The sequence below is a fragment of the Oppia nitens genome, unplaced genomic scaffold (assembly GCF_028296485.1).
Source record: "Oppia nitens isolate AA-2021 unplaced genomic scaffold, nextdenovo-longstitch-racon4-pilon3 scaffold1_pilon_pilon_pilon, whole genome shotgun sequence".
In the NCBI taxonomy this organism is placed as follows: Eukaryota; Metazoa; Arthropoda; class Arachnida; order Sarcoptiformes; family Oppiidae; genus Oppia; species Oppia nitens.
In genome coordinates this window covers 11,672,673-11,790,461 of record NW_026533199.1, presented here as the reverse complement: position 1 = coordinate 11,790,461, position 117,789 = coordinate 11,672,673, and the positions used below count along the sequence as shown (strand labels likewise).

Genomic DNA, 117,789 nt, shown 5'->3' with positions numbered 1-117,789 from the left:
AAATTAATAATAATCATAAATTATTATAAAAATAATATTTAATTTTTATAGAAACAAACTAGTATTAATTAAAATTAATAAATATAAATTTGTTTATAAAAATATATTATAAATTAAACTTAATTTTTTTTTTAAATATATTATATTTATCTTTATAGTTGAGTTAATAAAACTTTTCAAGTTTTTTTGTTGTTAAAAATAATACAATTTAATAAGTCATTTATTATTTAAATAAAGTCATATTTAATTTTAATAATTTTAACAAACTAAAATAATAAAATTAATTTACTATTTTATTTTATTGCACAAAATTACATTACATAATAATAATTAATTTTATTAAATTTATAGATTATTTCAAAATATAAAAATATGTTTAATAATATAAAACATAATTATATTTTATAATTAATTATTTAAATTATCTGTGTAATTTTTTTAGTAAAGATTAAGTTTTTAAATACACCAAATTTTAATTAATTAATTTTTCTAAACCACATGTTATATTTATATAAATATTGACATATCATTGATAAAGCTATTTGATTCAATAAATAGCTATTACTGAATACCATTGAAATAAAAATTATAAACTTTCAAACAAAAATAAAAAATAATAAAAATTGTATTTTATTTTTTAAATAAAATTTTCAAGTATTTTTTGTAATTACGAATTTCTTTAATTTTTTTTTATTTATTTCGATTTAATATTATATTTATATTTAATTAATAAATTATATTTCAAATTTGTATATCTTATTATTATATTGTACTCCAAATAAAATATAATTTGGCCACTCTAATTTTCAGTGTATGATAAAAAAAAATTAATAATACATATGTATAGTATGAACAATGTATGCTATAATACAAAAACACATATCATATAATTAATTATTGGTAGTAATATAATAAAATTAATTAAATAAAAATATACACACTATTATACATCTATATGTTACATAATATACTAAGAATCAATTTGTTCAACAAATAATAAATGTGTTTACAATAATATATTTTAATGTCTTTAAATTTTTTTTATAAAATGTTTTTTTATATATATACAAAGAGACATGACATTAGTTTAAAAATCATAAAAATTTATATCAAAATATAATTATATAGCAAAGTATTATAACTACTAGTACTACAAATATCAAGAAAAAATAAAATTTTTGATAATACCGATACTAATTACTGTTATGTTGTCTTTATAAAAATTATGACAACTTTAATTCATATTGTTATTGATAATTGTTACCAAAGAAAAGTTAATAATTAGTAATTTATATTTAATATTAATAAATTATTATTATAAATTATAAACTATTATTTTTTAATAAAAATCAAAATTTTCGTTCTAATAATTTTTAAAATTTTATTACAGTATTATAATTATTAATGCTAAATTTTTAAAAAAATTAATTAATTAATTATATTAATATGTATTCTTAAATTTAAGTTTTTTTTTAGATTTTTTTATTTAAATTTTTTATAAATATAAGTATCGCTATTATCAAAATGTCATTGGTAATAATCGGTAATCGGACCTCTTGCAAAGTATGCAGAAATTTTTTTGATCATGATAATTTTTCACTTATCTAATGGTTATACATATGATATTATTTGTTTTCCTAGTATTTGCGGGTAGGTCTACAAATTGAAAATGTTTGTATTTATTATTATTCGTAGTTATTATTATTATTATTTATTAATATTTAAAATCATGTTATCCAATCGTAATAAAGCAATATCATTCTATGCTGTTTTATCATTAAAATAGATATATATATATATATATATATATATATATATATATATATATATATATATATATATATATAGATCAGATATGTTCAGATGTTCATATTAAATTTAAATAGATATATATATATAATATAATTATATATATATACCGTATATATATTACTTTAGCTATATTTCTTAATATTTATCTTGTTTGATTCGCTTATTTTGTGATCACAAAATACTAACTCAATATTTTATTTTATCAATAATAGTACCATTATCAAAATTATAAAAATCACTAATCAAATGTCTTCAAAAAAAATTTTTTAAATCAAATGATTTTAATTTATATAAAGACGTGAGATTTATTTAAAAATCATAAAAATTTCTACCAAAATATAATTATATAACAAAGTACTTAAACAAATACTACTACTACTACTATCAAACAATAAATAAAAAATTTTTGTTCTAATAATGTTTATTATTATAATTATTGATGCTATATTTATTCAAAAAAAAAACATTAACTAACTATATATATTACTATGTAATCTTTGGTATACATAAACTTCTATTTGTTTTTTCATATGATTTCCGGGAACAGGTTGAAAATGTTAAAAATTATTTATTAAAATCAATCGGACTGTCGTAATCGTAATAAAGCAATATCATTATCTGCTGTTCAAATCATTAAAATCACTTTTAATGTATGTATCTGATATGTGGAGTTTAATAGACAATTGTTTTCAAAAATTAAAAAAATTCTTTTTATGTATATTAAGAGACATGATATTATTTTTTTTAAATCATTAAAAACATCTGTCAAAATTGTTAGACGTGGTGTTGGGAGGTTTTAGGACCTGACATAAATGGCATGACTTAACACTAACTGCCAATATTTTCGATGCCTCTTATGGTTAATGTCACATGAATTAAGAACCTGAGTCAATGTTTGACCACGAAATCTGACATTTATCTATATAAATAAAATCGAGATTTTTTTTTATAAATATAATTATCGCTACTATAATAAAAAAATCATCGGGATTAATTGGTAAAAAATCATTCAAATCATCTCATAAAAATTTCTACCAAAATTGTTGGACGTGGTGTTGGGAGGTTTGCATGAACGGCATGAATAGTAACTCTTTTGACAAAAATAACTGCCAATTATTTTAGACTATATATATAACAAGAATAAATACAAAAATATTAAATATAATATTTAAACTTTATTCAAAAATTAAAAAAAAACATTTATGTACATATAGAGACAAGACATTATTAAGAATCATCAAGAAATCATAAAAACTTTTCATTAGATATTTCTATAAAAATAATATAACTAATAGTTTCTCCCTCATCCGATAGCTATACATAAGCTCCTATTTTTTATTTTCCTAGTATTTCCGAGAAGACCAAGGCCAATTGTAAATGTTCGTAGTTTTTAATCAATGTGGCTATCCAATAATAATAAAGCAATATCATTCTCTACTGTTTTATCATTAAAACGACTATATGATATATCTGATATGTGAAAATGATCAAAATATTTACTTTAAATCAATAGTTAAATAGATAATATATATATATACCTCAGCTATATTTCTAAATATTTTTTTTTCGTTTGAATCGCTTCTTTTTAAATTATATAATTAAGTATTATATCTATTACTTCTACTATCAAACCAAAAATAAAATTTAGTTAATTGCAATAATTATTAATGTTGGCTTAACAATATTTATAACCACCTTAATTGATCTTGGTTACCAAGGAAAGTTAATAATTATTATTTATTACTAACTAATCAGAAATATAACAAACTATTGTTAATATAATCAAAAATAAAATATTTTTGTTCTAATAATATTTATAATTTTATTATTATTATTACAATATTTTTTTAAAAAAATATTAATTAATTATTTATATTATTATGTAATCAAAAATTTAATGATTAACTATTTTTAGTAAGTTTAATTATCGCTTTTATCATAAAGTCATCGGATATAATCGGTAGTTGGACCTCTATCAAAGTATCCGAGAATTTATCGACTGTTTTCCCAGTTTTCCCCGATTCGGGTCCTATACATGAGCTACTATTTGTTTTCATTTCATTTGTTTCCGAGAAGGCCTACAGATAGAAAATGTTAGTATTTAAAAAAAACCAATTGGTCATTCCTATCGTAATAAAGCAATATCAATCTTTGCTGTTTTATCATTAAAATCAATATGTATAACGATGTTCTACATATTGAATTTAAATCATTAGATAATAGACAATATATATATATATATATACATTACCTCAGCTATATTTTTAAAGACATCTTGTTTGATTCGCTAATTTTATTTTCACCAAATTTTAACACAATTTTTTTTATCAATAATAGTACCGTTACAAAATTTAAAAAATGTACATCATATTTTACTGGAATTTTTAAGGAAAAATTTAAAGAATCAAATCGAATTCTCATGATTATCAAAAAGACATTGGGGATAATCGGTAGTTGACCAACGTGCAAAAATTTTTAATAATTTGTCACAGTACCCCCTATTCGGTTCCTATACATAAACTACCATTTGTTTTTCTATCATTTCCGAGAGAGCCAACAGGGTGAAAATATTTTAAAAATCAATCGTGCTGTACAATATCATTCTATGTTGGTTTTTCATTAAAATCAATATATGTATAATATGTATCTGGTATTTGGAGATGGTCAACATATTTAATTTAAATCATTAGATAATAAACAATCTATATATTAATTCAAAATAAAAATAAATAACAAATCTATTACTGCTACTATCAAATCAAAAAAAAGACTGTTAGACAGATTTAGAGATCAAATATCTCAGCACAGATGATACATGCAAAATATACAAAAGGTATTTCAGAACTATTATCTCTGCAGAACTCTGCAGAGTTGTAAATGGTATGCCATTGTTTCCATGTCAATGATTCCAAAACTTTTGATAAAAATTCATGACGATCTAAACCACACAGGCATAGAAAAGATGATCAAATATAACGCCACTTTTGCCAAATCAGCGAATCTCCCAACATCACGTCCAACAATTTTGGTAAAATATTTTTATGAGATGTTTTATGATTTTCATGTCTCATAAATATACATAAAAAATACATTGGATTTTTGAAAAAATTATTTAGAATAAGACAAATAACTTGTATTTTTTGTAGAATCACATTATTATTTCTAACAAATTTCTTTTACAACAATAGATATACAGTATATTTTTATAATAGTTATAATAACTTTGTTTTAATATTACTAAAATAACTAATTATATAAAGTTATCCCAACATAACATCGTAAACTTTTAAAACAAGTTTTATAAAACGCAAGTTTATTTGTTTATGTGAGCACATGTTTGAAAATAAGTTATTGTTGTTAATGTTAATAAAAACTATTTATTATTAAAATTATATATTATATTTAGTCAAATATAAGTCAAATATTTATACTTAGTAATTATTAGTTAAATATTTATTAAAATGTATAATTAAGAAAATTTAAAGCAATGCAGAGCATTAAGTATTGCTAAACAAGAAGTGATATTAAATAAATATTAAAAATTAAAAAATATATATAAATTGTCAAACAATTAAGAAGTGATTACGCAATTGGATCAACAAGATTGTATCAATTAAAGTAAATTATATAAAAAATAATTAACGGTTAGGCAAGTAAAATATTGAGAAAATTTATAAAATTTTATAATTTTTTTTATATTTATTATTTTTATTAAATTTAGGAATTGTGTTCAAACTTTCAAAATATAAAGATACAGATGAAGACATCAATAAAATTGAAGATATTATTGTAAATCATTACAAAAATAAAAATAGTTGCACATATCGTGCAGTATTTTATGAAATTAATAATAATATTACTGTTTTATTTAAAAATAGAAAAAAATACTTATTATAAAATAATTTTAAAAATGACTGTAAATTAAAGAATTGTAATAAAGTAGTAAGAAATTCAAAATTTAAGAATAAAAAAATAAATGTTAAATATTTATTTCATAAAATAAATTTATCTGATATAAATATTATATTTTTGTATGAAACATACATTTATAGAAATTATCATAAAAATAAAATATGTCTTTTAGTAATTCAAAATGTTAAGATAAAAATTTCTATTGCTAAGTAATATAATATATTTATTTTTTAAAACTATTTCTATTTTATCAGATATTAATTAGTTCACATTATAATATCAATGAGTTTTTTTTTATTATTAATAACTATTTTATGATCTAATTTTATGGATAACTTTATAACATGATTATTATGTCTATAATTAATTACATGATAATTATAACTATAATTTGATTAATGATTTTATTTAAATTTTTTTCCAATTATATTAGCTAAAGGTTAACGCTATTGCATAATATATGGTAAAAATGGACTAAAAATATCAGTTAATGACGAACTGAATTGTATAAAAAATTTGAAGAATGGATGGAAAATAAATTTAATCGCTAAGTCTGTTATTATTTATAATCCAAAAAACGCATTCAATGTATAATTAATAAGTATATTATATAAATTTTAAAAATCTTAATTATTGATAGTTATAGACACGCCAGTGCTTTAATCCGTATTTATTTATTAATTTTTGAGTTTGGCTTAAATTAAACAAAAAATAAATTATCTCCAAAATTAACAAAATCGAAATTACTTCAAATAATTAAAAATAAAAAAATATAAAAAACAATATATAATAGACGAAATGATTAAATAAGCAGATCATAAACCACTTACTGTCTTACTTTATATTGTTGTCGAGATATTTATTAATTATTTATAAATTTTAAATTATTTATTTAATAATTGTATTTTTTTTTATAATATTTAAATTCCATCAAATTATTCAGGGCACAATAGAAGGATATTATATCTAAAAAATAATATGGGATTTATTAATAATTATTTTTTTTAAACTTATATTACTAAACTTACTAGTCTAAAATTTTTATTTATTTATGAATTATTAGTATCTATTTATTTATTTATATTTAAAAAAAACAAAATTTAATTTAAGACAATATTTATATTTATTATTATTATTTTTATTTGTAATAATACGCGCACTTTATTTGTATATAGCTTTTAAATTGTTTACAATGTTATGTTGGAATAACTTTATATAATACATATATTTATATTATATACTAAATATAATACAGTATATACTTTAGCATAAGTTATAGTACATATCAATATTTATAAATATAACAGGTGGTTTTTTTTTTAAAAATAAATAATTAATTATTAAAATTTGTTGGAATTTGTTATTAAATTTTGTTTATACTTTTGTATATACTCTAATAACTTATATTAAATAACTAATAAATTAATTAAAACAATAATAATAATAATAATAATTTTCAGCTAGTTTTTATTTGAAATTTATTTTTTATTAATACAGTAAACTATAAAATATATCAACTAAAATATTATCTAATACACAATATCTAATAATAAACTTATGCACAAAAAACTTATTATATATTTTTAAACATTTATTTAAGTAAAATAATATAATAATAAATTACAATCATTTAAAGCATTTTATATACATTAGATAAATACAGTATATATGTACTAATTATAATTAAATAATTTAAACTAAATTTGTTTTATTAATTTTATTTGGTCTCAGATTATAGCTATAACTAGATTGTTGTGGACGGTTAGGTTGATGATTAGGATAACCATAATTATTATAATGATTATTATTATGACTATTAATACTAGACGATGATGATGGTGGTGATGATGGTATTGATAATAATGGTTGTCCAGATCCACCACCACCACCACCTAAACCCACCCCTGGACCCCCTGAACCACCTAATCCTCCAAAAATTGTTGGTTTTGTAGATGAGTTGGCTATCGTAGTGGAAAATCCATTGAACAGATCGTAAATATTGAATAATGTTTTAAACAAATCATTTGATGATTGCTGTGAACTAATATTTGAACCGTTTTGCCACATATTTTGCTGTATATATTGATTAAAATTGACGGAAATCAATGAATTGTGTGTCAAATTTTGTTTCGGATTATACGGTAGACTATTAACTGGTGATCGGGTTGACTGATATATAGGTTGATCATATCGTTTACATTGTAACGGCTTTATTATTATTGTTAGAATAATTGTCATAATTATTAATAAAATATTTAGATTATTATAAACTTTATTATAATTATTATTAATAGTAGTATTAGTAATATTACATATAAAAACATTAAATAACATAATTATAATTTACTTATATATATACAGTATATGTTGTTATTAAAACAAATTTTTCTCAAAAAATGTTTTAATTCAAAATTGTTACATTTTGTCAATTAATATTTAATTCAACTTTTAAAAATTTATTTTTTATTTTATTTAGGAAATATGTTTGTTCTAGTTTACATACAAAAATAAATGTTTTTTTATAATTAATTTGTTATAATTTTAAAATTAAAAAACAATTTATGTTATACTTTTTATTACAATTATAAATATTCTTTATATAAAATTATTTAATTAACTTGATAATTTTTTAATAAAATTTTCTTTATTTTTTATATATTTTTAAAAAAATAAACTATATTCTGTTGTACTCTATATAAATTATCATTAAATTATTATTATTATATTATTTTTAATAAATTGCAAGTTACAGTTTTATTTTTTTCAAATAATAATAATTGTTTACATATATTAATAAATATTTGAAAATTGTTATATTATTTTAATTTATTGTTATATTACTAAATAACAATTATAAAAAAACAAGTTATAATATATTTTATACCTAAACTTTAAAAGTTTTATAACTTTAAACTTGTAAAACATTTGGTTTAATTCAATGTTTAGTTAATTATATACTGAATATTATGATAATTAATAAACAAAATTTAATTTATTACTTAAAAATTGTTTTACTTTATATATATATATTTATATTATTAGCACACTTTAATTCAATAAATAATAGATTATTTTGAAAAAATATGCTTAAAATACTTTAAATACATTTTTCTGTGGAAAAATTTTGACAAAAATTATTTTAAATAATAAATTGTTATTGAATTACAAAATTAATTTCTAAAAAAAATCTCAATTAATATTTAATAAACAGCACGTATTATCAAATCAAACAAAAAAAACAAACAAACTATTATTCAATAATAAAAATTAATTTACACTATATATTATATAATAAAATAGGATATATAAAAATAATTTATAATTTAATTTTAGCAAAAAATTAAAGTATATGTTAATATTTAGATATTTAAAAAAAATTAATTTCATTCAATTATTAACTGTGTGTGTGTATCAAAAAATTAAAAATATGTTAAAATTATCATCATCAATTAAAATTTGCTGCCTTATATTAATTGGTACAGGTACATTATTTGTCCAAAATGTCCAGGCTGATTCAAGTTGTTCAATATTTGATATACCCAAAATAATATTACAAATGACCGGCTTTAGCAAACAACAATTGACTGCTGATAAAAAACCTACCTGTCCTCAACCGGAAGTTATTGCTGGACTATATGACAAATTGAAAACAACATTGGGTCCATTTTCGCTGAGCGAAATAGACAGCAATATAGTTAGCGGCTATAATAAGGAACCGGTAGATACTGTATTGTGTTCACCAGATCTGACCGATCAGGAAATGTGTGGGCAATTGGAAAAAATACATCAAAATTACTGTTTGAATGATGCGACCAAAGCCTATGTACTCAGTCAGGAAACCTATGATTATTTATGTCTAACCCGTTATGACAATAAAAACTACTGGCACTTATGTGACAGTCTACAGTCGGAATGTGTGAAAGGGATATAAATTATTTTATTTTTTTTTAATTATTATCTTAATTTTATTTTTGAAAAATATGCCGATTATTATATTTTTGCAAAATATTTTTCAAAATATTTTTTTTTATATATTAATTAAAAAATAATATTATATACTAAAATTTAATTTGTGTTTTTAAATAAATATTTTAATTAACAATTTATTAACAATTAACAATTTATTATAAATATATATAATTTTTATGATATTAACATGTTTATTAATAAAATTATTTACAATAAATTATAATGTGTATCGATATTATAAATTTTTGCTATTGAATTGTAAATTTATAAATATTATAATTATTTTTAATAAAAAACATATTTATAAATTTCTAACAAATATTTATAAAAAAACAATAAATGTATGTACCTTTAATATACCGGTATTATAGTTAATTAAAAAACACTAAAAAGTATATATAAAATATTTTATTAAAAAACTAACTGTAAAATAAACAATTTGTTATAAACTTAATTAATAACTAATAATAATTTAATAATTATAGTGATCAAGATCATTAAAGTTTATTTTATTAAATATTAATAATAATTTGTGTATAAATTTTCAATAAAATTAAAATACTATTAGTCTATTATTAAAATATAAAAATAATATAATATATTTAAATATAATATTTACATTAATGTTTTTTGCTATCATCTTTGATATCATTTTGATTTGTAATATTATAGTTGCCTTCAAATACAGAGTCAGTCAATGAAAATCTCGGTGCTATACGCTCTTCCCGGCGCTGATCGCTGGCCAGCCGTTTGCCAATAGCTAGCATACACTCGACCCGATCGACCGACCGATCGATACCCAGCACATCGTAGGTACGGTCGTAATCAAAACCGGCCATTGCATGCAACACCTGATCCCGGGCCGTAGCTTCCAATGCCATTGACATACAAGCGGCTCCCGTATCAAAACTATGTGTCGGATTGTCCTGAACGACAAGGGGGTCCGACCGGTATCGGTAGTTGCGATGCGATATTACTACTACCAGTGCACCGGCCCGTTGAACCCATAGCTGATTGCGTGGCCAGAGTAGATTGAAAAATTTTGACCAATGTTCGGTACCGTTGAGGGCATAGACAAAACGCCAGGGTTGTAGATTGTGAAAGGAGGGCGCCCACCGGCCCGACTCAAACAGTGCCAACAGCTCGTACCGTTCGACCGGTTCGCCCGACATTTCCCGTAGGGATGTGCGCGACAATATCAGTGGATGTAACCGGTAGTTAGCATTACGACCCTATTTATGTTTAAAATGTCGATAATATAGGCACACAAAAATTGGATAAAATATAAAATTAATTATTTAACAATAACATAAAAAATAAATACTTAAATAAAGTTATAATTTTAAAAAATATATATTTATAGTAATAAAATATTAATTATTACTATCTATTAGTAAAGTTATAATTATTTTGTTATTTTAATTATCGATTTATTACATAATGTAAAACTTAACTTAATAAATAATATATAACAATTAAAAAGTAAAAATATAAATTACCTCGATAATTTTATCATCATAATGATAGTTGATGTTTTCATTGGACATTTTATTGACAAACAAATTTGACTAGATGAAATAAATATTTTTTAAACAAAAATATATTATTATTAAAAATTCATAATTTAAAATAATATATTACTAATAATATATTACTAATATTACAAAAAAACTGTAAATATTTTTATTATTTTTGAAACATGTGTACATGACAGCCATGTAAACGTTTCCATGGCAACCAAATAAGCATATAGACAATTCATATATTAAATATTATTTCAAATTTACAGTTAACAAAAATATTGAGTTTTTTAATAATAATTTTAGCTTTTAGCATGTATAATTTATTTTATTTTTTAAAAATAATATAATCAATAATATACTATTTAAAAAAAATTAAATTACTCACCAATTTTATATAGGTACAATAAAATTAATAATAATTATAAATATATATATATATTAAATGTGTAAAACAATAAATACAAATTACTATAACAACAATACTGCAATTTAAATACTATACTAATATTTAAAAATATATATATATTTATTTATATACTGTATTGAATTTATATAACGATATAAATTCGTTAAGTAAATAATAATATTATTATTATTAGTAATATCTAATGTTATGTAATGTTAGACTAACAATAATTGAAACATTACTAAAACATTTTTAGCAATTTATACTTTATATAAAATTTATACTAAACCAGTTGAGAATGCTTTAAAAGCATTTCCACACGAATTCCTTAACTTAAAAAGGAAAAAATTTAAAAAAAAATAAAAAAAAACAGTTGAGAATGCTTCAAAAGCATTCCCATACGATCTCCTTAACTTAAAAAAGAAAAAAAACCAAAAAAAAAAATCAAAAAAAAATCAACAACAAAAAATCAAAAAAAAATTTTGTAGCGGAGCCTGGATTCGAACCTATGTCCTCGTGGGACAGACAGACAGACAGACAGACTTTTAGAATGCATATACGTATTCCTTTCAGGAATTCGTGAAAAATAAAATATAATTATCATTGTTTAGTACCATATACTGTATACAGTGTTTAATTAATTTGATTGTCTGTGAATCATTATTATTATTATTTATTTATTTATTGTTTAGACTGTATTAAAGTACATTTATTTCAAAATGTTAGTGCAATCATATTTTAATAATAAATTATATTTACAGTTGTATGGCTTCATATTATTTATATATATTTTATTTGTATTATCATAATAACACATAAAATGGTCTATTGATAATAAACTATTAAAAAAAATAATTTTAAAAAATGTTATAACTTATCAGTTATATATATAGCAAAATAATAAAATAACACTTTAATCTAAATGATTATATTTAATATATATATATATATATATATATATATATATATATATATATATGAGTTAATTAATTAAATAAAACAACTTAAATAAAACTTTATATTGTAATAATTTTTAACTCTTAATTAAAAATGTTATGTTTATTATAAATAATAAAATTTATTTAATTAAAAATATTAATAAACATACTTATTAGTACATATTTGGATAAATGTATTAAAATATTATTATAGAGCAATAATTTATATAATATAAATATTTTTAAAGATATTATTTATATATATTTTTTTGTATTATCATAATAACACATAAAATGGTTTATTGATAATAAACTATAAAAAAATAATTTTAAAAATTGTTAAAATTATCAGTTATATATAGCAAAATAATAAAATAACACTTTAATTTAAATGATCATATTTAATAATATATATATATATATGAGTTAATTAATTAAATAAAAAAAATTAAATAAAACTTTATATTGTAATAATTTTTAACTTTTAATTAAAAATATTATGTTTATTATAAATAATATAATTTATTTAATTGAATATTAAAATACATACTTATAAGTATTGATACATATGATAAATGTATTAAAATATTATTATAGAGCAATAATTTATAAAATATAAATTTATTTTTTGTTTTAAACTTAAATTTTAAATTTTAATTGGGGGCCAATTAAATTTTATTATTAGTAAATAAGTTGAATAAATGAAAAAAATAATTAATCTTTAAATAAAATAAAACTATTTATGTAATTATTATGTAATGTTTTATATAAAAAAAATAATTAAAATAAATTAAATTAATGTTTAGTCGGCATACGGATGACAACATTTGCCGTATTATTAGTTTTGCTAATATCGTAGGTGTGCTCAAAGGCTATCGATTCCAATGGTTGTCGCGGAGCTATACGTGGTTCCTCCCGGAGCTCCGGGGGCGGCCGTTTGGCAATGGCCAGCATACAGTCAATCTGATCGTTTTCACGATCAATACCCAGCAGTTCGTAGGCCCGGTCGTAGTCAAAACCGGCCATAGCGTGTACAACCAGATCACGGGCCGCACCTTCCAGTGCCAGTGCCATACAAGCGGCTCCCGTATCGAAACTGTGTGTCGGATTTGCCATACGATACGATCGGTCGCCTTTCATATGAAACCATTTATGGGATACAACTACGACCAGTGCACTGGTATTGTAGGCCCACTGGCGATTCAGTTGCCACAGTAGGTCATAGAATTTCGGATACGGTTCCTCTTTGTCAGGGGTAGTAGTAGTGGTGGTGTTTTTTAGGGCATAGATAAATCGCCATGGTTGCTGATTGTAGAACGAGGGTGCCCAACGGGCCGCCTCAAACAGGGCCAGCAGTTCCTCACGGCTAACGGGTTGGTCGGATAGTTGACGCGGTGATGTACGCGATAGTATTAACGGATGTATCGGATAGGTTGGTTGGCGACCCTATTTGAATGTACCAAAAAAATTATTAATATAATTAAATAATTAAAAAAACAATATATATATAAATTAAGCTAAAATTTACTTTCAAAAAGTATAAAACAATGAAATTTTTAAAAAAATTATATATTTATAGTTTAGACTTTATACTGGTTATCTAACTAATCGATACTATTTTTATTTATAAAAAAAATTAATTATTTTTTGTAAAAAAAATATTTAAAATATATACTCACTTTCATTACAAACTCGTCGTAATGATATTTGCTGTTTTCGGTTACATTTTTTATTGAATTTTTAAAATCATTATTAGTATTATTATGATTACTATTGATATCTAAATTATCTGATTTTATTGAATCCATATTATTATTAGTAGTAGTGTTTAAGTTTCGTTGACCAGTGCGAGACATATTTGACATTGCTAAAATATAAATTTAAAAATATATATATATATTAATTTTAATATCATATTAACAAAAAAAAAATTATTAATAAAATATTTTAAAAATTGTAATGAAATATTTAAAAAAAAAAATCATTTAACTTACAATGTTGTTCAACAATATTGTTTTTGAAGTCAATTGTATTGAAACTTTTATTATTTCTAATAATAATATTAAATAATTTGATATTATTTTTCAAATATATAGACATTTATCAATTCTAGATCAATGAATATACAGATATTTTACTAAATGTTAACTTATTTTTATACCATTAAATATAAGTTAAGTACAAAAAAAATTAATTTTTTATCAAGCTAGATTATCATTCAGTATTATCATTAATTTATTATTTAAAACTTTAAGTTCAATTGAGTTTTTTTTTATATTACTTATCATCTATAATATAATCTTATTATTAATATAATTGCAGATAAATTTTGATTAAAAACAAATTTGTCAATTTAAGTACATTTAGATGATAATGTTTTATTATTGTTAAATTTACTAAATTACATATAAACTAAATACTTAAAGTTAAATGTCATTATAATTTTTTTTTATTAACTTATACATAGTTACATAAATATAATGTATATATTATATATATAAGATTAATATCCATAGTTTTATCTGATTTACTGTAGTACTCAAGCTTTTAGTACAATATTTTTTTAATTACATAATATAGTTGAAATAATTTTGATATACATTAACAAACAATTGTTAGATTTATTGTTAACTTTAGTACATTATAGTAACTTATGTAATAATAGTGCAATATTTTGTGACTAATAATTTGCTTTTTAATTTATTATTATTAAATATCTAGTTTTTTTTTAAATGTATTCAATCAAATTTTAATAATTATTTTTTTTAAATGTTGCTTGGTAGATTTAATATAAATTATTTTATTTTTTTAAATATTTTTTTTTAAATAACATTGTTTATTTGATGATAACAATCAGATGAATCTGGTTATTTTAATATATTAAATTTGAATCATTTTAAGTTATTTATTCAATAATTATATTATTGATATTTAATTTATTAAAAAATATTAGCATTTTTAATTAAGAAACAGTTAATTAATTCTAAATAATTATATTAAATATAGTAAATATTTTAGTGTTTACTTTAATAGATTATATCAATAAAATACCAGTTATTATATTTAACTAAATTTTTATATTAATAAATTTATGGTAAATTAATAAAAATTATTAATATTATTTTGAGTTTTTTTGAGTTATTTATTTTAATTTATTAACTATGAATAACAAAAAAATTATTTATTATTAATTTATTTTTTTTGATAATTAATTAACATTTTATAGAAAATTTTGAAAATATAAATGTGACTATTATTAAATATAATTAAAATTATGCAAATTTTTAAGCATTAAATAAATATTAATTTGATTTTTACAAACATTTTCATTTATTATTATTCAAGTCTAGTATTTTTACTATTTTTATATCAATATAATTATAAAATTGTTAATATTTTTGATTTCAAACAAAAAAAATTATTGATTTGAAGGTTAATTCGTTTATATATTTTATAAAATATATGATAAAAAAATATTGTTTGTCTAATTTAATATTATTCACATAATTATATTTATATAATATAAATACAGTATATTTAAGATATAAGCTATAATTTTTTTAGACACTATTTGAAAACATCAAAAAACGCTAATATGTTTTTAATTATTTATAAAAATTTTATATACAAGTATTTTATACAATATATTATATATATACAGTATATAATAAAATGTAATAACAATTTGTTATGAAACAAGTCATATGTTTTCTATTGTATTAAATTATGAGTTATTTGCTAAAAATAATTAATAGTTATAATAAATATATTTTTTTCTATGAAAAATATTAATAATAATAATAATAATAATAATAATAATAATAATGATAAATTGTTTTTATAAACTAATTTAAACATATATATATATATATATATGTTTAGTACAAAGTTTTAGTATTAGTATTAAATTTAGTACTAAATTTAATAGTTTATTATTAACAAACAATATTTATTTTAATTATTATTATTATTAACAAACATGTATTGATTTTTTAGTTTAAAAAAATATGAATTTTTAGTTTTTTAAAAATTTAATTACATTTGTTAACTGATAATTTTATTATATAACTGTTTTTTAAAATAAATAATAAACTGTAAACTAATAAAGTATACAATTTAATGGTAATTGAAAATTGTTTGTTTCTAACTTAATGAAAAACTTTCACTGCCAATATATATTTTAATATAAAATTTATAATTTTTTAATAAAAATTTATTGACTAAATAATGTGAAAATTTGTTTTAATTCATGGAAATATTTTATTTTTATTTTTAAAAAAATCCTTAATTAGGAAATTACATAAAAATATTTATTACTTATGCAAACAATATTGCAAACACTACTGTATATAAAATATGTTTATTACACTCAATTTATTAGCACTTTATTTATTTATTTATTTATTAAGTGTAAATATCAATGTTTTGATTATTACGACATTTAATTAAGTATAAAATTATCACTAATGTGATGATAATATTGTAAATTTAGCATAAACTTAACTTTTTAAAAAAAAAACATATATATATTGTTTAGATATTAAAACTAGTACATCTATAAAAAAATAAAATTATTAAAACAAAAATTTACATAAAGTTTGTTTTACGATAGATAATCTTTAATCTACATTTAGTTTAAATACTAATATATATAACATATTTAAAAAAAAATATTTGCTATTTTTAAAATTAGTATTCAAAGATAACATTTAAAAAAGTAATAAATAAATTTCAAATAAAAAATGATAATTTATTCTTAAAAAAATTGGTGTCTATTAGTTAAGGTTACTTAACCCCAAAAATTTAAAACGGAAATTAAATGACAAATTATACGCTATGTTGAGCATAAAATTGCTGTAAATTTTATTCAGTTAATTCAATTTATTTAAAAAAACAACTTTTACAAATAAAAAAAACATATTATATAAATTATACAATTTTATTATATCATAGACATTGAAAATATTTATTATGAATATATATATATATAAACTTTAAAAATTAAAATATTGAAATTAAAATTGAAAAAACAAACAAATTTCCCTTAAAGTGTTTTTTTAGATCAATATTAATAACAGTTTAATTAGTTTAAAAATATTTTTTGTAAAAAACAGTAAAATAATTAATTTTGTTTATATAACCAAATAAAAAAATTTAAATAAATTTTGCTACATTTTTATAAAAATATGCATAAGATAATATTATATAAAGTTTTATAAGATAACTTTTAATAATTTTTCATCAATTTTTCTATAATTATAAATATAGTATTACTTTCTATAAATTATTAGTATTTTTTAGAAAAAAATAATAAAACCAGAAATACAAACAAAAAAAAACAAATAAAATAATGAAAAATAATTATAATTTTGTTTTATTTATTTTTTTAAAAAAAACTAATCACCTAAGTTTAATGCTCAGTAATAAAATATAATATATAATAATTATATTTAACATTTTAATTGCTTAGTGATATCTTTATACAACAAATTTTTAGAAAAAACAAAAATAAATATTATTTAATACTTTATTTTTTAATCATTAATACACACTTTCAATATATGATTAACAATATATATATAATTAACTATTTTTGAATATCTGTAAATAGTACCTGATATTGAAGTTAAAAAAAATTAAAAAAAATTTTATTAGTAAATTTAGTAAAATATTTCAAGTATCACATTAGTGTACAGTTAAAATACAACATTTTGATTAATTATTATTATTATTATTACTTAGCATTAACTAATCAAACAAGTCATCTAACAATTTAAAAATATATATAAATAAAAATTTTATATTTATTTAATAATGATATTTTAATTATAATCTCTAGAAAAATACAAAATTATTCAATAGCCTCAATGCATACAATATTTATTGCTAAAAATACTAAAAATTATTATTATTATTATTATTTGCTAAATTTTGTATAAGCAATTATTAATGTTATTATTATTAATATGTTTGTAAATTTATATTGTTAAAAAAAATTTATTTACTGTATATTTATTAGTAAAACTTGCTAATGAACATATTAAAATCTATTACAATGTTATAGCTATAATAATAAATCATTAAATAATAATAATTATTATTCATATATATATATATAAACAAATAAAATATATACAAAATATTATATATATATATATATGTATATTAAGATATATACAATTATTACAGTAAACATTTTTAAAAATATATATACAAAAATTATCATTAAATTATAATTACAAATTTTTTATTGTATACATATATATATATATATATATAAGTATATTTGTATAAACATGTAACAATAATTATTATTATCTAGTTAAAATCATTTAAACATTGTACATTGTTTTTTTTTAAAAAGTTTATGGGTGTGGTAGATTTAAATGTTTTTGCTTTAAATAAGTAACAAAATAAAAAGATAATTAATTATAAATTAAAATTTGTTTTTTCAAAATTTCGTTTTTTATATTAAAATCGTTTTTTTAACATTAAATTTATTTACAGTGCATTTGAAATGGTTTTTTCACATATATTGCTGTGAATATACAGTAATTGATAAGTAGTTATATAGAAAATAAAGTTGCATTTATTATAAGATAACACGAAAATATTTATATATATATATATATATATATAAAAATTTATATCTACTATACTCTATATATACTGTAAATTATATATTTATATATATAGCTATAATTTTGGGTATTTCATGGAGTGGGTCTACCAACTACTACTATCCCCCTATTTATCTTGACTGACCTATTGCTTAAAATAGCACCGATAGGTAGATTGATTGACTTTTATATTTACTTGTATGTGTGTTAAATGCCAGTGCCAATGTTTGTGCTGTATATTATTATTATTATATGCCATGGATTGTCATACATATATATATATATATACAGTATAAATGATGATAATCATCACCACTATCTCATATGTACTACAAAAGTACATACAATGTATAACCTTGGGAACAATTTTTGTTTCATATATATATATACTGGTATATTGAAGGTTTCGGTGAGAGGACTGGTATCTTTTATACTTACAGTTCAAGTATGGAAAGTTATGTTATGCTATACACACTGTGTGTGTGTGTGTACTCAATGTATGCTTGGATTTTAAAGGTTTAATTACTTTTGGATACTCTCTCTCTCTCTCTCTCTCTCTTTCATATCAAACAAGTATTGCCTGAATAAGAGAGAGAGAGAGAGAGAGAGAGAGAGAGAGAGAGAGAGAGAGAGAGAGAGAGAGAGAGAGAGAGAGAGAGAGAGAGAGAGAGAGAGAGAGAGAGAGAGAGAGAGAGAGATTGCCTGTGGATATCCCAGAGATCCCAACCCATTGCCACTAATCGGCCAAAACTAAAGTAAAATTTTTCTCTCCCTATTTCTCTCTCTCTCTCTCACTGTCATTCACTCTCCCAGTGACTAAACTAAGCTAACCGTCCCCATAGACACTGTTCAATAGCCCTTTTACCGGAGTATTTACAAACAACACATACAGTCAGATATATATACAGTATATATATATATATATATATATATATATATATATATATATACAGAGAGACTCACACTTGTGTTTCACTGACATTAACAACAACTACTGAAAAACACATGTCTAGTACTTTACTGTACTTTACACTCTCCTACAGATAAGAGACATACCATACCATACCATACCAGTGCTATTTTCTTGCCAACACTTGACCATTGGCTGTATACAACAGGGGAACGGTATGTATGTGAGTTTGTGTCTGATAAAAGTGCAAACAATACAAATATGTGATCAAAAAAAATTTGTTGATTCAAACAAAGAGTTTGTTTTTCTGTGTGTTTTTGTTGATAAGATATATGAGTTGAAGAAAAATAAATAAATTGTTGTTAAAAACTTTTAAATGCATAAAAAGTTTAAAATTTAAAACCTTTTATTTTTTGAATAAACATTAATTATGTAATAATAATAATAAATAAATTACTAATATTTCATTGAAATATGTGAAGTACTTTAAAATAAAATTATTGTTATTTCAAAACTTTATTATTTTGAATTATTTTAAATAATATAATATTTAAAATAATATTTATTATTTATATGTAATACTAAAGTGCCAATAATATTATTTATAATAATAATAATAACAACAACAATAACAGTAATAATAATAATAATAATAATAGCATCGTAAACATATATCACATTAAAATTTATTAAATAATATTATTTGAAAACAAATTTATCAAATTTCGAAAAATCGTTTTTTTCAAATAATAATAATATTTATATTATTATTAATAATAATTTTACGCCAATTTTAAATTAATCAATAATTACTGAATAAATTTTACAAATAATTTATAATAATAATTATTATTATTTGTAATCTCAGCAAAAATCCAAGGCTTGATTAGTTTAGTGTAGTTGACTGACTGACTGACGACTATTCAACAAATGAAATAATAAATAATCACAAAATATATAAAAAACTACATGTGCTTAGCATTCAATTATAATTGCAATTATTACTGTATTAATAATAATAATAATAATAAAGTATTTAATAAATATGATTGCATTTCCCATTGACTACCATTGAAAAGTCAAATATATATATATATATACAGTACTGGTACAGTACATTGCAAACTTTGTATATTTACCCACTCACTCACTCAATAGTTTACAACATAGATAACTGTGCAAATTATATACAATTTATATATACTATATATATATATATATATATATGAACACTTAAAGCTCAATTCATCATTTATTAAATAAAAATTATTAAATACCATAACTATATGTGTGTGTATAAAGTCCAACATAACATAAAATAGTTAAGCGGTTCTCTATAATAATAATAATACTTAAATAATACATTGTGTTTATTATCAGCATTTTTGTTGTAATGTATTTATTAAACTTAATACTTATTTTATAATAATTGTTGAGTGTGTTTGTTGTTGTTATCATAATATCATATCTCAAATTTCAATGTACACAAAATGAGATATAAGATATAATAAGGGGTATTAAAAATATTTTTTTTTAATATAGTATACAATTTTGTTACGAATATCTCATACGATATAATATTTTATGATTTATATACATATATATATACAGTATATAATGTCTTCAAATAATAATAAATCAACTCATGTGATAACAAACAACAAATATGTATGTATAATATTTATCTAAAATATATATATATATATAATATAAAGTTTATTATTACTATTACTTGTGAACAAACAACAAAAAAGTTATATGACTTTAATTTAGTCGAAAGTTTAGTGATATTCAAGTAATCGTTTTATATTTAAAAAAAAAAATTATTTCATACATATCTAAAAGTATTTATCTCTCAAAGTCTCTCTAAATATCAACTGAAATAAGAAAATAAATATGAAAAATGATTTTACAAACAAAAAGCAAAAGAAAGAGAGAGTGTGTCTAATAAAATGAGTTTAAAGAGAGACACATAAAGAGAGAGAGAGAGAGAGAGAGAGAGAGAGAGAGAGAGAGCATAGATCTCTCTCCAATCAAACAACTAATTCATATCACTGTCTACTTTATATTGTTGCTCAAGAGGTACTCATATTTTTTGTGGTGATGTTATAGCCTATCTCTCTCTATATAGAAAAGTATACTAATATATATACATAGAAACTAAATGTTAAAAAAAATTGTAACATTTTTTTCATTAAATAAATATATATTAATATATTGTGAACAATCAAGAAAAATGATTGAATGAATCGAAAAATTGTTTAAAAAAATAAAAACTTTTATTCATAGTATATGTGTATTGAATAAAATATGTGATCTAAATGTTATGTATGTTATGAAAATCAAGTGCCTTATAATTGCCAATAATTTTTTATTTTTTTAATTCAAATAATTTAAAGTGTTATACGAAATAATTTTTTCAATAATAATAATTTGTTAGTTAAAAACTATTATATAATCAAAAAATTTTATAAAAAAAATGTTATTATTATTTATTTAATAACCTAATGAAAGTACAACAATAGACAACAATAATAACAACAAAATTTATATAATTATTATTACTACTAGAAATAAATTGATTTTTATTTTGATTTATAAAATAATTCAATTTTTTTTATCAATTATAATAATCTTTAAAAAAAAACTTTAGTTTTGTTATAATAATAGTTTTATACAAAAAAAAATTAATCATCACCAAAAAAAATTTAAATCAACAAATCAATATTTTTTATATAATATTTATTATTATTATTAATAAAAATAACATATTTATAATAAAAATAACTCTTCCTATATTGACTTTAAAGTGCCATAAAAAATTGCTCATCAAATAATTGCAGCAAAAATAATATTAATAATAATAATTTTTAATATATAGTTTATTATTTATGTGTATATTTATTTAATTTTAAAAAATAATAAATTTTATCAATAATAAAATACTATATTTATAATAATAATAATAATTATAAATTGATATACAAGTGCTATATATATATATTAAAAAAATAAAATAATAAAATTTATATAAACATGGAAGTGTTGTCACGTTTTAATAGATATCTATCAAATAATTATATTATTTTGGTGATACTGGTGCTAATTAGTACACTTTATATAGACATTTGCAATGCCGTACCCCAAAAACCACCCGGGTATTTTGCCAGAAAACTTGATGAATATTTCGGTACAATCAAATGTATGGCCAATATTATGGAGGATCTCATGCCAGGTATATATTTAGTGATTTTATTTATTATTATTTTTGTTTGTAATTTATTTTTCTATAGTTAAAAAAATTACTTTTAAATACTAGACTGTATTTATATTTTAAAAAAAAAATTATTATAGAAATACTAATAGTGCAATAATATATTTTATAGTTTTGTTTATTTAAGATATTTTTTTTAAAAATAAAATAGTCTAATAACTAGAATAATAATTATTTAAATATTATTTAATTTAAAAACTAACAAAATATTTGTAATAATTTAAATAATCAAACTGAACTTTAACCATTTCTATTTTTTATATAAAAAAATAAAATTTTCAAATAAATATTAATTACAGTTTATTTGAAAATAAAAAATAAAGTTATGATATATAAAAATTTATATTAAATGTATTTAATTAAATGAATCTTTGTTAAAAAATTAACGATAATTTGTTGATAACTACAAATAAGATTGCAATTCAAGTACAAATTAATTTTAGATAATAACAAATGTGTGTGAATTGGATGTATTTAAAATGTCAGTAATGATAATATTTATTTAGATGATAAAAAAAAATTTATTAAAAAAGATTTATTAAATACGTATATCTTTAAAAACTGTTAAAATAATATATTAATAAAAACATTTACCTTGTCAAATTAAATTAAATATTATTATTATTATTATTGTTAACAATTTATGTTACTATCTTGTTTATATACTATAAATTTTTAAAATATATAATTTTGATATTTTTTCGTAAATATATATTTTATATATATTTATAAACTTTATTTATTATGTTTATTGAGAATATTATAATATTTAGAGAAATACGATACAATAATTTTGATAATAATTAAAATTGATAACAAATTTAATTTATTAGTTTATTTTAATATTAGAAATTAAAATAAAATACATTATTCAATGAGTAAAAGTACATTACAAGTCCATTAAAAATAGCTAAAATAAATCATTAAAATATTAAGTTAATAACAAAACAATACAAAAATTCTTTTGTTATCTAAAAAAATTAAAAACAAAAAATTTATAATTTGCATAATTTATGTGTAAGAAAACAAAAAACAAATATATATATATATATATATATATTATGGACATTAAATTATTAATATTATTAAATGTATTTTAAAAATAAAAGTTATTACATATTTTCAATGCCAACAACTTTTCCTTTTATTTAAATACATAATAAATACTAATGAAAAATGTTTTTATAAATCTTATGATAAAGTTTTTTGTTTTCTCTCTCTCTCTCTCTCTCTCTCTCTCTCTCTCTATTTATTAACATTTTTGCCGTTAATTTTATTTAACACAAATTGTTTTGTCGAGCATTTGTTAGAAAAAACTAGTGTTTTTCCTCTTTGTTTTATATATATGTATATACAGTATAATTGAAAAAAATAAACACAAATAATATATTGTATATAAAGTTCGGTATAAATAAAAAAAGAAAATTTCTTATTAAGTAATACACAATAATAATAATAATAATAATAATCAAAAATATATTTAATTTCAATTTAAATAATAAAAGGTGAAAAATATTTTTAATAATAATAATAAGTGTAAAATTTATATATCATTAGTTGACTTAGTAGTACACAATTGAAAATATAATAAACAATAATAATAATAATAACACTTAACTAATAAAATAGTGAATAATAAACAAAAATAAACAAAACAAAACATTTTACTACAAATTAAGACAATAAGTTTTTTTTCAAATTTCATAATTAGTATTATTTACTTTAAAAAATATAGTAATTGTTTTTTAATAATAACTTAAAATTTACCTTAATAATTTTAGTACATTTAACTTAAACATTTAATTTAAATAACTTATAAAATATTAATCCTAGTATCAAATATTTAAAAATAATTTATTATATAAAAAATTTAAAAAATATTAATACAATGATACCTTTGTTTGTATTTATTAATTAATTAGAAATATTTATTTATATAATCTTAATAAAAAATTATTTATCAACTTTTATTAAGATTATAATTTACTAAACCTATATTGTTTTTTAAATATAAATTATAAAAATAAATTTATAATGATAATAATATTAACAATATACATGTATTTTTTCAATAAAAAACCTAATAATTAAAATTTTTAACCAAAACATTTATTTACTAGTAATGTAAAAAATAACTCAAATTACATAACTTAAATAAATATCAATAATAGTTATTGACTTAAATAATCTATTATTAAATATATTTACAAAAACTAATATAAATAATATAAAAAATCAATGTCATTGCGTAATATTTTTAAAAAAATTAAAGTTATGTGTGTCCGGTTAAATAATAGTGTACAATACAAATACAATTAATTAAATAATTATTAATAAAAAAAATTTTGTTGTTGAGGAAATTTACTTGTTTGCTTATTAATTATTTAAATAAATATAAATTAAACAATGTATGTATGAGTCATTTTATAAATTATGATTATTTGCAAATTGCAATAACATACAAACATATTGCAAATAATTTTTTTTTTAAATAATTGTTTAACAATAAATCTAAAAATAATTATTATTAAGCTTAGCTAAATTAAATATTTATTAATTAAAAATAAATAAATACAAAATTGTTATAAATGTTATATGCACAAATTAATTAAAACTATCTAGTTAATTAATATAATAGAAATTAAAAAAAATATTATTAATATAATTTATTAAATTAATAATTAAAAAAATATTCATGCAAACTATTGTAAATAAAACTGTAAAAAAATATTTTTCATTAATCATATATGACTAACAAAATTGCTTATTATATAAAAAGTTTGACTTTAAGGCTCAGTTTTTTAATTATTCAAAAATAAATTTGAGTAATTATCATATAATAAACTATACTAGTACATTTTATTTAAATAAATTTTAGTCTATAAAATTGAAATTTTTTTTTAGATTAAATTAATTTAAAAGTAATTCTTTTATATATAAAATAATATAAAATTAATTATTAATTTTTGTTTATAATTATTTTATTTTTTTTTTGTTGACTCCCAGAGCCCAATACACTGGTATTTTGTTGTGGCGTATGGCTAATGCACGATATGATGTCGTCGATGGTATTGGACTCGTGCTATGAACATAACTACCATCAGGTGCGCAATCTTACCCAACCGTTTATCGAGCACATGGAGGCCCAATGTTGGGACTATCCGCGCGATGCGTTTGCCTGCAAGTTCCTGATCATTACGCCCATCACAATACTAGTACTATTGATACTATTGATGCTTACCCTAAGTATCTGTGCAATTGTTACGTGTGTCCGACTCCGACGGTATCAAAGTTTATATGATTTTAATAAAAGTCAAGCTTTCGATAGCGATATCACTGACGAAACGACAGACGAAACGGCCGTACAGTCGATGGACGTCAAGAAAAAGCCAATCGATGTCTAATTTGTTATATATTTTTTTAAATAAATATAAAAAATACATTAATTTAATAATAATAATTAGTCTGCATTTTATTATCTACTGTTCCCACTAAAAATATATGACATAAATCTATTAGTTATTTGTTTGACTGTATTGACTCTATAGAAAAAATATATATAATTTTTTGTAATTATATTATTATTATTATTAAATGCAATCAAATGCCTATTTAATAGTGCCTTTAAAACTGTTGCCAAAAATTATATTTATAGAAAAAATTTAATTAATTAAATAATAATAATTATTATTATTGTACTTGCTCAACTATATATTTTTTTATAAAATAATTTTATATTTTATATAATTTATAATAACATTTTGTTAATATAATAATTGTTAGACAATATAATACTATTGTATAACATTAGACCAAGTACATATCAAACTAAATGTAAATAAATAATTTGATAATTAAAATAAAATAAATTAATAAATAATTTTATTTAAAGAAAAAAACAATGTTTTATAGTAAAGAGATTTTATTTCTAAAAATAAATTAATTGTATTTAACAAATAAAATAAATTATAAATTTTATTTTTATTTATTGATAATTAAATATCTTAAATAATAAAATTTATAATATAAATGTTATTTTTATTATAAACAAATATATTTTTTAAAAATAATGTGATGATATTAATTTTAATCAATTATATTTTTAATTATTAGTAAAGTTTTTTTCATTAAATGCTAGCATTTAATACTTATTATTGATTTGCTTTTTTGTCTATTTTTTAATTATAAATAATTTTTAATTGATTAATCGTATCACTTCTATAAGTGTAAAAATTATTTAATTTAAACTATTCCTAAAATAAATTTAATTTTTACAGTTTTTTTTAACTAAAATGATGTGTATTAGTTTATTTATAAAATTTTTGTTGTTGTTGTTTAAAATAACGTTAATAAAAATTTTTATATGTTAGTAGAGAAAAATAATTTTAAAACTATTAAATAAAAAACTTTTAAAAACTCACCGACAAATTATTGCAATATTTTAAACTTTGTTAAAACTATTATGAAATAAGTTATTAAATTTTATAATTAATGTAATACAATATTATAATTTTATTTAATAAAATTACTTTTTTCATAAGTATAATATAATATAAAAAAGTACTATAAATACAAAAAACTGTAATAAAATAATTTTTTATAAGTTATACTAATTTGGAAAAAAATTAAACTTTAATTAATTGATTGTTTCTATGATTTTATGTTTTCTTCAAAGAATTTAACAGAAAAACTGTAAATCTATAAAACTTTTATATAAAAACTTTTATATATATTACTTGTAAATATAGCATAAATAATAAACTGTAAAATTTTAAAATTTTACATAATGGACTAAAATTAAAATTTTAGAATATTTAACTAGATTACGTGTAAACAGAAAATTTTTATAAATACACATTTTTAATTTATTAAATATTTAAATAAATCATTGTTAACATAATAAATTGTATTTTGAAATTAAGTTAAAATTATATTATTTTAAATAAAAATTCTATGATCTAAGTTTTAATTTCTAAAATAACATAAAAATTTTAAAAAAATATAATAAAAAATTTGATAAATAAATAATTATTTTACAAAAGATAATTACTGAAAATTATTTTTTTATAATATTTTTTTAAATTACTTTTATTTGAGGCGATGACTTAATTGCCCACCACGCCCCCCCACGCCCCCCACGCCCCCCTCGCCCCCCACAAAATATTTTAGTAAAACTTTTTTTTCTATGCCCACTTCGCCCCCCACAAAGCATTCAAATTGTTTTAAAAGCCCCCACGCCCCCTCGCCCCCCACAAAATATTTTATTACAAGTTAGTTTACTATGGCTCCCACAACTTATAATAAAACTTATATGCCCCCCACGCCCCCACAAAATATTTTATTAAAACTTTGTTTTTAATGCCCACCACCCCCCCCCCAAAAAAAAATATTTTGGAACTTATATGCCCCCACGCCCCCCACAAAATATAATACTAAAACTATTTTCAATGACTCGCCCCCCACGAAATATATGAAAACATATGACCACCACGCCCCCACAAAATATTTTAATAAAACTTAGTTTTTTATGGCCCTTTAGCCCCCCACGCCCACCACAAAAAATTAAAACTGTTTTAAAAGCCTCCTCGCCCCCCACAAAATATTTTTTTTAAAAACATTGTTATCTATACCCCACGCGGGAGAATATGGAAACAAATTTTATAATAAAAAAATATGTATATAAAACACTAATTTTGTTTGTTATTACAGTTTATAAGTTAATTAAATTTAATTATTAAATAAATTATACATTTAAAAAATCTGTTAATTACTAATTATATTAAAAACTATATACTTTAAACAATTATAAATAAAATTTTAACATAGTGACCAATGGTCATTTTTACTATTAATTATTAAAACTGACCATGTAATAATTTTAAAAAAAAATAAATCGTATTTATAATTTTATTAATAATATAATTTTAAGATTATAAAAAGTAATAATAGTAAACTATAATACATGTATTATAAAATAATTAAATTTAATTAACTTGTAAACTGTAATAACTAACAAAATTAGTGTTTTATATATATAGTGTTTTTTGTTATAAAAATTATTTCCAAATTATCCCGCGTGGGGTATAGAAAACAATATTTTTATCATATATTTTGTGGTGGGCGAGGGGGGCGTAGGGCTCATAAAAAACAATGTTTTAATAAAATATTTTGTGGGGGGCGTGGGGGGCATATAAGTTTTATTATAAGTTTTAACTAGTAAACTAATTTTATTAGGCATAGTAAACTAATTTTTAATAAAATATTTTGTGGGGGCGAGGGGGCGTGGGGGCTTTTAAAACAGTTTTAATGTTTTGTAGTGGGCGTGGTGGGCATGGAAAAAAATTTCTAGTAAAATATTTTGTGGGGGGCGAGGGGGGCGTGGGGGGCGTGGTGGGCAATTAAGTCATCGCCTTTATTTGATGGATACTAAATATTTTTGGGGAAAATCTTTTTATAACAACTTTAATAACAAGTATAAAAAAATTTACAGTTTTTTTCAATTATTAATTTATAACTTTTATTTTTAAAATTACTATTATATGTAAAATATTTTATTAATCATTTTCTGCAGTTTATTATTTATTAATTATTTAAAAAAACATATTCTTTAATAAAACATTAATAATTATTAATGTTTTAATTACTCATTTGCTAATTTTTTCAATTTATTTTATTAATTGTCATATAAAATAAAGCAATTGTACAAACAAATTGACTCACAGATGTTTAAGTTAACATTAATTAAGTTTAGATAAGTTTACTGGATGAAATTTATTAAATAAAAATTATAAACCTCATATAACTACATCTATGAGTCAATTTTCTACAATTACTTTATTTGTATGACTTATAAAAATAAATTAAAAATTAGCAAATGATTAATCAAAAAAATAATTATTATTAATGTTTTATTTGAGAAAATTTAATAAATAATAAACTGCATAAAATGAATTTTTGTCTATACTTGTATGGTATATACTATAAACTTATTAATTAAAAAAACTATACTAGTAAATTTTTTTATGTAAAATTTCTAGTCTAAATATCAAGTTTCTTAAAATAAATATTTTTAATTTACTAATTAATAGAAATAATTTTTGTAAGTGTTAAATACTATGATGATGATTATGAAATATGTGATAATTGAATAAACTTTTTAAGATAAACTGTAAATCAAATTAATTTTTAGAAAACTTTTTTTTAATAAATCTTTATTATACAATAATAGAAAACTTAAAATCGAGTCTTTTTTATGATATAATTTTTTTTTCTTATTTTGATAATTAAATATCTTAAATAATTAAATTGATACTTTCTAAATGTTATTTTTATTATAAACAAATATATAAAAATGCATTTATATAAAATAAAATGTGATCGTATTAATTTAAATCAATTATATTTTTAATTATTAGTAAAGTTTATTTTATTAAATGTTAGCATTTAATACTTACTATTGATTTGCTTTTGTAGTCTATTTTTAATTATAAATAATTTTTAATTGATTAATCCGATTACTTGTATAATTGTAAAAATTATTTAATTTAAACTATTCTTAAAAAAAATTAATTTTTACAGTTTTTTTAAACTAAAATGATATGTATTAGTTTATTTATAAAATTTTTGTTGTTGTTGTTTAAAATAACAATAATAAAAATTATTATCATTATTAGAGAAAAAAAATTCAATATTATTTAAGTACAGAAAATATATATTATTAAAATCAATTTAAAAATTTTAATATTGAAAATTGATTTTTATATTAACTATAATATCATAACTAACATCATTATTATAAATAATTATACTTTCATTAAATAAATATTATGTTTAATTATTAATTATATGAATCAACAATTATAAGTAAAAGTTTGTTATTTTTGGTTTTACAAAAATTAATTAGTAAAATATATTTAAAATATTGAATTTTATTATAATATGTTAGTACAGAAAAAACGTTAAAACTATTAAATAAAAAATTTTAAAAACTCACCTACAAATTATTGCAATATTTTAAACTTTGTTAAAACTATTATGAAATAAGTTATTAAATTTTATAATTAATGTAATATAATATTATAATTTTATTTAATAAAATTACTTTTTTCATAAGTATAATATAAAAAAGTACTATAAATACAAAAAACTGTAATAAAATAATTTTTTATAAGTTATACTAATTTGGAAAAAAATTAAACATTAATTAATTGATTGTTTCTATGATTTTATGTTTTCTTCAAAGAATTTAACAGAAAAACTGTAAATCTATAAAACTTTTATATAAAAAAAACTTATTGTAAAAACTTTTATATATATTACTTGTAAATATAGCATAAATAATAAACTGTAAAATTTTTAAATTTTACATAATAGACTAAAATTAAAATTTTAGAATATTTAACTAGATTACGTGTAAGCAGGAAATTTTTATAAATACACATTTTTAATTTATTAAATATTTAAATAAATCATTGTTAACATAATAAATTGCAATAATTGTAAATTGTATTTTGAAATTAAGTTAAAATTATATTATTTTAAACAAAAATTCTATGATCTAAGTTTTAATTTCTTAAATAACATATATTATTAAGATTGTCCGACATTGACAGTATTTTTAAAAAAAATTATAATAAAAAATTTGATAAATCAATTATTTTTTTAAAAATTACTTTTATATGATGGATACTAAATATTTATGAAAAAAATCTTTTTATAACACTTTAATAACAAGTATAAAAAAATTTACAGTTTTTTTCAATTATTAATTTTTAAATTTTAAAATTGCTGATTTGTAAAATATTTTATTAATCATTTTCTACAGTTTATTATTCAATAATTTTCTTTTTAAAAAAATATTCTCAAATAAAACATTAATAAATTATTAATGTTTTAATTACTCATTTGCTAATTTTTTAATTTATTTTATTAATTGTCATATAAAATAAAGCAATTGTACAAACAAATTGACTAACAGATGTTTAAGTAAACATTAATTAAGTTTAGATAAGTTTACTGGATGAAATTTATTAAATAAAAATTATAAACCTCATATAACTACATCTATGAGTCAATTTTTCTACAATTACTTTATTTGTATGACTTATAAAAATAAATTAAAAATTAGCAAATGATTAATCGAAAATGTTTTATTTGAGAAAATTTAATCAATAATAAACTGCATAAAATGATTTTTGTTTAAAAAATGGTAATTTTTGTCTATACTTGTATGGTATATACTATAAACTTATTAAATAAAAAAAAAACTATACTAGTACATTTTTTTAATGTAAAATTTCTAGTCTAAATATCAAGTTTTTAAAAATCAATATTTTTAATTTACTAATTAATAGAAATTATTTTTGTAAGTGTTAAATACGTTTATGAAATATGTGAAAATTGAATAAATATTTTTTGTAATTTTATAAAAAATAAAAACTTTTATTTATATTTTTCAAAATACTATATTAATTTATAATACAAAAAAAACAATATATTTTAGTCTCCTAATTATTCTAAATCTATAACTAATTATTTTATTTAAGTTATGTATAAAAAATTCATATTTTATTTTTGTTTGTTAGCAATAAAACGATTATAAATAATATTTTTAAATAAAACTATTTAAACATTATTTTTTTAAAAAATAAACTGTAAACTTATAATTTACTAAATATATATATACTATTGTAGCAGATTTTATGTAATGTTTTTTAGCATCTTATGTTGATCCATAATAATTTAAAGTACATAGAAATTAATTTTATTTTTATTTAAAAAAAATTAATGAATATATTCAAAAGAAATAATTTATGTCTATAATTAAAATTAAGTTAATTATTGAAAATACATTTAAAATACTGAATTATTATTTTTAATTTTATTATTAAGTTAACTTATTATTATATGTTAGGTGAAAATTTGTTTTAAAAAACTTAAAACTATTAGAAATTATGTAATATAATATTATATTTTTTTATAAAATTAAAATAAAGTTTTTTTTCGTTAAACATAATATAAAGTACAATAAATATAATGCATAAAATAAATAAAACTGTAAACAATTATTTTTATATTATAATAAGTTTAAAAAATAATTAAACTTTGATTAAATGAGTTCCTCAATGATATCAACTTTTAAAAAGATCAGATAAACTGTAAATTAAATTAAATTTTTATTTAAAAAATTTTAGTAATATCTATATTATACAACAATAGAAAACTTAAAAATCGAGTATTTTTAACAATAATTTTTTTCTTATAATTTAATTTATTGCTAAATTAATTAATATTATAATGTATTTATATTATGTATGACTTTGGTCTACGATATAATATTATTTATTTTTCTTAAAATAATGGACTTATAATATTATTAATAGCATAACTAACAATATGATTAAATAATTTATTTAATAGAGTATATTTAATTAAAATAAAAATATCTTTAATAAATTATGTAATAATATATTTTTTGATATTTATCAAAAAAAATAAAACTGTAATAAAGTATTTTATCTAATATATCTAAATATATAAAAACAAAAATTTTTTATTTTGGTGATTAAAAAATTATTTCAAAATAAACTGTAATTTTATTAATTATTATTTTCTAAACTATAACACACACAAAATAATTAAATTTTTATTATCTAGACTTTTTACTAATGAATATAATAATTTTTAATTTATTAAGTAAGTAATTTAATTTTAATCTTAATTTTAAAGTAATTTTATTTAAATATTTTTGTTTTTAATAATTTATGTATTTTCTTATATTATTATTACCTTTTTTCTACTGTTTATCCAACTATTCATTGATGAATATTACTATTTGTGTTGATATTATTATTATTATTAATCTTTAATCAAACTGTAACATTATTAATTAATATTCAATAAATTAATCTAAAATATTTTTTTTAATTAAGTTAATTAGGAATTATGTTAAAAAAATTTTAATAATTAATTACTGTAACTTTAAATAATTAACTATATTAGCTAAATTGTAAATATTTTAATAAAGTTATAAGAAACTTAAAATATTTTTCATTTTTTAAATTAATAGGAAACAAATAATAAAAAAATAATAAGATTTTTTATTTATAATAAAACATTATTTTTAAATATTTTGTTAATTTTGTTTTTAAATTAGTTTTTTAAATTAAACAAAATTATTATAATAATAAAAAAATTATGTGATAATAGCAGTTTAAATCAATTAATTAATTTTTAAATTTAAATAATACATCATTTTTATTAAAACTAAACTTTATACTATATGAATTTTATAATTTAAATTTTAATTATTAATTTCTTTACTCACTTTTTTTAATTGATTAATCGGAGCTCTTATTAAAATAAATAATAAAAGTAAATAAAAATTATTTTAAATTATTTTTTATATCAAATAATAAATATATAAAGTTTATAGTTTCTATTAATTGTCTTTAACATAATTTTTTTTATTATAATTCATTATAATTAATTTTGTTATATACTTTATATTTACTGTACCGGTATATATAAATATATATTGCATATAAAACTGTCAATAATTATTTATCTATTAATTAAAATAAATAATATTATTTAAATATTTCTTTAATAGATACTAAAGTATAGACTTTTTTTATTTAAATATTATTATATAAAATAAATACTAATATTTTTATACAGTTCAGATTTATTTTTTTTAATAACAATTATTAATTTTAGTTCAACTAATAATTAAAAAATACTAATAACTTGAATAATTTTTTTAAAAAATGTTTCATTAAAAAATAATATTTTATAATATCATTATATTGGTAACTAAAATCTAATTTGCTATAAACAAAAAGATTTAAATCTATCTTTACTTTTTAATATATTTTTAATTGCTTATTTTGTTTTTTTTGATTTTTTTTTTGTATTGTAGTATTTGTAAATAATTTAATATTACATAACTATACAAATATATTAAATTATTCAAAAACTGTAATTATTAAAAATAAAAATAATTGTTATAATTTTATAAGTGATCCGATAATTCAATAGATAATACATTGACAACAAAAACAACAATAACAACAAAAAGTTTAAGTTATTGCGCAATAACTTTACTTGTAAATAAAATTATAATTTATTGATTTGAACATGATCATTTATATTTTTTTAATGATTCTTTATTGAAATTTTATTTTTTAAATAAACTGATTATAATCTAATAAATTAATACAATATAAGAATAATCTTTAAGTATTATAATAATAACTAAATATATTTAATAGTTTATAAATAAAATAATAATTTAATTAAAATAATTGAATTTTTATTAATATTATTTTTTAATTTATCTAACATATAACCTAAAATTTCAAATTAATTAATTAATTATTATATGATGTTTTAGTTTTAAAGCTTATTAAACCTATTTAACATTATTAAAATTATTTATGATATAATATATTTTTATACATTTAAAAAAAAAATTAAATATTGTCTAAAAATTTGCATTCATTTTGGTAATTATTTTTTATTAATTACATCAATAATCCAATCGATTAGATACGACACGCGTACAAAACCGACATATTGTCGCCAATCTGTGGGATCGACACAATCGGCACCCATTGTTGTAGTTACAAATCGGGATGTTATGCCAATGAGCACTGCCCTACCATTTACATACTGTACTAGTGGTCCACCCGAGTCTCCCTAATAGTTAGTAATAATAATAAAACAGTATATCAATTAGCAAAAAATTATTTTATGTTTATTAATAACAATACAAACTTACAATACAAATAGCTGTACCCAATGCTAGCGGATAGGGAAACGCCTTAATATACTGATGAGACCTGTAATAGGTCTGAGCCGTAATCTTAAGCCAACCCAAACGCAATCGGTCGTCATTGTCCCGATCGGGACCAAGTTTACCGAAACCGGCCGCTATGGCCAGTTCATCGCCCGTATTGCGTGTATAGTTTTCTGGTAAACAAATTGAATTTCTACCATAATAACTACCGTTAGCAATTTTGTCCATGCTCATATCACTATCCAATTTAATTAGTGCCAAATCCCAACTATATCGTTTAGGATCAGTTAGTTTGACAAACATTTCGTGCACCCGATAACTGTCCACATTGTAACGTCTACCCAAATTGCTCAAATACATGGCACCGGGATATACGCTTATTGAATATCTATCAGTCCATTTGCCCGAATCTATATTACTAATAGTTATTTATTTTTTTTATATATTAATTAATTAATTTTTTTTAAAAACTTATTATTTGATAGATATAATCATATATTACTATAATAGATGTGCAGCCGTTAAAATCCAACGTTTGTTTATTATAACACCTGTGCCAACCCTATTATGTATATAAATGTTTATTTTTTAATATAATAATAAAATTAATATATTTATTTTAATATAGATTTATTTTAAAGTAAATAATTAAAAATAAAATAGTAGTTTATTTCAACAACAAAAAACTGTAAGTTTATAATTTTTTTATTTAATTATATGTGCAGTATATGTAAAATTAAAACTAATCAGTGTATAATTATATTGATATTAAAATTTTTAATTGATATTTTTTTATTGAAAAATTTTAATAAATTTATTGTAAATATTTGTTTGTGATTAATCATTACATTAATTAAATTATATATATATATATATATTTAAATACAAATATCTTACTTAATATCTTTGATGATCCAACCGGTTTCAATATAAATATAGACAATCCATGGCATCTCCCCGTGAGCGGCTGGCCGTCCATTAAGTATATTATTTTCGGTCATATTATACCATTGAAAACATTGTTTGTTTAGCAGGTGCGCAACGCGTCCAATACCGCACGTGTCAAGTGTCACATTAGTATAGTGTACAATAGGCGCGTGATTAATGGCTGCATAATTGTTGATTAAAACTACTACTACTACTAGTAGTAGTAGTACTGATATTAAATTAAAAATTATTTATTTAATTATATCTCAAACAAAATTTGTCTGCTAATTAATTAATTACTAAAAAATAATTATTTACCAATTAAATTCATGTTGTTTAGTTAATAGATATATAATTAATAATAACAAATATCTAAATATTATTATTATTATACAATTAAACTATATAATTTTAGTTATTTAAACATATAAATTACAAAAAATAGGATAACTGTAATAAATAAGTAAATATTTAAAATAAAACAGTTATAGTAAAAAAAGTTATTAAATTATAAGTAAAATTAATTGAAACACTAGATAATTATAGACATTTAAATAATAAATAAAAATTTATTTTTAAGTATTTTTATTTCAAATATTAAGTTTATAATTTATAAAAATAATAATTTTAATATTTCAATTTAGTTTAATCTCATATTTCAAACTCAATACACTATTGTAAAATAATTCATTTAATAAAATTTTTATAAATAATTTTTAAAAAAATAAACAATTAATTTTAGATATAATTTATAAGAAAAAATATAAAATAATTTTATAAAAAATTACAAATTTATTAATTTATTGATTTATGCCGTGTGTTGGCATTTATTGATGATATCGATGGCCTCTTTGTATTGTTTGTGTTGTGTCTCCAAATCGCGTCTCAGCTCTTCATTGGCGTCGCGGCCCAGTATGTCATCGATGGTCTGGTATTTATCACGTATTTGATCGGACAGTCGGGTAGATATGAAATCAGTAGTCTGGTCGATGAGCTCTAGTATGCAAATTTTCGGTAGACGATCCCTATTTTATAATTTTTAAAAAATAAAAATAAAACATAAATTTATTTGTGAAATAATTTTCATAAAAAAATCCTAAATTGAATAAATAATAAAATATAGAAAATTATATTTAATCTAATTATATATTAAAATGTTGTAATATTTTTTTATGAATATATTTATATATTTTTAAAAAATAATTATCCAGTTACAAAAAAAACTAACATAATTTTCAATTAAAAAAATTAAATCAATAATTTTTTAATATATAATAAAATTAAAAAAACTAACTTGAACGTTTTCTTCAATATCAATATATAGGAATCAACTTTGCTTTTGACTTCATCGATCTGACTGTCCATATAGTTTGAGCACTGGTCCAGTCCCAGATCGCTGATGGTGTCGGCACCATCACCAACATATGCACTGTTGTTACCGTTAACCATGGTAGTTTGTTGTTGATTATTATTATTTTGACCCGGTTTAGTTTTCTGGACCGATATCAATGTTAAAACATCGGATCTTTTTTTTAAAAAAAAAGTTTTTATTTAATGTGTGAAAAAACAAGCAACAAAACAAATATATATATATATATATATAAATTATTTATTATGATTATTTATTTTATATAAAATTAATTAATTAATTTTTTATATATACCTGGTCATTTGAACAAAATCATCATTGTTGACATTCATAATTTTTTCCTCATCAATAAAATGCCGGACATAGTTTTTACACTCGCGATTAGCTTTGCAAATAAAATCCAGGGTTTCCTCTAAAAATATTGACCTAATTTTTTTTTGTATTTTCAAAAATAAAAATAAATATCAATAATTTTATTAAAGTATTAATTAAAAATTAATTAAAAAATTATAATAATTTACGCCATTTGTGGATATCTATCGATTTTGTTCAGACAGTCTCTGACAATCAGTTTAAGCTCTTCGGTAACCCATTCGACGCAATCGATTGACGGACGGGTATATCGGTCTATAAATTTCAAAAAAATTAAGATTAAAAATAATTATTTAATTATAAACAAACAAAAAATAAATAAATATAATTCAAAAAACATACCGATCTGTGTTCGCACACACTGTATAAACGGCGGATCCGATACAAACAGTCCGGTTCGGGCACCGAAAGTATTTTCAATGGCAACAACAATATCCCGACGCATCTCCTGTTCGTTATACACGTGCGACTCGATATCGCGCGCGTACTTATCGTTCATTAGGCGATTGATTTTCACACCACGACTCAGCTTATTGTTGACAGTTTCCCATCGTTTACCGCCGACTACTATCTCAAACTCGCGTTCAAATTGTTTAATAGATTTCGACAATATCTCCGATTTGTCCTTATCTTCGATCGGTGTTTGCATCCGATCTAATTGTTCGTTGATTTCGTGTACACGTGAATCAAACTGATCCATCAGCGGCGGCAGGCGTTGGGCAATGTGTCGTTTGAGTACACGCTGTAGTTCCTGATGCAAATAGGGTATACCCATACGGTCGGCCATATCGCGAAACTGTTCCTCGCGCCGGAAAAACTGCCGTTCCTTTTCCAGTGCACTATCGATGTCGGTGTCGTCGTCTATTTCGGCCTGCGATCGATTGATGACACCAATGAAACCGCGTTTCAAGTTTATCTGGTGTTTGCCGGTCAGTATCTGGCGGGCCATTGCCTTGTCGTCGGTTAGATCCAGTTTGGTTAGTACACCGATTGTACGGTTACCTTCCGGGTCCACTTGTCGGGCCAGTGTTAGGGCGTCCGATACGGCCAAATCTGATGATAACGGGGTTAGCAACAAAAAAAATGGTTTATAAATATTTGTATAATAATTATTTATTTTAAAAAAAAATATTAACAATATATTTACAGTATAATTATTAGTAATTTAACTGTAAATTTTTGTTTATATTAATAATTATTATACATTTAATATATTTTTGTTAAATAATAATTTTTGATTTGTATCTAACTATTTGTAATACTTTTTTTCCTAATAATTACTTATTAGCTATAGTTATGTTTTTGTTTAATGTATTAAGTTATGAGAAAATTTTATTTATAAAAAATATTAACTTTTGTAACCTAATATATAATATCAGATTTTTTAATTAAACAAATCTATATATATATATACAGTATATAATATACTGTATATATAAATTCAATACAATTATTGAATACAGTATTTAATATACAGTATAATTCAATAACTTATGATATTATCTAATGTTAAGTATGGATATACTGTATATAATTAATTTATGAACACTACATACCCTGATTAGCTGCCGTTACCGCCAAAATCAAACTGTTTTCATTTGAAATATATTTGAGTGACAGGTCTTTGGTTAACTTTTCAATATCCTGGGGCTGATCACCTACTGGTACCCGTGCTATACCTGGTAAGTCTACCAGCGATAGGTCCAACAGTTTTGGTGAATAGATTTTCAATTTTATGGGTTTATCGGATATACCGACACTACTGGACACCACTTTATCGGTGTCTCTGACAATCTCATCCCTGATCTTATGAAATTCATTGTACCGTTTGTTTGGCTGATGACTGAAAATACCGTAAACTATGATAAAAAACAAAAAATTATTATTATTATTATAAGAAAAATTTTTACAATAATTATAAAACAAAAAAAAATAACTAAACATTTTTTCCCCATTTATTAATACATACCTTCATCTGAACTATTATTTTTAATTAACTGTAAAACCAATGGCCGTCGGGTGACAATACCGGAACCACGGGGCAGAAAATCTTGGCCAACAATATTTTCCAATACACTTGACTTACCCGACGACTGGCCACCGATGACCACAATTTGCGGTAAATCTAGTGATAGACTTTTGACGCCCAACGGATTGAGTTTGTCCTGTAGGTCATTGACAATATGTATCAAATTTCCCACCAAATTGTTATTATTATTATTTGTTTTATTATTAACTGGTTTACTATAAGACATTATTATTATTATTATTATTTCACACTTTTATTGACACTAATTAATATTTGTTTTAAAATATACTCAAATTATTATATTATAAATATAATTAAATAATGTCTAATACTATAACTTATTAATTAGTTAACTGATAAACACATTAATAGTTTATAACTGATTTAATAAAATATATTTTTTTAAGTCACTCTATTTATATATCAGACTAAATGATTGCAATTTTAATTATATAGTATATATCAGTTAAATAAAATATCTCTAAGCAATTAACACAATTGTATATAAAATTGTGAAATATTAGTATTTTAATTACTATATATATATATGATATATTATATATCAGTATATCAGGGTTAAGCAAGGTTTTGGATTTTAGGGGGGGGGGGGTAGACCGGGGTAAAATTTACAAAATTCTCGAAAAATCTTGGGGGGGTATTGGGTGGGGTAAGATTTTTATTGCATTTTTAAACGGCAATTTTTTCAAAAATCCAAAATCAAGGGGGGGGGTCCAGAGAAAATTCCCTAATATTCCCTTAAATTCCCGAATATTCCCATGTAAATTCGATAAAATTCCCATAAGTTCCCGTATAAATTCCCAGGAAAATAGGTAAAATTTACAAAAATACTAAAAAAACTTAAAATTTAACAAAAATACAAAAAAAACTTAAATTTTAGCAAAAATAAATATAAAAAATTAATAAAAACTTAATTTTAGCAAAAAATAAAATAATAATGTATTAAATACTTAAAAATAGGTGATAAAGGCATTAATGATACACTGAGTTTTTTAGTATTTTAGCAATTTTTAACTTTTAAAATAATTTTTTAAATAATACTTAATGCTTATAGTTTATAGATATATATTTTTATTTTTTAATGTTATTTTTATGTAAATACTGATTGAATACTAATTATAAAATTAAAAATATTTTAAATTTTTTAGTTAAAATTTTAAAAATTATTAATAAAAACCTTGTAATATAAGTATTTATTGTTTTATTAACTTCTTAAACTATCTCAAACTTCTATTTATATTGTAATATGATTATTCTTTTCAACAAATTGGTATTTTTTAACTTTTTAGTTTAATATTTTAAGTAAAATTATGTTATTTTTTGATGAGTTTTAACGTTATTTTAACTTTTTTACTTATTTTTAATCAATAATTAGATTCATATAAATTTTAAAAACATAAAAACACTTACTAAAATAGTATTAACTAAAATTAAAATTTTTATAAATCTCAAAAAAATTTTCGGCGCCTTCGGCGCCGAAATTTTAGGGGGGTCATTTCTCCTCGTTTTTAAGCGACAATTTTTCCCATTTGGTCAAAAAGTCTGGGGGGGGTAAAATCCCAATTTCTCGATCTTAGGGGGGGTATTTTGGCCTTACCCCCCCTACCCCCCCCTTACTTAACCCTGCAGTATATATAACTACCGGAGATATCATAGAAATGTATTAATATATATATATTACATATTTTATATATAATTTATTATCAATGATTAAAATTTTATTTTATTAAATTAGTAATAGTGTAATAGTTTTTCATTATATATAGTTGATTATTATGTCTAAAATAGATAATCGCTTATAGCGACTTTACAATATTACAATAGTATTATTATTATTATTAATAGTAATAATATACCGGTATATTATGTGTCTAATTATTATTATTATTATAATTATAGTTCCTGTACAAAGTTTACTAAATGATATTATATTACATGGATTACTTTTAAATAGTTGCAATCAATATTATATATATATATATTATAAATTTTATAATATATATATATACTGGTATATAAAGTTATGTATAGTTGCCAACATTGGTACATTACAATACGGGAATATTAAAATCTCCATGGTCAAATTGTGATAAAAATATTGAACCAATATTGACAGGTCAATAAAATATATATTTAAGTTTATATTATATTTATAAAAAAAATGTTATTTATCTGTTTATTATTAACTAATTAATTATTATATTTATTTTGATAAAATTATTATCTATCATCTATATAAATACTATAAATACTTTATTAATTTACTACTAAAACTTAATTTATTAGTACTTATACATATGTTTTAATTATAATACTAATTGTAATTTAGTATATATATATATATCAAGTGTACCGTATAGTTAATGAATTACATATATAATTAAATAAATATTTATTTAGACAGAGAAAAAATTAAATCATTAACCCTTATATATACATCAATAAAGATTAAATGTTAGACAATAATCAATATAAATAATATTATACTGTATTTTGTATGACTGACTTACTTGAGAGTCAATGTTTTTTGATGTGACGGTTACTGATAACTACAATCAAACAAAACATATATATATATAATAAAGTAATTATTATATTAAATAAAAACTTGAAAATATTTTATTATTTAAAAATTATTTTTAATTTCATTTACTAACAATGTATGGTCTAATGGCTGAACATTATTGCCGGACACTCATACAAAAATTTGCTTAAATTCATGACTGTCCGGCACATTATGTCTGATATGGCAACCGTACATATATTTATATACTGTATATATAATTTAACATATGTTAACTATGACCAGTGAATATAAAAATATGTATTAAAAAACAATAATGCAATGCTATCTTTGATAGATAATAACAATAATAATAATTATTATTATATATTAAGAAAATAATGTAATAATTTCAAAATATACTGCAATAAGTTTATAATTAATTAATTACCGATAATATTAATAATATCTATATTGCATTATTATTATTTTCAATAAAATGATTTTTTGATAATCATTTATTAAATATGTAGAATCTATTATATATTATAAGTTAATTTTTTAAAACTGTAATTCAAGTGTATTTTATATTTCAAATTATTATTTTAATATATACTGTATAATTGATTTTAAGTGAATATTCAAAACCATATAATACCCGCATTTATATATATTATAATAATTGAAAATTACCTGTAGTTAAGTATTTAAAAAAATATTTAAATTAGTTAAAATAATAATTTTATTTATCTTTAATTAATTATATTATATAGATAAAATAATTAAATTGATAATAAAATTAGAATATAAAAAAAATAATTTAAAAAAAATTAAAATATGTTAACATAAAGTTTCAATTATATAAAAATTTGTTTTTTAAAAAAAATAATATTCATTAAAATATCATTATACAATATATTTAATATATTGTTTTTCACAATTAGTTATATATATATATATATATATATATATTTGAATATAATAAAAAAGTCTATATAATATAAAAATATATCATATATAACGGGTTAGTTAATTAGTTATAATAATTATATATATAATTTTATAATATGTATTGATATTTTTGATATTATATTAGTTGTTGTTTTATTTTGAATCAGTTTTTTTATTAATGAAATTTTTCTGAATATTTCAAATAATATTTTTATTTGACCTCAAGTATAACCATTGAAACTACTGTTTCTTTAACCGGTATGTATTGAATGTATTGATTGAGAGTACACACACACACACCTATTTTTTCTGGGTGGGGGTGATTTATCCTATTGTATATATATATATATATATATGCAGGGGGTAGCATATATGTCGCATCATCATCTTATTATTATTTAGTAAATCACTGGGCGACCCCCCCCTCTAGTACATGTGCCATATGTTTGAATTTAGTTTTTCTAATCAAAAAATAATAACAACAATAATAATAATTAATTAATTAATTTTTGTTTTTTTTTTGATAATTTTTGTTTCTATAGATTATCTTCCATATCGTCACGATATTCGTGGTCAACAAACTCGAAAAATATATGATCACCAAAATTATCGGCAATTGTATTATTATTATTATTATTAATGATGGCATCATTATTGGTATTATCATCCCCATCATCATCATCATCTATAAGCCATATATTATCAATTACTTTAACAGTATTGTTGCTATCATTACTACTATCACCATCATTAGCAGCAGCAGCTGCACCTGCATCTGCATCATCAATGTCCATATGATTATTATATAACTGACCCAGTGCATAGACTATATGTAACAATTTTAATTGTCTAATTTCATCCGATTGCTCCTGTATCAATTGTTGTTTGTGGTCAATCTGGTTTTTAAGTCTATCGATTTCCAATTGTTGTTTTTGTTTTTCAAGTATCAATTCGGCCAACTGTCCACCAGCACCAGCACCGGCACCATCACAATCGGCACTCATACTAAACAATCGGCCAACAATATGATGATTATTAGCCGAAAGATTAGGACACACATGTCGGCTCATGGCTATCAGCGAACCCATTAGACCACACTGGTTGGTACACTCGACTACATATACGGGATTGAGTGCTCGGGTCCATTTTAGATTAATGGGTACCAGATTGTTGATGTAGAATTTTTTCTCCCGACACCAACAATCCAGGTCCAGTGGCAGATAACGATCCCGGACCAGGTGCTCATAAAATTGATTGACTACACACTGATAGCAGGCAGCGTGATAGGTGTCTGAGCCATAGGACCCGTAAAAATCTTCAATCGGCTCAGCGTGACTATCGACCGAATTGGTACAGCGAACCGGATCGACCAGATAGTCGGTACATATGTAACAGCGTATATCGCCGACATCCTGTTGGCCTACCGTTTCCATGTAATCCGAGTGCTGTCCATCATATAAATTGTCAACATCACTACCGTTATCAGCGGTCGTATTGTTTGTTATGATGCTTGACGATGATGTTGTTGTCGATGTCGATGATGCCAATGATATTGATCTGGAAGTATGCCGCAGCCGTCCTGTTAGTCGACCACCTGTTCCCGTACAGCAGCTACTAGAGCTACTATCAGTAGTATCACCGTTATCAGTATTATTATGGTCAACGGTGCCGCCACCGCTGCCACCGCATAGTGACCGATATAGACTGTCGGGTAGTGTACTCCAAAAGTTCGGATTTGATCGATACTTGTTGGTCATACTGGCTAACCAAACATTGGGGTCAGTTAGGTTAGTTGGACGATCCATTTTTTTAGTGACACAAACAGCTATATTATAATATGTATGCACAAGGTTAATTTTATTTTTTATTTTTTATTAATTAATAATTAATTAGAGAGAGAGAGAGAGAGAGAGAGAGAGAGAGAGAGAGAGAGAGAGATAGTAAAATTAACTAAAAACATGCATGCTAAATTAACTATTAAATTAATTTGTATTTAATTTACATTAATATTGTTAAATTAAACAAATAGATAAATACAGTTATTAAATGTCTATTATTATTATTAGTTAATTTGATTGTTAATAAAATAAATAACTATAGTTAACCACTATAGTTAATAAGTGGAAAAATTAATTATAATGATAATTGTAATGATAATTAATGTCATATATATATATAAAGTGCAAATATAGATTAATATCTATAAATTATTATCAATAATACCAGTACTTACATAATAAAGTCGATGTTAAAAAAAATAATTAATCAAACAAATAATAATTATTATTAATAATAATAAACAGTAATCATTTAATCAAACTGTAATATTAAATAATAGTTACGATAATATATTAATAAAAAATAATAATCATTTAGTATAATGTAAATAAATAAAAATGTCAATTATACAGTTTGTTATTTATTTTTGTTTTTTATATTTTTTATTAATGTTTTTTAAATCAGTGTTATATCAAATATTTAATCGCATTTTAATATGGCTACTTAATACAATATATTTACTGTACAGTAGTATACAAAAATAATGTACATTATATACGGTACAGTACAGTATGTACTGTATAGAATATACACTTTATATGATACTGTATATTAAATTAACTAGCTAAATTTTGGCAAATTGAAATAAGTTTATTTATTTATTTTTTCTAAATACAAACAAACAAAATAGCATTGTTATTATTGTTTGTTTGTGTGTGTAATACACTGTATATATTTGTGTGTATGTGTGTATATATATGTGTGTATGTGTATATATATATGTGTGTATATATGTGTGCTTATGTATGTGTGTGTATGTATATATGTGTGTGTGTTTAAAGTATATATGTTTAACAAACAAGTCTATAATATTTAATACAAGGCATTTCGTAATGCTATTTTTCTATTAGTCAATTATATAGTTGTGTATGTATTAAAAAACACATGTATGTATGTATTTTGAATTTAAACTACAAATACTGTATTATATCATAAATAAGTAATATTTACGTTTTTTTAAATAAAAATAATACATATATTTTTTTAAATTTTATTAATGATATTAATAATTCGATACAATTATTTAATTTAATTCAATCAATATTAAACTTAATCAACAATATTCAAACTAAAAGTAAAACAATAGTTAGTTTATTTTTTTATTTATATCGATTTATTTTGTAAATGTTTTTTAACATTTAAAAATTTTTAGATTAATTAGTCAATAATCTATGACAATAAGTTTTATGATACAACAAAACTTAATTTAAATAATATTAAATATAATAATAAATATAATATAAGATTAAATAATAATAGAAAAATTAAAACAAAATTACAGTGAAAATACAAATTAATTTATAAACTTATTGTTTAATCAAAATTAATGTTTACTAATAACATTTTCTTATATTAATAACATTATTATTAAACATTAATTTTTATAATTTTTAAAAAAAATTAATACAAAATTTAATAATCATTATTAATGTTAAATTAATAAGCATATAATGTATAAAACAATTAGATATTTTTATATAGTTTGTAACCATTTTTAAAAATAAAAATTTCATATTTAATATATATATACTGTATATTACTTTTCTTATAATATATATATATGTAACAATTTTTTTGTTAAACTAAATAGTTTGTCTAAATTAATATTTAATCATATTACAAAAATATCTTATTAATTTTAAATTAGATTTATTTTTTTATTTAATAAATAAAAAAAATTATTAATTTATAATAAAAATTTTAAAATTACTTAATAGAATATTTAAGGTTTTTAAATATAACAATAAGTATAAACAAATAAAATAATGTATACATTAAATTAAAAATACAAATACAAAAATAAATACAAATATATAAATTTTTGGATATATTTATCGATAACAAAATCTCATATATTAATAAGATATTAATAATTATTTAATTATATTAAATTATTTTTAAATTTTCATTTAAATTAATTATGACCTATTTTTAACTAATAAAGTATATATCATTTTTATGTACTTTTTAAGCTATTATGTTTTTAATAATTTTTATTTTTCTTATATTATTTCCATTTTTTTTGTTAGTTTTTTCTGAATTGCATTTAAACACTTGACATACATAATACATAATAAATTAGTATAAAAATTAAATATATTAAATAATATTTGTCATTTAGTCTATTATTAGTATAATATAAATTATAAAATTGTCAAATTATCATAAAATAAGAAAATTGTCAAATAAAAGTCAAAATAGTCACAAAAAGTCAAAATAGTCATAACTAATATTTTTTTTTAAAATAAAGTTTCATAAATTATCAAATTTGTCTTTTTTGTGACTAATTAGATTAAATTATTAATAATATATTTTATGATTTTAGTCACACATAGTGTTGGCAAAAAAGAGAAATTTCTAGAAAGTTTCTAAAAGAAATTTCTATCTATGGGATTCCCATTTTAATTTTGTTATCTCGATATTGCTATTATATAACAATACATTACCGTAAATATTATTATTTTAATATTTTAACTATTAATTAAAGTAAAAAATTAATTAATTAAACTACAGTATGATATATAATATATATCATACTGTAGTTTAATTAATATAAATTATATATAATATAATGATAAATACAATTTTACTAAATTAATTATTATTAAATAATTATAATTATTTTATATATAGGTATCACATTTGTATAGTAATGCACTATACTGTATAGTATAATATTATATCTATAATATATATATAATATATTTGCTCTTCTCTAGTCACACATATATTATATCAATTTTTTTTAATTAATTAATTAATTTTATTTTGCTGTATTGCATAATATTTAATAATTAATAATCATATATATATACTTAACCGGATAAGTTCCAAACATATTATACCAAATTCATACGATCCAACTGTTCTTGTAATGACAGCACCTGTAGTTCCAGTTGACTAATCTGTCGGTTAAAGTGAGTGTTTTGTTGTATAACTGTCCAATTATATTGAATAAGCCATCGATTCTGTTGTTGGAGATCATGATATGCCTGGCGTTTGACATTATAACTGTGGAGTACGTGCCTGAGCTCGTTCTCGACTAACTCCTTACTGTCCATTAGCTGTCGGTACTCATCCCTGAGCTCACTTAATATATCAGCCATCAGTGACTGTAGTCGACTATGAATTTGTCGGATGGCTGTGTTTTCGACTATCAGCTCATGGTATTCATAGCGTTTTGTGTCATAGTTACGTATAAGGTCCCGGAGCTCACCTTCCATGAGCTGTATTTGATTGACATAAAATTGATTATGCTGCCTAAGACGTTGCAACTCTGTCGACCTGTAGGTATGGCCAATATCGTCGTCGGGTGCCAGCGGACAAATATGATTGGCCAGTGCTAGTGGATTGCCCCCCATTCCACAGTTGCACTCGCAGTACATAAACAATTGGGCAGTCATCTGAGTATGTATAGCATCCATATATACCAAATTGTCCAGATTGAATTGATTGATGCAATTATCAACCGGACAGTCGACTATACGACTTTGATGGCACATCATATAACCAGTTATACATTTATAGCATACAAAATGCGGTACAACCAGTGGATCAGCCGTTTGACCAAACGATTCAGCCTCAGTAGTACACCTAAAACCGTTGACTACCACTCCATAACATATCCAGCACTTTATCTGGTCGTAGGCAATGGCCGGTATCGGTACTATACAGTACTGGTGGACATTGTTTCCCGGTTGTTGCAATAGTTGCGGCGGCAACCAACTGATATCGGTCGGCGGCAATATCGGCGATTGTCGTACAATAAACATCTCCGGGTTGTTTTGATGAAATCTTCCCGTTTGTCCAATAAAATAGTCCCCAATAACAGGATTGACGTGATATGGATGCGAATATATATCGTTATGAATGTAGAAATCCATTAGGTTTGAAGCCATTTCTAGGTATTAATAATTTTATTATTTAAAAATCATAATTATTAACTAATTAAATATTTTAATCATATATTTATATAAGTACTGAAAGTACCTTAAAATAGTATTTCAAAAAAAAAATCCAAAAAGGTTATTAATAAATTTTATTATAGTTTTCGTAGTCTATATTCAATTGAGAGGTTAATTTAATATTAACTTAACTATAATATAAAGATATTATTATTATTTTTTAATAGTTATTTACAAATTATATATCAACAAGAAAATATTATATTATATATATTCATTACTCGACATTTTTTGGTTGCAATTTAACAGTAAAATAAAAAATAGCGCACTATTATATTGGTGTTATCATTAATAATAATACTGTATATAATATACAGTATACGATCTAAGTTTGATAATTATTCAATTTATTTATTAAAATTATTAGCTAATTAATTAAATTATAAAATATTTTAAATATATATATATAAGTATTGAGAATACCTTAAAATAGTAATTCAAAAAAAATCCAAAACGTTATTAATAAAGTATATTATAGTATTTGTAAATCAAATTCAATTGACACGTTTTACTTATGTTTCATTGAATATAAATTAACTATAATATAAACATAATATCATTATTTTTTTATAGTTATTTATAAACTATATAACAACAAGAAAATATTATATTATATATATTTAATATTAAATTGAAAATTAATTAATGGAAATTTTTTTGGTTGCAATTTAACAGTAATATATCGTTATGAAAGTAAAAATCTATTTGGTTAGAAACCATTACTAAATATTAATAACTTTATTATTTAAAAATCATAATTATTAACTAATTAATTAAATTATAAAATATTTTAAATATAGATATAAGTATTGATAATACCTTGAAATAGTATTTCCAAAATCCAAAATGTTATTAATTATAATAAAGTATATTATAGTATTTATAGTCTACATTCAATTAATAGGTTTGATGTGTCGTTGATTTAACATTAACTTAACTATAATATAAACATAATATTATTTTTTTTATAGTTATTTACATTTTTAGATAAATTTTACTACTAAATATATTTTTCTTGTTAAAAACTTTTAGAAAAAGATAATAATTTTTTTCCATTATATATATATTCAATTAGCATTAAATACATTATTATGAAAATTATTAGTAATAATTATTAATAATAAATAATAATAATAAACAACAATATTGTTAAATATGTGAAGTTTCTTAATCAACAAAATGATTATTTGTCATATTTTAATTAATTACTATATAGTGTGTGAACTATTTTGTATAAATATATTAAAAACATTTAAAATTAAAGCATTTATTTTCAATTATAATAAACTCTATATCAGTGATGCCAATTATATACTGTAAAATTAGATTATACATTTGGACTAGTACATTGTTAAATTAGTTATATTATATTAGTATACAATTTTAATAAATAAATATATATTAAGTGGAAAATAACTGTCTCAATATTATAGTTAATTTTCAATGGTTTAAAATGTTTGAATTTATAATTTTTAAAAATAAATTATGTCTCAATTCTATTGAATATAAATTATTCTAAAATTGAAGGTTTAAGTATAGTTTTTAACTTTTAATGTTAAAAAAATACTTTACTCTATATTATAGTCATACTTGTAGTCATACCTTTAGTTTTCAATTTTCGAAATAACGGTTTCAAAGTTTAATTTACAATTTATAGTTGAGTTAATTTTTATCTCAAAAAAAATTATTAGTATCTAAAAATTAAAAAAATAAAATTAAAATCAAACAAAAATTTGTTGCATCAAAATAAATAACTTTACAAACTTTTTAACTTTCATCGAATTATTCATCTTTTCATTTTAAAAATTTTTTTAAATAAAATAAAATACTAGAAATAATTGGCCAAAAGTTTTGTAAAATCCTAATGAATGGTAGTCATGATGGGTCGGATCGGATCGGACCCACCCGTCCCTATTGTTGACCAGCATATCATCGGCTTTTTTATGGCACTAGTAGTTTGATATTATTTACTATCTATTGTCGACTATCACTAAATCAGTTTCAATTGGCTATCAATGGGCCAACAAACACATGGATTACTAAATACTAAATAAAATACTAGAAATAATTGACCAAAAGTTTTGTAGAATCCTAATGAATGGTAGTCATGATGGGTCGGATCGGACCGGACCCACCCGTCCCTATTGTTGACCAGCATATCATTGGCTTATTTTTATGGCACTAGTAGTTTGATATTATTTACTGTCCATTGTAGACTATTAATTGTTGTCTATCATCAATCAACTTAATTGGCCATCAATTAGCAACAAACACATGGTTTACTAAATACTAAATAAAATACAAAACTCATGTATCAATTGTAATCATTTACTAACTAATTTATAATATATATTAAATATTTTCATTATTTAAGCACTAATTTTTTTCGTATACATACAACAATCACAGACACCAACAACAAAATCAAAAAAATTAATTAATTAATACATAAAATACGGTACATACTAATAAATAAAATAAACTATGCGACAGTCATACTGATAGACATATCTTAGGCATCATTTTTTTAAAATTATATTAGGTTATATTATAATAGGTTAGGTTAGGTTATGTATCATATCATAAAAAGTTTTATAAATTTTATAATAATAAAATATATTATTATTTTTGGGACAGTCGTAGACTGAGTAATAGTATCATTTTCGGACACCAATAACACAAACACACAGTCACACATATATATATATATACACTTATATTTACTTATACATTTATATACCGATTCCTTCAAACTTTATTAGACACCCATAGTATATACAATGCATTAAAATAAACATTCGATAATTACATATAATACCAATGCATTGTACTGTATGGGTGTCTAATAAAGTTTGAAGGAATCGCTATATATATATTTATATATATATATATATGATTTTATAAAATATTATATTTAAGAGTAATAAAGAAAAATTATTAATAAAAAATATACATATACTTATAAAATATAATTTATAATAATTAATTTTACTTAAAAATTTGTAAATTAAAAAAATAATATTACAACAAATGAGATATTGTTTAATACGAAAAAAACATTTGATATATTATTTTATGACATTTTATGATAATTTGTACAATTTTTTCAAAATTATGATTATATGTATATATTTTTTGTTTTAATTAATCTATTAATTTATAATTTAATTTAATTATTTACATAAAGCTAATTACGGTTTGTTATATAATTATAATAATTTTATAATAATTTGTTTTACAATTCAAAAATAAAAAACTAGAAATAATTGGCAAATCTTTGAAGAAACTCGAAGAATGGCAGTTCTGACGGGTCGGACAACCCGTCAGTATTGTTAACCAGAATATCATTGGCAGTGTTTGGCACTAAAATTTGATTATTATTAGTATTATTATTATTATTATCAATATTATTATAATAATTATTTTGGTGGATGTGGTTATTAGCGGCAAATATTTGTTGAATATCGACATTGTAATCGGGACTACTGTCCTCAAAACTATTTAGTAGACAAGTAGCCGGTTGGACATCAATTGGCAACAATTGGTTATCACTATTCAATACCAAACGAAACTCGTCTATCAATTGTGACTTTTGTACAGTTAGTTCATCGATCTTGACTTCAGCTCCTGTTGTCTCATATCCGACTGTTTGGCCAATTGTTTCAAATGCTTGCGATAGGCCCCGGCTTGTTGTCTCATTGTGTCCGACTGATGAATCACTAATTGATTTTGATTGAAACGTATGGCTCTGTTTTCCAGCATTAGCTGATGATATTCATAGCTTTTGATGACATAGTTTCTGATCAGATCCCGGAGCTCACTCTCCATGAGTTGTATTTGGTTTGTATAAAATTGATAATTACTGCGAAGCCGTTGCACTTCAGTCGACCTGTATGTATGACCAATGTCGTCGGCCGGTGCCAGCGGACAAATATGATTGGCCAGTGCTAGTGGATTGCCTCCCAGTCCACAGTTGTACTGGCAGTAGATAAACAACTGGGCAGTATCAGAGTATGCATATCATCCATATGGACCAAATTGTCCAGATTGTATTGATTGACACAATTATCAACCGGACAGTCGACTATACGACTGTGTTTTGGTACAGCATATAACCAGTTATACACTTATAGTATACAAAATGGTGTACAACCGGTGGATCAGCCGTTTGACGTAACGATTCAGCCGCAGTAGTATACCTAAAACAGTTGACTACCACTCCATAACTCCATAAGTAATGTATATATTAATCAATAATAATTTTTTTTGACTTATTTAGTTGATATAAAAATTAAAAAAAAACTTAACTTTAATATATATTAAAGCATTTATTTTCAACTATAATAAACTCTATATCAGTGATCAGCCAATTAGTTTATAAAATTAGATTACAAAAATAAACTAGTACATTTTAAATGATTAAGTATGAGTTTAATTATACTTATAAGTAAATTTTTAAAAATTATTATCAAAATATCTGTTAGATTAGTTATATTAATATACAATTTTAATCAATATATATATTAAGTGCAAAATAACTGTCTCAATATTAGTTAATTTTGAATTGTTTAAAATGTTTGAATTTTTAATGAATAAATTATGTCTCAATTCTATAAATAATAAATTGAAGTTTAAGTATAGTTTACAACTTTTAATATTTAAAAAAATACTTTACTTCATATTATAGTCATACTTGTAGTTAATTAATTAATTTACAATTTATCCTTAAGTTATTACTATCTAAAAATTTAAAAATCAAATCAAACAAAACAAAAATTTGTTGCATCAAATTATTTTTATGATAATACTTATTGAAATTATTTGCATCTTTTTATTTTTTTTATTTAAAAATAACAAAAATACTAGAAATAATTGGTCAAAAGTTTTGTAGAATCCTAATGAATGGTAGTTATGATGGGTCGGGTCGGACCCACCCTTCCCTATTGTAGACCAGCATATTGCACTACCTTTTTATTGCACTAGTAGTTTAATATTATTTACTGTCCATTGTAGACTATCATTTGTAGACTATCATCAATCAGTCTCAATTGGCAACAAACACATGGTTTACTAAATACTAAATAAAATACAAAACTCATGTATCAATTGTAATCATTTGCTAACTAATTTATAATATATATTAAATATTTTACATTATTTAAACACTAATTTTTTTCGTATATATATACAAATCACAGACAACAACAACATAATCAAAAATAATTAATTAATATATAATATACGGTACATAATAATCAATAAAATAAACTATGGGACAGTCATATGATAGGTTTGTCTGAATATCTGAGTAATATTTCCGTATAATTATTTCACTTTCAATCTATATATATATATATATATATATATATATATATATATATATATATATATATATATATATATATATATATATATATCACTAATGCATCACTGGTAGCATACATAGTATAGATAGGATAGTCTACCATAGATGATAGTATACACTGTATACTATACAGTATATTGGGCTATACAGTATAAAGTACAGTATGATGCAAACTACCATGCTTATCTAGACATTATGACTCAATCACGCACACACATACACATACACACACATACACACACATACACACACATACACACACATACACACACATACATACACACAAACTCAACCATCATATGCTGGAATCAGTGAATCTTTTTTTTAGTTTCTTAATTTTTATAATTTATTATATATCTAAAAATAAAATAATTTAAATATACTTATAAATTATAAGTTATAATAATTAAGTTTATTAAATTTTGTAAATTAAAAAATAATATTAGAACAAAAAAAATATTTTTTTTTAATACAAAAAAAGCATTTGATATATTATTTTTTGACATTTTATGATAATTTTTACAATTTTTTTCAAAATTATGATTATAAATATTTTGTTTTAATTAATATAATTTATAATTAAATTATTTACATAAAGCTAATTACGGTATGTTTTTTAATTATAATAATTTTATTATTATTTGTTTTACTATTCAAAAATAAAAAACTAGAAATAATTGGCAAATGTTTGAAGAAACTCAAGGAATGGCAGTTCTGACGGGTCGGACAACCCGTCAGTATTGTTAACCAGCATATCATTGGCAGTGTTTGGAACTAAAATTTGGTTATTATTAGTATTATTATTATTATCAATATTATTATTATTATTATTATTATTATTATCAATATTATTATTAGTAGTATTATTATTATTATTATCAATATTATTATTATTATATTGGTGGATGTGACTATTAGCGGCAAATATTTGTTGAATATCGACATTGTAATCGGGACTACTGTCCTCTACACTGTCCAATAGACTATCGGCCTGTTGGACATCAATTGGCAACAATGGGTTAACACTATTCAATACCAAACGAAACTCGTGTATCAATTGTGACTTTTGTTCAGTTAGTTCATTGATCTTGACTTTCAGCTTATGTTGTCTGATATTCGACTGTTTGGCCAATTGTTTCAAATGCTTGCGATAGGCCCGACCTTCGCGATTAAACTTCTGATGCATTATATCCGACTGAGCCCTCAGTGCCATCATCTGGTACTCCATTTGATTGATATGTTGTTTAATAGAGTCATTCAATGCAAAGAAACTCCGATTTTGATCCATAAGCTTCTGATTGTTGGCATAGAGTGAGTGAATTTCCTGGCTCTTGACTTCATAGCTGTACAATACATCCCGAAGCTCATTCTCGACCAACATTTTGTCGACTATTAACTTGCGGAGCCGTTGTAACTCTGTCGACCTATAGGTATGGCCAATATCGTCGTCAGGTGCCAGCGGACAGATATGATTGGCCAGTGCTAGTGGACTGCCGCCCAGTCCGCAATTGTTTTTGCAATACATAAACAGTTTGTCGGTCATCATTGTGTACTTAAGGTTTATCGGCACCAGTCGTCGGACATTGAATTTGTTTACGCAACCAACCGGACAGTTGACTACTGGCCGATTGCTTGCAATCATATAGTTTCCTATGCATAGAAAGCAGACAAAATGGTGAACATTTTGATAGTCGGGTTGAAAGTAATCACTGGTTTCCGAAATAGTCAACTCAGCTTCTGTAGTGCACCGAAATCCGTTGACTACCGGAGCAAAACAGATGCAACATTCTATGGGATCAGTGTTGTTGGCCGGAGCCGGTGTTATGCAGCGCTCGTGTACATCACTACTGTCCACTTCGGCATCTATGCGGTCGACTATCGGCGGCTGCAAACTGTCGGTTGTCGACACGTCTGGGCATTACTGGCGACTGTCGTACGGTCATTATGTCGTCGTTTTGATGGGCCGTTTGCCGTTGTCTCAACAAATAGGTATCGATGGCCACATTGGACCGATACGGATGACTATTAATATATTTGGCCAGATTGTTGTTGTTGGCCATTGTTTTTCCCGTTTTATTTTTATATACTGATTGACTGATTAATTGATAAATAATATATCAAACAAATACTTATAAAAATTATTTAATAAAAATATATAATTATCAAATATCTTTTATATTGATTTCTTTAATATTATTAATTAATTAATTAATTAAATTTTGATGATGATAATATTAGAATCATTAATTTAATAATTTAGCACTATTTTTAGAGAGTCAATTAATTTATATGATGATGATGAAATTTATTTAGTGAACTTAAAAAATAATTTATTTATTGTATAATATTTAGTATATTTTGAGCACTTGTATAAGTTATTTGTTTGTTTGTTGATGACTACCTAAGCTGGCACTTGTATTTTTTGGTATAAGCAATAATTATAAAATACTTAATATATAAAACAATTAACTAACTAGTAATAAATATAATTTAAATAAATAAATAATAATAAATTGAGCAAATTTGTTGAAATTAGTTATTAGTTTAAAATTAATAAACTAGTAGTTTTTCAAAACAATATATTAATTAATACATATATTATTATTAATAATAATTGTATTAATAGTTTTTTTTCAACAAAAAATAAGTGTTTAATTTTTCAAATAAATATCACAGAAATATATCCACTCATGAAAACACTTGTTAACTGAATGAAAGAAACGGATCAAATGAGAGCTACTATTACTACTACTACTCCTTCCGCTCTCTATCTTACTTTCCCTTACGTTATACAGTATGCTATATATGTATAGTAGAATTATTTATTTAAACTTAAAAATAAATAAATTTAGCAAAATATGATTGTTTGTAGTTATTATTAATTAAACTAATAAATTTAATAAATTAGTTGTATATAATTGCATTTAACAGTTTTATACACAAATCAATGACAAAAAAAACATCACAGAAAATTTCAATTGAGATAACTTTAGAGAAACAGAGGAGAGCTAATATTACTACTAATACTAGTGTAATACTACAGTATGCACAGCTATGTAGTACTTGTGCTCTCTATCTTACTGTCCCTTCTATAATATATACAGTTGTTTAAGCAGCATCTGATAGTGTACTTAACGATTCAATAGTCAAACAACAACTAACTGGGTTTCTATTACAGTAGTTTGTTCAGTGCACATGTATTACAAACACTTACATAACAATATGGGACACTCCTATATGCGATAGACTTTTTTCCTCTCTCTCTCTCTCTCTATATATATACAATTTATATATTACTTTATCGTTATGTTAGTACAGTAATAGTAAGTTACTATTAGTAACTTAGTATAAATTAGTAAAATACTGTATATACTGTATATATAGGTATATCATGGATAACTGACTAACACTTGTGGTAAAGTAACCAATGGTACAGTCATAACATAAAAAATTTATTTTTTATAAATATATATATATTGTGACGACATTAGTGAATATTGTTATATTTATCATATATACATGATATTTATTTCAAGTGTGATATCACTGCAAAATAACATAACACATCATACGATATTTAATTTACTATTAATGTATTTATTGATAATATCATATAAACTAAAACTAAATCATAAGAAAACTTTCTAATTAAACAAATTTTTTCCCCAATTTATTAGTTTAATAGTTCAATAATTTATTATTGGGTTCAGGGATTTTATTTTAATATATTATTAGTATAAATATACAATTATACAATAATATTTAACATTAAATACATACAATATTATTAAAAACAATAATAAATATTGAAATGAATTTTTTCATATATGAAAATATTTTTAAAAATAATTTTTTATTAATTTATTTCGTTAAAATACATAAAACATTTAAAAATATATTATTCTTTAATACAGAAAAAAATTATTATTTATGATAATACTACAATTTTTTTTTATAATTATGATTAAATATATAGATTTTTAATTTAATTAATATGTTTTTTTATTACTATAATTAATGATTAGTGAGTATTCATTAAAAATAAAATAAAATTCATAATTCGTATAATAATTATTATTTGTTTTTATATTTAAATAGAAAACTAGAAATAATTGGCAAATGTTTGAAGAAACTCAAGGAATGGCAGTTCTGACGGGTCGGACAACCCGTCAGTATTGTTGACCAGAATATCATTGGCAGTGTTTGGCACTAAAATTTGGTTAGTATTAGTATTAGTATTATTATTATTATCAATATTATTATAATTATTATTATTATTATTTTGGTGAATGTGGTTATTAGCGGCAAATATTTGTTGAATATCGACATTGTAATCGGGACTACAGTTCTCTAAACTATTTAGTAGATAAGTGGCCCGTTGGACATCAATTGGCAACAATGGGTTAACACTATTCAATACCAAACGAAACTCGTGTATCAATTGTGACTTTTGTACAGTTAGTTCATCGATCTTGACTTTCAGCTTATGTTGTCTGATATCCGACTGTTTGGCCAATTGTTTCAGATGCTTACGATAGGCCCGACCTTCGCGATTAAACTGTTGTCTCATTGTGTCCGACTGAGCCCTCAGTGCTTGTATCTGATACTCCATTTGATGGATATGTTGTATAATAGAGTCATTCAGTACAAAGAAACTCCGATTTTGATCCATAAGCTTCTGATTGTTGGTAGAGAGTGATTGATTTTCCTGGCGCTTGACTTCATAGCTGTACAATACATCCCGAAGCTCACTATCGACCAACTTTTTGTCAACTTTTAACTTGCGAAGCCGTTGCAACTCTGTTGACCTATAGGTATGGCCAATATCGTCGGCCGGTGCCAGCGGACAAATATGATTGGCCAGTGCTAGTGGACTGCCGCCCAGTCCGCAATTGTTTTTGCAATACATAAACAATTTGTCGGTCATCATTGTGTACTTCAAGTTTATCGGCACCAGTCGTCGGACATTGAATTTGTTTACGCAACCAACCGGGCAGTTGACTACTGGCCGATTGCTAGCAATCATATAGTTTCCTATGCATAGAAAGCAGACAAAATGGTGAACATTTTGATAGTCGGGTTGAAAGTAATCACTGGTTTCCGGAATAGTCAACTCAGCTTCTGTAGTGCACCGAAATCCGTTGACTACCGGAGCAAAACAGATGCAACATTTTATGGGATCAGTGTTGTTGTCCGGCGCCGGTGTTATGCAGCGCTCGTGTACATCGCCACTACTGTCCAGTTCGTCATCTATACTATTGACAATCGGCGGCTGCAAACTGGTTGACGACACTCGTCTGGGCATTACTGGCGACTGTCGTACGGTCACTATATCGTCGTTTTGATCGGCCGTTTGTTGTTGTCTCAACAAATAGGTATCGATGGCCACATTGGACCGATACGGGTGACTACTGATATAATTGGCCAGATTGTTGTCATTGTTGTTGTCGTTGTTGGCCATTGTTTTTCACGTTTTATTTTTATATAATTATCGACTGATTAATTGATAAATGATATATATATATATTGTATATAATATGATAAGTAATATATCAAACAAATACTTATTTAAAAAATTATATATAATAAAAATATATAATTATAAAATATCTTATATACTGATATCTATAATATTATTAATTAATTAATTATTTAAATTTTGATGATGATGATAATATTATTACAATTAATTAAATTAATAATTTAGGACTATTATAAATAGTCAATTAATTTATATGATGATGAAATTTATTTATTGAACTTAAAAAAAATAATTTATTTAGTGTATACATTAGTATATTTTGAGCACTTGTATAAGTTTTTTTTTGATGAGGTACCTAAGCTAGCACTTGTATTTTTTTGGTGTAAGCAATAATTATAAAATACTTAATAATAATAAAACTCAACTTTGAAAATAATTAACTAACTAATAATACAAATATATTTTAAATAAATAAATAATAAATTGAGCAAATTTGTTACAATTAGTTATTAGTTTACAATTAATAAACTAGTAGTTTGCAAAACAAGTAATACATATAATAATAATTGTATCAATAGTTTTTTTTCAACACAAATAAGTGTTTTCAAAATAAAAATCACAGAAATATATCCACTCATGAAAACACTTGTTAACTGAATGAAAGAAACGGATCAAATGAGAGCTACTATTACTACTACTCCTTGTGCTCTCTATCTTACTTTCCCTTCAATATAGTTTAGCACCTGTATGTGTGTGTATGAATATGTGTTTTGAGGCAACCTGAGCAGGCACTTGGTATTTTTGGTTTACGCAATATACTATATATTTATGGTGAGGTATATATAGTGCCATGCAAAACGTTATCTTTTTAATCCCTTAAATAAACAAAAAAGGTATACTAAGAAACTAACTTCGGATTAAAACGATATGATAATATAAATTGTACTCAAATCATATGTTTGTGTTTATTAGAGTTGAAAAAATGTTTTATCATTAGTATTATAAATAAATACTTTATAATTTATTAGAAAATATCTTATAAATTTTGTTTATTAATCTATTGTTATTAAACTATATAATACGCTTTGGTTTATACAAACTTTGTGCTACTGCCAACCTTAGTTTTTATTAAGTATTATATATTTATATATAAATAATAAAACATTTTAAAACCGAAGTTACTTTTTTTGTAAACTATATATTTATTATTAGATTGAAACTGAGATAACGTTTTGCATGGCTTTAGGTATATATATATATATATATAATAGTTACTAAAATTTAACAAATTAACTAGTACAATTATTTTATTTATTTAAACTTAAAAAAATAAATTTAGCAAAATATGATTGTTTGTAGTTATTATTATTAATTAATTAAACTAATAAATTATTTGTATATAATTGCATATATATATATATATACTGTATATATATATATATATACAGTACAATAATTTCATCAACAGTTTTATACACAAATCAATGACAAAAACAATAACAACAAAAATCACAGAAAATTTCAACACAAATTGAGACGACCTGAGAGAAACAGAGGAGAGTCTAATACTACTGCTATTTTATAGTACTTGTGCTCTCTATCTTACTGTCCCTTCTATAATAAATTAGTTGTATATATATACTGTAGTTTAAAATAATTGCATCAATAGTTTTACAACACAACACAAATCAATGACAAAAATACAAACAAAAAAAACAAAACAAAATCACAAAAATTTTCAACACAAAAATTGATACAACATTAGAGAAACAGAGGAGAGCTGCTACTTGTGCTCTCTATCTTACTGTCCCTTCTATAATATATACAGTTGTTTAAAGCAGTATCTGATAGTGTACTTAACGATTCAATAGTCAAACAACAACTAACTGGGTTTCTATTACAGTAGTTTGTTCAGTACATATGTATTACAAACACTTACATAACAATATGGGACAGTCCTATATGCGATAGACTTTTTTCCTCTCTTTCTCTCTATCTCTAGCTTACTCTCTTGTTATGTTAGTATACAGTATATACTGTATATATATTTAGGTATATCCTGGTTAACTGACTGGTTTCTGGTAAAGTAACCAATGGTATAGTCATTGTATAAATTTTTTTTTTATATATAAATATATATATATATATTGTGACGACATTAATGCTTATTGTTATATATATCATATATATATATATATATGTGTGTGTGTGTGATATTTATTTCAAGTGTGATATCACTGTAAAAGTATTCAATAATAACATAACATATCATACGATATTCACTTTACTATTAATGTATTCATTGATAATATCATAAAAACTAATACATAAATCATAAGAAAACTCTCTAATTAAACAAAAAAAATCAATCCAATTTATTAGTGTATTGGGCTCAGGGATCTTAGTATAATTATACAATAATATTTAACATTAAATACATACAATATTATTAAAAACAATAATAAATATTGAAATGAATTTTTTCATATATGAAAATATTTTTTTAAATAATTTTTTATTAATTTATTTAGTTTTATTAGTTTTATTATTTAGTAGCATTAAAATATATTTATCAGTTTATATACATTAAAAAATATATTATTATTTAATATAGAAAAAAATTATTTATGATAATATTAAAATTTTTTATAATTATGATTAAATATATAGATTTTTAATTTAATTAATATGTTTTTTTATTACTATAATTAATGATTAGTGAGTATACATTTAAAAAAAATAAAATTCATAATTCGTATGATAATTATTATTTGTCTTTATATTTAAATAGAAAACTAGAAATAATTGGCAAATGTTTGAAGAAACTCAAGGAATGGCAGTTCTAACGGGTCGGACAATCCGTCAGTATTGTTGACCAGCATATCATTGACAGTGGCATTTGGCACTAGTAGTTGACTATTATTATGTTGAGCGTCGTTTATATCGGTATTCGAGGCAAATATTAGTTGAATATCGACACTACAATCGGGACTACTGTCCTCTACACTATTCAATAGACTATCGGCCTGTTGGACATCAATCGGAAACAATGGGTTATCTCTATTCAATACCAAACGAAATTCGTCTATCAATCGTGACTTTTGTTCCCTGAGTTCGTCGATCTTGACTTTCAGCTCCTGCTGTCTCACATCCGACTGTTTGGCCAATTGTTTCAAATGCTTGCGATAGGCCCGGCCTTCGCGATTAAATTGTTGCCTAATAGTGTCCGACTGAGCCTTCAGTACCAGCATCTGGTACTCCAGTTGACTGAGTTGTTGGTAGAGATAGTTGATCTGTTCAAACAGGCTTTTGTTTTGATCCATAAGCAGCCGATTGTTGGCATAGAGCGCCTGATTTTCGTTGCTCTTGACATTATAGTTGCGCAACACGTGCCGAAGCTCGTGCTCGACCAACTGTTTGCTGGCCATTAGCTTAGGGAGTTCAGTGCGTAAACGTTGCAACTCTGTAGTCTTGTAGGTGTGACCAATATCGTTGGCCGGTGCCAGTGGGCAGATGTGATTGGCCAGTGCTAGTGGACTGCCGCCCAATCCGCAGTTGTTTTGGCAATAGATAAACAGTTTGTCGGTCATCATTGTGTACTTCAGATTCATCGGCACCAGACGCTGGACATTGAATTCGTTGACACAGCCGATTGGACAGTTGATTATTGGCCGATTGCGGGCAACCATATTATATGCTATGCACCGATAGCAGGCAAAATGGTGCACATGTTGATAGTCGGGCACAAAATAATCGTTGACTGCCGCCGCCGCTACCTTACCCTCTGCTTGTGTTGTGCACCGAAAACCGTTGACTACCGGACCTAAACAGATGCAACAGTTTATGGGATCAGTGTTGTTGGCCGGAGCCGGTGTTATACAACGTTCGTGTCCATCACTGCTGTCAACTTTATCATTGTTGTTGACGACCGGCGAACCCGACTGCCTGGCAGCCAGTTTGACCAGATTTTCAGACGACAGCTGTAAACTGGCCGATGATCTGTGCGATACCGGCGACTGTCGTACAGTCACTATGTCGTTGTTTTGATCGGCCGTTTCCCGTTGTCTAACCAAATAGCTATCGATGGCTATATTTGACCGATACTGATGACTACGGAAATGAGTGGTCAGATTGGTGTTGTTGTTGTTGTTGGCCATTATATTCATGTTATATACTTTATATATACTGATTGATACTATTGAAAAAATAAATATATTAAATACAATTAAATTAATCGGATATAAGATATATTAATATAATGAAAATTAAATTACTAATCATATAATTATCAATTTTGTTATTAATTACTGTAAATAAAAATAAACAATTTTTTAAAATAAAATTTTCTACATTACCTAATAAATTAATAATAATAGTTTATTTAGATAACAATAATTTTTTACTTTGATTGATAAAAATGTATTTTTTAAACAAACATAAAAATAGCAAAAAAAACCCAAAAATTTTCTAAATTCAATAAATTAATTGATTACTAAATAGTTTAGCAGTACTATTAATAAGTCAATTAATTTATATTATGATATAATTAAATCTATTTGAAAATTTAAAATATATTTTTATGTACTTTTATAAATTTTTTTGATGTAATTTAGCCGACACTTAGCATATTTGGTATATTTAGAAAATAATTTTTATTTTGAAAATTTAAAATAAACTAAATTATGTTGTTTGTAGTTATTAGTTATTAATTAAATTAACTATATATTTATTAAATTAATATATAATTGTTATTTAAAAAAAACTGATTGATATCTATTCTAAAATAATAATATGTCAAATAAATACAATATATTTAAATACAAATAAAATTACTAATCAAATAATTATATATATATATATATAATAATGATAATAATATTGTTATTATATGTTTAAATAAATAAATAAAAAAAATGACATCATTATAATTATCAATGTTATTGTATCTATTAAAACAGATAAATAGTTTATTATTAATAAATAGTTACTTACATTTTTTTAAATATTACAGTTGTATACAAGTATTATTAAATTGTTAATAAATTTTATTAAATAAATTAATAATCACACAATAGTTAGTACTAGAAATTACTTATAAGTCATTTAACTTATATAATGATTGATGAAATTAATATAAATTATTAATATATTAAGCACAATATATTTTTTTTGGAATTTTGAGGTAATTGATCTCGGACACTTTTTGGTATACGCAATATTTTCGAAATAATTAAAGGTACAGGTATAAAACTTGGTGAAAATTAACTAGTACAATAATTTTATTTTTAACATATAAATATTAAATTGAGCAATTATGTTTTTGTAGTTATTAATCTTAAATTAATTATACGGTATATTAATATATTAATAAATTAAAATATATTTGTGTTGTTTTAAATAAAACAAACGCAATACTGTATAATATAATGAATTTAAAAAAATCACAGTTTTGAGACACACTTGTTAAATATGAGAGAAACATAGGAGAGCTACTTGTGCTCTCTCTAACTGTCCCTTCTATAGATTTTTTTAAGAACCTGTGCGAGTGTGTATGTACTGTATGTTTGTATGTAATACTGTATATAATGTGTACCTTACGATTGGCAATCAAATACTGGTGTCGTCTATATTATGCCTTACTGATATCACATACATACATACACACACTTGGCATCATACTATGGGGACAGTCCTATCTGAGCTATCCCCCTCTCTATTTCACTATATTTATGTATATATACAATATATATATAGGTATATCCTGGTTAACAAGTGTGAACTCTGGTATAGTCACCTCATAATAGTTTTTTATCGTATATAAGTTAAATATAACACTTTAATACAATGCATATCTATATAACAGACAGCATTTCATTTCAAGTGTGATATCATTGTAAAGGTATTTACTGTATAATAACATATAATATTATACGGTATTCACTTAACTGTTAATATATTCATCGATAATATGATAAACTATTACATAAGCCATAAGACATTTCTCTCTCTCTCTCTCTCTCTCTCTCTTAATTAATATACAGTATATATAGTTTACTAAATAATATTGAGTGAAATTTAATATATGATAATAATTTATTATTATATTTTTTAGATAATATATATTTATTTAGAATTAAAATTTTAAGTTTATTATTATATGTACATTAAAAACATAATTATAATTATTTTAAACAATATTATTTAATACAATAAAAACTTTTGAAATATCTTATATTTTTTTGGCAATTTTTAGATAATTTTATAAGTTTTTTTTGTATTTATGATTAGATATATTGTATATATTTTTATAATTTTAAATTTTTATTTTAATTCATATGTTTTTATATCATAATTAATGTATAATGATTACTATGGATAACTCATAATTAAATTATTATTTACAGTATTATATAATTAAAAATTCATAATTTTTATAATAATTATTTGTTTGTTAATATTAAACAAACAAACAAAAAAAACTAGAAATAATTGGCAAATGTTTGAAGAAACTCAAGGAATGGCAGTTCTGACGGGTCGGACAACCCGTCAGTATTGTTGACCAGCATATCATCATTGGCAGTGTTTGGCACAAGTTGTTGGTTATTATTATTATTATTAGAGGCAAATATTTGTTGAATATCGACACTACAATCGGGACTACTGTCCTCCGAACTATCCATTTGGTTATCGGCCGACAGTTGGACATCAATCGGAAACAATGGGTTATCTCTATTCAATACCAAACGAAACTCGTGTATCAATCGTGACTTTTGTTTGCGAAGTTCGTCGATCTTGACTTTTAGCTCCTGTTGTCTCACATCCGACTGTTTGGCCAATTGTTTCAAATGCTTTCGATAGGCCCGGCCTTCGCGATTAAACTGTTGTCTCATTGTGTCCGACTGAGCCCTCAGTGCCAGCATCTGGTACTCCAGTTGACTGAGTTGTTGATAGAGATAGTTGATCTGTTCAAACAGGCTCTTGTTTTGATCCATAAGCAGCTGATTGTTGGCATAGAGCGCGTGATTTTCGCTACGTTTGACGTTATAGTTGCGTAACACGTGCCGAAGCTCGTGCTCGACCAACTGTTTGCTAGCGATTAGCTCTTGTAGTTCAGTGTGCAAACGTTGCAACTCTGTTGATCTGTAGGTATGGCCAATATCATCGACAGGTGCCAGCGGACACAGATGATTGGCCAGAGCCAGTGGACTGCCGCCCAGTCCGCAATTGTTTTCGCAATAGATAAACAGTTTGTCGGTCATCATTGTATGTTTGAGGTTCATCGGCACCAGACGCTGGACATTGAATTCGTTGACACAGCCAACTGGACAGTTGACTACTGGCCGATTACGGGCAACCATATTGCGTGCTATGCACCGATAGCAGGCAAAATGGTGGACCTGTTGATAGTCGGGCACATAGTAATCGTTGACCGCTGCAGCCAACGGCGGTCCAGCCATACGTTCGGCTACTGTTGTGCACCGAAAACCGTTGACTACCGGAGCAAAACATATGCAACAGTTTATGGGATCAGTGTTGTTGGCCGGAGCCGGTGTTATGCAGCGCTCGTGTCCATCACTGCTGTCCACTTCGTCATCTATGCGGTTGACGACGACCGGCGAAGTCGACTGTCTAACAGCCATTCTGGCCACAGTTTCCGGCGGTGGCAGTGAACTGGTCGATGATTTGCGCGATACCGGCGACTGTCGTACAGTCACTATATCGTTGTTTTGATCTGCGGTTTCCCGTTGTCTAACCAAATAGCTATCGATAGCCACATTTGATTGATACCGATGACTACGGACATGAGTGGTCAGATTATTGTTGTTGTTGGCCATTGTTTTCCCGTTATATATATACTGTTTGATAACTATTGTATAATAAATTATATATAAAATAAAAATACAATTTATAATGAAAATAAATTTTCTAATTATTACTATTATTAATATTATAATTATACTAATTATAATCAAATAATTAAATATATTTTTGTTTTAAATTTTTAAATAAATAAATAAAAATGATTTCATTACATACTATATTCTATACTTTCTATTAATTAATTAAATAATTTAATTTGATTTTTACTTACACTTTAATATTATAGTTGTTTCAGTTTTAATATAATAATAGTTAAAAAAAATTCAATCACTCAATAGTTAGTAGCAATTAATTTTAGTATTCATACAAAAAAATAATTTAATTTATATGATGATGATAATGATGAAATTAATTTATTAAACTCAACACTAGTAGTATATTTTGAGCACTTGTATCTAGAAAAACAATTTTTTTTTTGGTTGAGGTAACTGAGCGGGCACAAGTATTTTTGGTATACGCAATATTTACGAATTTATACTGGGATAGGTATATAAATTATAACTTGGTGATAGTTGACTTTTTTAAAAAAACAAAATTAACTAGTACAATAATTAAATAAACTAAATTGAACCTAAATGTTATTAATTAAATTAACTATGTATAATAATAATAATAATAATTTTTGTTGTATAAATAAAAATCAAATAATTGCATCAACAATATTATAATACAACCACACAAAAATCATAAGTAAATTTAGTAGACACTTGTTATGAGAGAGAGAGAGAGAAACAGTGGAGAGCAACTACTTGTGCTCTCTATCTTACTGTCCCTTCTATACACTTGTGTTAAACACCTGTGTGTGTGTGTATGTGTGTACCTTACGACTGGCAGTAACCAACTAACAGGCTGTCTATATCAGTATACATAAGATACCATACACTTTGCACATATATACACTAACACACTTGTCTTAATATTATGGGACAGTCCTATCTGTGAGTACAGACTATCTCCCTCTCTATTTCACTTTATTCAATGTTTTTTTTTTGTATAATATCATACAAATTATAGGTACAAAATATTCTGGTTTAACTAAACCAATGGTAAACCAAATGGTATAGTAGTATACAGTAAAGTCAATCATATCATCATAAAAAAAAAGTTTAGTTTTACTCAACAAAAATAAAATCAAAAAAATTATTTACAAAACTTTTACATATAATATATATCTGTGACGATACTATGTTTGTGTTGTTAATAAATATCAATTTAACTATGATATCACTGTATAGTATATACATTATCGACTTCATTGATAAATATTGCATAAGCCGTTTGACAACTGGGCCTCAGTGTGTACTGGGCTCAGGGAGATATCATTTGATTATTTACGGCACACACACACACACACAAAGTTTATATATATATATAGGGAATATATATTATTTTATATGATATCATTGATATACTAATACAATAAAATATTTTATTTATTTATTTTTTGATTATTAATTATTTGTTACTACTTTTATAATACTGTGTGTGTATATAATATGATACTTAATATACAGTTTATATACCGATTGTTTCATTTCTTAAAGGAAAGGGATGATTGAGTTATAGTAAGAAAAAGAGAGAGAGAGAGAGAGAGAGAGAGAGAGAGAGAGAGAGAGGAGAGAGGGTCTATGATTTTAAGGTCAGTTCACTGTCGCCTTTTAAGCGCCTATACCTTATAAAAACGTATTGACAACGTTTTTTGATTGAAAAAAAACTAGCATGCTAAATATCTAAATTATATATATACATTAATATTATTTAATTAATTAATTACAAAATTTGCAATTATATTGTTAATAATAAATAACATGATTTATAAAATACATATATTGTTAGTTTATTTGTTTTAAAAAAATTATTATAAATAAAATTTTTCATTTTTTCATTTATTATTTTTTTCGACATTTATCTAATTATATTATTTTAATAAGTATTTAATAAAATATTTATATTATTTTTTAAATAAATTACAGTTTATTTATTTTATTGTATAATTATTACTAATATGCAATTTTATTTTTATACCAAATATTGTATTTTAATAAAATTTATTGTTTTTTTAAAATAGATATATTTATATAAAATGTCTTATATTTTACATATATAAAAACAATGATATTTTTTTTAATTAACTTATAGTTATTATTATTATTATTATAACTAACTTATATTATTATATCACATAAAACTTTTGCAAAATGTTAAAATATTTTTTATTAATTTAATCTAATGTAATATAATATAGATATTTACTGTTATTTTTTAATAGTGATATATTTACCTATATATATTACATTATCATATTTGTTATTTGAGTAATTTCTTACAATAAAAAAATAATACAAATATTGTATTATTTTATTTTTTTTAATAATTTAATTCTACATATAAGTATAACAATAACAAAATTAATTAATCAATTAAAATAGTAGAGACTATAATAGATTTTATAAATAGAAAGTGATTCAAAAAAATTAATTCAAATATTATTTTATTCATAATTTTAAATATTCATAATATTAATAATATGTTAATATTATTAATACAACTAACAGTAGTGTTGACCAGTATTTTCATTGACAATGTCGGCACCGATGGACACCTGCGTATCCGTCAATATCCAGGAGTGACAACCAATGAGTGTGGTTTGGGTCGGGAATCGTTACGTATGACTCGACCAAATTGTTTTCATTACGGCAAAGCTGGAGATTCAATACATATGGGCAGGGAATCGGAACCGGGTGAAGTACCATGGATGGTATATATCAAATATTCGGCTATATATGGAATAGGTACACAAAGGTATAGTTATTTATCTACCATTCCTAAATAAAAGGTAAATTACAGCATAGTATGTGTGTGTGTATGTTCGTGTGTGTATGTATGTGTGTATGTATGTATGTATGTATGTGTGTGTATATATATGCCAGTGTTCCGTATAATGGTTGTACCCTGGACGGGTTTATTGGGAATAGTATTATATGTAAATAAGTATATTTCAAAAATAATAATTTACATTAGTTTTAACCCCAGCAAATTTAATAACTCATTTGGCTGCCGTATGTGTATGTATGTATGTATGTGTGTGCTTATGTTGTTTGTTTAGTTTAGTTTTAACAGTATAATTTATATACAGTATATTAATTATTAGTTAACATTATAAAACTATCTATTTTTTTAATTAACCACTTAACCCGAAACCAACCCGAAACCAATCAATCAGTTCATGTAATGGTGTACTACTCAATAGTCGATGGATAATAACCGCAGCTCACTGTCTACTGTAAGTCAAAAATTATTAATACAAATGATAAAAAAATCAATCCTAAAATAACAAACATGTTTATAAACAATTGCATGTTCTAACTCCCTATTCCCCACATACACCCGCTGTTTTCATCCCTAACCACCCTGTCCCCCCTCTTATCAATTAGCTATGAGGACCATTCTCGTCGCGACGTCCAATGGTTTTACATTTATGTTGGTCTCCAAAATCTGAAACAAATGGATGATTATTACAGAGTAGACCATTACTATACACATCCAAAATATAATTTCAAGAAAAACATCAACGATATTGCATTAATGAAATTATCAACAGAAGTACAGTTACCCACTGGCACCGACACCACTGATCCAGATCATGTTTATCGATCATTTAATGCTATCTGTATGCCGGACGCGGGTTTGTTTAATTTTAAAAACGAGTTGGCATTGATAGCCGGTTTTGGACCGTTAAAAGAGGGCGAGAAAAACAATGGACAGTTGCATATGGGTTGGTTGGATATTGAAAAAGTGTATAATCATAGTGGAAAACCAGAAAACAGTTCGCGTATCTATTCGTATAGAAATGCCGGCGCTCTTTCACCATTACTCTGTAAGGTAAGGTTCAGATACACATACACATACACATACACATACACATACACATACACATACACATACACATACACATACACATACACATACACATACACATACACATACACATACACATACACATACACATACACATACACATACACATACACATACACATACACATACACATACACATACACATACACATACACATACACATACACATACACATACACATACACATACACATACACATACACATACACATACACATACACATACACATACACATACACATACACATACACATACACATACACATACACATACACATACACATACACATACACATACACATACACATACACATACACATACACATACACATACACATACACATACACATACACATACACATACACATACACATACACATACACATACACATACACATACACATACACATACACATACACATACACATACACATACACATACACATACACATACACATACACATACACATACACATACACATACACATACACATACACATACACATACACATACACATACACATACACATAATAAAGTAACAAAAACAATATATAGGGAGATTCTGGTGGTCCATGGTTTCAGTATATCAATGGTAGGGCAGTGCTGGTTGCCGTAACGTCTACCATTACGTTGTATGGAAACTCTATGTGTAGTGATGACAACCGATTAGCCAAAATGTCAGGTGCAAGGATATCCTATGTGATGGACTGGATCGAGTATATTGTAACACATTATTAATTTTTTTTTTAAATCAAACAGTATTTAAATACCTGTCCACAGCATATGTGTTCAATCTATTATATAATAGTTTTTATTTTTATTTTTTTTTGATGGCATTCAATAGTATTGTATCAAATAGATATTAACTTCAATATTAATATAATAAAAAAATAATATATATATTTTCTAAAATATAATTATAGAAATTAAATAAATATAAAATACAAAAAGGTTTTTTTGTTGTATTAATTTTTAGTAAAAAATAAATATTTGTATATTTATGAAACAGTTAATTTAAAATTAATAAAAAAATTAATAGTTAATTCATAAAGTCTTATATTTTTCATGTATAAAAACAATTATAGTATTTTTTATTAATTTATAATTATTATTATTATTATTATTATAATTATATTATTGTACTATTATTACATAAATTTTAAAAAAAAATATTTGAAACAATATCTGATATTAAATAATTTTTTAAAAAATTAATGTCATCTAATGTAATATAATACAAATATTTACTATAATTTTTAATATTAATATATTTACCTATATATTATATTATCATATTTGGTATTTGATTAATATGATACACTAAGATAATTAAAATTAATTTTAAATTAATAATATAATTGTATTATTTTATAAAAAAAAATAATAATTTAATATTACATATAAGTACAGTATTACAATAAATTAATTAATTAATAAAACAAATAGAGTAAAATATTTTTTATAGAGAAAAAGTGATTCAAAAAAAATTAATTCAAATATCATTTTATTTTATTCAAAATTTTAATATTCATAATATTTCAAATATGTTAATATTATTAATACAACTAATAGTAGTGTTGACCAGTATTTTCATTGGAAATGTCGTCACCGATGGACACTTACATATCCGTCACTATCCAGATGTTACAACCAATGAGTGCGGTTTGGGTCGGGAATCGTTTCGTATGAATCGACCAAAATGTTATCATTATGGCAAAGCTAGCGATGCCATACATATGGGTAGGGAATCGGAACCGGGTGAAGTACCATGGATGGTATATATATACTATTCGGCTATATATGGTATCGGGAAAAGGAGGTATTAGTTGAGGTCAATACGATTTTTTTGTTTATTTCACAATATATTACACTACTCTCTACTATTTTTTGGACCCTAACCACTTAAACCGAAACCAACCCGAAACCAATCAATCAGTTCATGTAATGGTGTACTACTCAATAGTCGATGGATAATAACCGCAGCTCACTGTCTACTGTAAGTCAACAAAATTATTTATACAAACAATGAAAAAAAATCAATCCTAAAATAACAAATATGTATTATATATTTAATATATAATGTACAGTATATAAACAATTGGATGTAATAACTCCCCCCTCCCCCCTATCCACACCCCGCTGTTTTCATCCCTGACCTCCCCGGTCCCCTCTCATCCAATTAGCTATGAGGACTATTCTCGTCGCGACGTCCAATGGTTTTACATATACGTTGGTCTCCAAAATCTGAAACAAATGAATGATTATTATAGAGTAGACAATTACTATACCCATCCAGACTATGATTTCACGAAAAACATCAACGATATTGCAGTAATGAAATTATCAACTGAAGTACAGTTACCCACTGGCACCGACACCACCGATCCAGAGCATGTCTATCGGCCATTGAATGCTATATCTTTGCCGGGCAGGGGTTTGATTAATCACGAAAACGAGTTGGCATTGATAGCCGGTTTTGGACCGCTAAAGGAAGGCCAGTCAAACACTGGACAGTTGCATATGGGTTGGTTGGAAATTGAAAAAGTCTATAGTCATAGTGGTAAACCAGAAAACAGTTCCCGTATCTATTCGTATAGAAATGCCGGTGCTCTTACACCATTACTTTGTAAGGTAGGGTTCAGGTATCTCTCTTTTTCTCTCTTTCCCTAATTCTTCCACCCACACACACACACACACACATATATATATATATATATATATATATATATATATATATATATATATATATATATATATATATATATAGAGAGAGAGAGAGAGAGAGAGAGAGAGAGAGAGAGAGAGAGAGAGAGAGAGAGAGAGAGAGAGAGAGAGAGAGAGAGAGAGAGAGAGAGAGAGAGAGAGAGAGAGAGAGAAAGAAAGAGAGAGAGAGAGATGGGTGAGTATGTGTGATATGTATGAGTGAGTATTAGTTATAGTTGATTATTATACTAAAAAACAACTACAACAACAATATATAGGGAGATTCTGGTGGTCCATGGTTTCAGTATATCGATGGTAGGGCAGTGCTCGTTGCCGTAACGTCTACCATTACATTGGAAGGAAACAGTATGTGTAGTGATGACAACCGATTGGCCAAAATGTCAGGTGCAAGGATATCAAATGTCGTCAAATGGATTGTCGCTACTGTAGTACGTTATAGTTAAACAACAAACAAAAAATCAAACAATATTTAAATACCTGTCCACATCACCATATATTTATACAGTGGTCAACCTATTATACAGTAGTTTATATATATATTAATATCACTTAATGTAGTATTGTATTTATATTTTTGTTAAAACTTTATATTGAATAGCAATATAATAATAATAATTGTAGAAAATAAATAAAATATAAATACAATTAGTTTTTTATATTATTATTTGTTAGTATAATTAATTAATTAATTGTTAAATTATAATTAAAATTATCGATGATATTTGTAATAATAAACTCAATAAATAATTTTTTTGTTAAAGCTTCAAATTAAATTGGTTAATTTTTTTAAAAAATCAATCATAAATTACAAGTAATTTTATGAAATAAATGTGCATTTATTACAAACTGTTATTTATAATTAAAATTAAAAATATATGATAAGTATATTAATCTTATTAAAAAAAATTAGTTAAGATGATCCTATTAATCAATAGTTATAAAAATTATACAATTATAAATAAAAAAAAATTACTATTGATGTGTACATGATTATCAATTTTTTTATCAATTAAATTTTAATAAACTTTTTTAAAAAAATAAAATAAAAATTCAATTTAAAAACAAATTTGTTATTTTTTTATAGTAAAGCTTAAATTTAATTTTTTCAGCCTATCTTAAAATATAGTAAATTATAAAAAAAATGTTATTAAATTATTTATTAAAATTATTAAGTAATAGTTACTTAAAATTATCTCTAATAAGTAGTTGTCAACAAATTTATTATCGTTATTAACGGTATAATTGATAATTAAAAATAATTTTTAGTAATATAAATACAACAATATTATTTTAGTTTTATTATCATAGTAATTTATATTATTTATAAAATCAATATATGATCCGAAAAATCAATTAAAAAAAATATTAAAAAATATTTCTAAATTTGATAATTGATTTAAAAATCAAATTAATTATATATATATTTTTGTAAGTTTAATTTAATTTATTGTTTAGTTTTTTAAAGTTGAGATTATTGACATACAATAATATTCAATATTAATTGTAATAATACAATTTTTTTAATAATATATTTTTTAAACTAAATTTTAGTATGTAGTGATTTACTAAAAAAAATTTGTATATTGTGTATTTAAAAATACACATGCCTAACAAAAAAAATTATAAATAAAAATATAATTTGTGTTTAAATAGTTTTTAGTTTATTACTTATATAAGTTTTTTTATAAACTGTAATTTACAATAAATGAAAAAATATATTTATTTATTATATTAATATTTTTGTAAATTAAAATATAAGGTGATCCGAAAAATCAATAGTTAAATCTATTAGAAATTTTCCTATTAATTATTGTTGTGGTTAGGGTTTATTAAATATGTATCAAACTAGCAATTTAATAAAAAATTAAAAACTATTGATTTGATAATGATCACTTTATTTATATATATATATATATAATTATTATTAATTGATTTTTATGCAACTATCTGAGTATGAATTGTTAAATACTATAATATTATAGTAAAACATTATAATTAAAAATAATTTTTTGTATTATTACATATTAACAATGCATTTAGTAAAAAACATTATATATTTATATATTAAAACATTTTTTAATAATTTAAACAAAAAAGCTGTAATTTATTAGTTTTTTCAACATTTATTGATATATATTAAAATTAATAATATATACTATATAGTCGACTTCGGAATTTAAACTTTAATTAATTTTGCTAAATTAATTAATTTTCAACTAGATTAATTTACTTATGTATAAATTAATTTATCTTTAAATTAAAATTAAAAAAAAAATAATTTATAAAAATTTAAACAACAAATTTATTTATTAATATCAAGATTATTGTTTTTATAGTTAGAAATAAACCAAATATTTATCATATTTTATTTATTTTGCTAAAAACATTATTTTTATTAGTATTTATAAATTTAATTATAATTATCTTAGAGTTAATACTCAATAGCCAAAAGTTTTTTTCAGACTCTCTCTCTCTCTCTCTCTCTAATTATTATTATAATAATCAATATAATTATTATTAATAATTTATTAATAAACCAATTATTCAATAATACTAATATTGATATTTTTATTTTATCATAAAAACTGTAAATCATTAGTTTTTCATAAATAATAGTGAAATAAATACTGATTTATATATTTTGAAAATTAATATTATATGATCCGATAAATCAATTAAACAAAATTCAATTCAATAATTGTAATTAATTTAAAATAAATAGATTTTTAATTAATATACTCTAAGTATACAATGTATGCGATTTAATAATTAATTTATAATAACATATTATAATTGATTTAACAATCAAAATGATCATATATATATTTTTGTTTTGTTTTGTTTTAAAAATATGTTAATTTAATTTATTATCATATTAGACAATAATAGTAAAATTAATTTTTATTTTATAAATATTATTGAACTGTTTTGAATTTGTTAATAATTTATTGTATAAATTTTTATTGATGATTATAAGTCTATCAAGTATATGTTATCCTAAAAGTACTATTTTAAGTATTAATTTAATTAAAACAATTATATTTATAATTTATATTTGTAATACATATTTGTTTTATTTGGATATATATTTCTAATGTAATCATCATTTTAGTGTAAATGTCTAAAAATTTTCTAATCTAAATAAATAATTTATTTATTTGTATAATTTATATTTGATAGTATAAATTAATTAAAAGTCTCAATTTATATTAAATTAATAATCTTAATTAATAAAAATGTAGATAATTGATTATTATAATACTGAAAAATTAGTTTTATAAAGTTAAATTATTAGTACTACTACAGTATAACTAATAAAATAAATTCAAATAATTAAAAAATTTGTACAAAGTTTTTAAGTACAATAAATTAAAAATTAATATAAATTTCTTGTAAAGTACGGTAGTATATAAAATATACTTATAATATATATAATATAATTTATTTTTTAAATACTTAATACGATTTATATATATATATACAGTATATATATATATATATAATATGTTAAAAATTATTTAAACAACTTTATTTTTTAATTTAAACTAACTTGTTGTATCAATATTTATCACATTAAAAATAGATTTATAAACAAATTAAGTATAAAATAATTAAAATTAATAAATTTTATATTTTTTTGATAGTAAAATATTATAATTTAAAAAATAATTTTGTATTATTACTAACTAACAATGTGTTTGATAAAAAAAAAACAATTTATACATTTGAGAGTAGATTTATACATTAAAACATTTCATTAGTACAATTAAACACAAAAAACTGTAATTTATTAGTTTTTCTAACATTTATTAATATATATTATAATTAATTATAAATAGTCGACTTTGGACAAGAGGCTATTTTTTCAAAAAAAAATTGAATATAATTTAATTTTGTTAAATTAATTAATATTCAACTAGATTAGTTTACTATATATTATAAATTAATTTATCTCTAAATTAAAATTTATAAAAAATAATTTAAACAACAAATTAATTTATTAATATCAAGATAATTGTTATATAATAGCCGTTGTATTTAGTGTACAAATATCCGAGTGATAGGGATATGCCGTACAGTTTACCCGTTGTTCGTCAACAATGGCATCTCTAATGAATTTATCAAACACTTGACTTTCATCGGTAGTACATAATTGCTGTTATAATTAATATTAATTAGAAATTAAAAATAAAACAATAATAAAATTATTCAAAAAAATAAATAAAACTAAAGCTATACTAACATCTGCTGCCTCTATAAGACAATCAAATACTTCATAACCAGCACAACAACCTTTTCGCGATTTCGTATCAATCGGTTTGTCGATAGGTATACCCCAATCGGACAGTGCTTTAAAGACATAGTAGATAGCAGTTGTATTGATTTTATGCAAACAACTTTCAATGGGTGAATCCAGATCTCCATCGATATCTGCATACAGGCGCTCATAAATGGATAGTGAAGACACTAAACCAATGATAGAGCCGATGGCCAACAAACAGCATATATTGACTACAAAATTCATTGTTTAATAATAATAATAATAGTATTAATAATACTTATAGACAATAAATCTATTAATAATTTAGTAATTAATTAAATTGATCTGGTTTATATACTTTTAAAAAATTATTTTTAAAAAATTTATCTGGCTAATGAGTCATTTAAAAAATATAATTGTCATATTAGTTAATATGACTTATCTATGGTGTAATTGTTGCAATCAAAGTTACAATAAAAATGTGTTATATTCCCAAAACAAATATATATATTTATATTATAGATATATATAAATATAATATAAAATTTATATACAATAGAGACCCCCTTTAGATTCAAAAACGTTTTTAACACATGTATAACTATATTATTAACTTATATTATTAAATAACTATAATTAAGTGTAAAATTATCTCCCTATTAAAATATTGTACATTAATTATTATTATAATATTCAATATAATTATTAATAAACCAATTAGTCAATAATTATAATATTGATATTTTTTATAATAAAAACTGTAAATCATTAGTTTTTCGTTAAAATAATGTAATAAATACTGATTTATATATTTTGAAAATTATTATTATATGATCCGATATATCAATTAAACAAAATTCAATCAATAGATTTTTAATTAATATATTATTCTTTATAATGTTATGTGATATATGCTATGATATATACTATTTAATGTTGATATATACAATCTAAGAATAATTTATAATAACATATTATAATTGATTTAACAAACAAAATGATCATATATATTTTTTTATTTGTTTTAAAAATATGTTAATTTAATTTGCAAAAACAAAATGCGTTATTATTACTAATCTTTAATAACAATTTAAACTATCCATTTGATATTTATTATTATTATTATTATTATTATTATTATTATTATTATTATTATTATTATTATTATTATTATTATTATTATTATTATTATTATTATTATTATTATTATTATTATTATTATTATTATTATTATTATTATTATTATTATTATTATTATTATTATTATTATTATTATTATTATTATTATTATTATTATTATTATTTAATTATATTTTAATTAAATTAATTAATTATATAAATATAATTTAATATTATATTTAAGTTTATTTTATTATATTTATAGAATATTCAATATATAATTTTTTTTAAATATTATTTAAGTATATTTTTAAAAAAATTTTTTATCAATATGTTTAACCTATCAATATATAATTAAAAAAATAATAATACTAATATTTGTAAAAATGATCATAATCAAATCAATAGTTTGTTATAATTTTGATCGGTTAATTTTTTTGTTGATCGATTTAATACTAACAATATTGAAATATATTTTCATTGATTTTTTTGGATCACCTTATAATATAAAAATCTATACAATTATTATATTAATTGTATATTTTGTATTTTATAATAAATTACAGTTTTTTTTATTTAATAAGAAACAATATTATTATTGGTAATTATATGTCATATAATATATGATTTTTTTTTTAAAAAAAATTATCAATTAAACAACTGTAATTTATTAAGTTTTTTTTCTCTACATTTATTAATGTGTATTATGATTAATTATAAATAGTAAACAATGCACAAGTAACATTATTTATTTAATTTAAATACTTGAATCTAATTTTAGTTTTCTAAATTAATTAATCTAATTAACTAGATTAATTTACTTTATTATAAATAAAATTAATCTCTAAATTAAAATTTATTAAAAATATTTTATAAAAATTTAAACAACAAATTTATTTATTAATATCAAGATTATCTATACTACTATATAATTTGTTCAATGTTTGTGCCATTTTCTGTCACGCAAACAATTAAATTTAAAGTGTCGATAATTTTAATTTATTAAATAAAAAATTAATAAATAAAATATACTGTTTATAATAAACTGTAAGCGCGTAAGTATTGTTGAACGTGTTAACTATTGATACACATTTTATTACGTAGAGATCTAACTAGTTATTATATAATTAGAAACAAACAAAATATCTTATTTATTTATTTTGTTAAAAAACATCATTTTTTATATAATTATTTATAAATTTTATTATAACTATCTAAGAGTTAATTCTCAATAGTCGTTGTATTTAGTGTACAGATATCCGAGTGATAGGGATATGCCGTACAGTTTACCCGTTGTTCGTCAACAATGGCATCGCTAATGAATTTATCAAACATTTGACTTTCATCGGTAGTACATAATTGCTGTTATAATTAATATTAATTACAAATTAAAAATAAAACAATAATAAAATTATTCAAACAAAATAAAACTAAAGCTATACTAACATCTGCTGCCTCTATAAGACAATCAAATACTTCATAACCAGCACAACAACCTTTTCGCGATTTCGTATCAATCGGTTTGTCGATAGGTATACCCCAATCGGACAGTGCTTTAAAGACACAGTATATAGCAGTTTCATTGATTTTATGCAAACAACTTTCAATGGGTGAATCTAGTCCCTCATCGATATCTGCATACAGGCGCTCATAAATGGATAGTGAAGACACTAAACCAATGATAGAGCCGATGGCCAACAGACAGCATATATTGACTACAAAATTCATTGTTTAATAATAATAATAATAGTATTAATAATACTTATAGACAATAAATCTACTAAAAATTTAGTAATTTTCAAATTGAATTTTTATTGCCAAATTGATTTGGTTTTTATACTATAAAAAACTTTGTTTTATCTTGCTAATGAGTCATATAAAAAATATATAATTGTCATATTAGTTAATATGACTTATCTATGGTGTAATTGTAATCAATGTTACAATAAAAATATGTTAAATTCCCAAAACAAATATATACAGTGTATATATATATATAATAGACCCCCTTTAGATTTTTAGCACATGTATAGATATAACTATATTATTAATAACTATAATTAAGTGTAAAATTATATCTCTATTAAAAATATTGTACATTAATTATCATTATACTATTCAATATATTTAATAATAAAACCAATTAATCAATAATAATAATAATATTGATATTTTTTATGTTATCATAAAAAAACTGTAAATCATTAGTTTTTCATAATAATAGTGTAATAAATACTGATTTATATAATTTGAAATTTATTATATGATCCGATAAATCAATTTAAAATCAATTAAATGCAAAATCAAATTCTGTATTATTAATAATATAAATTATTAATATAATTGTAATTAATTAAAAATATATTTAATCTTTAATTAATATAATATAAGTATACTATAATTTAGTATACAATCTAAAAAGTAATTTATAATCACATATTATAATTGATTTAACCAGATGAAAAATGATCATATATTTTTGTTTTAAAAATATGTTAATTCATTATCCTATTAGACATACAATAATAGTAAAATTATTTTTTTTTTTAATTATTGAAATGTTTATATAAATAATATGTTATTACTTATTGTTTATTAATGATTATAATGATGACTATTTTAAGTAATAATTTAATTAAAACGATTGTATTTATATTATTATAATCAATTTAGTGTAAATATCTAAAAAAAATCTAATCTAAATAAATTATTTATTTATTTATTTATTTTATAATTTATATTTGATCGTATAAATTAATTAAAAGTCTCAATTTATATTAAATTAATAATTTTAATTAATAAAAATGTATAAAATTTAATAAAAAAATGATTGTTATAAACAATGAAAAATTAGTAAAAAATAATATAAAGTAAAATTATCAGTACTAATAAAATAATTATTACAAAAATATGGCGATGACTTAATTGCCCACCACGCCCCCCACGCCCCCCTTGCCCCCCACAAAATATTTTATTAAAATATTTTTTCCATGCCCCACACGCCCACCACAAAACATTGAAACTGTTTTAAAAACCCCCACGCCCTCTCGCCCCCCACAAAATATTTTATTAAAAATTAGTTTACTATGCTTAATAAAATTAGTTTACTAGTTAATACTTATAATAAAACTTATATGCCCCCCACGCCCCCCACAAAATATTATATTAAAACATTGTTTTTTATGGGCCCTACGCCCCCCAAGCCCACCACAAAACATTAAAACTGTTTTAAAAGCCCCCACGCCCCCCTCGCCCACCACAAAATATATTATAAAAATATTGTTTTCTATACCCCTCGCGGGATAATATGGAAACAAATTTTATAACAAAAAACAATATATATATAAAACAATAATTTTGTTTGTTATTACAGTTTATAAGTTAATTAAATTTAATTATTCAATAAATTATACATTAAAAACATGTATTAATTACTAATTATATTAAAAACTATATACTTTAAACAATTATAAATAAAATTTTATAATTATTTTAACATAGTGACCAATGGTCATTTTTGACTATTAATTATTAAAATTGACCATTTAATAATTTTTTAAAAAATAAATTGTATTTATAATTTTATAAATAATATTATTTTAATGTAATAAAAATTAATAATAGTAAACTATAATGAATGAATCATAAAATAATTAAATTTAATTAACTTATAAACTGTAATAAAAAACAAAATTAGTGTTTTATATATATATATTGTTTTTTGTTATAAAATTTGTTTCCATATTTTCCCGCGTGGGGTATAGATAACAATGTTTTTTTAACAAATATTTTGTGGGGGGCGAGGAGGCTTTTAAAACAGTTTTAATTTTTTGTGGTGGGCGTGGGGGGCTAGAGGGCCATAAAAAACTAAGTTTTATTAAAATATTTTTTGGGGGGCGTGGGGGGCGTGGTGGGCATATAAGTTTTCATATATTTTGTGGGGGGCGAGTCATTGAAAATAGTTTTAGTATTATATTTTGTGGGGGCGTGGGGGCATATAAGTTTCAAAATATTTTTTGGGGGGCGTGGTGGGCATAAAAAACAAAGTTTTAATAAAATATTTTGTGGGAGCCATAGTAAACTAACTTGTAATAAAATATTTTGTGGGGGGCGAGGGGGGCGTGGGGAGCGTGGTGGGCAATTAAGTCATCGCCCAAAAATATTAATATTTAACAACATTAATATTTAACAATAACAAGTAATATTTATAATTAAAATTTAGTTTACAGTGATGTCCAGTAAATACAAAAATTTGTAAAAAAAAATTTTAAGTACAATAAATTAAATATTAATAAAAAAAATTGTTGTAACATAGGTTAGTATGTAATATTATTTTTGTAAAAATGAAACTGTAATCTGATAATTATATATAAAATATATAGTTATTAATAATAAACTTATAAATTATTAAATTATAGAGTGATCCAAAAATATCAATAGATAAAATTTATAAATAGTTTAGTTTATATTTAAAAAATGTTACTAAAAAATATTTAATAATAATTAGCTAGCTATCAATTTATCAATATCTGTATAAATAATGATTGACCTGTTTGTGCGAAAATAAATAATTTCTAATAAAAATAAAACTATTGATATGACCATGATCACTTTTTTGTACAATAAATTATTTATAATTATATTAAATGCATTTTTTTTAAGTTTTACATCAATTAACATCAAAATATTTACAATGGTTAATTAATGTTTGTTAATTTTTTTTAAATTATGTAAAAATCAAATCAACTACTATTTTATTAAAATTTTACTAATAATTGTTATACTATTGTTATTTATTTTAAATATAATTATTATTGTTTAACAAACTGTAATTTATAAACAAATTCTAAATATAAAGGTTTTTAAAATAATTTTTAATACACTTAAATAATGATCCGAAATATCAATATAAAAATAATTTAACAATAAAAGTTTATATTAATAGATTATTGTAATGTTTAAAAAATAGCATACTATTGTCAAATTTAATAAATTAGTAAACTATTGATATAACCATTATCACTTTTTTTAGAGTGTTATAATTTTTATCTTATTATAATTAATTTTTAAACTATTTTTTTTAAAAAAAAACTACAATTACAATAAACAATCATAAAACAAATTAAATAACATATGAAAAATATTTGTAAAAACAAATTTAAATCTAATATATTTATATAAAACTAATTATTATTATTTTTTTTGAAAAATAAACTATTAATAAACTTTAAAATAAAGATATTATGTTAATTAATGTTAAATATTTATAAAAAAATAAAACTATAACATTACAATTACATTATTTATTTATAAGACAATTGAATTCAATATTAGTTTAATTTTTTTTTAATTAATTTATCGGATCATAATGTATATATATTATAGAAATATATAAATCAATATATATACATATATATATATATTACACTATTATTTTGAAAAAAACAAATTATATATATTTTATGATTATAAAAAATCAATATTATTAAGTAATTGAATTATCAGTTTGTATTGTATAATGTCATAATTTATGTGCAATTTTTAATAGAGATAATTAACACTTATTAGTTAATAATATATAATAGTTATATCTATACATGTGTTAAAACAGTGTTTTTTGAATCTAAAGGGGGGTCTATTGTATTACACATTGTATATGTTTTGTTGATAAAGTGTAAATGTAAATATATATATATTTATAACAATGAGTGCAATTACATCATAGATAAGTTATATTAACAAATATGATAATTATATATTTTTTATATGACTCATTAGCAAGATAAAAAATTGATTTTTTAATAGTATATAAGCCAGATCAATTTGCCCAATAAAAATTCAATTTGAAAATAACTAAATTATTAATAGATTAATTGTTTATTAGTATTATCAATATTATTATTATTATTATTATTAAATCATGAATTTTGTAGTCAATATATGCTGTCTGTTGGCTATCGGCTCTATCATTGGTTTAGTGTCTTCACTATCCATTTATGAGCGCCTGTATGCAGATATCGATGCTCTGGATTCACCCATTGAAAGTTGTTTGCATAAAATCAATACAACTGCTATCTACTGTGTCTTTAAAGCACTGTCCGATTGGGGTATACCTATCGACAAACCGATTGATTCAAAATCGCGAAAAGGTTGTTGTGCTGCTTATGAAGTATTTGATTGTCTTATAGAGGCAGCAGATGTTAGTATAGATTTATTTTGTTTGAATAATTTTATTAATGTTTTATTTTTAATTAATTTTAATTATAACAGCAATTATGTACTACCGATGAAAGTCAAGTGTTTGACAAATTCATTAGCGATGCCATTGTTGACGAACAACGGGTAAACTGTACGGCATATCCCTATCACTCGGAAATTTGTTCACTAAATGCTACGATTATTGACTTGAATTAACTCTAATATATTTATAACTAATTATTACTTTTTAAAAAATCTAATTTTTATGTAACACTACTAAAATCTCTATAAAATTACTATTATTTTATAATCTGTTGTCAATTGATTTTAAATTTTTTTTTCTAATGTTACAAACAATAAACAAAAAACTGTAAACATAAAAAACTTTGAAAATATTTTATTTGTATTAATAAATAAATTATACAATAGTTTATTGTCTTTTAGCAATTATTTTACTTATAAATTGAATAACTTATTGATTTAAATTGGTAATTCATATTTTTTCGAAAATAATTAACATTTTCACGAATTCCTGAAAGGAATACGTATATGCATTCTATAAGTCGGTCTGTCTGTCGGTCTGTCTGTCCCACGAGGACATAGGTTCGAATCCACTATCCGCTACAATTTTTTTTGCTTTTTTTTCTTTTTTAAGTTTATTTTTTAGGAAATTGAAGAAAATGGTGTCAAAAAATTAATAAAAAAAATTTTGAATTTTTTTTGAATTTTTTTTTGATTTTTTTTTTGATTTTTTTTTTGTTTTTAAGCTTATTTTTTAGGAAAATAGTAGTTTATTTTGTAATACTGAATCATTTGATACCCCATATGACTATAGTTGTTTATTTTGTCATACTGAATCGTTTGAGACCCTACATAACTATAGTTGATTTTATTTTATCATACTGAATTTAATTTTTAATTATGATTAGGAATTCGTGTGGAAATGCTTTCTAGCATTCTCAACTGGTTTTAATTTAATTATTATTTCACTAAACTAATGATATCACCATGATCACTTTTTTGTACAATTTATAATTATATTAAATGCATTTTTTTAAGTTTCACATCAATTTACATCATTAAAAAATTTACACTAGTTAATTTATGTTTGTTAATTTTTTTTTTAAAAATTATGTAAAAATCAAATTAACTACTATTTTACTAATAAAATTATTTGACTTGCTCATTTTAAAATGCTAACCACAATCATTAAAATAAATAAATTTTAGACACCCGATTAATTGTTAATGTGTAGTTAGAAATATTAATTTAAATTAAAAATATAATAAAAAAAATCAAATAATATTATTCCTTATTAATAAAAACTGTAATTTATAATAAAATTGTATAAATTTTTATATTATTAAGTGATCCAAAAAAAATCAATAGAAATATATTTCAATATTGTTATTAGACCAATAAAAAATTAAACTATTGATTTGATTATGATCATTTTTACAAATATTAGTATTATTTTTTATTAGACAATAGAACTCAATTTTTAATAAAATTGTTTTTAATTAATTTATCGGATCATAATGTACAATATATTAATTTTATAAATATATAAATCAGTATTTATATATTAAATTATTATTTTGAAAAAAAACTAATAGTATACATTTTTATATGATTATATCAAAATCAATATTATTAAGTAATTGAATTATCATTTTGTATTGTATAATGTGATATTTATGTGCAATATTTTTTAATAGAGATAATTGGCACTTATATTAGATAATAATATATATATATAGTTATATCTATAGCAGTGTTAAAAATTATTTGAATCTAAAGGGGGGTCTAATGTATATGTTTTGTTGAGAAAGTTTATAAATATATAACAATTGAGTGCAATTACACCATTGATAAGTGATATTAAATAATATGATAATTATATTTTTGAAGATATTTTTTTTATCTTGCTAATGAGTCATTTAAAAAAATATACTATTATCATATTTGTTAATATCACTTATCTATGGTGTAATTGCACTCATTGTTATATACATGTATTTATATAAACTATAAGTTATAGGTTTTTTTACTAGTATATAAACCAGATCAATTTGCCAAATAAAAATTCAATTTCAATAATTACTAATTTATTAGTAGATTTATTTGTTTATTATTATTATTAAACAATGAATTTTGTAGTCAATATATGCTGTCTGTTGGCCATCGGCTCTATCATTGGTTTAGTGTCTTCACTATCCATTTATGAGCGCCTGTATGCAGATATCGATGCTCTGGATTCACCCATTGAAAATTGTTTGCTTAAAATCAATCTAACTGCTGTCTATTGTGTCCTAAATGCACTGTCCGATTGGGGTATACCTATCGACAAACCAATTGATTCAAAATCGCGAAAAGGTTGTTGTGCTGCTTATGAAGTATTTGATTGTCTTATAGAGGCAGCAGATGTTAGTATAGATTTATTTTTTGAATAATTTTATTATTGTTTTATTTTTAATTTTGTATTAATATTAATTATAACAGCAATTATGTACTACCGATGAAAGTCAAGTGTTTGATAAATTCATTAGAGATGCCATTGTTGACGAACAACGGGTAAACTGTACGGCATATCCCTATCACTCGGAAATTTGTTCACTAAATGCTACGATTATTGACTTGAATTAACTCTAATATATTTATAACTAATTATTACTTTTAAAAATATCTAATTTTTATGTAACAGTACTAAAATTATTATAAAAATTACTATTATTTTATAATCTGTTGTCAATTGATTTTTAAATTTTTTTTTCTAATGTTATAAACAATAAACTAAAACTGGAAACAAAATACTTTGAAAATATTTTATTTGTATTAATAAATAAATTATACAATTAGAATAAACTAATTAGATATTTTTTATGGTTATAAAAAATTAATATTATTAAGTAATTAAATTATCAATTTGTATTATATAATGTGATAATTTATGTGCAATATTTTTAATAAAGATAATTAACACTTATTAGTTAATAATATATAATAGTATATATAGTCTATACATGTTTTTTTTTAATCTAATTGGGGTCTATTGTATAATATACAATAAATAACAATGAATTATGCAATCAATTGTCTATAATATCAAATTATAAGATTATTTGTGACAAAATTACATATCTTGAAACACAAGGACTAACAGTTGTTCAACAATTAAAAGTTATTGAAGATTTTGATAATACACTAAAAGATGATTATTTAGAAAAACTCAATTAATCATTATATATAACAATGAGTGCAATTACACCATATAAATGATATTAACAAATATGATAATTATATTTTTTAGATAATTTTTCTAATTTAATTTCTTTAATTTAAAATCTTGCTAATGAGTCATAATCTAAAAAAATATAATTATCATATTTATTAATATCACTTATCTATGGTGTAATTGCTGTTATATATATTAACTATAAGTTATAGGTTTTTTAATAGTATATAAACCAGATCAATTTGCCCAATAAAAATTCAATTTAAATAATTATTAATAGATTTATTGTTTATTAGTATTATTAATACTATTATTATTAAACCATGAATTTTGTAGTCAATATATGCTGTCTGTTGGCTATCGGCACTATCATTGGTTTAGTGTCTTCACTATCCATTTATGAGCGCCTGTATGCAGATATCGATGCTCTGGATTCACCCATTGAAAGTTGTTTGTATAAACTCAATCTAAGAGCTGTCTATTGCGTCCTAAATGCACTGTCCGATTGGGGTATACCTATCGACAAACCAATTGATTCAAAATCGCGAAAAGGTTGTTGTGCTGCTTATGAAGTATTTGATTGTCTTATAGAGGCAGCAGATGTTAGTATAGCTTTAGTTTAATTTTATTTTTTTGAATAATTTTATTATTGTTTTATTATTTAATTAATATTAATTATAACAGCAATTATGTACTACCGATGAAAGTCAAGTGTTTGATAAATTCATTAGCGATGCCATTGTTGACGAACAACGGGTAAACTGTACGGCATATCCCTATCACTCGGATATTTGTTCACTAAATACAACGGCTATTGAGTATTAACTCTAAGATAATTATAATTAAATTTATAAATACTAATAAAAATAATGTTTTAAAAAAATAAATAAATATGATTTGCATATAACTGTGTTTTTTTTTTATTATGACCATGATCTCATTTTTACCCAATATATTATTTATAATTATATTAAATGCATTTTTTTGAAGTTTTAAATCAATTTACATCAAAAAATTTACAATGGTTAATTTATATTTGTAAATTTTTTTTAAATATATAAAAATCATATTAACTACTATTTTACTAATAAAATTATTTGACTTGCTCATTTTAAAATAATACCCGTATTCATTAAAATTTAAAAAATTTAGACACCCGTTAATTGTTAATGTGTAGTCAGAAATATTAATTTAAATTAAAAATATTACAAAATTAAATAAAATATAATAAAAAAATAAATTTATATTATTCCTTATTAAAAAAAACTGTAATTTATAATAAATTACAAAATATAATATAATAATTGTATAAATTTTTATATTATTAGGTGATACAAAATAATCAATAGAAATATATTTCAATATTGTTATTAATCCGATCTAAATTATAAAAAATTAAACTATTGATTTGATTATGATCATTTTTACAAATATTATTATTATTATTGTTTTAATTTTATTATTATATATTGATAGGTCAAACAAATTGATAAAAAAATAAAACATTTATACTTAAATAATAATATTATTAAAAAAAATTATATATTAAATATTAAATAAATATAATATCAAATTATATTTGTTTAATTAAAATATAATAATTAAATAATAATAATAATATAATTATCAAATGAATAGTTTAAATTGCTATTAAAGATCACTAAGAATAAGGCAATATGTAATAAAAAATATTACTATTTTTTATATAAATATTAAAATAATTTTTCTATTAATTTTATATTATTGTTTGTTTAATTTTATAATAAATTTATTTATTTTTCAAATATATGATCTTTTAATAGATTATTCAATCAATTATAATAAGCTATTATAAATTACTTTTTTGGTTTGCAAAAATATAATAATATATTTAATAATTAAATTAATTACAATTACATTATTTATTTACTTATAAGATAATATAATTCAATTTTTATTAAAATTTTTTAATTAATTTATCGGATCATAATATATATTAATTTTTAGAAATATATAAATCAATATATATTACACTATTATTTTGAAAAAAACTAATTAGATATTAAAAAATCAATATTATTAAGTAATTGAATTATCAATTTGTATTATATAATGTGATAATTTATGTGCAATATTTTTAATAAAGATAATTAACATTTAATAGTTATATCTATACATGTGTCTAAAAATGTTTATTTTGAATCTATAGGGGGTCTATTGTATAATATACAATAAATAACAATGAATTGTATTGTCTATAATATCAAATTATAAGATTATTTGTGACAAAAAATTACATATCTTGAAACACAAGGACTAACAGTATATATTTTTTTGATTGAAACTGAGATAACGTTTTGCATGGCTATTACATATTGTATATGTTTTGCTGAGAAAGTGTTATATATATAACAATGAGTGCAATTACACCATATAAATGATATTAACAAATAAGATAATTATATTTTTAGATAATTTTTTATCTTGCTAATGAGTCATCTAAAAAAATATAATTATCATATTTTTATATCACTTATCTATGGTGTAATTGCACTCATTGTTATATATATATTAATTATAAGTTATAGGTTTTTTAATAGTATATAAACCAGATCAATTTGCCTGATAAAAATTCAATTTCAATAATTATTAAATTATTAGTAGATTTATTGTTTATTAGTATTATTAATAGTATTATTATTAAACAATGAATTTTGTAGTCAATATATGCTGTCTGTTGGCCATCGGCTCTATCATTGGTTTAGTGTCTTCACTATCCATTTATGAGCGCCTGTATGCAGATATCGATGCTCTGGATTCACCCATTGAAAATTGTTTGCTTAAAATCAATCTAACTGCTGTCTATTGTGTCCTAAATGCACTGTCCGATTGGGGTATACCTATCGACAAACCAATTGATTCAAAATCGCGAAAAGGTTGTTGTGCTGCTTATGAAGTATTTGATTGTCTTATAGAGGCAGCAGATGTTAGTATAGATTTATTTTTTGAATAATTTTATTATTGTTTTATTTTTAATTTTTAATTAATTATAACAGCAATTATGTACTACCGATGAAAGTCAAATGTTTGATAAATTCATTAGAGATGCCATTGTTGACGAACAACTGGTAAACTGTACGGCATATCCCTATCACTCGGATATTTGTTCATTAAATGCTACGATTATTGACTTGAATTAACTCTAATATATTTATAACTAATTATTACTTTTAAAAATATCTTATTTTTATGTAACAGTACTAAAATTATTATAAAAATTACTATTATTTTATAATCAGTTGTCAATTGATTTTTAAATTTTTTTTTCTAATGTTATAAACAATAAACTAAAACTGGAAATAAAATACTTTGAAAATATTTTATTTGTATTAATAAATAAATTATACACTAGTTTATTGTCTTATAGAAATTATTTTACTTATTAATAAATGAATAACTATTTTATTTAAATTGTTAATTCATATTTTTTTCCGAAAAAATAACAATTTTATAATTTGGTTATTATTTCACTAAACTAATGGGTATTATTTAATTACAAAAAAATAAGTTATTATATAAAAATTTTCAATCATGATTAATTAATAAAAAATAATAACATTTTAATGCAATAACCAAAACAATTGAAATCACTAAAACATACAATTATATTCAATAATATGGTAACTATAATAATAATAATAATTTACTAGTACTGTACATAATTAATTAATTAGAAAATTTTAGATTTATTAATTATATTTTATAATAATAACCATATATTTTTTTTAATATCTGACAATTAAAAGATTTAAATTAAAATAATTACAAATACTTTTTAAAATAAACTTTGTTGTAATTTCCGTTACTATAAAATATATCATAATTTATTAACTAATTTTATTTTTGTGAAATGAAACTGTAATCTGATAATTATATATAAAATATATAGTTATTAATAATAATCTTATAAATTACTAAATTATAGAGTGATCCAAAAATATCAATAGTTAACATTTATATATAGTTTAGTTTATATTAAAAATGTTAATAAAAAAATATTTACTAATAGTTAGCTAGCTATTAACTTATCAATATTAATTACTGAATTTCTTGATTGTTTTGAAATAAAAATAAAACTATTGATATGACCATGATCACTTTTTTGTACAATATATTATTTATAATTACATTAAATGCATTTTTTAAAAGTTTTATTTGCCATTTTCTTGCCTACCCCCAACTTTTTTTGCCTACCCCTGCCTACCCTAATACTTTGCCTACCTAAATATACTAAGATTCATATATTATTATTTTAATTATTAAATTATTATTATTAGGCAGGGGTAGGCAAAAATATTAGGGGTAGGCAGGGTAAGCGGATAACAACCAACCATATATATTACAATATTATTTTGAAAAAAAAACTAATAATATATATATTTTTTTATGATTATAAAAAAATCAATAATATTAAGTAATTTAATTATCAGTTTTTATTGTCTAATGTGATAATTTATATGCAATATTTTTAATAAAGATAATATATAGTTAATAATCAGTTAATAATATATAATAATTATATCTATACATGTGTTAAAATTTTCTTTAGAATCTAAAGAGGGGTCTATTGTATATGTTTTGTTGAAAAAGTTTTTTTATATTTATATAACAATGAGTGCAATTACACCATAGATAAGTGATATTAATAAATATGATAATTATATTTTTTAGATTATGACTCATTAGCAAGATAAAAAAATTGTTATTAGTTTTTTTAATAGTATATAACTCAGATCAATTTGCACAATAAAAATTCAATTTAAAAATTACTAAATTATTAGCAGATTTATTGTCTATAAGTATTATTAATAGTATTATTATTAAGCCATGAATTTTGTATTCAATATATGCTGTCTGTTGGCCATCGGCTCTATCATTGGTTTAGTGTCTTCACTATCCATTTATGAGCGCCTGTATGCAGATATCGATGCTCTGGATTCACCCATTGAAATTTGTTTGTATAAACTCAATCTAAGAGCTGTCTATTGCGTCCTAAATGCACTGTCCGATTGGGGTATACCTATCGACAAACCAATTGATTCAAAATCGCGAAAAGGTTGTTGTGCTGCTTATGAAGTATTTGATTGTCTTATAGAGGCAGCAGATGTTAGTATAGATTTAGTTTTTTAATAATTTTATTATTGTTTTATTTTTAATTTTGTATTAATATTAATTATAACAGCAATTATGTACTACCGATGAAAGTCAAATGTTTGATAAATTCATTAGAGATGCCATTGTTGACGAACAACGGGTAAACTGTACGGCATATTTCTATCACTCGGATATTTGTTCACTAAATGCTACGATTATTGACTTGAATTAACTCTAATATATTTATAACTAATTATTACTTTTAAAAATATCTAATTTTTATGTAACAATACTAAAATTACTATAAAAATTACTATTATTTTATAATCTGTTAAAAAAAATTACTATTGAAAACCCCCAAAAAGAATAATATAACTTTTAACTGGAATTTTTAAAAAATTGTTATTTTGTTTATTTTAAATTACTATTATTTTATAATATAATCTGTTGTCAATTGATTTTATAAAAAAAAATTCTAATGTTAAAAACAATAAACTAAAACTGTAAACATAAAAATCTTTGAGAATGTTTTATTTGTATTAATAAATAAATTAATTTAAATTGTTAATTCATATTTTTTTAGTAAAAAAATTAACAATTTTATAATTTGTTTATTATTTCACTAAACTAATGAATATTATTTAATTAAAAAAAATAAGTTATTATATAAAAATTTTCAATTATCATTACTTTAAACTTTAAATTAAAATAATTACAAATACTTTTTAAAAAACTTTGTTGTAATAATTTCCGGTAGTATAAAATATATCATAATTTATTAAATAATTTTATTTTTGTGAAATGAAACTGTAATCTGATAATTATATATAAAATATATAGTTATTAATAATAATATTATAAATAACTAAAGTATAGAGTGATCCAAAAATATCAATAGATAAAATTTATATATAGTTTAGTTTATATTAAAAATGTTAATAAAAAATATTTACTAATTATTAGCTAGCTATTAACTAATCAATATCAATAACTAAATTATTTGATTGTCTTGAAATAAAAAAATAAAACTATTGATATGACCATGATCACTTTTTTGTACAATATATAATTTATAATTATATTAAATGCATTTTTTGAAATATTACTTGCCATTTTCTTGCCTACCCCTTCCTACCTAATTATACTAAGATTCATATATTATTATTTTAATTATTAAATTATTATTATTAGTCAGGGGTAGGCAAAAATATAAAAATATCACAATCTACAATAAAAACTATATATTGCATAAAATGCAATATTATTAGTTAGTGAGCAATATATAAAAATTAGATTTTAACAAAAATATAAATAAACATCATTTAAAAAACGTAAATTTGCAATTTATTTAATTTTTAAAATATTAAACTTATTATTATAGTGTTAGAAACACAAAACAAAAATTGCCAATTGGTAATTTATTTATTTTGGGGTAAAATTTTATTAGTAATTTTCATAATTTACAAATTAATTATAAATATATTATTATTATTATGCAATATCGGTAGCATTTAGTTAACAAATATCCGAGTGATAGGAATATGCCGTACAGTTTACCCGTTGTTCGTCAACAATGGCATCGCTAATGAATTTATCAAACACTTTGATCTCATCGGTAGTACATAATTGCTGTTAAAAAAAATAATAATAATAATAATTGAATCGGTTACCGATGAACTGAAACTGATTGTCAGAGACTGTCTGAATAAAATCGATAGATATCCACAAATGGCGTAAATTTAATTTAATTACTGATATATATATATATATATATATATATATATATATAGATATTTTTGAATGTTTGAATTATATTATTTTCTAAATAGTACTATTAGTAATAATTAGTATTTTTAAACAATACTTTTTATAAAAAAAAATAATAATTAATTTTTACCTCCTATTTTAAACAGTAAAATATTTTTGGATGAAACCCTGGAGTTTATTTGCAAAGCTAATCGCAAGTGTAAAAAATATGTCAGACATTTTATTAGTGAAGAAAAAATTATGAATGTAAACAACGATGATTTTGTCAAAATGACCAAGTACGTTTTTTATAAATTTAAAAAAATTAAAAAAAATTATTAGTATTATTACCGTATATATATATGTATATTAATTTTAAACTTTCTCTCTCTCTCTCTCTCTCTCTCTCTCTTAAAAAACTTAGATCCGATGTTTTAACATTGATATCGGCCCAGAAAGTCAAACCGGGTAGTGGTACAGGTAGTGGTGGTGGTGGTGCTAGAAGTGGCCCAGTAGCTCAAAATAATCAACAATCCCAACAACAACAACAACAACAAGCTGCTAATAATGTCAACAATAATTTTAACTGATTATAACTGATGGCGATTGTGATGATGCCAGTGGTGCCAGTGATCTGGGACTGGATCAGTGCTCAAACTATATGGACAGTCAGATCGATGAAGTGAAAAACAAAGTCCTATATATTGATATTGAGAAAAACGTTCAAGTTAGTTTTTTGTTATCTATTATTAAAATTATTTTTGCTATTTAATAGTTAATGTTAAGATTTTTAAAAAATTATATATATATATGTATTTAAAAAGGGATCGTCTACCGAAAATTTGTATACTAGAGCTTATCGATCGGACCAATGATTTTATATCTACCCGACTGTCCGATCAAATACGTGATAAATACCAGTCCATCGATGACATACTGGGCCGCGACGCCAATGAAGAGCTGAGACGCGATTTGGAGACACAACACAAACAATATAAAGAGGCCATCGATATCATCAATAAATGCCAAACAGCGACATAAAAGGACAGTCGTTTATATATATATATATTTTAAACATTTTAAATAATTTTCTTAACAAATTTTGTTGACATTTATTTAACTATTTCTGTTAATTTATATTTTTTGTTAAAGATATTATAATTTAAATATAGATTAAATTAGAAAAAATACTAATGTTCATGACCTTACTATAAAAATTTAATCAAAATTTTTATTTACATAAAATACTTTAATATCGGTATAAATTACAGTTATTGTTTGTAATTTTTGTTCATGTATAAAACATTTTTATTATTAAATAAATAATTTTATTATCATATTAAATAATTTATTAAATAGAAAATCTATTGTACAAAAATTTAATTGAATTATAAATATTATTCACAAAAAAATAAACTAAACAAATAAATATCACAACTATTTTTTTTTGCTTTTTGCAACTATTCAAACAATACTTGAAAAATTAAGTTTAATTCAAATAATTAATAATTAAATAAAAATAAATTTTAAATTACTTTTTTTTAAAAAATATAACTAAAAAAATGATGTTCATATTTAAATCAATAGATTGTTTGTATTATAACAACTGGTAATACCTTTAAAAAAGTCTACTTTTTTAAATTTTTTTATAACTATTTCTAGTTTTCAAACTACATACACAACAACACAAACACATTCAAACCTACTATTATTAATGAAATTGTCTATTGATTTATCGGAACACCATTAGTATTGAAATAATATAAATTATATATATGACTAAAATTTCATTTTATTATATAAATTACAGTTTTTTTTATTAAAAAAAATTTTTTTAAGCATAGTATAACAATTTATATATATTGTCAAAAGTATTATAGGTATATATATATATATATATATATATAATGTATTTAACAAAATATTTATAATTTTTTATACTATATATATATAATAAAAAACTAAATATTATTTTAATATACATTTAAAAGTTTAATAACAATAGATATTTGATTTCATTGACATTAATTAATTAAGTTTTGCATTATTTTTATTATTATTATTTTTTTTAAATAAGTATTTATTTTATTTATAATACAATAATTAATTAAAAATTTTATAATTAAATTAGTTTTAAATATAAATATATAATAAAAAAAATGATGTTCATTAATCAAATCAATAGACTTTATTATTATTATTATTATTATCTATTATTGCAATTAAAAAGTATATTTTTTATTATTAGCAACAATTACTATAGTTTTATCAACCATTTTGTCCAAATTGTCTATTGATTTATCGGATCACCATTAATGTTAAAATCAATATAAAGTTTATATATAACTATAATTTTATTTAATTGATTAAATTACAGTTTGTATAGTAGTCTAAGTATCAAATAATATTAGTTGACTTAAACAATGTAATACTAATATAATTTTTAAAAAATAAATTAATTTTTAATTTTTTAATAATTGACATAATAATTATGTTATATAAGTTAGAAATTATTTATTAATATAAATTTTTTTTCTAATTATTTTATTTTGTTTAGTTAATAACTTTTAATGTTATAATAAATTAAATCTAATTTTAATAATTTTTTTTCTTTAAAGTAATTAAATAAAAATTTAAATAAAATAATTATATACTTTTCAAAAAATATTAAAATTGATGTTCATTTTGTTCAAATCAATAAACTTTGTTATTATTGTTTGCATTATTGCATTAATCAAATTACAGTAAATAAATATATCTTTATTTACTATAAAAGTGCAATAAATTGTCAATTTTTTAAAACAATTGTCTATTGATTAATCGGAACACCATTAATATTATTGTAGTATATAATTATTTATATAATTGAAATTTTATTTAATTGTAATAATTACAGTTTATATATTTTATTTAAAAATAATATTAATATAATGTAGTAAATAATTTTTAATTTTTTTAGAAAATTCAGTAATAGTTTTTATTTTTAATTAGAGATTGTTTTATCAAAAAAAATATAATTAATAAATAAAATTTCTATTATTATTTTATTTTCTAAATATTTATTATTTGAAATATATTATAAATTACAATCATTTAAAAAATATATATGTTTGACCATTATCATATAGATATTTAACAATTAATGACATAATATTTTTTTTATATATATAAACATAATCAATGATAAATAAAATACACTAATATATTAAATTATTTTACTTCCATTAAATATCAATTATATTTTAAGCAAAAATTAGCTAAAAATATATTTACTTTACTATTTGGTTATTTTTCGTATGTAAACTTATAGTAATATTATGTTACAAATTACTTATTTAAATATTATATGTTTTGATTTATTTAAAAAAAATAATACTGAACTTTATTAATATTAATATCTTTATTATATAAGAAATAAAATTAAAATAATTATATAGTTAAAAAAATTATTAAAAATTGTATTCATTTAATTTTAATTATATTGTTTTTAATTATATCATTATTTTATCTTATTTTTATACCCTAATATTATTATTAATATTTATAAATTTAATATTTTTTAAATTTATTTTAGTTTTATTTCAACGATAATCTTATAATAATATACTATAAATTACAAGTAATTATTATTTTTTTAGTTTGACAATTTTTGACATTTTTTTTTAATTTAATAATTAACACTATATAAGTTTTTTTTAACAGTATATGTATTTTTTTAAATATAAACACAATCAAGGTCAATTAAATTATATTTCATTCAACTAAACAAATAAGATATAGTATTTTATTTCTACATATATTTTGTTAATTAATTTGATAGAAAAAAAACAATTATTCAGGAAAAACATAAAACGGAAATTATAATAAATATGCGTATAATAACAAAAATATATATATAATAATTATATTATAGTACTGTATATAACATTATATCAAATAGATATAAATCAATGTAATATAATATTTAGTAAAGTAAAAAAACACAAAATATTCATTGAAATTATATCATATATAATAATAATATTATTATTATATATTTATAATATTAATATAACATAATATACTCGTACATACAGTTATAATGAATATTTATATTTTTTTAAAAATCACTAACTATTTTTGAATATTAATTTACAACATATGATACATTTATTAAATTATAGCAAATTCATAAAAATTTAATAATAATAATAATATTCAAATACATGTTATTAGATTACTATTCAAAAATATTTGAGAGACACAAATGTCATATGAAACCTAATATAACTGTATTATTAATAATAACTATTTTTATATTACTAATATTGTTAATAATATTATTATTTTATTTTAAAATTACTTTTAGACAAAACTAAATTGATATTCAATACACACACAATTTTTTTTTTAAATCATACAATTTTGTCAATTGCACTGGGAGTTAGTTAACTACCAGTGCTTTGCCAACAACTTTAATACTGTGAACATAATGGTCAGCAAATACTTATCGGCCGGCATCGGTTTGGTCTATAAACCGGCAACAATTGGCGCCTCCTATAAGGCCCACCATGATGACAATGGCATCAACAATGGTAAAGTTTATCTTATGTCTACCACTACCAGCAGCAGCAGCAATAGTACCAGTAGTCGGGTTAAGGCTATCAAACGGTCAGTGCTAAGCTCATGGCGACCGATACTCATTACACTGTTGATGATCAAACTGGCCCTGGCAATAGTATTCATACTGTTTCTGATAACCAGTTGTGCTGGTGGTGGTGGTGGTGGTAATGGCAATGATGTTGATCCGTCATCATCATCATCATCAGCTACCAGTGCCGAGTATAACAGTCAACGCATTTCAATAATTAAGAGTGATTACGATAGTTTGGCCGAAAAACTGTTTATGACTACTACTACTACAAATACTACTGGAGATGTCTACACTACTGGTGACACTCATACCGTTACCAATACTACCACCAACACCGGCATCAGTAGTACCACTGCAAACACAATAGACAGACAAACAGTTAGCAATCCAAACCCGACCACTACAAGCACAACCACCACCGCCAGTACTACTACCCCGACCACCACTATCACCACCAGTGCTGTTACTACAGCACCGCCGGTCAGCAGCACTCACCTACTGATAACAGTAGTTATACTAAATGCCAGTGTCCCGCAAATGGATCGTACAATGTTTTCCTCGCGTGCCGATGCCTATGTCGTACTACAGGTACTCGAGGGCACCCGTTTGCGATGGTTAGGCCAATCGCCGCCAGCGTACAACACGCGCAATCCTCGCTGGAATCACGCCATCGTACACGAGGCACGTGTGGCACGCGATTCGCTACTAGAGTTTGAACTGTTCGATCGCGACAAATACAATGCCGACGAACCGATTGGCAAAGTCTATGTCCATATGGCCAACGTGTTGGCCGCCGGCCCGCTCGGCAACGGTCGAGCCACGAGCTCGGAGTTTTCGTCCGGTCGTCTATGGTATGCGATTAGCTGGCGGGAGGCGCCCGCGCCGCCTACCAGTCGTTAATGATATATTAATTATTGATGATTAATAGTATTCAGTAGTTTATATATATATATAGCTTATTGTTATTTTAGATTTTTTTAGTTTTATACTCAATAATTTTATTATTATTAATATATTATATTTCTTTTAAAAAATTGTAAATTTATATTTATTAAAAATAATACATTTAAAAAAAATTATTTTCAACTTAGAAATAATAAATTTTCATGAGTTGAATGCTTGTTATATTTTTATTAATAAATAAAAATTTTCAGATTATTATATTAATTATTTATAAATTAATGCTAACTTGTAAGTTAAATATTTTTTTGTCATTTTATTACACTATATTATTTTATTTGTTTATTATTAAAAATTTATTTAATATAGAAATAATTAAAATTCAATTATAATAAACTATTTTATATTACATTTTGATTCTCAATTGAGAATTCAAACTTGAGAATCAAATAAAATAACAATAAAATAGTTTAGTATAATTTAATTAGGTTATTCCTATATTAAATAAATATATCATATTTTATTTTATTTAAGATTATTTTGATTTGTATATTTATCAAATTAATTTTTTTAAAAACAATTTTAAAATTAAATTTGTAATTTAATTTTAGTCTGGTTATTTTTAAAAAAAACAAATGTTTATTTATTATTTTGATTTTTTATTACTAAATAATAATTTTATTGCTAATAATGTTCTTATTTAAGAATAAATTATTTATTATAATATTTTGTTTTTGTTTAATTATATTATTAGTATTTGATTGTATATTAAAAAGTATTAAATAATTAATATAATATAATATTTCTTATAATATATTTAATATTTAATAGTTTAATAATTAATTGATTGTATTGTAATATTATATTATATAGCTTAAATGAGTTTATAAAATTTAATAATACTTTATTATATATAGTTATTTATAACTTTATTAAACTTTATAATTATAATAAATTCCTAAATTATTAAATAAAATCTCATATGACTTGTTAGTGAATAATCTTATAAATCAATTTGATTATACTAAATAATTATTACAGAAATTTATATATAAAAATTTTTGTTATTTATTAATTACTAACAGTACAATTGCACTAACATTTAATTGTGATTATTATGCATTTTTTTTAAATATAAGTATTATATATACTATATTGTATATACTCTATTATGTAGTTATATATAATTTATATATAGACATTTTGTTAGCACATAATTTTTATAATAATTTGTGTCTATAAATTTAATTTACATTGAATTAATAAATTAAATTTTTGTATTTTTTTTTGTCTAGACTATATGCAATCTATTTATGATACAGCTAATTGTAAAATTGGCCTAGGTAGTTGTTGTAAATATTGTGTATTAAATAATTGTCTATCATGTGGATGTAATACTAATAAAAAATGTATTTATATTAAAGAAAAATAAATTATTATATTTTTTTAATAAAGTAAACCAATTTATAAAATAAAATTTAATTTATAATATCTATATATATAGTATTTTAATAATATCATAGTAATAAAAAATAATTATAAGTTAACCAAAAATCAAAAGTTAATTAAAAACTATAATTTTAGTCTAGTTTTTAACTATTTATTTTTAATTTTATAACTTATGACTAGTGTCTTGATTTCCAACTAAAAAAATTATTTTGTCGGTTCAACGCTTATAACTGGGACTTAGTATGTCCACCGAAGTTGACAAGTGGACGCTATTTCCGAAATTTTATTATAACTATAAATAACTATTTGTTGGGTTAGCAACTATAAAAACTTATAAATAATTATTTCATTGATTTTGAAAAATATAAGCATTAAATTGTAAAATATTGCACAAATATATTTAAAAACAAAAAGTAATAGTTATATAAATTATATAAAATGTGTAAACTGTTATTAACTAATATTACTTTTTTAACAATAGAAATAATTAGTTGTTTTATATAAATCATTTTTGTAAATATGCTGAAAACAAGTGAATTATATATCAGTTGAAATATTTATAAGAAAATAAATAACTATTTCAATAACTATTTGGCTTTTTTGGCAACTATATACAACTATTTAATACATTTTAAATAACTATTTTAACAACTATTTGACTTTTTTAGCAACTATTATAACAACTATTTAATAGAGTATAAAAAATTATTAATCAATACACTACTTATGACTATATGAAAATAATAAAAATTTTTATATAAATAATCTTTTAAAAAATTAATTATTAAAAATTTTTGTTAAATAAGTATGCAAAACAATAGGTACAAATTTTCTATATAAAAATTATTGCAATATATTACTTATGTTTTCAGCTCATATAATAATATTAATAAATTAAGTTTAAAAAAAACTATTATTATCATATATATAAATTTATTTCCATAAAACGTTATAATCTATGTTAACTATATTTATGTAATTAATATATAAAATAATAGAATATAAGTGTAATTTACAGTTTTTTTTAATAATTATTATTAATAATTTTATTATAATATTATAAATTATTAATAATTATGTTTGATGTTTAATAATAATTTAGTAAATAATACAAATGAAATTTTTTTAATTAACTATTTAATTTAATTATCTAACAATTATTTACAGGTTTGTAAGTAACCAATAATAGCAATTAATTATAACAGTGACTATTATTTTTGAAATATAGAGATAGTTTGAAAATAAAATTATCATTATTATTATATTTAAAAAAAATAATTTTTATTTTATTTTATATTTTTTCTAAAAATATTATTATCTAGATGGCATTAATGTTTTATTTGCAAAATAAAAGTGTAATGTTGGCATTATTATTATTATGGCAACAATTATTATTATTATTTACAATATATTATAAGTTATATCATTAAACATATGTTTATGTTAGTGCATATAATAATTTTTTTTTTAACAAACAAATAGTACAAACACAACAAATATTTTATTATCTAATATATACAGTACTATAAAGTATGTATTGTAATAGTTATCATGTGATTATTATTATACTGTATTTAAAATAAAATACTAAATCGTAATTAAATGTTTGCATAGTTTATGTTTTTTTTGAATATATATATAATAATTTTTATATATGTAAATTATAAATAAATATTTTAATAATTTTACAAATGAATTATTTGTGATAATAAAAAAAATAATAAATTTTATTTTTATTAAACTATTTTGTATAACATAATTAAATAATTTTTTAGTTAAAAAAATATTAGTTAAATAAATACAAAAAAAAAGTTTTTAAATATTAATTTTTTGTTAATTATTAAATAAATTAAAAAAAATAAAAGTAAGTTTTATTCTTAAAAAAATAATAATAACTTTTATATAACTATTAATATTTGAATAATTTTTTAAAAAAAATAGTTAATCACTGATTCAATGGTAGAAAGTTTAACATCACTTATCCGTAGGTCAGGGCTGACCACTGGCCACAGCACTACATCCCTGTGCCCAACAAATCGCCGCTCGTTTGACCGGTTCGGCGATGACTTAGCCGAAGTCCTACTATCGTATCTGTCGTTTGAGGACCGCTTCCGCTACGAATCGGTAGCCAAACAATGGCAACGACTGGTCTATCGGTCGGTCGGCGAACTGGTTATCGACAAACAGTTTACACAATACCGGATCAGTTGGTATCGATTTGCGGTAATGTTGCGCAAGTGTCAGTACATTAGCCGTATAGTACTGTTGGACGGCGACAACTTTCAAGAGGGTATGTTTGCCGAAATATGCCGACACTGTGACCATTTGCGATCGTTGTGGGTACGCATGAAACGGACGTACAGTCACTATGTACTACCGATTCGCGGCCAAACTATGAACAAGTTTTTCGAAAAGTTTGGCCATCAGTTGGATCGGCTGTCGATAACATTTACCGGCAGTCCAGCGGTCGAGTCAGTATTGGACAGTTGTGTTCGGCAACAATGTTTGCCTCAGATCAGGTCACTGGACATTAACTGTACAAACAATAAGCGAAAGTATCGGTCGCTCGGCTTCTATATGACTGTCAGTAAGGATACCAATGGAGACCTACTATTGCCGGTACTGTCGTTCAAACGGTTGACCGCATTTGACATTATCTACGGCAACGAAGATCGGGCACTGTTCGACCTGTTTGTCGATACATTCGGCCGATCGGTACGGTCGCTGACGATCACGATTGAGGCCACTTGTACTGAGGCATCGACCGTCTCAATGATGGCCGCTATTGGCCGACTCAGGGCACTGGTATCGTTAAAACTGGTATACAATAACAATATACTGATGAGTATCTATGCACCGGATTTCAATGATCGCTCGATTTGCCGGTCGATTGTCCACAACTTGGCCGCCGTTGGCACCAATTGTCCGCTATTGCGGTCACTAACTCTGGATTTGTACTGCAATTGTGATCAACTATTTCGCGAAACTTTCCGAACACTTGTAGCGACATTCACTCAACTGAACCGATTGGACGTACAGTTCGGTACAGGAATATCGGCACTAACCTCACGATCGTTGCGGCCAATGAAACGCCTGTCGTCGGTGACCGTCGATGTCTACTACGGTAATGTTATTACCGATGGTTTTTTCGCCGGCATTGACCGCAATCTACCAAAACTAGAATACTTTTCGGCCAATCGGGTAGACATTGGCGACAAGTCGTTGACTGCACTGTCGCGCGGCCGGTATTTCCGAGACATTCAATGCCATAACGTGGGCCATGAGCTAAGTCAGGAAGCGTTAACCAAGTTTCGGGCCAGTTATCCGATAAGTATGTTCCGAAAGTGGCTCTATCCGTTGCCCTGATATCGCCAGCACCGGGCGTTTATTTTGAATGTAAAAACTTTTTTTTGATAAATAAATAAAATATTAATATTAACTTATATTTATTAATATTATTATTATTATTATTATTATTACTATAATTAATTGCAATAAATGATAATATTGTAGAGAAATTAATTGTTAGTTTTAAATAAATAGAAATTTAATTTACTTTTTACTATTTATTTACTTTTTATGATATTATTAGTTAAATAAATAGTGTATTGAATTATATGTATATGTAATTATTGGTAATTAGCTAATATAATAATTTAACAATTAATGTATTTTAATTAACAGTTAAATAAATAATTTTATATTTATGTATTTTTACTTAAAATATATAATATTTATATCTAAATAATTCAAATTATCATTTTTGAAAAAACTGTATTAAATATTACTTTTATTTTTAATTTTTGTTTAAAAATTATTAAATATAAAATTTTAGTTTTATCTCTTATGATAATCTTATAATAAAATTAGATATTTTTAATATCTTTTTTTTAAAAAAAAAATCTTGAAAATTATGTTTAAATAAATATATTAATTTTTGTATTATTACAATTACGATTAAACTGTATAATTAATAACTATTATTATACCTGTATGTTACTCTCAAATAAACAATTTTAATTAATATTTTTTAATTTATAATATAAATAATATAAATATTTAATTATATTATATCATTAATTTATTAGTATATTCTAATTAAAACTAAAAGCAAACTTATATTTTTTATTTACTTAATTTATTTCTGAATATTTCATATGAATAACTGTAAAAATATCTATTTTATTTAAAGTTTGGTTTAGAAATTATTTTTAACTTAATTAATTAGCTCAACATTAATTAGATTACAAAATAAAAGGTATTTTTTATTAAAATTAAATTAATTACAAACATTTTTAAAACAAATTTTAAAATATATATTTAAGTAAATATTTGAATTACAATAAAAAATTAGTTTTATTAAAAAATATTATTAAAATTTATATATATTTAATTTATTTAATATCAATTAAACAATATTCACACAATAGTCATTACAATAACTGTTTTTAGTTTTGATTATGTTTTTTAGTTTTTTAAGTTTTACTTTTATTACAATTAAATGATGCTAATTATTTTTAGCAATTGCTTAATTTATTTTTTTTAAATTGTAGTAATTATTATTTTTTGTTTAATTTACAAAACTTTTTTAACTATAACAAAAATGAATTTAATTTTATATCTAATTAACAGTAGTATAGAAAAATGATAATCAAATAATAATTTAGTTCAAAAATATTATTTACAATATCTTGTGTACACGTGTTTAGATAATTTTTTTTTAAAGTTATAGTATTTGTTGTAATAAATGAATTTTTTTTTTAGTTAATTGCGTGATTTATTATATAAACAATTATAATTATCTTTAAAGAAATTTATTTTATTGTTTTTTATTACAACTTATTTTTTTGCTTTAAATAATAATTAAGTTTTTATTTTAAGTTAAGTAATTATTTTTATTAAATAAAATAAATTAGCTTGCATTTATAAATATTATGATTATATGATTTAGTACAGTATTTTTTTAAAAAAACATATAGTATTGTATTTAAATAGTAAAAGTACAATAACTTTAATATAAAAATGTATTATATTTAGTAAAAGTTGTATAAATGTATATTAAGTATAAAAATTTTTGAATACTATAAATTATATATGTTTTCAAAAGTATATTTTATTTTTAATTTTAAAACAATAATTATTAGAAATATAATTTTATAAACTTAAATAGTAATTAAATTAATTTTTTTAATAATTATTTATATAATAAATTATTAATAAGTAAACATTCAAAACAATTTAATAAATTAGCATAATAATATAAATTAAATTATTGTAATAAAAATTACTATTAGTTTTATCACATAAACTATTAATAGTTTTTAGAGTAATTTTTTTAATAAATTAAAATATTTAAACTTTATGCTAGCTAATTTTTAAAAAAATAAAATAAAATTGATTATTTATATATACAATGTAATTTATAAAAACAGTAACAATATTATTGGTTTAGATATTAGTTGAGATAAACACGTGTAGAAAAAATTGATAATCTATTGAATACTGATTGATAAAAAAATAAAATAAAATTATTGACAGTAATATTTCACAATTTATTTAAAAAAATTTTTACTACAGTATTATACTGTATATTATTTAATCTCAGATTTTTTTTTTAAATGTCTCTATTGACACACATATATAAATATACTATATATCATATTTTAATAGCCAATAACTTTTAATATAAATTATATAAATATATTTTTAAAAATAATTGCTTATCAATAGTCGTTTTACAGGATGTTTATTGTTTAGATGATATAAAAAACTATATATTTTTAATAATAATTTTTGTTGTTTTTGTTATTAATATATATATATATATAAAACTATTGACGTTTATAATGACTTATTAGAGTTTAACCAACAAAAAAAGGCAAAATAAAATTGTTTATTTAAATGTCATTTATATATAAACTGTGAAAATTTTCCATAACTTTTAGAGTTATAAAAAATTTTGTTATTTTTTAAATATATTTGTTAACAAAAAAATAAAGAGTGAAACAAACTTTTATCATTCAATTAGTTATTATTATTATAATACGATTGATTCTCAATAACTTCATATAACTATTTTATAGTTTAATAAATATCATAAATTATTTTATAATAAAGTTTAAAAAAAAAAATTAATAATAATAAAAAAGTTTCTTTTAGTTAGTAAACAATTACTAAACATCAATAGAGTAATGACTTCGCAGATTGACGACGACTACCACCGAAACCGTTACCCGAAATCGTCATCGTTTGACCGGTTCGGCGACGATTTGGCCGCACTATTACTTTCGTACCTTCCGTTTGACGACCGTTTCCGCTACGAGTGTGTCAGCCGACAGTTTCGTCGGGTATGTCACGAGTCGACCGTCGACTTGGATTTTTGTCGCAATTTTTTCCGCTTTCCAATCAATGGCCAATCGTTTGCCCGATTAGTCCGCAAATGCCCGAACCTATTGCGTGTATCGTTTACCGATCCGTATATGTTTGACTCGTCTATGTTGGACGCCGTTGTCGATAACTGTCAATATATCCGTGAATTGCATATCTGTTTGGAACAGTATCTTATGGGTTATGCCCTACCAATTCAGGAGACAGTAATGGACCGATTTTTCGAAAAGTTTGGTCAAAAATTACAAAAAATATCGATTGCATTCAACGATAATCCAGGTATTGAACGATCATTGGACAGACAGTTAGCTAACTGTCCAAAACTGTCTAACGTAGACATCGAATGTTTAACTAATAATAAGTACAAACGAATCGGTTATCTATTGTCGGACGACTTGTCGGTCGGCCGACAATCACGTTCACTGATCAACACATTTGATATGCTATACACTGATCAGGACAGGGATCATATCACTGGGTTTGCCGACAAATTTTGCCATCAATTGCGCTCACTGTCGGTAACCATTGATTTGGAGTGTAAGCACAGATCCATACCGGCATTGATGACCGGTTTGTCACAAATCGTATCCCTCCGGGAGCTGACCATCCGATATCAGACATGTAATCCAAAACAGTATGTCAATAGTCAACTGTGCGCCAGAATAGTAGACGCACTGCCACTGCTGGGAGCCAACTGTCCGCAACTGTCTAGTCTATCGTTACATCTATACAGCGATTCGGACGACATGTTTTGCCAGTCTGTGGCAGCAGTTAACACATACTTTACACGATTGACTCGTTTGCACCTATATTTTGGTGCTGTCCATCAAACACAACTGTCCGCCGAAGATCTGCGAAATCTAAAACTATTGAAACATTTGACTGTTTCGGTAAAATTTGGTAATACTTTAGTTTCGGATAATTTTTTCAAAAATATTGATCAGCATTTCCCGCGACTACAGTCACTGTCTATATCGAGAGCCGACATAAGCACCGATACATTGGACAGTCTGTCACGGCTCAGACATTTTAAAAAAGCTATCATATATTATCTAGGTGATAAATTAGATTATTATGATGATGATGACGATGGTAATAATAATAATACTAATAATAATACTGTAAATAAATTTGTTAATATTTATTCAATGAGCAAGTTTCATAAATGTACTTGGTAATTTTGTATATAATCTATTAAATTAAATTATTAAATAAATAATTTGTAAAAAAATTCTAAATAATATAAAACTTATTATTTATATTTATATAAAGATAATTAAATAAATATTTAATGTTAAGTATTTTAAAATAAGTTTTAAGTTTTTTTCATTAATATAAATAAAATACTAAACTTTAATTAAAAATAAAATAAAATGATTTCTTTAATACATGTCATATACTGTTATATATATATATATACAAAAATAAATATTAATAACTATCTATGTATTGATAATATAACTAAATTTAAAAAAAATTTTAAAATATTAAACTAAAAAAATAAAATTTTTCTATTTCTTAATTGTAAAATATATTTAGATTAAAATATTACAAATATTAATAATAATTTAATGAAATGTAATGATAATATGACACTCTATATAATAAAATATAGTAATTATTAGTTAGTTTTAAATTTTATGTATTATGTTTAAATGTAGTATAATTATGTAATAAAAAGTTTAATTTCAATATTATTATTGCATAGTTTTTATTATATAGTTAGGTATAGTTTACATCCATATGTTATGTTAGCAATATTGACGTAATATATAATTAATTATATTATATATATATACAGTATTTATATATTGTATATTTATCATAATTATTGAAGTATTTTCACTTAACATACTATAAACAATTAGTCAACAGTTGTTACTAAAAAATTAAAAATTAATTTAATTTTTATAGAAAGAAAATTCAATTGTAAGTCTAATATGTAATAAATAATTTGAACTTTTTATTTATAGATTAGTTACAAATATTATATTATAATTTAATTTATCATTTATTATCATTAATCCCTAATTATAAAAATATATATATTTATAATTTATTTTTCTTTAAATATACAATTTAACAGTGTATTATTATTATTTTTTAAATTATTTTACCAGATCATTACTACTACAAATAATAATAATAATAATAAATTTAGTTTAACACAACAAGCAAGTTATATATATATATATTCAAAATGATTATGACTAAAGTGACTACAATTATCCAGATGATGATAATGATAATGTTGGTATTGATGTTGATGCTGATGATGACCAATTGGATGATTAATGTTTGTAATGGCTGTCAAACTGATGATGATTGTTTAACAAATGAGCTATTTTTTGGCTGTAATGATGGTAGTTGTCAGCCTAAAAGACAATAGTCTAGTATTAATTAATGACACACCGATAAGTCTATATATATATATATATATATATATATATATATATATATATATATATAGAGAGAGAGAGAGAGAGAGAGAGAGAGAGAGAGAGAGAGAGAGCTAATTTTCTTATTATTTTAATTTAATTATTATTTATATAAATTTTAAAAATATTTTTTGTACGTTTGTTTGCTTTTAATAATTAGATTAATAATAATAATAGTAAAACTGATTAAAATATTATTTTTTTTTATAATTATAATTTTTATTTTAATTATTTATTTTTTATGTTATTTTATTTAAATTTTTCAAAACTATTAATAAATATTTAAATAAAATTTTTTAAAAATAATAATAATATATATATTTATTTATAAGTTTTAATTTAATAACTTTTCTTTTGTTAACATTTCAATTGTTAATATATATTGTGAATAATAATTTCAATTCATTATAATTTTTATGCTTTCATTTTATTTTCAATTAACTAAACTTTATTTCTAGATAAACTTAATACATAAAATAACATATGGGAATCCCATAATGGGATATACTGTATATATTTTTTTAAATAATAATTACTAAGTAAATCATATTATTATATTATTGAGTTATATATTAAACTAGTTTTATTTTTGGCACTGACTTACTAACAGCCTAACCGCCTACCCGCCCAACAGCCCCGTCGCGGATATCGATTATCGATATTCAACAAACAGCCCCAAACAGCCCCAAACAGCCCCAAACAGCCCCAAACAGCCCCAAACAGCCCCAAACAGCCCCAAACAGCCCCAAACAGCCCCAAACAGCCCCGCCTGACCTAAACAGCCCCAAACAGCCCCAAACAGCCCCGCCTGACTCAAACAGCCCCAAACAGTCCCAAACAGCCCCGCCTGACCCAAAAAGCCCAAACAGTCCCTAACAGCCCTATATATTACATATACATATACATATACATATACATATACATATACATATACATATACATATACATATACATATACATATACATATACATATACATATACATATACATATACATATACATATACATATACATATACATATACATATACATATACATATACATATACATATAAACATAACAGTTTGGGGCTGTTTGGGTAAGGCGGGGCTGTTTAGGTCAGGCGGGGCTGTTTGGATCAGGCGGGGCTGTTTGGGGCTGTTTGGGGCTGTTTGGGGCTGTTTAGGTCAGGCGGGGCTGTTTGGGGCTGTTTGGGGCTGTTTAGGTCAGGCGGGGCTGTTTGGGGCTGTTTGGGTCAGGCGGGGCTGTTTGGGGCTGTTTGGGGCTGTTTGGGGCTGTTTAGGTCAGGCGGGGCTGTTTGGGGCTGTTTGGGGCTGTTTGGGGCTGTTTGGGGCTGTTTGGGGCTGTTTGGGGCTGTTTGGGGCTGTTTGGGGCTGTTTGGGGCTGTTTGGGGCTGTTTGGGGCTGTTTGGGGCTGTTTAGGTCAGGCGGGGCTGTTTGGGGCTATTTTGTAAATATCGATAATCGATATCAGCGACGGGGCTGTTGGGCGGGTAGGCGGTTAGGCTGTTAGTAAGTCAGTGCCTTTATTTTTTTATATATATATATTTTACTTCAATATAATACACAATTACATTATCAGTACAACAATGCAGACAGTGATTCTTAATAATTATATTTATTTAATTTGTAATAATAATAATAATTATATAATTAAATTTGTATTACATGGTATTATATATTAAAAAAAAATTTTAATTAATAACCAATAGCCATTGCTAGAATAAATAAAATAATTTTTTTTTTTAAACATATTAATACAAAAATTAAGTTTATATAAATTATTATGTATTTCATCTAGATAAATATATAAATAGTACAATTATGCCAATAATAAGTTTAATAATACACAATATCCACCAAATTATACGGCATGTATTATAATTATTGTTGGTAGGGGTAGTAGTAGTAGTAGTTGTAGCAATATTAACTGTATTATCATTATTAATACTAATACTACTACTGTCAATATTATTAGCATTAATAACCCTATTATTATTATTACTTGAATATATCAATGAAATCCTAAACCGGCACCCGGACTGTGGACACAATACATGGGTGGCACCAATTTTATAGGCTAACAATTTCATACATTTTGGGCACCGGTAGTATTGATAGCCGTGTGGCGGGCTTTTGATAATCTAGTTAAACAAAAATAAATAACAACAACACAATTATTAAATTTCATGTAAAAAATTCAATCAAATTATAATCAATTTATTTTTTTTATACTTACAATTTCATTGTTACAAACTAAACAATTGATTGTTGGCTTATTGCCAGCACTACCAGCACCTGTAGTAATTGAATGATCGACGGGTGTGCGACAAACATTGCAAATATGTTGTGTTAGTGGCGCTGATGGCGATAGTGATGCCAATGATGTCGACTGAGCTCTGGGATCTAAGAGCTGGTATCCGGGCGGCTGTTCAGTTGGTAGAAACCTATCGTAAACTGACGGTTGTCTATAGGCATCAATGGTAATACTTGTAGTAGTTGTATTAGCACCGGTAGTTTGCAATACTGGTGCTGATGGTGGGTTATTTGTATTATCAGTTTCAATATTAACCAATAATGGTGATCTATCATTGTTTTGTGACATTATTTATTAGATTTTATTAATTAATTTAAAATATGAATTTTACTGAGAAAATAAAATGCTAAATAATAGTCTATATACTGTTAATACAGTTAATAATAAAAGTAAAATAAAAATAATTATTTAACTTGTTAATATATATATTTCTATCAATTATAAATATATTTTTATTGCAGATATTTGTATAGATAATACTAGAATTATTATCACTATAGAAATTAGATGAGATTTCAATGCATTTCAAACTTATTATTTATAATAATAGATAAGTAAATAATATTTTTTTATTGCTAAAAATTGTAATTTTATTTATTATAACTGCAATATTATAGATAATATTTAGTAACCATAGGTTATTAAAAAATTTCGTTATAATTTTTTTTATGATTAATATAATAGTAAAATTTCATCATATTTGTATATATTATATTCATATATTCAACTAATTTTTTTTATTATTTTAATTTTATTATTTAGATAAATATTAAAAATATTTTTGTGCCTATTTAGAATTAGAATAGTAATAATAATAATTAAAACAACAATTTTTTTACTATTATATAATTCATTTATTTATTTATTAATATTGATTTATTTGAATTGACAAACTATTAATAAATATTTAAATAAAAACAATGAAAAATAATTGTATATTTGATTTTATAAATTTTAATTTAATACCTTAGAGTTGCTAACATTTGAATTGTTAATATATATGATATATTTTAAATAATATTTTTAAAAATGCATTATACTTAATGCTTTTCTTATAATATAGTAGTAATTGATGGGAATGCCTTAACTGCGGTCCGCTATGGGAAATGCTGCGGTCCGGATTTACACGAAAACGGGTGGTCAGATCTTGCGGTCCTTAATAGAAAAGTTGTAGATAATTAAAAGTTGGTCTAGGGTTCCGATAAGTAAAAAATTATCCGACCACCAGGGGGCGCACAAAAAAATTAAAAAGTATTTTTTTATTGAAAATTGACTGTTTATAATATTGTTTAATGTTATATTATGTTATTATAATATTATTTATAAAATATTATAATTTAACCATATGTAGCAAAAAATAATAATTAAAAAATAAATAGTATTTTACAATGAATATTATATCATTTTTTTAATTTATTTTGTTTACTTGTATTAATTCATTTGATATTGTTAGTAATAACATAATTATATTTGAACAAGATTCAAATATAGTGTTTACAAATAGTATAATATTTTTTATTAATTAATTTAGCTGTGATAATTTATACAATATACGATTTATTTTAGAATTATTAAAAAATGATTTATAAAAAACTATTTTATTTTTATGTACAATTTATTTGCATTGTAAAGTTGGAAGTAAAATTGTAATAATATTTGTTTATGTAAAAAGTAATTAAATTAATATTTTGTTTAACATATGGTTAAATTTATATATTTTAGTAGTTGTAATATTGTAGTAAACAATATGTACAGCAATTAAGAATGTAAAAAATTATATTTGTGATTAATTACTGTACAATTATCTGGTTTAATAATTTAATTATTTAATATCAAAAATTATCCTCTTTAAAATGTGACTAATCATTTTTTAATAAATTAGGATCGCTATAAAAAATTTTTGTGTGCCACCTGGTGGTAATAAAATTTTTTATTTAATATAATCTCATACCAATTTTTCAACAACTTTGCTATTGTGGACCGCAAGAACTGATCACGTTTTCGGGTAATACGGGACCGCAGCTTTTTCTATACTAATCAAACATGTTTTATTTGTTTATGGGTCCCCTGGTGGTCGGATAATTTTTTACTTATTGGAACCCTAGACCAACTTTTTGTCCTCTACAACTTTTCTATTGAGGACCGCAAGATCTGACCGCCCGTTTTCGGGTAGAACGGGACCGCAGCTTTTTCTATACAAAAAATACATGTTTTAATTTTTTTTGTGCGCCCCCTGGTGGTCGGATAAT

General features: G+C 22.2%; 14 protein-coding genes across 14 annotated transcripts; 6 read left to right on the top strand and 8 right to left on the bottom strand.

The window, feature by feature from the left end:
• Positions 1 to 10,300: 10,300 nt before the first annotated feature.
• LOC128951926 (uncharacterized) lies at positions 10,301 to 11,248 on the bottom strand. Its single transcript, XM_054297233.1, has 2 exons — positions 11,193 to 11,248; positions 10,301 to 10,925 (listed from the first exon to the last, which is right to left on the bottom strand). Exons 1-2 carry the CDS (start codon positions 11,238 to 11,240, stop codon positions 10,314 to 10,316), a joined length of 660 nt encoding a protein of 219 aa, XP_054153208.1. The 5' UTR covers positions 11,241 to 11,248; the 3' UTR covers positions 10,301 to 10,313.
• Positions 11,249 to 13,355: 2,107 nt separating this feature from the next.
• LOC128951508 (uncharacterized) lies at positions 13,356 to 14,273 on the bottom strand. Its single transcript, XM_054296756.1, has 2 exons — positions 14,240 to 14,273; positions 13,356 to 14,006 (listed from the first exon to the last, which is right to left on the bottom strand). Exons 1-2 carry the CDS (start codon positions 14,243 to 14,245, stop codon positions 13,356 to 13,358), a joined length of 657 nt encoding a protein of 218 aa, XP_054152731.1. The 5' UTR covers positions 14,246 to 14,273.
• Positions 14,274 to 23,115: 8,842 nt separating this feature from the next.
• Positions 23,116 to 26,929, top strand: LOC128951929 (uncharacterized). The gene is made up of 2 exons (XM_054297237.1): positions 23,116 to 23,325; positions 26,371 to 26,929. The coding sequence occupies exons 1-2, from the start codon at positions 23,127 to 23,129 to the stop codon at positions 26,766 to 26,768; spliced, it is 597 nt and encodes a 198-aa protein (XP_054153212.1). The 5' UTR covers positions 23,116 to 23,126; the 3' UTR covers positions 26,769 to 26,929.
• A 10,937-nt stretch (positions 26,930 to 37,866) lies between these two features.
• Positions 37,867 to 41,086, bottom strand: LOC128951507 (dynamin-1-like). The gene is made up of 7 exons (XM_054296754.1): positions 40,801 to 41,086; positions 40,388 to 40,690; positions 39,174 to 39,884; positions 38,981 to 39,086; positions 38,754 to 38,885; positions 38,385 to 38,615; positions 37,867 to 38,115 (listed from the first exon to the last, which is right to left on the bottom strand). Exons 1-7 carry the CDS (start codon positions 41,084 to 41,086, stop codon positions 37,899 to 37,901), a joined length of 1,986 nt encoding a protein of 661 aa, XP_054152729.1. The 3' UTR covers positions 37,867 to 37,898.
• Positions 41,087 to 44,868: 3,782 nt separating this feature from the next.
• On the bottom strand, positions 44,869 to 46,585 carry LOC128951506 (uncharacterized). The gene is made up of 2 exons (XM_054296753.1): positions 46,566 to 46,585; positions 44,869 to 46,157 (listed from the first exon to the last, which is right to left on the bottom strand). The coding sequence occupies exon 2, from the start codon at positions 46,135 to 46,137 to the stop codon at positions 44,869 to 44,871; it is 1,269 nt and encodes a 422-aa protein (XP_054152728.1). The 5' UTR covers positions 46,138 to 46,157; positions 46,566 to 46,585.
• Positions 46,586 to 49,214: 2,629 nt separating this feature from the next.
• LOC128951922 (uncharacterized) lies at positions 49,215 to 51,191 on the bottom strand. Its single transcript, XM_054297228.1, has 2 exons — positions 51,175 to 51,191; positions 49,215 to 50,291 (listed from the first exon to the last, which is right to left on the bottom strand). Exon 2 carries the CDS (start codon positions 50,287 to 50,289, stop codon positions 49,231 to 49,233), a length of 1,059 nt encoding a protein of 352 aa, XP_054153203.1. The 5' UTR covers positions 50,290 to 50,291; positions 51,175 to 51,191; the 3' UTR covers positions 49,215 to 49,230.
• A 16,490-nt stretch (positions 51,192 to 67,681) lies between these two features.
• Positions 67,682 to 69,306, bottom strand: LOC128951505 (uncharacterized). Its single transcript, XM_054296752.1, has 2 exons — positions 69,295 to 69,306; positions 67,682 to 69,069 (listed from the first exon to the last, which is right to left on the bottom strand). The coding sequence occupies exon 2, from the start codon at positions 69,035 to 69,037 to the stop codon at positions 67,682 to 67,684; it is 1,356 nt and encodes a 451-aa protein (XP_054152727.1). The 5' UTR covers positions 69,038 to 69,069; positions 69,295 to 69,306.
• A 2,304-nt stretch (positions 69,307 to 71,610) lies between these two features.
• LOC128951503 (transmembrane protease serine 2-like) lies at positions 71,611 to 73,739 on the top strand. The gene is made up of 3 exons (XM_054296751.1): positions 71,611 to 71,885; positions 72,518 to 72,965; positions 73,557 to 73,739. The coding sequence occupies exons 1-3, from the start codon at positions 71,611 to 71,613 to the stop codon at positions 73,737 to 73,739; spliced, it is 906 nt and encodes a 301-aa protein (XP_054152726.1).
• A 6,004-nt stretch (positions 73,740 to 79,743) lies between these two features.
• On the bottom strand, positions 79,744 to 80,250 carry LOC128951502 (uncharacterized). The gene is made up of 2 exons (XM_054296750.1): positions 79,969 to 80,250; positions 79,744 to 79,881 (listed from the first exon to the last, which is right to left on the bottom strand). Exons 1-2 carry the CDS (start codon positions 80,248 to 80,250, stop codon positions 79,744 to 79,746), a joined length of 420 nt encoding a protein of 139 aa, XP_054152725.1.
• Positions 80,251 to 82,326: 2,076 nt separating this feature from the next.
• On the bottom strand, positions 82,327 to 82,904 carry LOC128951501 (uncharacterized). The gene is made up of 2 exons (XM_054296749.1): positions 82,552 to 82,904; positions 82,327 to 82,467 (listed from the first exon to the last, which is right to left on the bottom strand). The coding sequence occupies exons 1-2, from the start codon at positions 82,831 to 82,833 to the stop codon at positions 82,327 to 82,329; spliced, it is 423 nt and encodes a 140-aa protein (XP_054152724.1). The 5' UTR covers positions 82,834 to 82,904.
• A 4,041-nt stretch (positions 82,905 to 86,945) lies between these two features.
• Positions 86,946 to 87,616, top strand: LOC128951934 (uncharacterized). The gene is made up of 2 exons (XM_054297242.1): positions 86,946 to 87,304; positions 87,376 to 87,616. Exons 1-2 carry the CDS (start codon positions 87,026 to 87,028, stop codon positions 87,517 to 87,519), a joined length of 423 nt encoding a protein of 140 aa, XP_054153217.1. The 5' UTR covers positions 86,946 to 87,025; the 3' UTR covers positions 87,520 to 87,616.
• Positions 87,617 to 89,392: 1,776 nt separating this feature from the next.
• On the top strand, positions 89,393 to 90,028 carry LOC128951935 (uncharacterized). The gene is made up of 2 exons (XM_054297243.1): positions 89,393 to 89,729; positions 89,806 to 90,028. The coding sequence occupies exons 1-2, from the start codon at positions 89,451 to 89,453 to the stop codon at positions 89,947 to 89,949; spliced, it is 423 nt and encodes a 140-aa protein (XP_054153218.1). The 5' UTR covers positions 89,393 to 89,450; the 3' UTR covers positions 89,950 to 90,028.
• A 3,185-nt stretch (positions 90,029 to 93,213) lies between these two features.
• LOC128951936 (uncharacterized) lies at positions 93,214 to 93,747 on the top strand. Its single transcript, XM_054297244.1, has 2 exons — positions 93,214 to 93,503; positions 93,574 to 93,747. The coding sequence occupies exons 1-2, from the start codon at positions 93,225 to 93,227 to the stop codon at positions 93,715 to 93,717; spliced, it is 423 nt and encodes a 140-aa protein (XP_054153219.1). The 5' UTR covers positions 93,214 to 93,224; the 3' UTR covers positions 93,718 to 93,747.
• A 1,657-nt stretch (positions 93,748 to 95,404) lies between these two features.
• LOC128951500 (uncharacterized) lies at positions 95,405 to 95,903 on the top strand. The gene is made up of 2 exons (XM_054296748.1): positions 95,405 to 95,683; positions 95,760 to 95,903. Exons 1-2 carry the CDS (start codon positions 95,405 to 95,407, stop codon positions 95,901 to 95,903), a joined length of 423 nt encoding a protein of 140 aa, XP_054152723.1.
• Positions 95,904 to 117,789: the final 21,886 nt, after the last annotated feature.

Coding starts and splice junctions, on each gene's coding strand:
- LOC128951926 (XM_054297233.1), bottom strand. CDS start 11,240: ATGTCCAATGAAAACATCAACTATCATTATGATGATAAAATTATCGAG. Junction 10,926..11,192: donor ATGATGATAAAATTATCGAG/GTAATTTATATT, acceptor AAACATAAATAG/GGTCGTAATGCTAACTACCG.
- LOC128951929 (XM_054297237.1), top strand. CDS start 23,127: ATGGAAGTGTTGTCACGTTTTAATAGATATCTATCAAATAATTATATT. Junction 23,326..26,370: donor TATGGAGGATCTCATGCCAG/GTATATATTTAG, acceptor GTTGACTCCCAG/AGCCCAATACACTGGTATTT.
- LOC128951507 (XM_054296754.1), bottom strand. CDS start 41,086: ATGTCTTATAGTAAACCAGTTAATAATAAAACAAATAATAATAATAAC. Junction 40,691..40,800: donor AAATAATAGTTCAGATGAAG/GTATGTATTAAT, acceptor TTTTTATCATAG/TTTACGGTATTTTCAGTCAT. Junction 39,087..39,173: donor GTGTGTGCGAACACAGATCG/GTATGTTTTTTG, acceptor TGAAATTTATAG/ACCGATATACCCGTCCGTCA.
- LOC128951506 (XM_054296753.1), bottom strand. CDS start 46,137: ATGGATCGTCCAACTAACCTAACTGACCCCAATGTTTGGTTAGCCAGT.
- LOC128951922 (XM_054297228.1), bottom strand. CDS start 50,289: ATGGCTTCAAACCTAATGGATTTCTACATTCATAACGATATATATTCG.
- LOC128951505 (XM_054296752.1), bottom strand. CDS start 69,037: ATGGCCAACAACAACAATAATCTGACCACTCATGTCCGTAGTCATCGG.
- LOC128951503 (XM_054296751.1), top strand. CDS start 71,611: ATGTTAATATTATTAATACAACTAACAGTAGTGTTGACCAGTATTTTC. Junction 71,886..72,517: donor TATGGAATAGGTACACAAAG/GTATAGTTATTT, acceptor CTTATCAATTAG/CTATGAGGACCATTCTCGTC. Junction 72,966..73,556: donor TTTCACCATTACTCTGTAAG/GTAAGGTTCAGA, acceptor AACAATATATAG/GGAGATTCTGGTGGTCCATG.
- LOC128951502 (XM_054296750.1), bottom strand. CDS start 80,250: ATGAATTTTGTAGTCAATATATGCTGTTTGTTGGCCATCGGCTCTATC. Junction 79,882..79,968: donor GTCTTATAGAGGCAGCAGAT/GTTAGTATAGCT, acceptor TAATTATAACAG/CAATTATGTACTACCGATGA.
- LOC128951501 (XM_054296749.1), bottom strand. CDS start 82,833: ATGAATTTTGTAGTCAATATATGCTGTCTGTTGGCCATCGGCTCTATC. Junction 82,468..82,551: donor GTCTTATAGAGGCAGCAGAT/GTTAGTATAGCT, acceptor TAATTATAACAG/CAATTATGTACTACCGATGA.
- LOC128951934 (XM_054297242.1), top strand. CDS start 87,026: ATGAATTTTGTAGTCAATATATGCTGTCTGTTGGCTATCGGCTCTATC. Junction 87,305..87,375: donor GTCTTATAGAGGCAGCAGAT/GTTAGTATAGAT, acceptor TAATTATAACAG/CAATTATGTACTACCGATGA.
- LOC128951935 (XM_054297243.1), top strand. CDS start 89,451: ATGAATTTTGTAGTCAATATATGCTGTCTGTTGGCCATCGGCTCTATC. Junction 89,730..89,805: donor GTCTTATAGAGGCAGCAGAT/GTTAGTATAGAT, acceptor TAATTATAACAG/CAATTATGTACTACCGATGA.
- LOC128951936 (XM_054297244.1), top strand. CDS start 93,225: ATGAATTTTGTAGTCAATATATGCTGTCTGTTGGCCATCGGCTCTATC. Junction 93,504..93,573: donor GTCTTATAGAGGCAGCAGAT/GTTAGTATAGAT, acceptor TAATTATAACAG/CAATTATGTACTACCGATGA.
- LOC128951500 (XM_054296748.1), top strand. CDS start 95,405: ATGAATTTTGTATTCAATATATGCTGTCTGTTGGCCATCGGCTCTATC. Junction 95,684..95,759: donor GTCTTATAGAGGCAGCAGAT/GTTAGTATAGAT, acceptor TAATTATAACAG/CAATTATGTACTACCGATGA.